The sequence below is a fragment of the Pholcus phalangioides genome, unplaced genomic scaffold (assembly GCF_987345545.1).
Source record: "Pholcus phalangioides strain wild (caught in Gottingen) unplaced genomic scaffold, Ppha-v1.0 ptg000024l_1, whole genome shotgun sequence".
Lineage (NCBI taxonomy): Eukaryota > Metazoa > Arthropoda > Arachnida > Araneae > Pholcidae > Pholcus > Pholcus phalangioides.
This window is the reverse complement of record NW_028301616.1, coordinates 32313203-32423748: the sequence shown is the minus strand read 5'-3', so window position 1 is coordinate 32423748 and position 110546 is coordinate 32313203. Positions and strand designations below refer to the sequence as shown.

General features: G+C 36.3%; 5 protein-coding genes across 8 annotated transcripts; 4 read left to right on the top strand and 1 right to left on the bottom strand.

The window, feature by feature from the left end:
• The first annotated feature begins 12842 nt into the window (after positions 1-12842).
• On the top strand, positions 12843-46149 carry LOC149069257 (uncharacterized). 2 transcript variants are annotated; one of them, XM_089251000.1, is made up of 20 exons: positions 12843-12991; positions 22219-22302; positions 23924-23971; positions 24059-24105; positions 25268-25340; positions 25535-25616; positions 25730-25865; positions 26715-26757; positions 27169-27298; positions 29745-29803; positions 30521-30624; positions 33080-33132; positions 35272-35334; positions 35432-35475; positions 36541-36653; positions 36748-36871; positions 38992-39085; positions 39191-39264; positions 42308-42713; positions 43696-46149. In XM_089251000.1, the coding sequence occupies exons 1-20, from the start codon at positions 12890-12892 to the stop codon at positions 44007-44009; spliced, it is 2193 nt and encodes a 730-aa protein (XP_089107126.1). In that variant the 5' UTR covers positions 12843-12889; the 3' UTR covers positions 44010-46149. The 2 variants fall into 2 exon arrangements, with proteins under 2 accessions (XP_089107126.1, XP_089107127.1); XM_089251001.1 differs by lacking the exon at positions 12843-12991 and adding an exon at positions 18551-18640.
• Positions 46150-49330: 3181 nt separating this feature from the next.
• Positions 49331-59502, top strand: LOC149069256 (uncharacterized). Its single transcript, XM_089250777.1, has 6 exons — positions 49331-49623; positions 52039-52094; positions 53447-53560; positions 53768-53854; positions 55417-55474; positions 58396-59502. Exons 1-6 carry the CDS (start codon positions 49521-49523, stop codon positions 59475-59477), a joined length of 1500 nt encoding a protein of 499 aa, XP_089106903.1. The 5' UTR covers positions 49331-49520; the 3' UTR covers positions 59478-59502.
• A 1684-nt stretch (positions 59503-61186) lies between these two features.
• On the top strand, positions 61187-62045 carry Prosbeta3 (proteasome subunit beta type-3). The gene has a single exon (XM_089251015.1). It carries the CDS (start codon positions 61322-61324, stop codon positions 61937-61939), a length of 618 nt encoding a protein of 205 aa, XP_089107141.1. The 5' UTR covers positions 61187-61321; the 3' UTR covers positions 61940-62045.
• A 7569-nt stretch (positions 62046-69614) lies between these two features.
• Positions 69615-86507, bottom strand: GTPBP1 (GTP-binding protein 1). Of its 2 annotated transcripts, none has more exons than XM_089250391.1 (11): positions 86416-86507; positions 79931-80129; positions 79651-79759; positions 77514-77694; positions 75412-75664; positions 75077-75172; positions 73648-73886; positions 73324-73468; positions 72893-73075; positions 72295-72430; positions 69615-71274 (listed from the first exon to the last, which is right to left on the bottom strand). In XM_089250391.1, exons 2-11 carry the CDS (start codon positions 80051-80053, stop codon positions 70934-70936), a joined length of 1806 nt encoding a protein of 601 aa, XP_089106517.1. In that variant the 5' UTR covers positions 80054-80129; positions 86416-86507; the 3' UTR covers positions 69615-70933. The 2 variants fall into 2 exon arrangements, with proteins under 2 accessions (XP_089106517.1, XP_089106518.1); XM_089250392.1 differs by lacking the exon at positions 86416-86507 and adding an exon at positions 85956-86217.
• A 237-nt stretch (positions 86508-86744) lies between these two features.
• On the top strand, positions 86745-108071 carry Rint1 (RAD50 interactor 1). 2 transcript variants are annotated; one of them, XM_089250793.1, is made up of 14 exons: positions 86745-86906; positions 89049-89287; positions 91457-91630; positions 93414-93545; positions 94511-94640; positions 96135-96245; positions 97254-97476; positions 98903-99040; positions 100106-100305; positions 100672-100723; positions 103296-103473; positions 105650-105830; positions 107313-107431; positions 107791-108071. In XM_089250793.1, the coding sequence occupies exons 1-14, from the start codon at positions 86769-86771 to the stop codon at positions 107975-107977; spliced, it is 2202 nt and encodes a 733-aa protein (XP_089106919.1). In that variant the 5' UTR covers positions 86745-86768; the 3' UTR covers positions 107978-108071. The 2 variants fall into 2 exon arrangements, with proteins under 2 accessions (XP_089106919.1, XP_089106921.1); XM_089250795.1 differs by having other exon boundaries at positions 86747-86901.
• The last annotated feature ends 2475 nt before the right edge of the window (positions 108072-110546 follow it).

Here is a 110546-nt window from a genome sequence, read left to right as displayed (position 1 = left end):
TTGGTTAGGTCCATTGCATAAAATTTAAAAAGAAAAAGTATTGTTATGCACCAACAGCCTACATATACGCGTATTTTCTTCGGATTGGGTGAGAAATTGCATTGATTTAGGCAGTGGTTCACAACCTGTGTTCCGTGGAGCCATTGAGGCTTCGTGGTCACTCCAGTACATTATACTGTAAAAGTTTTGTAAACGTTCTTTTATAAAATTTGATAAATGTAACCAATAAGAGTATTGATTACATTCGTGCCAATGTAACCAATAGTGTTGTTGGTAGTTTCTTTTTCAAGTTTTGTAAGAGATCCTTTATTACACTTTTGTAGTGTAATACAGACCTGGAGTCAATTCGCAACTTTCATGTTGTTATCAAGATCTTAATTTAGGCCTGTTGATTTCAAAGTGCGCTGACCAATGGCTGCTGAGTGGAAAATGTGTGTGTGCGTTTGGACTTATGAAAAATTTATAAATTTCACACATTTGCCACATCCATTCGTATTGTTTTTTTTTTTTTGTGCGTGCTCATGTAATTATTTTCATTATAAAATCAGGAAAGAAGTTTCGACCCCACCTGTATATATATACGAGTATATATATGCAGGGGTGGGGGGGGGTAGATTTATTTCCCGAAAGAAGATGGCGATCTCTCTCATTTACTTCATTCCACTGAAATTTTTCATTATTATATTTTTTATGGAAAATCATTTGCTGAAGTACGCACTGTTAAAAGCCACATAGATATCTTTTTGTGTGCTTCCTTCAGCTATATTCAACGAAGAGGGAAATTTTGAAAATTTACAAAAAATAACCTGAAGTTTGGGAAGTCTAAACGTTTTTAGACTTCTTTTCTTTGTTCAAAAACGCATGAAAACAGAACAGTTTGTGCCATAGGAAAACATTTGATCTGCTTAAACAAAATCCGCCGTTGTTTTGTTTATTGTAAATTTGTTTTATCTATTTGTACATTTTCCGAGGCGCTTTTATCGAATTTTGCGCGAAATTAACACAACGGCTCTTTGTTCCGTCTTAATAACACCACACTCAGCATGAAAATTTTTTAATTTTCCAATGAACGTCCATATCGTTTAAGTTAATTTAACAAAGGCGCAGAACTTTTGATAGTGCGCCAGCAGACTGTCGAGGTTTATCACACATTCGTCATTACGGTGATGACACTACAGTTGACTGATATCTAGCGCTAGTATTAAAAATTCTTTGATAACACAGAATGCGTATTATTCTTCCTGTGGTCTTAACTTTCGGAAACAGTTATATATGATTTCAGAATTACCATGATATAATGACTGAAGATACTAACGTACAACGTGGGTTTAGTTCTTACACAAATTATTATTAACTTATTTCATTGATAAACGATTGCACAAATTGTAACGCCTTGGCAAGGTAAATTGTTCATCATTTTACTACGGGGAATTATAATTATTTTTAAATCAGACCAGTTAGTCGTGAGCCGGATAGGACAGCTCAGACATAGCTCAGACACATTAGATTAGTCAATCTAATGTGTCTGAGCTGCAGGTTTCTGGGGTTGTGCAGGACATAGAACAATTTACCTTGCCAAGGCGTTACTATTTGTGCAATCGTTTATCAATGAAATAAGTTAATAATAATTTGTGTAAGAACTAAACCCACGTTGTACGTTAGTATTTTGTTTATTTCATCCCTTTACACGGTATGATAAAAGTCACTAAATCCCCTGTAAAATGCTCTTTTAAATGAGAAGTAGGATTTCTCCCGATTTTCTAAGGGGTATAGGGAAAAGTATTTTTTTGGGAAAAATCACCTGTACAAAATAACTGGGCTTGTGAATGCTAAAATAAAAGGCTTTTAGGGAGCGAGATATCTCGTCAATGCCACGGAGAAGGTTAAAGTACATGTTTTCGTACTGTACAGTGATGATTTCATAATAGCCATCATATAATGCATCTTAAAGTGTAGAATATTCTTAGACTTCCTTTTTTGGTAAAAGGTTTTTAAAATGTACGGTAAGTAACAAACATCACCTGTACTTAGAGATCAGAAAATATGATTAAGGCTGGTATTACACTATAAAAGTTTGATAAAATCCCTTTTATAAAACTTGAAAAATTTAACCAATAAGGTTATTGGTTACATTTTAGAAAATGCAACCGTTGACCTTATTGGCTGCATTTTTCAAGTTTTATAATAGGACTTTTATCAAACTTTTATAGTGTAATACCGGCCTAAGAGTGGGAGCTTTGGTATATACTTATAATATTACTCGTAAATGACTGGATTTTTATTTGTGAATTCAATTTTGGACTTCTTTGGAAAAAAAATATATGAAATTTTTCGCGGCACGCCTACGGTCCTCTAAAGGCACACCGGTTGAAAAACCCCTGCTTTAAAAGATCACGATGCAGAACGACGAAAAGTATAACTCATGAATCCCCTTCACAATGGTTGACTGATAGGGCTCTTTTTTAAAATAAAAGAAAATTCTGAAGATTGTTTTATAAAGTAGACAGGAAAAAACCCACCAAAAGTCTCGAAGTAGGGAATACCAAAAACCCTGGACTATAGCAAACTTAAAAGTGGAAACGTATTTTTTGGAAAAAGAACGAAAAAAGTATGAAGAAAGATAGATTTCCGGCCAAGCTTCTGTTTCAACTGCGCCAACATTGCTCAGCAAATAAATGGTTTCTCCCCTTTGTGAGAGAAAAAAAAAAGTTGCAAAAATATATGTACGTAGATGACGGCCAGTGATTCAACTTCTTTGCAATCCAGAAGAAAAAAAAATGGAAAGAAAAACTAACCGTTCCTCCCTCGTCACTCTGCCAGTCTTTTTTTTTCTTTTCCGCCGGCCTTCTACCTTTCTTTTAACAGCAAATAAATTCTATCACCACCAGAAAGTGCGCCAGTCACTTATGCTCGTAACAGCCTGGAAGCTGATGACTTGCCAACTGTTGATCCCCGCTCCGCCTTCGGAACAGGTTAACATTGTTACGCATTCGCATCGTAACCGTTACACGCAATGCAGGAAAGCCATCCGCGTCTCAAAGGGGGAGGAGAACTCTTTTTGACGTAAATCGGCCGCAAATAATGATATTTCGTTCGGGTTTTCGCTAGATATAATTGTTCATTAACTCTCGTTTCAACATCTGCGTTAGCATATCGCCAAATAAATAATATAGCTTTAATTTCTGAACATTTTTTCTATTCTCCTCTGGGTGAAAATCCGAAAATATATCATCTAGGACTATTTCGGTCGAAAAATTCAAGTTTTGGGGTGGTGTTTCGTTTTTATATTTGCTTTTAACGTTTAAGTAATTAAATGTAATTGGTAAAAGGTAGGAAATATCTATGGTTTGAACATTAATACTTTTTCTGATTCTTTTCTATGGTTTTTTTTCTCTCCACGTAAAACGCGTTGAAATTTCTACACGGAACCACTGCATAATTTTTCCCGCTTTTTCACTTTTGGCTCACCCCTTTGCTGCTGATTCCCAACATAGCTAGCTAGCCCACACCATTTGTTACCGGTTTTTTTTTCTTCGAATATTTTTCTTTTTTACCTCCTTTTCTATCGTTTCCAAGCTAATGCTGAAGTACAAGGGTGTCAGCATATATCATAGCGAATACATGTATAAATACATCTGACTTCGACATTTTTCTTTCAACATCTAATTTCTACCCCTCGCACTCTGAACACATATCTCGGAACATTTTTTTTTTTTTCTTTTCTTTTCTTTTTTTTTCTTTCATTGGAACAGAAAAGTTTCCCGGAGTTATTTCGACCAATGGTCATCTTTGAGGGCAGGGTCTTATTTGACGTCATCGGGTGCACTCAGTAGATTTTCGAATATTTATTTTTTTTCCTATCCATTCAGTTCCCAGCAACTCGCGCGAAAGGGTGTCCTCGCTTCTTTTACTTCTACCCTGCTCAAAGCGCGGGAATTTTCACCCAGTCGCATCAACTTGAATTCATATCTTTTCAACTTTAATATTCAACCTGGCGTTATGTGTTCCAACATTCAAGAATACATAAGCCACATCGGCAAGAAGAGAATTCAAATACCAAGAAACTCGAACGCTCTTTTCAGGATATCATCGGATGCGGTAAGTTTCCATTCTTGTAGCGATTGTTGAGGTACCATTGTTGCGCCGGTAGACCATCTTTGCATTGTTGGTTTCAGTTAGATTTATTATTTACCTAATGAACTCAAGGGGGGTCGGCCAAACAGCACGCATATCACACCTATGAGAAACTCCCAAATACCCATGCTCAAGCAACCATAGCGGTTTCAATAAATGAAACCTACTCGCAACAATTACTTTGTAATTCTTTGGGTCAAGGTTCTAATCATAATTAACAATGTTTCTTGATGAATGGACAAAATTTGAATATTATGCAGCACTTCAAGTATTATATTAAGGAACTGAAAATATACCGTTGTGTAATAGTACTTGTATGGTATTTGTTTTGCATGTATTTTGAAGTATCGATGAGGGTGTTCGATTTGCATTTACATTGTCATTTATTTACTGAGTTTGTGTTGTTGATAACAAATGCTCAATAGAACAATGCGTGCATTAATCTAGAAATATTTTGTGGGTACCGCGACGGATACCGATCCATTTTATTTTGCTATGCTACCATTTTTCAAATACCAAGAAACGCAAATGCTCTTTCCAGGAAGTTCCTCTAGGATATGGTAAGTTTCCATTCTTGTAGCGATTGTTGCGGTAACATTGTTGCACGGGATCCCTTGCATTGCTGGTTGCAATAATGTGCATTGAATTACTCGCAACAATTACTTTTCAACTCTAAGGTCAAGATTGTTAGCTTACTTAACAATGTTCCTTGATGAATTGTGAATTTTAGGCATCATTTCAAATTGAAGCGAATTATTCATTATTGTTGAAGCGAAAATATACCGGTGTGTGATGGTACTTCTGAGCTATATTTTTTGCACGTGTTTTAAAGTATCAATAAGGAGGGTAAAGTCGAATAGTATTGATATTATGTAATTATTTACTTGGTTTGTGTTGTTGAATGATGACAAATAATTCAATAGAACAATGTATATATCAACTCAGAAATATGCGATGGGTACCGATGGATACCGATGTATTTGATTTCGCTGTAGAGTATCGGTTTTACTCACGCGTGATTCCTCCGCTCTCTTCGTTTACGGAAGATCATCGCTATACAGCAGGGGTTCTTAACCTATGGGTCACGGGGACTTCCGAGATGGGTCGTATAAACCCACTTACAGCAGAGTATTCTTGAGCTATGGGTCAAGGCGGAAACTTTATTTGCAATGTCTTTCCAAAATGAGTCATACAATTCTACTTTCAGCCAAAGATTCTTGAGCCATGGTCCAAGCCTTTTCCAATGGCTTCCGAAATGGGTCGTACAAACCCTCTTATAGCCAGGGATTCTTGAGTTATAATTCAGGACCCGAAATCTATTCCCAGTGGCATCCTAGATGGGTCGCAAGAACCCTCTTGCAGCCGAGTATTCTTGATCTATGGGTCACGACGAAAAAGTCTTATTCCAAAATGGATCGCATAAATACACTTACATATCAGGGATTTCAACTGGAGCGTTGATCAAGTGCTCGCAAGTACGAAATCGGACGTAAGCATTGAGCCATCTTGGTGCTCGCGAGCAACAGGTTGAAGATGGCTGCTTTAGGCAGTGACAAAAAAAAAAGCTCTTTGGATCAATTTTAAAAGTGCAAGAAAAGCTTTTCCGGAATTTGAATTAGTACAGCAATCAGATTCAACAATGTGACAATGGCGGTTACATATTCTTCAACAAAGCAATTTCTAGTCATTGTCAAGTTGTCTATTGGTTGAGCATGGTCGTTTTAACCGAATCAATGCACTGGGGTTGTCTGACACTTTCTTTAAATTGCTATACAATATCATCAAAAACCCCTCATGCATGGAGTGGGGAGCGTCCAGGGGCTACGACGGGTAGGGTGGCACATGCGTTTCAAGAAGGCTCTGTTAAGAAATTTTCATGACATTAATACCAACTACAGACATCTTGAACCTGTGGTGCTCACTATGTGCACGATTGCACCGGTCCATGTGTGAAAAAATTGTATTTTTGGTGCCAATGATGACCTGTGCGCGCGATCTCATTCTCATATTTCAATAAATTTTCGGAGGGACCCTGAGTTCCCACTGAAATTTCTATGCTAATTTTGTTTTAATTTCCATCCCCATTGAAATCATCATCTCCTGGAAACAGTTTGCGGGCTGTGAAGGGATTTTATTTGTAAAAAATCACATTATAGAGCTCACAGCACTCCTATGCCCTAGAGAGCAGGGAGGGAAATTTAATAGAAAATTCATTTATCTAGGAGTCCCGTTGAAAGCCGCTGTCCCCTGACTTAGGGACCCGCTATAGGATTAGGGCAATGACAGAAAAAAAATCTCAAAAGTGGTGACATAAAAGAAAATTCTCTGAAATAAATTTTGCACCATGCGAAAAAGCATTTTCGAAATTAAAATCCGTTCATTAAATGTGGCAATGACAGACATTAATTTTCTAACAAAGCAATTTCGAGTCATTGTTCAGTTGGTTATTGTGAAGAAGGGGGAACATTTCACCGACCTTAACAATGCACTGTGCGACCATCTATATGCCTGACAAAAATTTCTCTGGAATAAATAATCTTGCATGTGCAAAAAAACATTTTCGAAATTCAAATCCACACAACAATCAGATTCAACAATGCGGCAATGGCAAGCATGAATTTACTAACAAAGCAACTTCGAGTCATTGTTGAGTTGGTTATTGTTAAGAAGGGGACATTTCAACAGAATAATGCTTCTTCACTGCCGCCCTCTATATACCTAACAAAACTTTCTCTGAAATAAATAATTTTACACGTGCAAAAAAAACACGAAATTCTCATCCATGCAACAATTAGAGTCAACAATGCGACAATGGCAAGCGTTAATTTTCTAACAAAGCAACTTCGAGTCATTGTTGAGCTGGTTATTGTTAAGAAGGGGGCATATTTCAACAGAATAATGCTTCTTCACTGCCGCCCTCTATATGCCTAACAAAAATTTCTCTGAAATAAATAATTTTACACGTGCAAAAAAACACGAAATTCACATCCATGCAACAATCAGAGTCAACAATGCACAACAATGGCAAGCATTAATTTTCTAACAAAGCAACTTCGAGTCATTGTTGAGCTGGTTATTGTTAAGAAGGGGGCATATTTCAACAGAATAATGCTTCTTCACTGCCGTCCTCTATATGCCTAACAAAAATTTCTCTGAAATAAATAATTTTACACGTGCAAAAAAACACGAAATTCACATCCATGCAACAATCAGAGTCAACAATGCACAACAATGGCAAGCATTAATTTTCTAACAAAGCAACTTCGAGTCATTGTTGAGCTGGTTATTGTTAAAAAGTGGGACATTTTCCAACAGAATCATGCTCCTCCCTGGAGTCGAACAATTTGCTGGGGTTTATTTTAATTGCTGTACAAGATTATCAGAAGCATCTCACGTGTGTGCATAGCGCCCCCCTCCCCACACGGAACCACGACAGGAACAGGCTGGTCACTTGCTCTCTGGGCAAAGGCGGATTTGTTATGGGCTGTATACCAGTGTATTATACCACCTTTCTCCCATTCTACTAATTTCTTCGGCCGTTCATTCCTCAGATTTGCCGCCCATGTTTCGTCCATGCCACCCTGGGCTATAGTCCATTAAGTTCGTCAATAAATACGCCTGTGTTCGTTGCCCCTTCCACGGCGCACCCCCCCCCCCGGTTATTAAATCATGTAAATGCTTTTTATCGCAGATCCGCACCCGGAAATTATTAAAATCAGTATTAAAAAAATAGTTAAGCTGCACTGCCAAAAAAATTTTTTTAATAATTAAATAGTTATTTCTCATTATCATCAAATTTTTTCTTTACGTGTTCGCCAGTTTCTAATTATTAGATTGGCAATTGTTGCCGTCCGAACAAAGAAACCTTATTGTGTGTACTTCTCATATCCGTACTGCTGATGCTACGAATTGTCGGGACCAATTAAATCATTTCTGTACACTGACGTCACTGTCTGTCCGCAGTACTGCACAATGTCAGGTGTGGGAATAAAAATCCGATTAGTCCCCGGGCATTCTTCGTCCTCGTCAACACATATTGTGTTACAATTGTTGTTGGACGACGACCTCCAACAATGGCTTCGTCGCGCGAGAAAGTAACTGTTAGAAGCTCTTACCAGCCGAATGGGATTTTCAAATCTGCCAGTGAAGCTGTGAGTATAAATAAATTATGATTCATATTTCATTTTTTTTTAAAAAAGAAAGGTTTATTTTTCGCACTCATTAAAAAAAATGGCCTCTTTTCTTTTAATCATACGATTTTTTTTTCCTATTGTTCGCAAAAATAATATTGTTTCCCCTTGTTATAATTTCTATTGAATGGTACGCAAGCGTGTAATTTCGATTCGGTACGCATTAGGAAGCTCATGTGAGATCAGTGCCGTCTTAACGCATGGGTCCACCCGGGGGCCTCACAAAAATGCGATGTGGTTGAAATTTTCGAGAATTTGCGTGGTAAGGCCTCAGAAAAATCACTTGGCCCGTGATGCTCTTAAGACGGCCCTGTGTGAGATTAGACAGCATTTTCAAGAAGCTCGTAGTAGACGAGTTCACATTTAATAAAGAAGCTCGTGGAAGGTTGAGTTCGCATTTAAGGAAGCTCGGGGCACCCTAGCTCAGAGGCGCTGACGCGGAGAAAACATTGTTATACCAGAAGTTGGGACTGGAACCTGTACCCAGGAAAGGATTGCGTTGCATTGTATTTGCATTAATTGGTGGGATGGGGAGGGATGGAGACACAGGTTCTCTGGCACATACGTCATAGTTTGCATTTAGAAAAGCTCAGGATGGAAGAATTCGGATTTAAAGAAGCTCAGGGTACCCTCGTGTACATTGAAAAGGTTAATATATGAGATTATATTCTGCATTCAAGAAGTTATTGTAAGGAAGCTCAGGGTACCATCGTCAACATTAAGAAAGCTTTTGATGTCTTTTATAAGATTTTATTTTTTGCCCTAAATCATAAAAATAACATTATTTCCCCATTGTAGTAATTTCTTTCGAATGGTACGCAAGTGTACATTCCAATTCGGTATTCATCGCGGATAAGCAAACATGGAAAATGCCAGTTATGTAAATCCCCGAGAAATAATTCCATAATAATTTCCATTATGCAGGGTGTCCTAGGTAAAGGCTAATGCTGCCTTTATCTCCTCAACCCTCCGTCGTAGAGGTGTGATTCCAGTTTAAAAAACGTTCAAAAGGCGTTCAAAAATTATCCTTCACCAGTTTTCAGAGTGAAAATACAGTGTGTCACAAAATTTAAAAAAAAATCTAAATTTTTATGCGGTCCCCCGTGTCCTCTAACATCCAATTGGAAAGTTGTTGCCCTGTATCTCCTAAGGCAAAAAAAAAAAATTCCAAGTTTCCAAGTGCAATATTCACTGAGATATTCAAATTCAAAAATCGAAGAAAAATTGGGAAAGCACAGCATAAATGAGGGGGAAGGAGCGTTGTCCGTTAGTTTTCGCTGTTATTTCACAACTTGTCTCCGATTTTATAATTCAAATATCTTAGCGAATATTAAACTCAGAAACATGGAATTTTTCTGTTGGCCTCAGGAGATACATGGCAACAACTTTCCAATTAAAATACAGAGGGACCGTTCAAAAATTTAGATTTTTTTATTTTGTTTTTACGCACTGTATTTTCACTCCCAAAACTTGAGCAGGGTGATTTCTGAACACTTTTGGGGATTCTTTTAAGTTAAAACCGTACCTCTACGATGAACAATTGATGAGAAAGAGGCCGCATTGACACTTACATATTGACCTTATTCATTTTACTCTACTGCACCTCCGGTTCTCTACCTCCTTTATTCCATTATTGAATTGCTTTTCTTTCCCCAATTGCAACACCACCAACGTTGTTTGCCTCAAAATTTTGATAATTGGTTAATATTTTTCATTCATACACTTGTTCACTCTGATATTAAATATTCAATTGTTACTTTTCATTGACATCCAGTAAGAGACATCAGTGTTGGCTCCTTAGATAATGTATTATGTGTGTGGGTCGGTGGTTTTTTTTTCCGATTATAAATGAATAACAAAAATCATATTTATCTATTTATAACGCAAGAAAAAAATTTTATTGCGTAGAAACAAATATTTTCCGGATTTTATGCTGAGGTGAACTCGGAAGGAAAGTCATCTGTTCTGCACCGGGACTCGAACCCAGGCCCATCTTGCATACCGGGTAAGTATGCAAAGCCTGGCAAACTACCATCTACACCACTACTACTAAACCAGACATATGCACCTCGTCCATATTCCTCATCTACACCACTGGAGACACGACCCTGATTTCCTTATTTCACGCACTGGAGTGTGGCACTGAAGTACAGGCGTTAGTAGCCTCTCTTTACTTCAGAGAACTGTCCCCAAGTGGGACGGTAGAGATAGACGACTTTTTCTCAGCACAATGTATCACAGAAACAGATATTCTCTGGATTTTATACTGAGGCCCGGCGGGGTCCAGATGACTTTAATTTCGAGTCCTCTCAGTATAAAATCCAAAAAATATTTGGTTTTTTAACATATTGAGCAGAGAAAATGCCGCCTATCTCTACCGTCTCACCTGGGGGCCACTTCGCTGAAGTAAAGAGATGCTTGCTACTATAATGTCTCTACTTCAGTGACTCACGACAAAGTGAGTGAAATAAGGAAACCAGGGTCATGTCTCCAGTGTTGTAGATGGTAGCATGCTTGCCTGGTATACAAGAGGGCTTACGTTCGGTTCCCGGGGGAGAGCATATGACTTTCCTTCCGAGTTCACGTCAGCATAAAATCTTAAAATATTTGATATATTGATCTGAAAAAAAAAGCCGTCTATATTTATCATTGCATATTTCTGAAATCTCTCCCTAATTCTTCATTATTTTGTTCAATATGCAAAAGTATTAGCAGCAAACAATTTCAAATTATTAGCTGTGATAAAAGCTGATTCAAAACTGAATCACAAAAATATGTGTACTTTTTTCTCTATACATATAATGAAAAATACACTATAATTCTTAATTAAAATAATTTTTTTTCATCAAGTTATAAAGTCGTAAAAATATTATTCACACCTTAGATGTGTGTATGGGGGGTGGGGGGGGGGAGAGGGTAGATTGATATCCCCCCCCCAATTTTAATCTTTCTAAATCTGATTAGCTCACTCGCCTGCCCCCTCCTTCCCTCCCCCCAATGTTGGTTGCTGCCTGCCCCACCAACTCGAAACATTGATAATTGGAGTTGATAGCTTTTGGTGTTTCATGATTTATTTAATTATAAGCTTATAATGTACGTGAGCTTCAATTACCTCGTCATTGATTTTTCGAGAAGTTAAACAAAAGTTTTATTTTATTTTTCAATTACGCAAAATGGCATATTTGTGTGTGTGGCCGGTCTCTGTATTTTATCATCACCGAATCGTTGTTTGAGGATTTTACCCGCCTTATTTTTTCATTTTCGTCTCTTGTTTTCGATTTCACCTTCTCCCCCCCCCCTCGTCTTTGTTAATTCCCGTATGGTTGCATTTAACTCCGCAACAACAGTTGAACCGTTTTAGTTTGTTACTGATGGATTTGGAGTTTTTTTTGGCGAGTTTTCTCTTTTCCAAAATGTAAGGAAAAACGCGCTTTTTTAGTTAACAAAATTTTTTCCTTCATATTTTTATGCAATCTGTTTTTTTAATCAGTTGTATGCATTATAGATGTGGGTGTTTGGTTTTTTAAACAATGGTTGGAGAAAAAATTAACATCTCAACAATGCTTCTGTTTACATTGTTCAAGCAGAAGTTCTGTTAAAACATCTGTTAACATTGTAAAAAATATTTTTGAACAGTTTAGCATCATTAAACATTGGAAAAAAATTAGCATTGTTATGCACTGTTTGAAAAAATTAGCATTGTTAAGCATTGTTTGAAAAAATTAGCATTGTTAAGCATTGTTTGAAAAAAATTAGCATTGTTAAGTATTGTTTGAAAAAATTAGCATGCTGGGGTTTCTCCTCTCATTAATTTTAAGTTTCCATCATCAATTCTGGGATTTTTTCTTTCATTTATTCTAAATTTTCATCAATATTCCGGGATTTTCTCTCATTAATTCTAGATTTTCATCAGTTCTAGAATTATTTCTATCGTCGATTCTGAGATTTTTTCTTTCATTATTTCTGAAATTTCACCAATTCTCTGATTTTTTCCTCTCATTAATTCTAAATTTTCATCATTAATTCTAAATTTTCATCATTAATTCTGGGGGTATTCTCTTTAATTTGGAATTTTGATAAATTCTGGGATTTTTTTCTCATTAATTCTGAATTTTCAACATCTCTGGATTTTTTTCTTTAGAAAATTCAGAACTAATAAGTTCTGAATTTTCATTGGTGAGTAGATATTTTTCAGCATTCCTGTATATTCTGTAATAGTGCATGAATCTTTCGATGCCCGATTTCCCCTTCCCTCTTGAAATATATAAAATAGGGCCTAAGGAGCCCCGAAATTATTTCCACGCCGGGGGCCCCGCGTGTTATAACAGCGGCCCTGCCGCAAACATCATATTTGGAAGGGAAAATAAAATAGAGTACAGAGTACGCCATCCCACTTTCCCCCTTTCCTCTGAAAGGCATTCATTTCCTCTCGGCCAATAAGAAGCTGCAACGGGTCCTACCTGTGCCGGACATGCAAATTAGCCGAGATTCGTCGTCGGCCGTGATCGGATTGACGCCGTCGTTTGTTGTTTTTGTTATTACTTCACAGGAATTAGAAATTTTGTATGGATTTTGGATTGATGGACGCGTTTTTGGACTATTTGGGACTGTACAGGAGCGATGTTGCGAAGGATGCGACCTGCCTGTACAGGTCCGTCGCAGAACAGGTAATTAATTATTAATTAATTATTAGTTTTACTATCTTAATTGTGATTGATATGTGTTATTTAGGCCGAGAAAATCCTTCTTCCATACCGAGTGATTGAGGGGAATGCAATGTCCTACTTGCAGCAATAATAACTCAAAGACTGCGGGCCACTTCACTGGTTCGAGAACGTGTCTCGGGCCACTTGGTTAAGTGAGCTGTAAAAGTGTCGTGGGCCATTTGAGTGATCTAAAAATATACTGCGGCCGCTTTAGTGCTCATGAACAGGGCCGTAACTGGGCTGGGGCAACTGGGCCAAATAGGGGCCCCAAAAAAATTACGCTTATTTTGGATAATAATAACCCTTTCAAGAAGGGCCTCAAGGAAAAGTTTGCCCCGAAAAGGCTTATTACGGTCCTGCTCATGCAGTGTGCCGCGAATCACTGAAGTGATCCGTAAATATGTCGGACACATGAGTAACTGTGGCACAGCTCCAGATCACTTAAGTGATATTTAAATGTTTCGCAGACCACTTAAGTGATGTGGAACTGCAGCGGGACACTTGAGTGACATGTTCATGTTCCGCTTAGTTCATTTTTACAAAACTAGGTTTGACGTCGCATGGCCCCGCTGGCAAAGGATTGAGCATATATGATCTATAGTCAGACATACGCACTGAGAGGCATACAGGGCCCCGTAGTTCATCCCCCGAGAACGATCAAAAAATTTAAAATATCTAATTAAAATACCTTTTATACACCATTTGATCAATTTCTGTTGATTTAAAATGTTTTTTGAAGGTTAGTAACAATTTCTCTGGAAGTGTTGTGCCTTGTTAACTTTTTCCGCCGCCCCCCCCCCCCCCCCCCGTGTACCCAGGGCCGCAACTGGATACTTGGTCAGGAACTGGTCTTGGTAAGCACGTATTTTGATGCCCTGTGATGCTGGAAAGGTTAATAGGCGAAATTTGCTCCCCTATATTCTTGCGTTCAGGCACCAGACCCGCTTGCTCTTACCTGGTTTTGGCCCTGTGTGTATAGCCCCCCCCCCCCAATGATCGATAATTCGTACGCCTTTCTACGGTATTAATTGATAAAATGTACTGTATTTTTATAAATGATTATTTTTTATGTAAATGGGTCCAGTGTATGACCGTAATCCCGTAGGGTCACCTGGGTTAATGTTTCCCAGCTTATGATCAGTGCCGTCTTAACACATGGGTCCACCCAGGCACCAAGTTTAGAGGAAGGGACCTCATGGTAATAAAATCTGGTCTTTCAAACCGAGCACCACTCCGGTTTATCGCCATTGGTAATTTACTATCGATTGAGTTGTGCCGGAAGTGTGGGTGTGTATCTAAACAGTCTGAGTGCATATGCCATGTTGCCTGATTTTTCAGTGCTGCCGCCTATATTTCGGAAGTGAAGTGTAATGATTGAATAAGTATACCATTGTAGGCCTATTGCTCTTAGTGGAGAGACTTTTTAACGGGGAGATCGGTTCGTATTCGCGCCTCAAAGTTGGAACCTCCGACCACTACTGTGGTGACGGTAGAGTTTAAAATCTGGTCAAGATATTCGAGATTAAGAATGTAAATATGTGTGGGCAGGCATTTCCAGTCAAATAGGGCTTTAGAAGAATCGATTTGATCGGGAGAGGGGGGGGGGGGAATGATGCTCTTAAGACGCCTTGTCTGTGATCTACAGCAGTGGTTCTCAACCTTGGGCCATATGGCCCCCTTGCGGTCCTGGGATATTCTAGGGGGCCACGGAAGAAAATCAGAAGTAAGGTGATCCGCGACAGGTGGTGAAAGGAGTCATAGAGAGCTGTGAAGAAAAAAAAGCTTTAAAAGTGAAACATGGTTGAAAAATATTACTATTTTCAGAATTCATCAGATCCGTCCATAGAACCAGGGGCATCTTAACCTTGCGTATATGTGGGCATGACCCGGGTCTTCATGTCTATAATGGAGGGATAGGGACTGCACTATATGGGAATCTAGTACTATGATTTTCATATGTAAGAACAGCTTACATGTGAAAATCATAGTACCAAATCTAGTACCAGCTTGATGAAGTAGTAGTAATGACCAGCAGTATGAAGCGCCGCCAGAGCAACGGTTGATGTGTTGGGAGGGTCGATTTATTGTGCATGTTCGTTGGATCGTCCCGTATTTTATACAGACCCGTTTTTACCATATAATTTGACTCCTGGGAGAGAAGATAATCCATCATTTGGATCCGTTCCTAGCCAGGATTCTAGAGATTGACCTGATTTATTAAAATTTCATTCGTAATTAAAAAAAATAGAATATCTCGCTCTTGGATGAGGGTATGGGGGCCCCTGGATAGGACGGGGGGGGGGCCCACGAGAAAAAAATGTGATCCGTCGGGGCGCCATGAGCTGAAAAAGGTTAAGAAACACTGATCTACAGGCAAACCTGAATGTACTTTAAGTTGGATTTTTCAAGTGCGAGTGATTTTTGTAATATAGGGGTCATTCAAGCATTACGTCAGCATCGATGGGGGAGGGGTTCCATTTGCTGACTTTTGATGGGAGGGGAGGTTGAATGATGCTTGTTATCAACCACTCTTCACAAAAATATGAATTTTAATATTTGTAACAAATTTTTTATTGACTAGGGGCCATAGGGGCTCATGTACACACCCCCTGTGTGCGTCTCTATCCCAATGTGTTAGGAGGTGGGGCCAGAGCTAACGAAATTTTGCTGTGAGGGTCAAAAATGGCCAAAAATCTGCTGACGTACCTTCAAAAAATTAGACTCGCCGGCATTGTAAGTTAGTGGCCCGTTGACTGGCATTTTATGGGTTCTTGCATAGGCACTAGAACCTGAAGGTTCGGGGTACTCCAGTAGTTCTCTTCGCCCCCCCCCCCCCGACAATTATTTTTGGGTTAGATGAGCGGGACATGTCTAAATACGGTTGTGTCAGTGTTGTCTTAACGCATGGGCTCACGGCACCTCCAGCAGAGAGGGCCTCATGAAACAGTTCCAATTAAAATTAAGCATGTGAAATGGTGGGGGGGGGGGACATTTCTAGCCAGGTAAGGCATCAAAAAAATTACTTTGTGCAAGGGGGGACATGATGCTCTTACGGCCATGTATGTACCGAATGTTTGACTACCCCCAAAATAAGGGGGGGAGGCTGGGCAAATGAACCATTTTTCCATGCGGAAATCGGGCGCAAAAGTGCTGATTCTCCCCCCCCCTTTTTTTGTACTGTATCTTGTCAGATTCGATTATGCTTAGGCTGTGATCGTCCACTAGAAGATGCAACCAGCGAAAAACCGCTATAGCAGTTTTGCGCATACTTGCCATTTGTTCTTGCTTCCAGTGGACGACCGGTAAGGTCTCAAAAAAAATCCCTGGGCCCATGGTGCTCTTAAGATAGCCCAGCTCCAGGATGTGGGGGGCATAATGCCCTCCCATCCTGAGGATACTAGAATGGCTTTAGCCTGGGACATAGCTGCAACTAGATGCTTGGTCAGCTGAGGTCAAGCACGCATTTTTGCGCTCCCTTGTAATGTTGGAGAGCGAAATATGTGCCCTAACTGGTTTGGCACCCAGGACACCAGATACACCTGCTCCTCCCCCCCCCCCCAATAGCGGCTCTGGCCCGTATTCAACCTCTAGTTTTTTATTCTATGAATATTTGCATGCAACGACATCGTGAATTGCCCGGCTTCAGTACGGCCATTCGATTGGGGGGAGGGAGGCGCACAATTGGAATCACGTTGAAAGTCTTACCCCGATTCTCGCGGGTATGGAAAGATGAACCATCTTATATGGGGACAGAGCGGGGGGTCAAGGTTGGGTATGAAAACATGGACTGGAAAAGGTCATTTTGGGTGTGCCTGATCCTATATGTCCACGATTTGAATAACCACCCCCTATGTCTTGGAGAAGGGGTCTTCAGCGGTGCCTGGTTCGTGATTTTTTTTTCTTTCCCCTTTCCCTATTCGACTTTGCCGCTAAGTGGAATTATTGAGTGCGCATTGATAAGGTTTTAGAAATGCCTTTTGCGTACCATGCCACAATTAATTAGTCGGTCGACCGAAGACGCGCAGATCCATGAAAATTTCTGGATCCGCGCCTCAAGGACCATTCAAATGTTATATCAGATTTTTTTGCCTTTTCGATCCTTCCCCCCCCCCCTTCCGTCAGCAAAACTATATCCCCCCGGTCAGCAAAATTGCGTCGGCTCTGCTCCTTGCCGAATAACGCATATCGTATTGAGACGTACGCGCGGGGGGGGGGGGGGGGGGGAAGGAATGAGCACACTATGCCCCCCCCCCCCAGATGGTCAAATATTTATTCTTGATGCAAAAAATATTACAAAAAATCGGAAGAAAATACCTTCACGTATATACCACCACCGCACTCTCGTTCAAAAAGCTTTTATCCACTTATGTACGGTGTCCGGAAAATCATTCGAGGAAAACGCACTAAGCGGACACAAAATCGTTTAGCTGACCACCCCCCAAATCCCTACAAGTGAGACAGGACATGGTAGGGGGCGTCTGAGAGGTCTACTAGAGGTCTTTTTGAGGACTTCTGAATAGGGGAAAATGTCGGATTCCCCGGATCGGCGCTTGGACGGAGGAACCGGGCATTATGACGCATCAGAGTGGCATGGGGGTTTCTTTCTCTGCAAAGAAAGGTAGAGAGTCTTGTGCACCGGGCCAAAAATGGCGTCGAGTTTACTACTTTTCCCGTTAAAAATTAATGCATATAAGGTACCTAAATGGGTACCCCCTCCAGAGGCGGATTCGTGGGCGGAGATACGGGCTGGCGTGGGGCCCCAGCGTCAAAAGTGGAGTCGACTGATCTAATGTACATATGAATTGACATCATCGTGCCTCCCCCAGCAATAATGACCGCGCACTCCCAGACTTCCAAGTCTATCTCCGCCTATGGACGCGGATTTAAGGGGCATTGACGGAGGTACGAGGGGCATCCCTCGTCAAAGGTTGAGTCGACTGATACAATGTATGTGTATATATAAATTTACATCATCATGCCCCCCCTCCAGCAATAATGACCGTGCCCCCCCCCGACTTCCAAGTCTATCGCCGCCTATGAACAGTGGGCTTACCGGCACTAGCATTTTTACCTCCCCCCACAACTTCAAAGTTCGATAATTTTATAACAGTGTTCTTTGTTCCTACCTGAAATTTCCGTACTCCCATAAATTTTTCCGCGAGGGGCAGTTGCAGTACCCCCTATATATAAGAGGGGATGTTGTCTTATCGGGGGTGTTGGCAGTTGCCGCCCAGTTCTGGCCTTGGCTCTGGGTGACCCATTTCTATTGGTGGCACTGAACATGACAAATATGGTATGCACAGGAATGTCCCATAAGATGCAGGTCATATGGTCAGTCAGATTTGCACAGGGATTTATGCTTAATGGAAAAATGCGTGCTTAGTCTGCGGAAAAGTTCAAATATTAGTACATTTCTTATAGCCATTTTTTTTTTTTTTTTCAAAAAAAATCTTGACTTAATCATATCCCAAATTAGATTTTTGAAAAATAACTACTACTACTACTCTAAAGATGAACAACTTTGGCGCCACCTTTGTTTTTGTTAGTTCCTCCCTTGTGTTTATGGGATGCCTATTTCATGTCAGAAGTCAGTCAGGTCTTGATTAATGGGTAAGTCTAATATAATGAGATTTTGTTTCATTAAATGTGTAATCATTTCCCATTTATTTTCCAAACCTGTATTGTTTGCGATTTGTTTCATAATTTTAATGAAAGAACTGTGGGTTGTCATAGATGACCTGTGGGGACCCCAACAAAGAAAAGACCCACTGTGGGGCCCAGAGGGTCTTGTCTTTGCTGTGGTTAAGGCAGCTGCATTGTCTGCACTCGGTACAGCATATTATTAACGTTTGTTGTAAAGAAAGGAAGGTTGTATCTCTTTTGTGTGTTGCTGGGCGTCCAACAGCTGGCTCTCGGGCCGCATGTGGCCCGCAAGGCAATTTCGTGTGGCTCCGGCACGGTAAAAATACTTGTGTATGAAATTAAATTTGTGATCATTATTCGAACTATTTTGGTTTCAACTGCAGACTTTATTACCTCATTATTTCTAGTGACGGAAATAATTTACTATGTTTCTTACCATACTGCCTTTTCCACATACAAATCACTCATGAAGTTTGTTATAGGTATTTTTTATTTTCTCTCTCTCGTGTTAGGCGAGTTGCTTGTTGCATCTGAATGCATATTTGCGAAGTGGATGCCAACTTGCATGCCAACTCCCCCCCCCCCCTCAAAATTTTAACAGATTATGTTGCGTAGACTGGGCGAAACTATGCTATAGCATACAGTATTTGATAGTGGTGATATTGTGCAGTTGACCTAGGAAATTTTACACAGAGCCACTGTGATTTCCCGAAAAACATTAATCTCTGAATTTCAATATGGTAGGTTAGTTACATTCCTCATTGCAACACTTCTTCGAACCAAAGATGTTCTGATTTTTAGAAATTAGCTCACGTACAGTGACATCTGAGCCAATGGTGCTGTAGATAATTTGTTGCACTGGTCCTAGCAACCCTCCGAATACGAGAGTCTTGCTGCAGTGTTGAGGGGGTTGAACATAGTCAGAGTGCACATGCATGATATGAGAGGAGACTATTTCTTCCAGTAAAGTGTGTCTCCAGCTGTTACAAGAACAGCTGGAATATCATTCTATCTATAGTATATACAGGGTGAGCAAAAAGTCTAGAAACTTTAAAAAGTCATAAAAACCGGAAAAATAACCAAAATAGAAAATGGTTTGCTGAGTTAGCATCGCTAGGTCACTGTAATTTTTTTAAGACAGGAAAAAAATAACAAAATAGCCAATAGGTGGCGCTGATGTACACACATCAAAGAAAATATATGCAAATAATGAACAGAATGCTTCCAAATCGTTTATTACAGCAGTATGTGTTCCACATGACCCACCACAGGGGATAACACATTGCAGGCGAGTCACAAATCCAGGAATGGCAGCAGGCCCAAAATACACGGTTTGCAATGGCGAACTGTTTGTGGATTAGGGGAGCATGTTCTTTTGCATTCATCCATCCACTCATTTACATATTTCCACCAAAGTCACTTTTACCAACATCACCTATCGGCTGTTTTTGAGTTATTTTTTCCTGTCTTAAAAAAATTCCAGTAACCTAGCAATGCTAACCCTGCAAACCGTTTTTATTTGGTTATTCTTCTGGTTTTTATGAACTTTTAAAGTTTCTACTGACTTTTTTGCCCACCCTGTATAATTTCTATATATAATATAAGGAACTATATTATTGTCAACTTGATGCAACTAAATCCCATTTGGAATAAATCAGAAAAAAGTGAAAGCATTTTTTCGAGAATCAATAAATGGCAATTTATTATACAGGGGCATCCCTCATCTCTCCACGTTTGCTGTTTAGAAACAACCTCCTAGCCCCTTACATCTGGCAATTGGTAGTAATATAATGAATCTCATTTAACCTGTGTAACGTTTAAAAAAATGTAATTTTAGTAAAATTACAAATAAATTTAAGATCACACATTAAAGTAATTAGGAAAAGAAAATCTCGGCTGAGTTTGAGGGAATCAAACCCACAACCTTTGCTATGTGTGTCCCACTCTCCAACCACAGTATCAATTGTGAATGTCAGTTTCTTGTAGATTGTATTCAGTCCCCTTTAAGTGGATGTATTTAAAGCCCTGGGTAAAACTTTTTACAGCGAAACTGCCCTGGTTTCACCATACTACATACGAGGTATATAAATCGGTGAGATTTTTCTGGACGCACGCACACACACAGCTTATATGTCAAGGTAGGCTGCCTGCGGCTATGGGTTATGAATGAAAACCAGGACTCTTAAATAACACAACAGTGTCACGCAGGGCAAAAAGTTTTCTGGGTTTCGGTCAAAAACTGTCAGAGTTCAATAAAAACATGACTTGCAAGATTAAAATTCCTGTTGTAATGGCTAGTATAAACGAGCTATTCTGACAAGAAAATTGAAGGTAACATACCGGAAAAATTATAGGATGTGATACGAGACCACAAAAAATAAGCTTCAATAGATTCTCAGTTGGTTAAAACGCTGCGCTCTTTAACACAAAAGCCTAGTGTGACAAGGGGCAACGAAAAATTAAAATACTGACCAACTGTAAGAAAAAGAAAATGGCACACCTAGGAGCCAAAGGAAATAACTGACGGGGGGGGGGGGAAGCCAGTGGAAGAAAATGGCTGACCAAGGTGAAAAGTGCCAACAGGCTAGAAATGAAATTGCCAAAGGAAAAGGTATTCCACAGCTGTTCTCTTGTCCAGTATGCAAGAAGAACTGGATTTGATTCCCAGCGAAGACAGCTAACTTTTCTTCCTAAGCTTTGCATCGGCATGACAACCACAATAATCTTCCCAATTTTCTCGTGTGGTTCTTACACTTAAGCAGCTGTTTTTTCAGAGAAGTTTTTTTTCTTGCAGCATAAGGGTTGAGATTGGTTATAAAATCTTAAATTTAAGTTTTTTTTTGGCGAATCCCCAAAAACACTACTTTATTGACTTAATGGGGAAAAGTTAATACTCTGTAAAAAATCTGGTATGAATACTAGTATTGGAGCCAGAGGCGCGGTGGGTGCTCGAGCACCCACAGTGCCTTTTATCACTGAACTGAGCAGTCCAGAATTCATAAATCAAAATCTCTTGTACAAAGATCGAGTCAAACACCCACAGGTTTAAAACTGATACCCCCAACATGGGTACAGATTATTGTGATGACAATCTTGGAAATTGTGTACTGTTGGGTGTAAATCTGCCATGCACTACTTACAATAGCGGGAAAACTTTTTGAAAATAGCCTACTTTATTGCTTATAACAAGTTTTCCCCGTTATTGCAAGTAGTGCATAGCAAATTTACTCCAAGAGCACACAATTTACAATTCACTCGTAAGATTCTCATCACAATCTGTGCCCATGGGAGGGGGGACTATCGGAAGTGTTCTAAACCTGAGGGTGCTCAACTTGATCTTTATACAAGAGATTTTGATTTATGAATTAATGCTGGACTGCTCAGTCCAGGGCTAAAAGACACCTCTGGCTTCGCCACTAGTATTCATACCAGATTTTTGACATTATGGACCAGGGTCATTATGGACTTTTACTGCATTTCCTTTGAGAAGTTCGATGAATTTTTGAATTTTTTTACTGTATTCAAGATTTGCATTTATTTTTCAGCTGTTTTATACTCAAAGCCATCATGTTCATTTGAAGAAGCGGTGTATTGAATACATGCAAAGACATAGATATTTATTTGAACATGTAAGTTTTTCAATAATTTTTGCTGTTTTGAAAAATATAGCAGTCTACATGTACAGCCAACGCTCTTTGAAAAGATTCACCCAATCGTTCCATCAAAAACAGATGTTGTAATGGGTAGTCGTTATGCGAAAACATTTAGGGCTTACCATATTGGTCATTATAATATTGAATGGTTGTTATAACAAACATGACTATAATATCGTCCCACTCATGTTAAAAGTATGGATGTGCAATGTCCTTGAGTGGGGGAAGGCAGAGGAAATGTTTACTCTGCCCATGTTACACTATAAAAGTTATTTTCCCAAAATGTTTTGTAACGTGTTTTTAATAAGAATACACATTCGTGCTTCAGGCAAAACTTAGGGACATAGCAAAATAAAGGACCCCCAACCGGCTGATAAAAAACGAAGTGAAAATTTACACACACATGTTCCTAGCATTGGGGGTTACAATATATCTCTTTGTTACACCAAAAAATTATTAGAGAAAAACGTTTTTGCAATGTAGAGTAAATTAATGAAAATGGTGAACATTTGTTGTGTAAAGGCACTACTGAGGGCTCATTAAAAGCTGAGCATATATTTTTTAAAGAAAAATAGTCCCAGATCATTTTTTTAAAGCATTTCCGAGAATTAATAACCTTTTTATATTAATATTTTACTACAATAGGAAGGTACTTCTCGGCCCCCAGTATACAGTGTTGTGTCACCTAAGCCTTTGGAATATTTGTCTATCTGTATACTTGTATTTTGTTTAGTACTTGTTAGTATATGAAAGTGTTTGCCATCACAGAAAAATTTATGTTTGTATACTCTGGACGGATCAAGCGATCCCTTGAGTAGAATACTGTGCCGAAATGCTAAATGCTAGGTGGTGACGGTAGCGCAATTGCATCTGACTCCATATGAATGAGACGTACTTGTAGATACATTATCTTTAATTATGATGCTATGTAGAAGATATTATTTACAGGTTACATATATTAAGAGAGAGAAAGACGACATTGGTGCATCTCGTGTGAGAGCTGGAGCTGAACTGATGTTCTCACACACATGGCCCTTCGGACCCTCCGAAGGGGCATCCGGTCACGTGATCATCTCGTGTTTCAGTACAGAATGTACTGAGATTCTTTCACGTGACCAGAGCGTGCTTGTTAAGAGAGAGCCAATGTACAAAGTAAAGTAATAATAATACATATAAGAATATATATTGTGGCTCTACAACTGTATTTATATATTTATAAATATTGTGGGTTTTTCTTTCTCCTTTCTTAATAAAACTATTATTATTATTTTCCATATTGGTAGACTTATGGCCGTATTCACCAAGCGCTTAAACTACAATCACTGGTTAAAGGATTAGAGATTCACACAGATTGTTTAAAATCGTGAATTTATCCAATCCGCTTTGATCTTCAATCTTTTCATATGTGATTGTAGTTTAAACACTGTCAGTGAATACTGCCTATAAATTTGGAGAAATATTTGTTCTTAGACACAAACTTTAGTAATATTGCATATAGAGAAAATTTTAGGTGCTAATGACAGATTTCTTACACAACCTGATGCTTGTCAAGCCATGAAGTTTGAACCATTATTTATGTCGATTATTTATATTTCAGTGTGTAGATGACTTTGATTGTTACTTGGAGCGCCTTTCTAATGATGAAGTGAGTTTATTTTATAATTTGTTTTCTTTCAGTTGATTTTTACTGGTTCTTTTTCTTTCTAAATAATGATATAAATTTAATTTTTAGGAATGGGCTGGGCCCATGGAAATGACAGCCTTGTCGTTGATGTACAGGTCTGTAGAATTTTTAGCTGTTTATTCAGTGAAATTAGTCAGTGAATTCACGATAAGTTGAACTCGTATATCTGTCCAAGTGGAAGTTTTCACGCGGCACTAGAACTGTTTCCTTATTTTAATGTTTAAATTTTCCCTTAACTCGAAGTATTCTTTTTCTAAGTTAGTTTTGGAAATGAGAATTTTTAAAAATATAGCATTTATAGCAGCAAAATTTAGCAGATTAATTTGCCTGCTTGCAAAAAGGCTGAATGACTTTTGAAAATAGTCTTGTATATGTTACTGCGGAAGTCTGCCAGTACCTGAACTGGATGGTCCAGCTGACCCGGCCATTATCCACAATCTGGGCTTTCATCAGGCTTTGGCTGTCCCTATGTATTGATTTGATACCTATATATTGGTCCCTATGATTCGAGGTCATCGTCACACTTTATAATTTGTTTCATTTATACGAGCATCATGAATGCGTTCGTTTCCATAATACAGAATGTGCGCGTCAGGACTTGACAAATAGTAATAAAATTCAGGTGCCAGCCTAATTTCTTAGGAGCCTATAATTTTTTTCCGAAAACAATGGTCAAAATATTTTTAAACTTTTCCGAGACCTGGTGACCCCCGCCCCTTCCTTTTTAAATCAAGAGACTACTGATATAAATTCTAAAAACCTTGTGTTGTCCTCAGACTTCTATTCAGCAATCACACATGGAAAGTTTGAGTGCTAATCCCAATTTTTTTAGTCGCCATGCTGACCTGCTGCCTGGGATTTATCAAGCCCCAATGTACGTCTAGTTTATTTCTAAATATTCTCATTCAATATAACTAAGTATGATTAAATTAAATATCTTTTCTTTTTAGAATTCTTCATTTCCAACAGTTTGACGCGTTTTACTAATACGATATTCATAAATAACAATGTTTTTTTAATAAATCGTATTTTTCCCCATTCTGAAATCCGAATTTCTGATAAGTCAAACTAACGATAGCTCTGAGTTTTTTGTCGGCCACTGCACATTCAACTTATCAAGATTTGACTGTATTTTCTATTTAGAAGTATTCTAAATATTTTTTCTGGTATTTTTAATTTTGAAGTCATTTTTTGCAAAATATAATTTTTTTTTTTTCACAATTTTTTAGACCACTATATTTGTCTTTATTTTTGCAGGGTAGACTTTATATTGTACAGGCATGTTGGCGAACCTCCTGTTAAAGCAACAAGCATTGACTCGAGTAAACAAGTGAGCATGTCAGCTTTAGTACGATAAATTATTTGCTGTGAATTTGTCGCCATTAGGTTGTATTAACATTTCCCTGATTCTTGTCAGAGAAATTGTTTAAAACTAATCGCTTTCGGTTGTTTATCAATTGATAAGTTATATAATTTTTTATTCAGAATATTTTTTCTTTACCTAATGGTACTTGCCATTTTCAGGTGGTTTTAGCAGAATTCTCTGGAAATCGGTACGATTGTGTTTACACAAAAAGTTATCTCACTGCTTCTGCAATTTGTCAATGTGAGCTTTTTTTTTTACTGAAATTGCGCACAAAAGGGTTTTTATTTGAGTACATGAGTCGAGTTTTGAATCCTCATTTTTCTCTAAATGAACAATTTTTTCTTTTTTTTTAGCAATCACTTATGAAGTTTTGTACAAAGAGGTGTTTGGATATGGTGAAGACATACATGTAGCTGTTGAAAAGATGCTGCATGATAAGCAGTACTCAAAACAACGCAAGAACAATTTGAGCAACCAGTCGAAACTTGGGTAAGTAACAATGTCTAATATAAAAAAAATCTATATTCAGTGAGGTTTTATTTCCCTTAATATTTTTGGTCGAGGGTTAACTTCCTAAAAAGATTTATTGTATATGGAATAAATTTAGATTTGCTGTATGAATGGAGCTCTGCATTTTTCATGTGTTGAAAGAAAAATGGTTGTTAGGAAAAAAATTTTTAGAGAGAAATTACAGAAGAGAATTATATAATCCATCGTATAGTCATATAGTTAATGTTGATTAAATTGTATGGATTATCATAGCTGCCAAGTCTCCTAAATTTTTACTCCTAGAGTCCTGAAAAGTTCTTGTATTCTCAAATTTTGACTGCAGTTGGAAAAAAATCCCTAATTTTGGAGAAGAAATTATTCCTAAAGCATTTATTTTCAAGAAATCCTTTCCCCCAAATGACATGGCATGCATAGACTGTCCCACCTATTGCATTAAATCACAAAAGTGAGAGGAATGTTTTCAAGGAAAAGACAAAATTCACCAAAAAAAGTGATTTTCTGCAAATGAGCTTCTGATGAATCATTTCAGCAAAATGACAGATTTTCTTTGTTGCAGTGATTTTTAATTTCAGTGTGGTAATATGTAATTCTTATTTTAACCTACTTTTTGTCAATTTCTAGCATGTCACATTTTTTTCAAGGAGGGAAAAATCCCTACAAGTTTATTTCCATTTATGAAAAATCCCTTCAATATTTGTGTGAAACATGGAATTCGGATCCGCATGAAAGTCTTTCTAATTTTTATTCTTTAAAATTGATGGCTATAGATTATTTTGTAGAAAATATTTAGAATGTTCTGAAATTGTGACACATATCTATTTTTTCTAGTGCATCTCAAGGTGAATCCAAAGAATCAGGAGAACTTGAATTGGTGACTTTTCCTTCATATAATTTCATAAGCAGGGTTTATTTTGATTTCAAATTTTTTAAACATTAAACTTTCTTAGTTTTATTTTTTGCACGTGTTGATCAACACTTCCAATTTCAAATTTTTGTATCATGATACATAAAATTCCGTTGAAAAAAATTGTAACAATTTTTCTCCGTAATCCTTGCAGGCTCGTATCTTAAGTAACCTATGAACAAGTATAAAAAAAGCTTTTTCATTATAACTTTTTTTCTGTTCATTTTGTATCCTATTGAGGACATTTCCTATTTCTCTTTAGCAACCTAAAATAACGTTTCTCGTGATCATAGATAGAAAGTTGGTGAAATTTAAAATTTATATATATATACTTGAACATTGGTTTTTTTTTTTTTTTTTCCTGAATTTTCTTTATAGCCGCCTTGCTCAGACATTAAAAAAGCTCTTGCACAAGGAATTCCTCCTTTCCCGTACAAGGTTGCCAAAACTCTAGATCCTAACATATATAGAAATGTTGAGTTTGATATCTGGAATGAAGAAAAGAAAGGTATATGTTTGAAAAAAACTCAACATGCATGATTAGTTGAGCTTTTCATTTGTTTCAAATTCATGTTTTAACTGTTTCTTGTGATGTTCTGCATTTTTAAACCTGTTACTTTTTTTTAATGAAGTTTTTTTAAAACCATTTAAGAATTTAGCCAGTAAAAAAATCTTCATTTGATAATTTGATATTAGTACTTAGATTTGTTAGTATTAGACTTATTTAAAAGGATGTATTCTAGTGCTGTTTTCATGTATGAGAATTTTGAAAATGCCCAGTCGCAAAAGGCTACGTTATTTCGCAAATCACAAAAAGCTGTGCATTTAGTTTAAATAGAAAGTGTTTAAAAAACTATTTAACAGTGTTTTTATTCACTATTATGAATAAAGAGTTCTTTCATTGAGAAAAATGGATGTACAGTGAATCTGGCTTATAACAATTTTTCGTCAAAAAACTCATGGAAAAACATTCTTAGCAGGAAAACACTTGAAACGGGAAATTTTGATGCAATAGTAAGAATTAAGTACATGAAAATAAGTCATACATACGAAATGGGAAAATGTTCTAACCGGAAATGTTATAAGTGAGATCCACTGTGATATGGAAAATTGTGTGTAAAAGATTTTTTTTCAGTGTTTATTTGTATTTAATTACCCAAGATTTTAATTTTTATCCCTTCATTTTTTTTTAGATATTTGTTTCCTATTTGTCCAGAAATAAGTTATTACTAATATGATACGCATATCTTGTTTAATGTAGGCTAAGAACATTTTATTTTTAAACTGGATGATAAAGTTGGTGCAGTGTGTATTTTTGTTTCCAACTACTTCATTATAAGTAATGTCTTATCACATATTCAGATCTGTTAAAATATTGATATCTGCTTTTAGTCGCTAAACTTTTCCAGATAACAAACATAGAGTACTCTCATAAACAAATGCATAAAATTCGCGAAATTAAACATTTTACTGTGAGGGTTGATTTAAAAATCTAGGGCGAGTTTTGCTATATATGTATGTTGTGTGGAAGTATTCATGGGTCATTGTGATCAAAGTCAAGGTAGGTCCTTTTGGATCCATCTTATTTCAAATGGTTAATAGTCTATAGCAGCAGTTCTCAACTGGTGTTCCACAGAGCCCTTTGCTCTCCTTCTGCACTCTCCAGGAAGGGTGGCTGATCGAGAGAAATATTTAAAAAAAAAAAGGAAAATTAAAAAAATAATAATTGCAAATCCTTTTTAGTAAAAATAAATCAATAACTTTGATGAATAATTAAGAAATAGGTCTACGGGACTCTGCCATACAATTTTTTTACTAAAAAGGGCTCCACGAGTCAAAAAGGTTGAGAACCGCTGGTCTATAGAAATGGTGAGTAGGTTAAATAAAATGAGCAATGTAGACATTAAGATGACCATATAAGATTTTTAGCAACAAACTAAATTAAGGGACAAGTCTGAATAGTAAGAATTTGATATATGAAGTTTGCACTAGTTCTGCGATAGAAACTATTACTTAACCATACATGTACCTCACAAGCATTCTTTTGGGAAATTTCTGAGTTTTTGCAGGAAAATGTTCGTCTGTATTTTTTATGTGTAGCCCTAAGGTGATTGTATTGTTTGTTATGCTTGTTTTGTGTTATACTGGTGCTATCACGTGTCTTCCATATTTCAAGTAAAATTTCTCCGGATTTTGGCAGAAAATTAGATCTTGTGCGAGCTTTCATGTTGCCGTGTCGTCAATAATTGCCGTCATTGTTAGGAAAAACACCCATAGAGGACAGCCGTGGTCATTTCCATAGAGAGCCGCCGGAAAAAAATCTTGGTGACCGCATTCAAGCAACTGGCAAAGACATGACTTTGTTTACGTAGCGTTTGTCTTATTATACTTTTGTAAAAATGCGTACAGGAGGTACGAACGAGTAGACATCCAACCAGCAATTATTACATTAGCATTTTGATACAGCTTTTCTCCCATTTTTGCTTTTTGCTAAAGTAATTTTTTATCTTGCTTAAACCCTGGTGGATTTGCAGAATGATTGAAACTTTCTACTTTTTTATGCCCTCATTGAGTCGTTTTTATAGCAAACGTTTTGTCCATTACTACACTAAATTTGTCTGCTGCAGTAGTTAATGAAATTTTTTTTCATTGCAAAAATGACTACCATGACATAACCCAGAAAGATTCAATAGTTCTTTAAATTATCTGTGAAAACCTATATTCTCTCTTCAGGTAGATGTATTTAGTATAGAACAGCAATTTAAATAGAATTTAGATTATATATTAGAGAGATATTAAGTTCATTTTATAAATAAACTTTTGTGATGTTCTATGAAGTTAAGAGAGAAAAATTCATTGTGTTAATTTAAAAAACGGTGTTTGAAACTTAATGGTTAGCATCAACATAATGTTACGCAATTCATTTAGATGTAATGTTTCGAATACATTTTCAGAAACTCTTAGAAGTGAGCAGTATATTGTTCCTGACTTAGCCGAAGGTGTCAAATGTAAGGTATGTTTTCCATTTATGGAATTTTTTTAAAGCATACACTACTATGGCAATTACTTCTGTAAACTGTCACATAAATTTCAGAGCTTCTACGTAGTATTCTATCTATGCATTACATTACTAGAAGAGCAAATCTAAGGTTAATTTCATGTTCGAAAACAGTGTTTCTATTTGATTTTTGGATGTCTTTGGTTTTTGTTTTGAATCATATGGTGTTATTAATTTCTAAGTTGACCCATCTTAGGCACTGCATTTATTATTTCGGACTACAAGTTTCAATTGCTGGTAATATGTGAATATTTATCATATACACACAATATAGGCTACCAATTAGTTTTTGTTATAAAGTAATACTTCACATTTACACTGTTTTGTCCTATAAAAATTGTTTTTAATTAGATGCATTTTTAGTAAGGCTTTTGGCATTGCATTCACTAAACAAATATTTAAAAAATAATATGGCCAAATGTGACCCGTAGTGTCCTATTGTCTGTTTTTGTTTTTTTACAAATGTCTTTTTTTTTTTCAATTAAGATATATTCTTGAATATATTGGAGTTTAATAATGAGTTTCAAAATAAAGGAAAAATGTAGAGCTTTAATTTCAGATCATTTCGGAATATCTTTGCATTGTAAACTTTGTTATTGTAAGCATAAAATATATTCTTCTGAAGATAATATATTCTGTTTGATAAGCTATTCCATTGAAACTATTTCTCAGGTTAATGTTTCAGACAATGGCAAGACAAGGCTATGTACTGGGCATGTGCAAGAACTGCACGATAATGAACAGATCACTGTGTATGTTGAGGAACTCTGTAAAAAGTATGATTTTTCTCTTCAGCTTCATTGTGTATGCATGCTTAAGTAAAAATCGTAGGTAACAATCAAGGGACCAGAAAAACGTATTGTTATAAAGAATTTATCGTTAAAGATAAAATGCATTAACATTATCAAAAGTGTATTGAAAACGGAGATAAATATCGTTGTGTAGGGTTTTCACTATATATATATATTTTGTTAGATAGAAAAAAACCACTTACTACACAGTGAAACTTTGATTCACAAACATAATTTGTATTGTGCTTGTAATCCAAAACATTCGTATATCAAAGTCGCCTTCCCTATTAGAAAAAGAAAAAAGCGATAAGTTCCATAACTGTCTCCTTTGCATCAACCACGATTCTTTTCAAATATGAATGACAGGTGTGTGTATATATATAATTGCTTTCATATAATTGGCTTGAGTGGTTTTTGGAATGAGCAAGGTTTTTTTTCAAAGCCCGCTTGAATTAACACACAGCAAGAGAGCAAGACAACCTTTCCTAGACTTGTGCTAAGAATGTAGTCAGTTGTGTCTTACCGAATGGATTAACATTGTCTGACAATTATTACAAGTCAAAGGTTAACCAAAGTTAATCAAAGTTAAATTATTGGAGGTATTTATTAATATAATATACAGGGTGTATAGCAAATACAAGGGGTGTATGGCATTTTATTGGTGAACCTTTGGCCTGCCAAATCTTCTCTGAAATCCTGATTCCTGCATACTTTTGCCGGGGTATTCAACCCCCCCTCTCCCCCCCCCCTTTCTGATGAAGCTTCATAGTTCCGTAATTTTTTTTTCTAATGTGAGAGCCTTTCTTTATTGCTTTGCCTCATATTTTAAAACGCTGAGTCTTTAACCCCTACCCATCAATTTCTGTCTACTATTTATTTTACTTAATCAGAAGTCCCAAGAGAAACTTTGGTGGGTCCGTGAGTTTTTGGAAGAGAAAATGACATGGGGATTCATTGCTTCGGCATAAGCTTTGATGGCTGGCATGCAAGGATTTATCTTGAGAATAAGGATTTATATACATGAGGCTGTTAGTGGTCTGTTATTTCTTTTAAACATTTCCCCTGCAGCTGAAGCGGGCATCTTCAGAGGAGTCTGGTACTACCAGGTGACGTCAATAACAATCTATAATAAGTGAAACCAGAAAAGTTAAGAAGAGCAACTCATGGCCATTCTGTAGTATCAGATTCATTTCTGATGTTCATTGGAACCCACCACAGCTGTAGAAAAAGCATCCGAAAAAATAGGCCACGACCTAATAGCCTTATAAGGCTAATAACCACGACCTAATAAGTCCTTATTCTGTATTATCTCATTGTCTGTGCATTGCTATATACAGAATATTTTGTAAAGGAGGAGTTCGTGGCCTTCATTTTTTTGGCACAGGGGGTCCGTGGAAAATGCCTTACTGGCAAAAATGTTCCATGGAACATAAAACATTAAGAACACTTAGTCAAACCTCATCCACTAAAAAATAAAATGAAAGTCAAGAAGAAATTGTTTAAAAATTTGAAATGTAGAAAATGGAGTTCAGAAAAAGCTTCCAATCCTTCATAGAAAAACTCAGCTTGTTCCCCCTTGTGGGGCGGGCGTGGGCCCCACAGTGGGAATTACCGCTTTAGGATCAATGGTGTGCCAGTAAAATTCCATATCCTCGTTTGCTATGTACCTTGCATATTTATTTGTATTTGGTCATTCATTAAAATAATGAAAGAAATCCTCCCCAAAGAATGCTTCTGCCCTACCCGGAAACTCATTAACCACTTCACGATCAACGATGTAATATTGTGTCCAAACACCAGTAGAATAAATTCAAACAAGTTCTTTTTTCTCTCATCACAAAGCTTTGTTGTAACCCTATAAATTTTTTTCGCCTCTTCGTTTTTTTGTATATCCTGATAGCAATTTCCCTCACATATGATGTACTTTTCTTATAAGAATAAAAGAGAACAAGTAGGGTGAAGGTGAAAAGAGAAAATTACCTTAGACCTCCATTCTTATCAACTTATCTATTATACTATTTTACTCTTTAATTTGTTTGTTTTATTCTCTTCTACATTTTTTTTCTTTTTTTCATTTTTCTAATTTGTGGTTAGGTTAGGGCAAGGTTACTATATTTATCACTGATTCATCAAATTGAGAGCATTCGAATTTCTTGCCAATCGCTTCACGATCAAAGGGGGTTAAGACAGTTCTGATCACATGACACTCAACAGGAAATTCTAATATGCAATGCCTCTTTTAGGCTAGTCCTCGTGTATAAGGCTTTGATATTAGCATCACTTGTATTGAATTCTGATAAATAAATATTCATATTAAGTGAGAAATCTCCTGGTTTATTGAGTCAAAATCTCTTAAAATTTGTCTTAGAATTGTTACACAACTTGCAAAACACTTGTAAACAGTTATTCATCTGAAATTCTACTGTATCTCTAATTTCAGGTGTGTGGTCAAGGAAGACAAGATTGAAGTGATGCCGGTGCCAGCGTATAAAGGTTGGAGGGTTTATAAATTTTTTAATGTTTTTTTCAGCATTGTGTGTGAAATTTAATGATTCAATTTAAATTTTTCTTTTTTTAACTGTGTTTGAAACAGACATTCATTTCAATAACTATACAAATACAACGCCACAACAGGCAAATTGCCCAACGAGGTGGCTGACTTAAGAACATCATGGATCCCCGAGCCATTTTTTGGAGGCCCTACCTACTACTGCTACACCAGACATGCCCCCCCCCCCCCCGCGGAACCCCCCAACGAATCGGTACATGCGGGAATGTACGTGTAGTGAAACCTGACGTGAAGATTTTTGTATCTCTGTAATGCTTGTTATGTGTAGTGCTGCCATCGGCCACCAGTTTTTCTAACTATGAGTGAAGTGTTATGATTGAATAATTTATCATTGTAGGACTGTTGTTCTCTGTGGCGAGACTTTTTAACGGGGAGATCGGCTCGCATTTGCGCCTTGAAGTTGGGAGAAAACCAACTTCAGCCGACCACCACTGTGGGGTTCGAACCCGGATCTTCGCATCGCGAATCCGTCCTATAAAAAAAAGTTTTTTAGTATTTTAAAGATATTAACTAGAGATGAAATGGATATTTGGCCTTTTTCCGAGTATTTGGTTCAGTTGAATATCTGTGAATCTAAGCACAACAAACTGATTTTAAAAATCTTATTAATTTGCATTTTTCGCACAAGTTAATTTAATAATTATATTTTGTGTAGTGCCTTTCTGTGCTAGAGGTTATGTCAGGTTGTATTTTTAGGATAAGTAAAACATGAAACGAAGAATGAATTATACAAGTTCACTAACTGAAGGATGTTACCTAGACAAGAAAATGCATTGAGCGACACTGAAAGGGGCAAGAACATCTAGAGTAAAAAAATAAGTCGTAAATGTTATGATGCACATTAATACTTGAGAGTAAATAATGGTTGACATTCTTTTAATTAGATGTAAAATTGTAACAAGTGTTAAAAAAATTGATTCTGTAAGTACAGGGAAACTTCGGCTAACAAATGCCTTGTAGCTTATGCATTTTCCTCCTAAGATTTTTTTTCATGATTTTTCTGCTTTGGTTAACGAATACAAATGCATCTAGCAAACATTTTCAATGAATGTGAATGCACACTAAAATAAAACAGCCACATCGTGAGCTGAATTTTTGCACCAATCTTCAGGATTACTGTTGCTAGGACCAGATTAGTTCATGCCCACTTCAGAATCTTTTTTTTTTTTCAGATGTACTTTTCTTTCTGAAATTCTTTGAACCATTTCATATGAAATAAAAGATTCAGCCGAAATAGGCTATCTTTTTTTTCAATACATTTTCTATGTTTTCAGAGCATGCGTTCTTTCAGTGCAGGACTCTTAGCATCAAGCTGAACAGTCTGGGGATTATCTTTTCCATCTGCATGTGTCAAAGAAATGATCTGACCAGTTCAAAAATGAATGGAGTCACTTATGAACTTGATTGGGTTGTGTCAACACGAGCTTTATATTCACAACCAACAACAGTTTTGGCTACTATAATGTGAAATAAATAAGATCTTCATCTCATCTTCCTGTAGATTCTCATTTATACACCTTTGAAGCTGTTCACTTCAGCCTTAGTTAAAGTTTAATTAGTTTATCTTTTTATGGCATTCCTTGGTGTTTTAAAAACTTATCTTTAAATTTTGGACAGAACCTGAAACGAATCAAATGATTTTCCATAGAAACCTATAGAAAATCACATTTCAGCTAACAAACACGATTCTAGAATGAATCATTTTTGTTAGCTGAAGGTATCACTGTAACATTAAAATACAATATATCGTTAAATTTCATTGTCAGTATCATGGCAATAAAAAAATTTTCAGCTATCAGTTTTTTTAATATTTAAATAATAAATAGCATAATTGAAATTCAATGTCAATCAAATTCACCAATAGTTTTATTTGTAATTGTGAAAAATTTCAAGAAAATTAATATTCAGCATTTGGCTAAATCACTATTCGTCCCATTCCTAATATTATTAACTCCACTTATTTAAATGTTTAAAATTAGAATTGTCAAACTGTATAACAGTTTTTTTTTTTTCTTAGAACATTATACATTTGTTTTAGCTTACTAAAGAATATTTTTTTCCAGCGTTGACATGGCATGGTGGAAAAACATATCGTGTGAATTCTGATGATCGCAAAACTGAACCAGGTAATTTTTAGCTTTCTCAAATATTTCTCTTAAATATTTTTTTAATTATGTGTGACTATTATAATCTACATAATCACTGTTTTAAAATTCTCTTTAGATCAAAAGAGCAAGAATAAGCCTGGAAAGCGTTCTCCTGTCTCGGTAAGTTATCTTGAAAGCGACATCTAGTATATATTCTTTTCTTTGCAAAACGGTAAGAAACCTAAATTTCTTAAGGCATATCCACAGTAATCTTAGTTGTGGCTTTTTTTTTTTTTTTTTAATGTCTTCCATGGCAGCAGATCGAGCGCAGTAGGCCTTTTTAAGGTCCTGGGGGGGAGGGGGGGAATTACACACAGTCAATTCAGAAAGGGTCTTGTTAGGGAAACCTTGGCATGATTTTTTAAAAGAGAAAGAATGACAAGATGGGTCTTTCACTCTTGTGATGCATTATGTGGTCCAGAACTCCACCTACAAATTTCTAGGGGTGATCATACATGTCAAGACAAATTTTGTAATGGAATCTTGAGTAGAAACATGATTATTTAATCGGAAATTATGTTGGCAATGGGAGGACTGCCGTTGAAGCAGCAATATATCTAGGCTGCTGGATGAGCCGTAGTGGGTCTGTGAGATGCTCTGCATGCTCCCCGGACCTGAATCCCACTAGGCTACTCCGGGGGCCATTTGAAATCATTAGTCTATGGCACATCAATGGAAGAACATTTTGCCTAGATTTTTGTTGCTGCTGACAAGACTTACTCAACACCAGGCCTGTACACCATTCCTTTTCATTTGCGCAACAGTACCATCTGATGCCACTTTGAGCTTCTACTGTGAGTGCTCGCATAGCCTGTTACATAGGTATGTTTCATTTTCCCTAATATTTGTGACCTACTGCTGTTTCTTTACTGTTTTCTGATTGAATAAATGTACTTTTCGACCAAGGTTTTCATTGCAAAAGTTATTTGTCTTGACATGTATGATCACGTTTAAAAGTTTGTCTGCTGAGTTTGACCACCCTGTATAACACAAATGTTTGCTTATGTTAATTTCTAAAAACAGCTAAGCAAGCAAAGTATTTATTTTCCCCTTGAACTTAGGGATTAGTCTGTTCATATGTTTACTTGAAACAAGTTATTGAAATAATTTGTTTTTTATGAATAATAGTTATAGCATAAAGCTTTGTTTTTTATATATATTTGCTTTTCAAATAATTTTCTTCAGGTTTCTTGGAACGATTGTCAGGATTCTCAGTGGATACCTCCACCTGTAGATGCTGCGACTGCATTGGCTAATAATGGCTCTAAAGATAAAGCTAAAGAACAAACAAAACCAAGGTTTTTGTTTTTAATATTTGCTGATGTATTTAACTTATAAACGGTATCTTTTCTATACCCCCTTACATGGTATTTATATTCTTTCAATTTGCAGCTCTGGTTCCTTTTATTCATCTTTGCCGAAAGGTCAGTTTAGACAGTACAGCAGCTCATTTTCAACGCCAAAATCGACATTTAAGAAACAAGGATATCATAAACCAAGATCATCATTATCAATGGTAATTAGATGTAATTTCTTCATAGAAAATGTGGGGGTTTCTTGTGTGTGACCAGCAGTTGATTATATGTAGTTATTCTGTATTCCAGTGATTCCCAACATGGGCGTTAATGGCCCCTTGGGGGCAATGGAATGTTCCAGGGGGCGGTAGAAGCTACGGTATAACATAGGATCCTATGGGTTAGATTATGTTGGGGGGCGATGGGATAAAAAAGGTTGGGCAACTATGCTTTATTCACATGATAAACTTTATTTGTTGAACAAATTACTTTAATAAGAGGATTTCTTTCTCTTCCCCCCCCCCCTCACCATTCAAAACCAAGTACAGGTTGTTGAGAAATTGTGATTATTATACTTTTAAACTGTGAGAATAGAGATGTATCTTTTACTTTTTGTAAAAGAGTTGTCTTTTTTTTTTTTTTCTTTAAAAAAAACTTATTGCAGGCAAATAATAAATATAAAGACACATGTTTTGGCACTCATGGGTGTCTAGACCTGCCAACTCTCCAGATTTAGGAGAAATGATTTTTCATTCTTCCTGCTCTTTGGATTTTTACAGAAAACTAGATTTTACGCGAGTTTTCACGTTGTCGTGATGTCAACAATTGCTGTCATTGTTAGGAGAAACACCCATAGAGAGCAGGACAGCCGTGGTCATTTCCATCGAGCAACCGGAAAAAAAAAAATCTTGTTGACCGCATTTAAGCAACTGGCAAAGACATGACTTTGTTTGCGTAGCGTTAATCAGCAATCATTTATCCTGGCTAAGCTCTTGGTAACCGAAATTCCTGTATAATCTTTATTGTATTCCATTAACAGCCATGCGGTAAACACAAGTTTTTTCATCAGCAGCTTTGTATTTTGAAGTTTTTTAATTGTTTCCTCTGATTAGTTACCTCCCTCGAGAGAATCTACGGATTTCTGGATTTCAAAAGTTGGTAGGTCTGGGTGTCATTTTCAAGGTGAAAACAAAGATTCTGTACTGTATAGGGGAAAAGCATGGCCATAATGAGTGTGTGTTGGGTCTAGAGTTGCTTTGCTGTAATTCACTTCTCATTTTTAACATCAGTTTTCACCTGTTGATAATGATGTTGTAATTTACTTGGCCCCATCGAATTTCATTCAGGTGCGTTTATGAAATGAAATCATGGTCGGGCGATGGTATAAAGAGCATTGATATTTCTTTCTTCTAAATCATTTACCAATAAGTAGTTTAGCAGTTTCCTAAGCTCGTTATTTGTGAGCAATTTGAGTAGTTTAATGGTTAATAAACTAATTATTATATTTTTACCCTTTAAGGGGCATTGGCAAAATATCTTGTTTTCATAACACTCTTATTTTATCACTGGAAACCTCAGATATTTTATAAAGTTGATTTCTCAATAGAAAACTTTTCCCTATACCCCTTAGTTTGCCAACTTGCTGAAAATCTGCCTACTTCATTGAGAAAAAGATATGGCAGTTTGAAGGGAGATTTGTAAAGTCCCCCATTTCATACATGACACATAATTTATTTGTTTTAATTGAGTAATTTGTTTATAATATCCATGTATAAGGATCCCCATGGTTTAAGCTATGATCACATTTTTTCACAGAATGCAAAAGAAGTATCTACTTTCACAAAAAAAAAATACAGGAGGTACGAAACAAGTAGACATCCATCCATTAATGCTAAAGGAATTTTTTATCTACCTTAAACCCTGTTTTTCCCTTCCCCACTTAATTTTTGGCAAAAAGAGGTTCCTTACACACATTAAAATACGTTAACTAATGTTTTTCTCCTACAATTTTTAGTTCCCTAAGGCCATGTGTACTTATAAATAATCTGAAGACCTGTAAGGCAAACACACAAAAACCAATTTCGAGACGATTACTCATTAAATTTGAAATTCTTTAGCACTATACTATATAGCGATGAATTGAGTGAAATTTCACAGACAGGCGATTGAACATTGAAGAATGTTCCGATTAAACTTTTATTTTCTTTTTTGTAATTTTTTTAATTTTTTTTTTTTTTACAATCTGAAAATACCATCTAGTTTACAGTTAAAGAGGATTCTATGAATCTTGATTTTAAATATATGGTAATTCATTTTGTATTTTTTTTTTCAAACATTTCAGACATCTTACAAAGAGTTTTGTGCAAGTCTTCATTCTACAACTAACTCTGATCTCAATGAAGGCATTCAGTCTACGCCAATGGCTACTGTGCCAGGTGAATATTCTGTCAACAACAAATTGTTTCATGTAATCATTAAATTATGGTTTGTAATATACATTTTTAAATTCGGTAATTAAATTTGAAATATTTATTTTGCAGTTCATTATGTTACTCAGAATTTGATAGATTCTTCTTCATCATGCTCTTCTGGATACCACTCTTCTAGCTCTCAGGTTAGTATTGCATGGTTTTTCCCCCAGTACAGTCAAACTTATGGTAGATAATTCAAAACTCAAGGGTTTAAAATTGTCAGTCCCAAGGGTGTCGGATATTGAGATTCTATTGTATAAAACCGATCTGCATTTTATTGTTGAAAAGAATCGTGGCGGTTGTGTGGAAGATGTTTGTAAATCATTTGAGTTTCCATTATTTCCAGAGTTGTTTGGTTAAAACCAAGGTTTAAACCAAAGTGGTCTTTTTAAAATAAAACCAGTTCGGTTTTTTTCAAAAAGTCAAATAAAAGTAACCTAAATATAATTTTTTCCTTGAAAAATACCATATTGGTTTATTATTAGCCAAAATTTTTCATTTTTATCGCATTTTATATTCTTGGGGTATATCTTTAAACGGCATAAGATGGTGTAAGTGGTTTTTGTTTTTTTCAAAAGTCTCATAAAAGTGTCCTGGATATATATTTTTTTCCATATGAAGTATCTTGGGGGCCGTTCAAGTATTATGTCATCGATGGGGGGGGGGGGGGTTCAGATTTGCTGAATGAATGAAAACGGACCTCATAATTGGGCCTTGCATTATTTTTTTTTATTTTTTTTTGCAATCATGAAAGAGGAAAGCGTATCGTATGTCTGTGTGCAGAAGTTTATATTATTTAAAAAGGCTTTTCTAATTGACTTCCAGTAGTCCAGCGATTTTGATAATCGGGCACACCCTGGTCTGATAAGTGCAAGATTATTGAGAATACCAAAAAGGCCCTTGACTCGAATGATAAGCTACTTTAAACAGAGCTGAGTAAATACCTGAAACAGTCAAAAGCTATTAGCCAATAATGGTTCGTAAGCCCCAACAATGACTTTTGTAATGTTTACTTTGGTTACCATAGTTCATGTTACCCATGTATTATAAATATTCTATTTTACGTTATTTTAGCTGTTTATGATGGTTTGCCACTTCGATATTTCCAATATGTGAGGAAAACTGGGCAGCGCCATTCATTTTTGTTAGCATATATTTATATAGTGCTCCTCATCTAAAAGTTTCTTCAACCCTTGGATCAACCATGACATTATCCATCTGAAAAGAATTCCATGTGATGTCTCTAAACTCAAATTTAACTACACTACACTCAGAAACAAAATCTCGATCTCCACTCGTAACCTCAAAGACGTTATTTCTCTCCACAATTCCAACTATCTATCCCACTCATTGCCTACATATCTTAAAACAAATCCCTCTGAATTTTGGAATTTTCTCCGCCCCAAATCAGCAGGTACCTCGTTGTTCAAAATTTCCAGCTCGGACCTAACCTCTCCCCTTGATCTTGCCTCCGAGTTTAACCGAGCCTTCTCTTCTGTTTTTTCCTCTGATCCCCCCCCCCCCAATACGTCTTTTATGATTCATTTCATAACTCCGGTCCCATCTCCCTTTCTAAAGCCGGTCTAAAAAAACTAAAACCCCACTCTACTGGCCCCAATGGGATCCCCAATCATATCCTAAAATTCTGCGCCAGTGAAATTTTCAACTATCTCCTCATTATTTTCAACGTCTCACTGAATACGTCTATCTACCCTCTGACTGGGAAATTAATAAGATAATTCCCATCCATAAAATTGGTTCACTGTCCCACCTTCTAAATTTTAGATCTATCGCAATCACCTCCTCTTGCTGCTAGCTCTTTGAACACATAATTGCTGTGAATATCTGTACCCACCTCAATTCGATTAACTTTCCCTAGCCAACATGGATTTAGATCATCGTTATCTGTATCTACCCAATTAACAATTTTTATACATGACTTAACAGACTCCATTGACAAAAACCTTCAATCCGATATCATTTTCCTAGATTTTTCCAAAGCATTTGACAGGGTGCCCCATAATAAACTTCTACTAAAATTTTCAAACCTTGATCTAAATGTTCAACTATTGAAATGGGTGGAGGCCTTCCTTATTAACCATAGCCAGTTTGTCTCGCACGAGGGCCAGAACTTTCCTTTCCTTCATGGCAAGTCTGGCACATCCCAGGGCTCGGTCCTCTCGCCATTATTATTTCTAATTTACATAAATGATCTTCCTGACTCCATAAACTGCGGTATCAGACTCTTTGTTGATGACTGTCTCATCTATAAAACAGTGTCCAATCTTTTCGACCAAGAATCTCTCCAACACAACCTTAACATTATTTCCGAATGGTGATCAACCTGGGAATTACCCCTCAATTTCTCAAAAACTGTTAAAACTTATGAAAGTTACCCGTAAAAGAATCCCCACGACTTCCCTTATTCTATAAACGACTCTTTGATCTCTGAGGTTTCACATTATAAATACCTGGGTATTATAATCTCTTCCGATCTCCGCTGGAACCTTCACGTTGATTATATCTTTAATAAATGTCTCCAAAAACGTTTTCCTTCGCCGTAACCTGAAACACTCCACCCGTCATGTTCGTCACTTGTTCTACCAGACATATATTCTCCCTGCCCTTTCCTATACCTGTGAAGCCTGGGATCCCCATACTCAAACCAACATAGACAAATTAGAATCTGTCCAAAATAAGTCCTTGTTTCATTTTTAACTGTTGGTCTTCATGTGTCTCCATAACGGAACTCAAGCATAAACCGCTCTCCTCCCTTCGACTTATTTCTCGTTTAACTTTTCTTTATAAAATCCTCCATGGGTTTTTTGATATTGACACTTCAAATATTCTAATCAAACCTTCACATTTCTCTGTTAGACTCAATCATTCCCAAAAATTACCCCATCTTTGCTTCTTCAGATTGTCACAAATTTAGCTTTTTCTCATGAACTATTATCGAACAACCTACATAAACCTACCTGTTCTTAACCTGGAACAACCTACCATCAAATATTGTAGATTGCACTTCGATTTCCTAATTCTCTTATACCGTCAATCATCACTTTCACCATATATAAATTCTGCATCCTCTTGTATAGGCCTCGGCCAATCAATATTGAATAAATAAATATTATATGTAACTCAATTTCTGAGCACATCTTAAAGCAATATTTTTTCCTATCGTAGAACACTAGTGGTGAAAATTCTGACATGCAGTATCAAACTGTCTTTAACAATCATTCACCTGTGGTGGAGATCCCTCAAGACCAGCAGTGTTATTTACAGTTTCATCCTGGTTATGACCCTAATGCTTCGTATGCAAGTGCTCGAGATACCATCCCGGTGAACAGCGTTGGTTCTGCTGCTGCAACTAGCTTGCCCTTGCAGATACCGAGACCTGCCTCTGTGAAGAATGGACAAGAGGAAGGAAATTATCAGGCGGCGCAGTTTCCTATTTTGTCGTCACAGGTCACATTATTGCCCTGTTCGCTGTATCATTCTGGATATATTTTTTGTGGTTCAGATGGGCAGCAGTTGCCAATAAACATTTGGCCATTGCCACCTCAAAGCGCCATGCCTGAGCTACAACCTGGTGAGCATACACATTATGTTTATTTTATACTTTTCTTATGTTGCATATTTAAAATACAGGGTAATGGGATTAAAAATATTCAAAAGTTACAGTAAAGTTCTCATAATGCGAGAACCACGCATGGGACGTTCCAGAGTTCTGTTACGCAGCACACTTCACAATTGGAGAGGTTATGAATTTATTGCTGTTGTGTCATTGTGAACTTTTGCTACTCAAACCAGACTCCTCATAGCAATGACAAAGTTTTAAGGGAGAAAGATCACGATCGGAATCTGCAGTAACATTAGTCTGCAATAGAACACTGCTTTTGTGACTTATTTGTGTTATGTATCTTTACTTTCCAAACAACTCTTGTACTGTATTAAGATTTTTTGAAGTTACAGCTTAGAGCAGGGGTCTTCAACCTTTCAACCATGACAGGCTAAATTGAAACTTCCCATGGGCCACCAACAGGACCCCAAGTTGAAGAGGGGACAAAAATAATTGAAGACTTTTATTTACTCTGAAATTATTTTTATCAATGTATCTTGAAATCATTTCTTTCCATAATTATTCAATTAGTCTTTTATTATGGAATAATTTGTCAGAAATGATGAAATTATATATCTCATTGACCTATAAGTTTTTTTTTTCACTAATTCCAAAGTTATTTGTTTCAAAAATTGTTTCTTTCATTAATTCTGAATTTCATCAATTTGATCCAGAATTATCTTTTATTAATTCTAGAATTAATTGCTTTTTAATCTTTTCAACCATTTTCTGAAGATGATCGGTGGGCCACGACAAAAAAGTGCTGAGGGCCAAATGTGGGCCTTGCATTGAAGACCCTTGACCTAAAGGGAACATTGGCACTAATGGAGTAAAAGTGTGCAGTGGAATTCTCATGAAAAAGATTGATATATGGATTTGATGTCATGGCATATCTGACTTCATTTGCTTTGCGACACCTTTTATCTAATGAAAGCTTTTTTTTTCCTCCCAGGTATGTCTAGTATGCTCTTGAACACTCCGCCTGCAAGCATGTCTCCTCCAGTGACTCAGGTTCTGACCAATTACATGCAGGCCCACATGCCTCCTCAGTACAGTACTTCATGGGCGCCTGCCATGCATCAGAATTTTCTGTCAGCTGCTGCCTCGCCAGCTGTTCTGAGCGAGATGCCTTACTCGGCACCGATGGTGACTCCCCCGTGGAGTCCTCCTTCCAATTTTGTCATTCCAGCCCAGCAATGTCCTGTTCCAAGTGTGGCTCCACCGATATTCGCTCATGATCAGCAGTGGTCCGTCCAGAGCATTTAAGAAGGAATATTTTTTTTAGAAAAAATGACTAAGAAATTTGTATAGATGTTCCTTTTTATATATATATATTATAAAACTATTTTTGAAATATTTCTTAGTCGCTATATATACATTATATGTATTATCGTTTCATGTGGATTTTTCTACTTTTATGAATCTCGAACATTTATCTTTATATTATATATATATATGTGTATTTTTTTCATCACTCGTGACATTACAGATAAGAGGGGTCATTATGTGCCTTAAACACAAATTACGGTTATTTTGTAACTGTCCGTTTGAAATATTTTAGAGAACAGTTTGATGAAACATTCCTTTTCCACTGTTATAAGTTTTTGCCCGAAACAATTTTATATAGACTAGACAAAAATGTTTGTGTGCTTTTTTTTTTTTCGTTCCTTTTTTTTTTTTTATTTGTCTGAAGGTCTTTCAGTCAGTTACGTTTTTGTTTTTTGGTTTTTTTTTTTGTGTGTGAAGTTTAAGATGTTCCGGTTTTTTTTTTTCCGTTAATATAAAAATGTTCTTGTTTCTGAAAGTATTTACTAGGTGTTTTCTTCACATTTGATGTTACTCTTATTACCCGTTGAGGAGAAATATACGTTTTCAGACCTATAAATGCTACTACATTCGAAAAGTTCCGAGACTTAAATTATTACAGGTGAACGAATACAGGTAGAGCCTATTTGGTGTTTCCTTGGAAGTAACTACCTTGTGCAATTATGTATTTTTGCTATTGTTCATACAAAGATATAAATGGATTACTAGCCTTTTTTGTCATATCCTCCAGTACCTTCTTCGCTGCTCTTCAGAACCTGAAAATTGTTGCCATTTTCAAGCAAACTGTATCATAGGAAAAGGGGGAAAAATCACATGCTGCAAGATCAGGGGAATAATTCTGATATTTTCAGGTTGTGAAAATATTAGAATGTGATGTTTCGATGAGTAATCTGACTCCAAGAGGGATTTGTGAGTCTAAACGTCTGTGTGTATGATTTGGCGAAGTGTAAGCCACCAGATCTTTCAAAGACCAAGTCGTGGGTGATCCATCACGACAATGCACTGGCTTGCAAGTCCCTCCTGGTGTCAGATTACATCTGCCAAAACATCCCATTCTGGTACTTCTACAAATAATTTATTACCCTGATCTTGCTTTATGTGACTCTTTCCTGTTTTCTCGAATAAATAATTTGCTTCGATTTTCAAGTTCTGAAGAAGTGCAGCGATGAAGATACTGGAAGATGTGACAAAAAAGGTTGCAATCTGCATTTACATCTTTGTATCAACAATGGCAAAAAAGCATAATTGCACAGGGTAGTTACTTTGCAGATAGAGCCTGTCTGGTATTTCCATTCATTCTTCCATAATAAAATGTCTCGGAGTGTGTTTTAAATGTAGTAGTGTACATCTAAACAAGTGTGTTCTCATTTTGTTGAAATTTATATATTCATGTTTGTGTTTGAGCTTACTCTGAGGTTTGCAAGTTAAAAATAATAGTTAAATGTAGTTAGCTATTGAACATAATACAATTGAATGAGCATTTATGTGTGAATCTAAGCCACACACATGCTCATAAACAAATTCTAAGCTGATCTTAAATGCTATCGAAGTCTATTTTGGAGCCTTGAAATGATATTAGAGAATGGCATTTTATAAAAAATTCTTAATTTGCATTGTCATTGAATTTCAATTGGTTATAGGGAAATAATTTTTTTTTTTTTTTTGGTGAAATTTATACATTTGTGTGTATCGTTTCACTTTAGATTCAGATGTTTTACGAGACATGTTTATCTTTAATGTAGTGTTTAAAGGAAGACTACAGGCATTCCGCTTTTTAATGATCCTTTTAACGCTTGTTTATGGCATTCAATTATATTGGTTTCCATGCGTGGTTTGGTTGGGGAAAACTGGCAGGATTACGTATATAAATTGAATGCCATCTTTAATAGGTGCCATTTTTAACGGGGGAAATGAAATAAGTGCCTTGCTTTTTGTATTTTAAAAAGTGCTTTTTTTAAAGAAAAGGGAAAAACATTTCTTCTGCTATGTTAACAGTATGTTCAAATGCATCACAAAAAGCTTTGGAGTTTGGATTTTTTGAAAATAAATGTTTAGTTCTTGTTCACTTATTTTTTCTCCATTTTTCATTTCAGTGTTTTGTTCATTCAGTTTTATTTGAGTTTTGTTTATTGTCTGGATTGTTTATGATCTTGATTGGCGATTCTCTAACTTTGCTAAGTCCAGTGGCAAAGTTCTGGCACTTATGCATGCACTAGACTAGAATATGTTGTGTGTATTAAGTAGTTATGCTATGGGTTAGATCTTTCCCAACTTTGAAGCGTGAATGTGAGCTAATCTCCCATTAAAGTCTCCCCACACAGAGCAACTCTCTTCTACAACGATACAATTCTTCAATCATTACACTTCACTAATAGTTAGAAAAACTGATGGCAATTTGGCGGCACTACACATAAACATTGCACAAACCACGTCAGGTTCACAACACGTGCACGCATGGCTGGAACTGGGGGGGGGGGGGACAACTGCCCGGATTGAAAAATTTAGGGGTGGAGGTGACAGTTTTAGATGGGAACACTTTTACACGCAAAATAATCAAATTTTAAAGTTGTGGAGACCGCAAAAATCCTAGTTACGGTCCTGCGTGCGCGCACATTCCAATATTTATCGATTCGTTAGAAATTCCTGCTGAGGAATGTGGACGAGGAGCATGTATGGTTTAATAGTGGTACTACTATTGGTTAGTGCTGCTTGAATTATTGGCAGACTAATCCACCATTCTTAGGCAAAGTATTGTAGTCAGTATTTTAGCTATAGCCAATCGATGTTACCTATGCTGTTTTGTTTTTTTTTTCAACGGTTTAAGACCACTTAGCGCGGCAAATCTGTTCTTTGCTCAAATATGTTCGATGAGTCCTATGTCGGCTAGAAAGGAGGGCGGGCTGTCCTGTCCTCCAGCTTAAAACTTTTTTACCGCTACAAGTGAATTCTAATCGTTAAAAGAAGGGAACAAAGGTTGAGCAAAACCAGGTAAATAATGAATATCGCTTTCTGAAGAAAAGCCCAGGGTAAAAAAGTTTAACGATTAAATTGCCTGTAGTTTTCACCATATTACTTTTGGCGAAGATAAATCTGACTTTCCCGGGTCATTTTACTGGTGGTGCTTATATGCCGTAGTTTTGCCCCTGGTACAGTCCTCAACGTTGCGGCTGACCACCACCATGTTGGCCCGCGAGAAGATTGACATTTTCACGGAAATAACTGCGTCACAGTGTCCGATACTTCCTTTTTCATCACTACACTTATTGGAAAACTTAAAACAAGTATGTACTATATTTTCTGATCATAACCTTGCCTACACGCGTGACTGAACATCCGACGTGTTTCGCAACGAGAAAATCCGTGGAAGTGCCCACAGGCGATAAGTCGTAATGATTTTCGATTCGAATAAGTAGCGTTTTATTTTTATTTTTTTTTTTGTGTTATGGAAAATACAGCATGGATTTTTATTAGATACTACACATCGTCAAATTTCGATTAAGCACGATCCAACGAAAACTACAAGTTTCCGGAATTTTATACTATTTTCTACAAAATCGTCCAAGTCTTGATTAAAAGTTCTTTTAAAAAATGTCAAGGTAGTTCATTGAAAACGTACAGGGTGTCATAAATTCGGAAATGGTTCAAATATTGAAGAAATTTGTGATTTTTAATCCGGTTTTTGGCAAAAAGGTTATTCCCAGAAATGGTTTTTCGGCACAAAAAAATATTTAGTTAAATTTTTTGTTGACAGAACGCTATCCAAGAGTCCGATAGAGATATTGGATAAGTGATCTTCTGTATCCGAAACGTTCACGTAAAGCTTTAGTCGGCAATTCGTTGGCTTGAGGTGTGAAACAACTTCAATAATATAAGTACTTGTACTTTATCCACCAATTTTAACACCACAATCGAAACCTTACGAAAAGTGCCAGCAACGGGAAAATTCAGAAAAGAGCTGTTAATCGTACACCCTGCATTTTCAGGACTGATTTGCATATTTTCAATGATTTTCTCCCTTGAAGAACCCTCTACCGACAAAAATTTGAACAGAATTTTTTTCCCATATTTAAAAAGCCCCTTCGTGAGAAAAACTTTTTCGCAGACCATTAGAATGGCCAATTTACAAAACTGCATTCAAATCTTCAATTTTTATGAATTCTTAAACTACGAATTTATGGGACACTCTACATGAAAAGCTAAATAATATGCAAAATTGGTTTTTTTTTTGGGAGGGAGGGCCCACTCTTGAGCCCTATTTTTTTTAAATATTTCGAGGTAGGAGGGAATTCATTCTGGGCGTGCATGATTGCGGAATTAATGGGAACGCTAAGAAATATCTATACAAAAATTTGAACACACACATAATTAGATGTAATTATGTGTTAACAACAAGAGTATAAATTAACTCAAAAATTGATGAAAATTTTTAATTAATGTATGAAAGTTTACAACTGATGGAAATTTGAAACTGATAAAAAAAATTATGAAAAATTAATGAGAGAAATGATTCCAAAACTAATGAAAATTCTGAATTGATAAAAGAAGTAATTCCAAAACTAATGAAAAAATCGTTCTCCAGAATTTTACGAAAATTATTCCAGAGCAATAAATTATAAAATATAAATACATTATTATAAAATTATTCCACAATAATCAATGAAAAAATTTAGTCCAGAATTATGAAAGACATTATTTCAGAATTAGTGGAGACCGTCAGTAATTTGAAGAGGTTCCTGTGCAATAGTGCCGATATCCAGCCGGTTAAGACGCCACAGCCACGAAAGGTTCCATCTTTACGCACTACGCCCAGCGTCTGGGCAAAGCCAAATATATTAAGAAATCTATCTTATAAAATACCAATAAGTTTTCATGATTTTTTTTTTAATGAATCTCTATGAAATTTAATCATTTGAAAATGAAATTCTCTTTAGAGAGGGCTTTTTTTATGTGATAGACTTTTTTCCCAAATAAATTCCCCAACCACATACCAATAAATCTCTGCCCCATCAGCAAGGATTTCTAAAAATTTCTAGAACTTTAAAAACAAAACTACCTACAATGAATCAATTTGATTGCTTCACTGTATATATAAAGTCATTTTCTCTTCTGAAATAATACTGATAAATATAATGAGAAAAGGGCAATTAATATATGTTAAAAAAACGATTTTTGATCCGATTCTCTATCAAGATCAAATCAGTTTGTATAGATGTCGCAACGAACATCGGATTAAAACATATTTCAGGATTAACCTTAAAAACATTGTCGTAGCTTGTAATCCCCCCACCTTTTGATTCTTTTGCGACAGTGGGGGAAAAAAGCGAAAAATTAACCAATTGGGTCAGAATGTGAAAGGGATTTTCTTGGAGATATAAATATCGGAATCTTACTTTACGGAAAGTGTTTGAAGCTTTTCTTCTCGGAGGTTTGGGAAAGTTCTGCAACACTATAATGAGATTCCAATTGCGAAGTGTCATCTTAAGCCTTTTAGCTTCTCTATCACTCGTCCATTCTCAACAATATAATTTCGAAGCTGAATTTACTCGACAGTGCCGTAAGTTATAAAATATACTCTCTCTTAATTTACATTTCATTTCACTTTTCTCTTTCTGGGTGTGGAAGTGTAAAAGAGTTTCATTAAGAATTTCTTTCACGGTTGTCATATGTATATTATTGGTGCACAAACTGTTTGGCTCTTGTGTGACTTTTGTGGGCCGTATGAATGTTGAGTTACTTCGCGTTCCGAATATCGATGAAAAAACGGTTCCCGCATAATCGGAGATAGACTTGGAAGTCTGGGGGGGGGGGGCAATCTGATGATGATGATGATGTCAATTCGTATATACATATATACATTAGATCAGTCGACTCCACGACCCCCCCCCCGTATCTCCGCCCATTGGTTCCTGATTTTGGCGTGAAGGAGCCCTGGGGAAAGGAGAAATTAACGTTGTACCCCTGCCGAGGTGGATTTAGGGATTTACTGTCAGTGGGCTAAACATATTTTGCCGCCCTTCTATTTCAGTCTGATTTTCTAGATCCACGAATTCATTGTCCTGTGCTGTAACCCTCTTGCCGCCGCCCCCACTCCTGTAGTCACTCTTTTGGTCAATCCCATGCTCACTTACTCTCTGGCGTCGCTCCTATTCTTGCATATTATTTTGATCCCTCACCGACCTGATCCTTTGCTCTCTAGGTCACTCCCATGCTTACACTCTCATTAGGTCATTAGATATGCTTGCATCCACACTAGGTCACACTTTTGGTCACATAACTGTCTTTCCTGTGAAGAAAAACAGAGTTATTCACACAGTATTACTAATATCCTTTTGCCGTTCGACCAAATGGGATGTATGGTCACCGTACTTGCAAACAGGATTTTCCCGATGAGATCGCATTAAGCGGCGTGGACTGTATTTAAGTAGTGGTGGAATGCCTGCTACCAGGGCCGCAACTGGGTACTCTGTCATCCGGGGCAAGCCGCCATTTTGGCGCCCCTTGTAATGTAGAAGAAGCAGTTAAAGAGGGGAATTTGGCGCCCCCTTCTGGTTCGGCACCCGGGACACCAGACCCGCCTGCTCCCCTGGTTGCGGCCCTGCCTGCCACCAATCACAATTTTGTCAGTGATTGCGGGTTCGAACCCAGATTCTCTGTTTGTATCACACCTTTTTTTCGATTATACAGTGAAACCTGTACGAAACAGAACGTCAAGAGACTGAAACAATATTCCATTTTAGACAGGTTTCCATTTTATAAAGGTAGGTACACACGCATAAAAGCATTAATCAATGAAGGGACTATTTTTTTAATTTCGACGAAGACAACTTTCCGTCTCATACAGTGTCTGTGTTTTAGATAGGTTCCACTGCACAGCGATACTTCGGCTAACGAACACCTCGGTTTACGAATTTCTTGGGCTAACAAACGTGAATTATCTTCGTTAGCCGAGATATCCTTGTATTAGCAACGTATGAGTGCCATCTATCTTTCACAAAAGACAACTGAAAAGAAGGATATTTTTGTAAGCAGCCCTTTTGAGAGCATCTTCTCTCCGACCGTTCCCACAGCATGGGGGTTAAATGCATGTCCTAAAGCGGACTTTGTAATGATGATATATTTTTTCGGTGTTGCCCTCACAAGCCGGACGTCCACTGGAAGCGACAACATACAGTAAGCGGTAACAGCCGACATTAAGTCAAACGACAAAGGGTGCCTGACTCGTCCAGTGAAAGCGACCTTCACACGCTACTCAGTTCACGACTGCGCTCCATGCAGACGAGTGTGTTCGTTAAATAATCTTGAAGAAATATTGAAAGACAAATTTTTTGAGAAAATTCATTAAATCCATACTTAATGAGGCATCTGACAGCTATATTTAATCGATCACTACTTACCATTATAACCCGTGAACGGCAATTATCAAATTTCAGCTTCCATGTTCACGCGGGAAAGGAAAAAAGGGAGTGAACAAGAAGAAGGGGAAAAAACAGAGCAAATTGCACAAAAAAAAAGTGAACAACAATACTGCACCTGCGCTGATACGGTAAGATGCGTGAGGTTCCCTTCGATTCGGAAATTTCAGTGTCTGCTTTTGTAGTCTGAAATCACTAGCTGAAGATCGTGGCTAATGGACGAGGTTCTTGTACTTCCTGTGCAATGGGATCAGTCTCGGGAATGCAGACAAATGCGTGCGACTTGTTTCGCTTCAAGTCGCTTCCAATGGACGACCGACCTAAAATTCTCGGAAAGTCCAAATCGGCCTAGGGCAGGAGTTTGTGTAGCCATTAAAAGAATAGTTCCTAGTAACTTCTGTAATTCAGAATTCACCAAAAGAATGTCAGAAAAACATTGTATCTCGCTTTTTGTATAAGCTCATGAAAAATATTATTCTTTTAAGATAATTTAATTTCTTTAATAATTTATTGGTAATTTAATAATTCTTAATTATTGTTTTTTTTCGCCCCACTAGTCGTACCGGATCCTGTTGGTTTGTTAGAATGCGTAGTACCGAAAGTTACGTTACCGGTAAGTGTATGATGTAACTAATGGAATTTCGTTGATTCAGATCTCGGTATAGCGTCACCCTCACTACTGCTACTATTACTACTACACCGCACAATGCACCTCATAAATATCCCCTCTAAAACAGGCATCTTCAATCCATTGCTCGCGAGCACCATGGTGCTCCTTGAACCACCCAGAGTGCTCTATGCTCGTGTATGATTTTGTGCTCGCGAGCACTTGATCAGCAATTCTAATTAAGCAACTTGTACACATTGCAATCAAGAATTGAAATCATCCTAATTTCATGCATTCGTGTGTCAAACTTGCTGTGTAGGTCACGACCACGGAAAGGTAACCTCTGACCTTTATCCCAAAAATAGAGAATATTCATTCTTCAGTAGGGAGAAATGGGGAGAAAAGGACTCTCCAAGTAGTAACCCCTAAGAATGTTCATTTTCTTTCCTTATTCATTTCTCCCTACCCTCTCTTTTCGTCATGAAATTCGAAATTCATACAAGGGCAGAGGCCATCTTTTCTTGGTCATACTAAATCTTTCTGCTGTATATACACATATTGTGTCCATAAGAGAGAGAGGGGGAGTATATAGGTGAAGGTGAGGACGAGAGAAAAATACACACTGTATATATTCTTATCTACTTAGGGGCAGTTCGAGTATTACGTAAGCAAATGTTTAGCCATTTTTGACCCCCCACCCCACCCTTGTCAGCAAAATTTCGTCATCAGCTCTGCCCCTTTGAGTCCTAACTCATGTTATCATAAAGGGTGGAAGGTGGTTGATGACGTAAGCATTATCCAAACCCCGCCCCCCTTATCATCAAAAGTCAACAAATCGGAACCCCCCCCCCCATCGATGATGATGTAATACTTGAATGACCCCTTATCTACTCTATACTGTGTGTTGTCGTATTTCTTTTTTTTTTCTCTATGTTTCTTTCTTTCCCCACTCCTTCTTTTTGCTAACATGCGAACGAGGAAACCTTTTTTAGAATTATTGCCGACGCTGCAAATAGAGATCGTACAAATTTGGTGCAAAAAGACATGTTTGTGAATAGCAAGGGTAAAGATATTGTAGGATATTTTAGAGACTTTTTAATTGGAAGATCGGCAGCGTCACAACCCTGGGTATCGAATAAAAATGACTTCATAAGTGTAATGACTCAACAAACAATTAAGCCCAGTTTTCTAATTATGCTGACAGCACCTATATATACCTTTGGGTAGTGTATAGAAAGTACGGCAAATTAATAATGTTATTCTTATATTGACAAAAATGGACAGAGTGCCCTTGACTTCTGGCATACAAAATTATGCAGAAAAGTGTACATTTTCTATCCGATTTATATTTTGCACAGTACATACCAAGCTGGACAAGTTGCGTGGACACCCTCGGTGTGAAAGTTAGGACATTATCCGAGATTGTGAACCACCGGTGCAAGTCGATATGGGAAGGGAAAGGAATCATGCCAGTAAGCGAATTTAATTTATTTTCCTTAATTTAAAGAGGTTTTCTGTTTGTTTGTTTTTAAAGTGCATTAAGTAATTACCATTTCTGTTGGCTGCGTTTATTATTTTTGAATTCCATAAGTGCAGATCAACTTGTGTTCAATTTCAGTATCGATCAAAAAAAAAGGAACCATAATGCAATTCTGATTATTTAACCGGTTTTTTTATAGGAAATATTTTACATCAGAGATTGCGTTATAGAAAGGATTGGTCTACCAGCTAAAAACGTTTCTACTGAAATATTAGGAGCTTATAACGTAAGTTTAAATATTTTTTTTTATTCGGATATTGCGTACGACATCTGTATGTTTTATAGATTTTTTTAAGTATTTGTCGAAAAGAAATCGATTCATCATTTCAATTTTATACGCATTAAAATACGCATGAAAAGGCTTTAAGAGCATGTGAAAAAAACAATATTGCATAAAAAAAAATAATACGCCAGTGTTTCTCAAAGTGTGTGTCGTGGTTCATTGGGGCGTCGCCAACCTTTGTTAGCGGTGTCGTGGATGAGCTGTCAATTTCGATGTATGCCTATTCAGCACCACAAAGTGGTTCTTTTCGAGGGTGTCCTAGGGAGCCACGGCTAAAACAATTCTAAGGCAATGAAGCCACGAATGACAAAAGTTTAATAACCACTTTTGTACGCAAGTGCCAATCCTTTTTATATCAGATTTATAAAATGTGTTTGAAAAAGGCCTATTTTATAAGCCGGCAAATAGGCGAGCAATTGTATGGAGAGTATCCGACGTTGTAAATTACTTTAGTAGCCGTTCAAGCCCTGGTCTGGCACGACGGCCACAGAGGCAATTTACTGTTTTACCTCCGACGAGAAGTCTGTCAGAATTTGTTATTGTGGAACTCAACTATGCATTTAAGATAAGTTTCGTACATAGATGAGTTCAGATGCTGCCACCTGACTTCTAAATGCGAAACTGGCGGAGAATTCTTGTAATAGCAATTTAAAAGTTGTGTGAAATCCGTTACTTGCCGTGCCAAATTTTTTTCTCATGGGAGACCAACATTGCACTACAGTTAGAATATTCGTATGTCCTACACGATAATTCATGCAAAGGGTGTCCCATAAGTTCATAAATAGTTTAAAAATTTATAAAAATTGAAGGAGATAGAATTTGTTTATTTGAATGCGGTTTGCGTAAAAATTATTCTCACGACGGGGGATTTTTTTTGTGCAAGGAAAAAAATTAGTTCAAATTGTTGTCGATAGAGGGTGCTAGAATTCCGGTCCAAGAGGAGTGATTGGACCAGAATTTTTTTTCAATTTCTTCTGTTCCCGAAACGTTCGTAAATCTTCAGCCGGTAATTCGTGGCTGAGATAAAACAGCTCCATCAATAGTGTTTTATCCACCCATGTCAACGTCACGATGAAAACCTTACTTAAGCGCCAGTAAAGGAGAATTCAGAAATGAGCTGTTACACTTTGCGTTTTATAGGACTCTGATTTGCTTTCGTCCAGCGCCCTCAATCGACAAATCTTTCTCCGTACGAAAGAAAATCCTCCTTCTAGAGAATAATTTTTTCCGCAAACCGCATTCAAATATACAAATTCCTTCACTTTTTATGGTAAATTTGGAACTATTCACGAGTTTATGGGACACTCAGTACTTGTTGAATGCACTCGGGATTGAGTAAAATCGTTATTAGTGCAAAAAACACGCGGTAATGGAAGTGGGATATAGTTATAAACCTAAAAGCCATTTTTAAATTATCACCAATATTTTCTTACTCATCTATTTTGCCATAAAGAAAAACACGTGTGTATATCTGTATTTTTTTCTTCCTCCATGTGTACCAATAGGAATGTGAGAAACCATCATCGGAGGGTCACAGCTCTGGAAACGTGAAAAGCAAACCCGGTATTATTATTAACTCATAATTCACTGTATATGCACACCACAATATCTTACTTCTATTGCCTTAAAAATGTATAGTATGTAAAAGTATTAGCACATTTATTTTTGATTTCAATGATAAGGATTTTCTCAGCATATAGGTTCTGCCTATGTATCATATTCATAGATACATACGGAGCATGCAAGTATAAGAAATGTTTTAGTAAATATTAGGGGGGGGGGAATTGTCATTATATACACGTATTCGGCATTCACTTTACATGATATAGATCTAAGGGCTCTAAGCATTAAACTAATCGTAGAAAATGTTTTAGCATTATTTTTTAGTATCATGACTTTTGTGTCGCATACTTGTACCTTGTTTAAAAATAATTTCTAACTATTGTGTGACCACGGAAGGATGGCCCCTGACCTTGCATGACCTTCATCACGAAAGAGAGGATTCATTATTCAGTAGGGACAAATAGGGGAAAAAACTCCAGCAGCAACCTTTGAGGATGTTTATTTTATTTTTCTCCTAATTTATCCCTACGAAAGAATGAATCCTCTCTTTTCGTCATGAAGGTCATGCAAGGTCAGATGCCATCTTTCTTTGGTTGCACTGTACTTTCCCTTGAATTTTGCAATGTGTCTCTCTAATAGTTTTATCCACCATTGCGGAACAATTTCATGAATGTTCAGAAACGAGACAAAATTCAATTTTAAAGGCCTAAAAAGTTTTTAAAATATTTTTTTTCCCATGATTAAATTAACTAATTTTACTAATAAAAAGGAACTTATTTTTACTCACTTTACATGATGACATAGAACTGAACGGGGATGTTCTGTGATATTCATACTTTCCGGTTTCATCCTCAGCCGATGTCAGCCAACTCTATGTTCGTTAGGATGTGTTGGCATCCTAACCATGGACAACGGAGAAGCGTTCAATGTTTTTTCCGAGTCAAGAGCACCGATGCATACCAAAGCCTCCTACATTAGTGATATCTTGGTGGCAAGCCGCTACGGTGGTCGAGTGGTCATAGTGACGGACTCGCATCGCGAGGACCTGAATTCAAACCCCACCATCGCCACAGTGGTGTCGGTTGAAGTTGATTTTCTGCGGTTCCCAACATTGAGGCGCGAATGCGAGCCGATCTCTCCGTTAAAAAGTCTCGCCACAGAGAGCAACAGGCCTCCACAATGGCAAAATCTTCACTCATTCAACTTCGCTCATAGTTATAAAAGTTGATGGCAGATGGTAGCACTACACAGAAACAAACTTCACGCTAGGTTCACAACACCCACATGCACATTCCGGCATGTACCAGTTCATTAGAAATTCCGTCGAGGAATGTCTACGAGGTGCGTGTGCGGTCAAGTAGTAGTAGTAGTGGCTAAGGAACTCTGTGCATACCCATTATCAGAAGATGAGCATGATGCACACATATTTAAATTTTCACAAGCATTGGTGAGATCTTGAACATTCAATTCAGGTATCGATCAAGACCTCGAGAGTATGAAACCAATCACATATCGATACTCTGAAGAGCTAGCGAGTTGTCATCAGCGCACTATTTTCTAATAAAAACTACTTTGCTACAGAAATACGTATATAAATATGAAGCTCAATTTATTCTATATACAGGATCTTTATAAGTAAAGTTCCACTTTGAAATGGCTATAAAAGGAAAACTACTGGACAAAATGTTATCAAACTTGGTAATAGTTTATAGGTGGTCATGGGATTCAATTTTTCGCAAAAAAATATAGATCAAAAACTCACCACCAGCGGGGAATGGCGCTGTATGCAATATTGTTAAACGATATGAGACATAAAACCTGTGGCTTCAAACTTTGCCATCATTTTCCTCAAACCCTGCGGTGTCATTGGCCCTCGGCTTATTCGTCTTACGGTAAGATACTTTTGCAAGCACGCCGCTCATTGCGATAGCATTCATAATAACACTTAACGAGAAAAGCACGGTCTTGTATGGATACAGGCATCGTCGACTCGTACCTATGAGAGCTCTGACGAGGAGGCTAAATTTTATAGCTAAAAAGTCAAATGACGTGTAAAGCTCATTTGCATAATTCTAATTTGCATTCATCCTGCCGTAAACCGTCTAGTCATTGCGATTTCGCATAACCCCACAAGCAGTTTCGTTTTAGAGACAATTAAAAACATTTTAAACCGATGTCTTCATGCCTTATTTCGATCGTCTTACACCGATGCCTTCATGCCGATGTCTTCATATGCAATATTTAACAATATCGCATACAGCATCATTCCCCACTGGTGGTAAATTTCTTAACTTTTTTTTTGCGGAAAATTGAATCCCTTGATCGCCTGTAAACTGTTACCAAGTTTGATAAAATTTTGTCCAGTAGTTTTCCTTTTATGAAAATTTCAAAGTGGAACTTCAATTGTAAAGACCCCGTATATTATGAAGTTCTGTGTGATTTCTGATCTTTATTATCTTGATGGGATAGAACAGAAAGAAAATGAGGTATATGAAAGAAGAGGATTAAAACGCGGGACTCTTTTTGAGTTTAGGATTGAGAAACGGCGATTCTGCTTAGAGGATGAATCGGAAAAAGTTTAAACGGCATTAGGATGAATCGGGAAATTGTACTGGTCAAACTTAAATACGCCTGTTACAAACACCGCGTTCACTTAAAAAACTGTCAGTTTCATATTAGTATTATGCAAGTAATACGGCGCATGTTTAATGAATTCAGTTCAATGTATCCGCAATATGGCGATATGTTCTAATTATGTAGATTGCAGTGCCTACCTAGTACGTCCAATTTATACTGGTGAATTGAAAATTTTCATTTCGAGTTCTTTATTTTTCATTCGTTAGTTCATTTATTATGTTATTTGTTAGTTTTTTATTATTGTTGTTTCAATTATAATCCATTTATGATCATTTTCTTTGAAGCTGAAGAAAATCGAATCACCCAAAAAGTATTGAAAGACGTCGGACAGATCGACATTCAGGCTCATAAAGTTCAGAAAGTTGGCCTAACGCCATCGACGAGGCAGCATTTCACCCTTTACCAGATGCCCGCATTCAACTCTCAACAGTCGAATCTGAAGCCTCCTGTACAGCATTATGTTGCTCAACAACAAAATGTTCCAATAGAAAATATCCAACAACAGCAGCAGAACTTCCAGTTTCAAGATGAGGTTTTGCCACAGCAGCGAATTAAAGGACAGCATGTACAGCAACAGCAGCAATATCAGCCTCAACAGCAGCAATATCAGCCTCAACAGCAGCAATATCAGCCTCAACAGCAGCAATATCAGCCTCAACAGCAGCAATATCAGCCTCAACAGCAGCAATATCAGCCTCAACAGCAGCAATATCAGCCCCAACAGCAGCAACAGCAATATCTGCAACAACAGCAATATCTGCCCCAACAGCAATACATTTCTCAACAGCAGCAACTCAACTCTGAATTTCCTAAAGTTTCTCAAGTCCAATACGTGCAAAAAAAGCAAAGCAACGCTCAACAGAGTATACCGCAGCAAAGCAACGCATCTCTTCAACAACAACAATATTCTCAGCAGAAAATATCGAATGAGCAACACCGTGGCCCTCCAGTACTTCAAACTCCTATTCAACAACAACAACAACTGAACGTCAAAACAGTCATACAGCAGCAGCAGAATCCTTCACACCACCCCCACCTGGGCGGTAACGCCCATCAAACAACGGATAATCTCCAACTGACCCAAAATGAAGATTTCAAGAGGCAGAAGTTTTCCCAGGTCTACGAACAACAGGTCTCGAAATCTCAAGCAAGTCATGAGGGGAGCAGGAGAGTGAAATCGGTCTCCCAACCGTTCGTGCAGCAGAGCTCCAGTTACAGCATAGTTCCCCAATACAAGTTCGAGAGGGCAAGTTACGAATCTTCGGTCAACTACGAGATGCCGCCACTGGGAGTGTACTCGTACTCGTTCGAAACTTCTCATCCCACCAACCACGCCACGAATCATCCCATTAATCCAAGTTCTTGAATAAAACATATTTTTTTGTATTTGACTAGATTTGCATGTGATTTATGATATTGGTTCTTGACTTCGCGACGAAGGCCTCTGCGACTCACCCAAACGTGAGTCGCAGAGGCCTTCGAGAAGGGTCGTATGAATCTACTTACAGCTAAGAGACTCTTGAGCTATAGGTCACGATTCAAACTTGATTCGCAGAAGCTTCCAAGAAGTATCGTAAAAATCTACTCCCAGCCAAGGAATTCCTGAGCTTTAGGTCACGACCCTGACTTCGGAGGGGACCAGGGGCGGCACCAGGCATGAGGCGACGAGGCATTCATATTAGAGGAGCCCCCCCCCCCCTCCAACAAATATATCAGCCTAGGGTCCCCTACTGTGAGATGTGGGGACCATGGATCGCCGTGGTTGGGACTCACGACGTTGGAACGCTGTCAGCTTATTGGAGAAGCATATTCACGAATCGAGAACTTTGATTTTAGCCATCACCAGAAGAAAAGTTCCTGCACAAGAAATGTCTGATTTGACTGAAATAATCATGATACTAATCCATGAATCATGGTGTGTTCAACTGTGTTATCTGTCTCCTGAGTATGAAATCAAGCATCCATCTTCAATAGTTTACGTGAGCACTGTGACCCCCCACAAGGATAGGGCTGGCAGGACTCGGAGCAAACCTACACTACAAATTCGCTATAGAGGAGGCCCCACCAAAGACCTTAGTCTTGGGGGGGGGAGGCAACTACAAGATGGGGAGGGGCATGATCTGCACCGAAATGCTCGTGCTTAAAAGAAAAAATTTTATTCTTGCATGAATTGTGCCCTTTAACTTTTTTCATCCAATAAGTATATTTTAATTTATATGCCATTGTCACTTATTTCACCTGCACAGACCTATTTCTCTGCTCACAGATTTTCGATATCTGTGTGGAATGACAAAATAATGTGCAACCTTATACAATATGGCGATTCGTTTATGACCCCTAGACTATACCCTCTTCGCTCATTTTTAACGGTTTTAAATGATTTTAATGAATATTTTTCTCAAGTTACAACGAGAGGTACACGTGTGTACCTAACTCAAATAGTCCGAGTGAAAATATCGACCAAAATTAATTAAAAAAATATATTTTTAAAAGGCATTTTGACATGCAATAAACGCAAATCAATCAATTAAAAAAAAGTTTTTAATAATCAGTTTTGGCTCAGGTGTGAAGAGGATAGGCGATTACTACAAACACGATTTGAAAAAATATCATTGTGAAGGGATTTGTTGTTTTTTTGAAAAAAGGAAGTGTTTCAATCCGTCACCAGATGGCAGATGTGCCAAACCATTCATCGTGGTTTACTCAGTTTTGAACAAAGCTGCATTAAGATTAGAGTTAACTTTCAAGCGGCTTTGGTTTTGAATTTTCATCAACAGATGTCAACACCACTGAGCTATAAGTAAATTATAGCTCAGTGGTCAACACATGAATTATGCGTGACAGATGCCTTGAGGAAATCAATGCACGACGAAAAACTAAATATTCAATCGAAATTGTTAGTTTGATGAGTAACAAAATTCGAATTGTGACACTTTTCTGCCAAAACGATGAGATAACCAAAAATATGTGTAACATGACGATCTCTCTCTCTCTCTCTCTCTCTCTAAATACAGGACTTATGGTCAAATAACTGTTACTGAAATTTTCATTACGGAAAAGACGGAGAGTCCAAACTATCGAATTCGTCCTTACAGTGACAAGTCGGTTTTCTAGCTGCCTAGTTTTACCAATTAGCGTTTGTTTCGTTTGATTTTTCACCGTAACATTCTCGACTTGACGATCATTGTCGATCTTGAGAAATAATAAGTGATGAGTATCCTCAAGTATAACGGAGGCGTCGTGATCGCCATGAAGGGCAAGAACTGTGTGGCCATCGCTTCGGATAAACGACTCGGCGTGCAGTTCCAGACTTTAACCACCGATTGCGGGAAGATATACGAGATGAGCGACGGCCTATTCATAGGTCTGCCGGGCCTGGCCACGGATACGGCCACCGTGGCCAAGAAGCTCAAGTTCCGGCTCAACATGTACGAGTTGCGCGAGGGTCGACAGATGAAACCGAAGACCTTCGCCGCGATGGTGTCGAACATGCTGTACGAGAGGAGGTTCGGGCCGTACTTCGTCGAGCCCGTGATCGCCGGCATCGACTTGCGCACCGGCGAGCCCTACATCTCCACCATGGACCTGATCGGTTGCTTGAACGAGCCGTCGGATTTCGCGGTCGCCGGCTGTTCCGACGAGCAGGCCTTCGGGATGTGCGAGTTGCTGTGGAAGCCCGACCTCGAGCCCGATGACCTGTTCGAGAACATCTCCCAGGCCCTGATGAATGCTTTCGACAGGGATGCCATAACCGGTTGGGGCGGCATCGTTTACATCATCGAGAAGGACAAGGTTACTGTCAAAAGCTTGAAAACACGTATGGACTAATCGTGTACTTTTCGTTTATTCACCTGTGCTCTTAACTTTGTTCGGCTTTGATAACGTTCATTGATTTTTTTTTTCCTTCTTAAATTAAATGTATTTGTTAAAAATGTTTCATCGTTATTTTTGTGGAAACTTTGTCTATGCTTTCATTATTGGAACGACTATAGTATAGTCCTTTTTGGTGATATTTTCTTTGGCGAAACTATGATAAGTGAAAGCCACGAGCGAAATTAATTCATGCTTTCAGACGTCTTTCTGGCCAAAGAAAAAAAAAATCTTGGAAAGGGCGGCTATTGAAAAGGAAATTATATCGTAAAAAATGATAACTGGTACTGGAAGATGTAACATAAAGAAAGCTTGCAACCTGCATTTATATCTTTTAATGAAAAATAGCGAAAATGCATGATTGCACAAGGTAGTTACTTCGAAGGAAACACTAAATGAACGGGTTGTCTGTATTCATTCTTTCAGAATAAAATAAAGTCTCTGAACTTTTTAAACAGTATATCCCAGATATATCTGATATTAACGATAAATCCCTCTGCAAACATACTTATCTCCAAGTCGTGTTTGAATATACAGTCTAATATTAAACTGCTGCTTCTCGATATGACAGTAATACCTCTATGACAATATTTTTTGGTCTGCAGAGTGTTGCTACATTGAGATTTCATTGTGCCGCTCTTAATCAACAAAAGAAGGATTGTGCAGTTCGTGATCCCACAACTATCGCAATTTGGTGTCTGTTGGCCTATGGCGAGTTTAAAAAATTGTGTCTAAATATAGAAACCTAGGGTTCCATGCGTAAGCTGCCCCTTGTCTTGATAAAATTTTCTGCAAGCTTGATGTTTCAAATCAACCTTACCATTAACCCTAGCAAATATTTGCCAGGTAATTCGACATACCTGTTTTCTCAGATACAAATACGGGCCGATCTCCACATTAATAAGTGTCGCAACAGGACTACAAACAACACTTCATTCATGGTTAGAAAAATTGATGGCAGCACTACACACAAAAAAAAACATTACACAAACAAACTTCACGTCAGGTTCACTCCAAAATGTACCAATTTGTTAGAAATTTCACAAGAGGAATATAGACGAGGTGCGTGTGTGGTTTAGTAGTGGTAACCGCTGTTTGTGGGTGACTATTTTTTCATTGCTAGATTCAGTTTGGCCTTATTTGGTAGGGTTGCTGGTGGGAGAAGAGGAACAACCAATAACGTACAAAAATACGTCAGGGAGGATGCTATTGGCAACATTGTTACTTGGCAAGAAAAGGGAAACCCATTTATCACCATTGACTCGTTCTCCTCAGAATCTTTTTTCTTCTGCCATGTATCCCAACTCTTTCTCTGAAAGTTTTTGAACCATTTCATGTAAAATGAAATATTCAGCTAATAAAAATGCATCAAAATAAAAAAAAGGAGCCTGTGTGTTTTCAGAGCGCACTTTCTTTTAGTGCAAGACTCTAGCATATCAAACTGAGCAGTTTGCATACTCTAGGAGCTCATCTTTCCATCTGCATGTATCGGACACGGAAACGAGCTGGCCAAATCACAAATGGATGGGGACAACTGCGAACTCAACTGGGTTGTGTTAACACCAGCTTTAACAGACTGAAGCTAGTGTTTAGTTGTGTATATGTTACAGTAAAAGACTGAAGACTGATAAAACCTAGGTTTTACCAAGTTGGATTGGTAAAAGCCCGAAATATGGTTGTAAATGTTTTAATTTCAGACTTTTATGACATCAAAGACTGTTTTTAATTAATCAATATATCATGAGCTTATTATTATTAGTTCCTCCTGCTTAATAAGCATCATTCATTAGTTTTTGCCAAATAATTGTAATTATTAACTATAATTATTAAATTAATTATAGTATTCTTTATGAGCATTGTATAATATTTCATTTGTTATGAGCTTTTTTTTTCTCAGCCACCTCATTGGGTGTTTTGCCTGTTGTGGTGTTGTATTTGTATATGTAACTAGCTTACCCGTTGCGCGATTATTTATATTGCGATCTCAGAAGAAAGGAAATGATGTGTGAAGAAAGGGGAAAAAAATTCAAAAAAGAAAAAAAAACTATGCCAGAAACCTTCGCGCTGGAGTGTACTCAACAACTTCCCAAAGTTTCATGGCGATCGGATGAATGGTGTAGTAATGCATAAAGGACAGACAGACATACATACACATTCGTTTTTATATATGTAAATAATTATTTTATAGGTCACAGTAGCCCAGGTTGTTGAGTACCAAAGAACGTTTACAGGTGTCACAAGTTTGATATCTGGTTTATCATAAGAAAATCAGTAGAGTTGTTCGTTGAGGGAGGTGGGCCAAAATTTGTACAGCCCAACAGACAGTAACAAAATAAATCCACCTCTACCCTATGGGGGGCAAGGAACTAATCTGCAAGTGATAAGACGAGTGACCAAAACAGTGGGAAAGCATGTGTGACCTTGAAAGTATGTGAATGGTGAAAAGAGTAACCTAGAGAATGAGGACGAATTAGCAAGCAAAAGAGTGACCTGAAGAGTCTGCAAGCATGTGAGTGACCTAGAGAGCAAAGGACAGGATCAGTTAAAAGCCAAAAGAATGACCAGTGCCGTTTTAACACATGGGCCCACCCGGCACTTCAAGAGAATAGGGGCCTCACAAAAATGAGATGTTAAAACTTTTGGTAAGAATATAAATTTGCCTGGTAAGGTCTCAGAAAAATCACAACCTGGGGCCTATGACGCTCTTAAGACGTCCTAGAGAGTGACCTAGAAAATGTGAATGACCAAGAGAATGGCGAAGGGCTAAGCAGGCAATGCTTAGCCCTTTGCTGCCCGGCAGCAAATTTGAAGAATGAGTGGTGAAAAAAATTGGACAGCAAAAAATGACAGGTTAGCAGCAAATTTTGTCACCCACAGGTGGCTAAACCATAGATCTGTCTCTGTATAGCCCTATTGCATTTAAAAAGTTAATATTTCAGATGTTGCTGCTAATACAGAGCCCTGCCAATTCAATTACTTTCTCTTTTTTGTATAAACATAATTTCCCTTTTTTAAATAAAGACTTCATATATGCTACACATTTTTCACATTCTATATAGAGTTGATGTTAGTTTTCACAACCCCGTATGAACGTAAAAATTATTCGGAAACAGAAGAGGCATTTAAATACATATTATTATATAGTGTTTTGGACCAGATTAATTCGTAAATTGGAGGTTCATAAAATTGAGCGTCGACTGTATGTATAAGCCGACATGTATTTCATTTGTAACCATTTACCACATACTATGTGTTTCATTTCCCCCCTCAAAAATAGAGGTAGTTGATTGATATTAATTCTGATTCATTCATAAGTTGTAAAGTGCCCTGCCTGTTGCGGGAACATCATCAGTATCCTTGAAAGATGTTCTGGTTTTATTTTTTTGTAACGATGGTTTCTAACTCAGGGTCTTCGATGCATGGCCCTTGGCCCTCTGTGCTTTTTGTTGTGGCCTACTGATCATTTTCAGAAAATGGTCATCTGAGTGTTTTAGACAAAATATTCTGCAAAACTTAGATGTTTCAGACATCGAGAGAACTTGAAAATAATTTATTTACTTTTATAAATCTTCAACTCTAGCTCTCCCTTAGTATTAATTATTATCAGAAATCCCCCACCCCTTCCAGTTGCATTTAAACAAGAATATGTGTAAGTGCCTGGGAGATAGAAAACCTGGTGTTGCCATACAACTTTTCTTTGACAGGATGGTGTTTGACATGAATGTTTTTGTTTCGGATGAACACAGCCCTGTTTAAGAAAAATTAGAAGTTCATTTCCCCATGTGCTTTACATAATGTGTCTTGCTCATGCATTGTATATGTATAGCTGACAAACAGAAGCATATTTACGGGGGTGGGGAGGTTGGTGGCTATAGCCCAGGGGGGCAAATTTAATGAATGAGTGGTCAAGAAATTTAGTCGAATTGAGAAGGATGGTAAAACGATAAAAAATCTGACAGGATAACCATAAAACCCATGAACTAAGACAGGAGTAACTTAGAGAGTTTGTAAGCACATAAGTGACGTAGAGAGCAAGTGACCTAAAGAGTGTGCAAGCATGTGAGTGACCTAGAGAGTATATGAGCATCCAAAGTATATGTCCCAGTATATGTCCAAAAAAATGGGCCAGGTCAGCGAGTAACCAAAAGACTGATCAAGAAAAAGTGTGCAAGCATGTGATACTTAGAAGTGTATTTCCAGGAGCGAGAGGGGGAGCTGAGCAGCTTTCAAAGGGGTTTATGAGCTCTGCCAGGGCGATAAATTTGAGGACTGATCACAAAAATTAACCTATAATGGGAGGAAGGCGAAAAAATTTATGTAGCCAGGCAGCAAAACCATAAATCTGCCTTTGCTGACCAATGACTGTCTGAAGAGGTCACCAGTTGACCTCATAGCTTAAACAGGGTAGGGTAGGAGAAGACAAGGCTCTGGCGTCCATTATTTTGATTTTTTTTTCACACCATAAATGCACTGCAAGCCATAGCAACTTATTTTACATATGTTTGTTGTTCGATTAAATTGACCAGAGCCACTCTCAGGGATGTGCGGCCGGGTCACACAGGGTCCCATGCTCGAAGGAGTCCTACAAATATATTAGTAATATATAAATTTTGAAAGAAAAAAAAATTTAAATTTTTTTTAAATAAGGTAGCTGCAACTATAAAAATGATGTGGAATATTCAAAATGATACAACAAATGAGCAAGAATTATTCCTAGCTCAAAGGAGCCCCACAAATAATTTTCTGTATAAGCTCCGTGTCTGGCAATGGTGGCCCCACAATTGAACTAATCCTGAGGAGAGCCACGCATACTTCTCTCATGGCATGAAATCAATTTAACAATTTTAAAAATTTGATCATAACAAACTGTAATTAAAACGTAGGTACAAGAAGGACAACCATAGGCGGTGATAGACTTGGAAGTCTGGGGGGGGGGGCACGATGATGATGATGTCAATTAATTCATATATACATTAGATCAGGCGACTTCATCTTTGACGCTTGGGCCCAATGCCACCGTATCTCCGCCCATGAGGACAACCAAACTTTGGCTGGTTTTCGGACCTTTAATACCTTAGCTTTTAGTTTTTTTTTCTTCCATTCGTTGTAATGCCTTTTCAGTGCCAACTTGGCATTTTGAGTGCCTTTTGTCTGCCTGTTTTGGCCATTTTTAGTGCCTAAACTCAGAGGCTTTACTTAGCACCATATACACTGAAGAGCCAAAAAACTGGTACACCTGCTTAATATCATGTCGGGCCGTGTGAGCCCACAGCACGACGTGGCATGGACTCGATTAATGTCTGAAGTAGTGCTGGAGGTAATTGACACCATGAATCCTGCAGGGCTGTCCATAAATCCGTAGGAGTAAGAGGGGGTGGAGATCTCTTCTGAACAGCACGTTGCAAGGCATCCCAGATATGTTCAACAATGTTCATGTCTGGGGATTTTGGTGGCCAGCGGAAGTGTCTAAAGTCAGAAGAGTGTTCCTGGAGCCACTTTGTAGCAATTCTGGACGTGTGGGGTGTCGCATTGTCCTGCTGAAATTGTCCGACTCCGTCGGAATGCACAATGGACATGAATGGGTGCAGGTGATCAGACAGGATGCTTACGTACCTGTCACCTGTCAGAGTCGTATCTAGACGTATCAGGGGTCCCATATCACGCCAACTGCACACGTCCCATACCATCATAGAGCCTCCACCATCTTGAACAGTCCCCTGTTGACATGTAGGGTCCATGGATTCATGAGGTTGTTTCCATACCCGTACACGTCCATCAGCTCGAAGCAATTGGAACCAAGACTCATCAGACCAGGCAACGTGTTTCCAGTCCTCAACAGTCAAATGTCGGTGTTGTCGGGCCCAGGCGAGGCGTAAAGCTTTGTGCCGTGCAGTCATCAAGGGTACACGAGCGGGCCTTCGGCTCCGAAAGCCCCATATCGATGATGTTTCGTTGAATGGTTCACACGCTGACACTAGTTGACGGCCCAGCATTGAAATCTGCAGCAATTTGCGGTAGGGTTGCACGTCTGTCACGTTTAATGATTCTCGCCAGTCGTCGTTGGTCCCGTGCTTGCATGATCTTTTTCCGGCCGCAGCGATGTCGTAGATTTAATTTTTTACCGGATTCCCGATATTCACAGTACACTCCTGAAATGGTCGTACGTGAAAATCCAAATTTCATCGCTACCTCGGAGATGCTATGTCCCATCTCTCGTGCGCCGACTATAACACCACGTTCAAACTCACTTAAATCTCGATAATCTGCCATTGTAGCAGCAGTAACCGATCTAACAACTATGCCAGACACTTGTGTTATATAGGCGTTGCCGACCGCAGCACCGTACTCTGATTGGTTCCATATCCCTTTATTTGCATACTCATGCCTGTACCAGTTTTTTTGGCTCTTCAGTTTACATTTGGCATCATTTGATAAGTTTTGCTGATTATTTTTTTCAACCCATTACATCCTGACGGTACTTTAAAGTACCAGGTTAGATAATTTGTTTTGAACTAATTGTTTCAAAAAATTTGTTTTTTTTTGTCTTTAATTAGAACTCTAAAATGACCTACAAAATAATTTACATAATAACTATTTATTATTTTACATTTATACTTTCAATTTATTATAATTTCCTTTTTATTCTACTTTTCACAATGTCAGATTTTATATCGACATTGTGAAGGGTTAAAAAAAACTATTGCACTTATATTCTTGACATGGCTCCATTATAACAGATTTCAAGATTCAAAACACTGTTTCGCGGTAAGGTCAACAACTGATACTAGTTGGTATTATCAATGAAAAGTAGCGACTACGAATATACTACATGTTTCCATTCGCAAAAAAAAAAAAAAGCACAACCTTGAAAGTTTTTATTGAATCAGTCCTAAAAATTTTTAGCCAGACTGTGTGAGTGCCACTGAGCACTTCATATCAGGGGTGCACAACCTCTGACCTGCTAACACCAACAAAGTTATATCAAGGCAAGTAAAGTCAACATTCACAGCCAAAAAAATTGTCAAAGGCAAAAAAAAAAAGTTGTCCAAAGTTGCCAGTTACAGCCGAAAATTTTTTTCAAATACAAGGAAAGTTGCAAACTATTGCTAAAATTGCTGAAAAATTGTGATTCCCTGAAAATGATGGGTACTGTAAGGGTAATTCACCATTGAACATTGAAGGACCCGGACACACCCCGCTTCCCATCTTAAAAAAATTATAAAAATCTATTATAAAAAAAATTATATGATGGACAAATTAATGAGATGAATATGTTTCACTAATTATGATACAATCATAATTACAATCATGAATACAATTATAAGTCACGAATACAATCCTAATTCTTGATTTCAAAAATTCAACTAAGCTTTGTTAAAAATAAGTAAAAAAACTGCATTTTAATAAAAAAAGATGTTGAGATGACCAAAATTACAGGAATGTTCCATGCAGGTCTGGGATTAATCTTTAAATCAAAATATGGATCATGTGATAAATCTTTACATACAAGTTTCTGGCCTCAAGCAGCAGAAATACTGCATATTTGGCACACAAATTGAAAAGGTTGTACATCCCTGCCTCATATCAAACTTTCAATCTAAAAAATTACCAAAAACTAATCAAGACATAAGAATTATTTTGAAAGACTTTTAATTTCCAATTGTAGAACAATCAAATTCGCAGACATACAATTACAATGGTTGAGTCATTATTGTGGTAAGGGAAAGAGAAAAAAAAAAACAATCACAGAAATTCCCATTGGTTTCCTCTCGCAAATACTCAATGGTTTCATGAAAAAGGTAAAGTTTAAGCCAAGTATATTTTCTAGTTTACAATGAAATACAATACACTATCTTTCACTTTCGAAAAGAGAAAATAAGATTTTTTTTTTTTTTTTAAATAAGTTTCTTTGCACAACAAAAGATTTCATAAGAACCGAAATTTTTCTACATTTCTTTGAAAATTTATTACCAACGAAACAATACTGATACTCCTACAAATGAATATATCACCAAGATTATTATTTTTATGCTATTAAATTCAGATTATGAAAGGGGGAAAAAGTTAGGGAAAATGTGCCTATAAACTAAATGACATGATTATTCAAACCGCTTCGATCTGATGTGAGGTGAAGTAAACATGTGTCGTTTCTATGAAAATTTAGCTCAATTCTCATACCAGAATTTTAAGGAACGAAATTCTGGAAGGTGATAAAAAATGAAAGATGGTGGAACCAATGACTAGAAATGTTGTTTTTACTAAAATATAATGATGATCAGCATTCAACATTAAAATGTGTGCAATTACTATAATACATTAAGCTGAATGCCATTAAAAGCCAGGTAAATGTGCGTTACTCAAGAGAAAAAAAAAGATTACTTCACGGTTAAAGTCAGTTTTAGGTCACCGATATTTACATATGTCAAGGATTGAAGAATATACATTGTTGCATACATTTCCTGACAAATGTGTAATTTACATTATGAACAAATGCTATTGCTTCCACTTTGAGCTGCATATTCTCAAGAAAAAAAATCAGTTCAAATAATTATGAAACATCCCACGTTTTACGGGTAGCTGAAAAAATTTAAGAAAATTATGACAATTATTATTTTTTAAGCTTTTTTATAATCAATACAAATTCATTAAATGATTCAAGTCATCTCGAATGATCGTGGTCATCTCAGAAGTCACATCACTAACTTTTTTTTAAATGTTACAAAAGTAACTATATTGAAATGTTATTTCAGTATGATTCACGGGACTGATCCAAACTTTTTTTTTTGCGTGAATAGACTGTATATGACATTGATGTAGTATCAAATACGTCTTCACATGCAAGCTGTGCTTGTTAATCGAAATTGGTTTCATACTTAAATAGAGAAGGATTTGCAAACAAATGAAACATTAAAATCAAAAAATAATAACCCTAACATTTGAATGTCTGTTACATTATATGACTCTGTGACTCCTGTGATAACCATGACTACGTTTGCTTGGCTTTCTCGGTTCATTTTCCTGTCGTGAGATATCATTGGGGTTAGAATTCATCGGTTTCATCTTATTTGGCTTTGTGCGCATGTAAACACTCGCCGGTGCAGCATTCGGTATCAACTGAATCACGTTGCCAACAGCCTTGGTTCTGCCTTCACGAAACACCATCCGCATTCCAACCCTAAGGTATTCTGGATTTTTTATGAACCTGAAATGAACGATAGCTTTATCACCTGTCCTGAGACACTCCATGGACATACTGAGAATCGATGCTGTTTGTCGGATGCTCCCACAGTGCACTGTGAAACAAAATATAAAAAAATGCACAAGTGCATATTAATAAAATGAAAGGGAAAAAACACCAATCAAATTTGAGTTGTTAATGCAAAAGCTGAATGCATTGGATACAGTGGATTCAAGATGGTATCACTAGAACCATACAATAAAACTATTGAGCAGGAAAACTTGAACACGAAATGTTTTGATATGAAACCAACATTAAAAATAAAAGGAAATATGAATTCTTGACAGGTTTGCAATGTCTCGATCAGAATCCATTATACACACAGCCAGAACTTAACTATGATTTATCTTAATAAAAATCAACTGTATATCGCACTGTGCCAACGAAACTAAAGACCCAACTAGTTTGCTTTGAAAAATAAAATTCTGTGATTCATTGTAAATAAACTTATGGATGCCTCGAATTTCAAGGGGGCTGACCATTTAACTTGTTATATAAAATCTAATAAGAAAACATGAGTAGTCTTCCAAAAAAAAGTTAGCATAGCCCACCTACCAAAAAAAATCTGTGATGCAATAATTAAAATATTAAATAGAAAATGGAGAAATAATAATATTCTAAGAGTTTGTTACAAATTATAATTATCTCTATTTCATTCGTTCTCAGTTCCGACCAATGAGTATGTACTCTCGCTATAACAGAATTTAATAACTACTTAACTGTACATGCACTTTGAACATTCCTCTCGGGAATTTCTAATGGATTGGTACATGATAAAACGTGTTCTGAGTGTATGTATGTGAGGCCCTAATGTATTCATGATGTCAGAGTAATGCATGTTTCATGTTCAAGAAATACTGCCATCTGTCTTCTACATTGGAAGGGAAAGATATAAATATCACATGTTGGAGGTCTACCTACTCTCTGCAGAAAGACTTTTTTCAAATGGGAGACTGTGCACACTAAGTTGGAAAAAACCAGATTTGACAGCATAATATTTTCTTAGAAATTCATTGAATTTTATTTGGTTGTTAACAGAACAGCAAATAAGTTAATACAAACTGAATAAACTCACCCATAGCTTGATATCTAGGACTAATAGTTGTTGGATGGTGAAGAACTAAGATTTCGCCTTTGAATTCCCAACATGCTTGAGGATTAAGAGCAGGAGAAACCATCACCATTCCTTTTCGGATATCAGATCTTCTGATCTGCAAAGCAATTGAGAAATTTTTACAATAAACATCAGAACTAAGTGTTATCTCCCCAGATAGCATAACAAAAAACTGTATTATAGGTCTAAAAGCATGTTTGTACTCCACCACACTCTCACAGGGAAATCAACCACCGCAGCCTAGATTTTTGATTGTTCTAATTACGCCATTCTGATTGCAACACAATTAGGGGCAAACAATTATAAAGCATTAAAGGATATTTGTGATTATATATTTGTGACAACAGACTCAGATAAGAAAATTTGGATGTTACATATCATCTAATTGTGTCTAATCTGCGTTGTATTTGTATAAATTTGGTAACTAATGTGTAAAAGAAATGGAAGAATGAATGCAACACTGTGAAAAAATATATAGTCACAAAATAAAGTCTTCCCAAATGACTAAATGTCATAACATTAGACAGCAAAAACTAATTACTAAAAATAATTTACATACTTTCTTCAAAGCAAATGAGGCTGTCTGACCGCCACGGACCTCTTTGACAGGCATGCGCTTACGATGTATGGATTTGACAGCAACAGCAGAAAAGTGACCTAATGGATCTGGACCCAACATCAGAATATCGTTAAGACGAATCCTACCTTTCAATGTTGTTCCAGACACAACAGTTCCAACACCCTGTAGAGATATAGAAGAAAGAGAAACATAACAACCTGTAAACATAAAAGAAACATTGACTTTTTTGACTCAAAATAAAGTGTTCTGGACTCTGCCACGAAGCTGAGCAGGAAGAGGTCTCAGCAATGAAATAAGTCCAGTGACAAAGTTCTGACATTCGTTCATTCATTGCCATGATTTCATGGCTCATTTGTTCACTTTGTCATATGTAAGACAAGAAACTTTCAACTAAAAAATTTGAAACTCACTGGTACAGAATAAGTATCATCAATTTGAAACTCAGCTGGTTCAGAGTCAGAATTTGGAATTCTAGTGGATAGTAAATTCAAAAACATTTTCAGGAAAATGAGATTCTCCCCTGTGACATTTGAAACTTGAAATATTGGACATAACCTAAGCAAGGAAAAGAAATCATTAATATTTCCTCTAGAGGAGAAGAAACATGATTCAAGCCAGAAATTTCAAAATGCACAGAATTTTTCATAAAATTAATGCAATAAACATGAATAAAAAAAAAATTAGCATGTTTATACATATATGCAACATACAAATGCATGAGAAAAAAAACTTGCCTCTCAGAAACAAAATTGGTAGCAGACACAATAACATCATCCTCGCAATGTACAATGACAGGGATCTTTCTACAACCGGGTGATTTCAAGATTTTCACAAGAAGCTTCATTGTGTCATGAAGAACATTGGGTGGGCACATGTCAATTTTAGTAACAACAACAAAAACAGGAACGTTGAGCGCTAGAGCAAGGCCCAAATGCTCTTTTGTCATACCAACTATGCCTGCGTTAGCACCGACCTGAAATAAGATAACAGACCACTGGAGTTAACTTATGTTTTTTTTACGAAATATACGGAGATATAGCCAATGCTCAATTTTACGCCCCTCCAATTCACAAACACTCCCTTTTTTTACAAACTGGTCCTCATTTCTATCAACTCCCTATTTTACTAACTTTTTTTCCTTCCCCTTTTTATTCAAGACACTTCCCAAGTTCGTTGTAATCAAAAGTAAACTCCAATTCAAACGTTCTAGGTATCTGAAGAATCAATCGCTAGCATACAGGTGTTTTGCAAACACCTGCCAGAAAGGAGGGTTTGATTGTTGGTGGGTGTGACCATGAACTGAAGATGCGTTGACAGCATAATTCATTCTTTTATGCATTACGATTGGATGAACTGGTGATTTCAGAAATAGTAGGATACATTAGATCAGCAGTTCTCAACCTTTTTCGACTCGCAGAGCCCTTTTTGGCATATAATTTCTATAGCGGAGCCCCGTAGACCTATTTTTTACTTATTCAGCAAAATTACTGATTTATTTTTATTCTAAAGTAATTATAATTATTTTTTTTTAAATTACTGTTTTCATTTTTCTCGAATGGCCGTAGAGCCCCTGGGGAGCGCACAAGGAGCCCCAAGAGCTCCGCAGAGCACTGGTTGAGAACCGCTGCATTAGATTATCAGTAGGCCATTTCCAAGTTGATCAAACTCTATTTGAGCCAACTGCTGTTCATCTACTTTCCTCATCACAATGTTAACAAAACGAAAAAAATTCTGCATGAAAGGAGGATTTTGCGACAGTGGATGAAAAAAAAATATTTTGAAAAAAATTAATGTGTGTGAACTTTTAAAAAAACAAAAATTGGCAAAAAGTATGGGATTCAAAAAATTACATTGAGTCCTCTAATCAAAGATTAGCAAAAGATCGTTTCTATGGCGTTCCACCATACGGAAAATATTTCAGAGAAGCAAGATTTGCATGTTATTCTACATCAATTTTATGGAATCTTATACTTACCAAAACATACCCTGACTAAATCATTTTTTATTTCCTGCATTTTTTTCATTTCTTCCATTTTACAAACTAATTATCAAGTCTTTATGGGTTTGTAAAAATAATCATTGACTGTATATAATTTGTATGAGAGTACATGCGTAAAAAAATGTAACAAAAAAATTCAAGATATCAAAGTATTAATTTTTCACCATCAACATTGTGAAGTCAGGAAGGTGACCCGTCATTCCAAATATGGTGGTCTTTAAGTACCTCTCATGGCCAGCCAAATCAATAAACGTAATCACCTGTGAATCAAAGAAAATTGTGATCAATAATAATTATAACTCTGAAAGAAAGAGGGATCAAAGAAACACTTTTCACTGTAGAAAAATTTAGTTTTCCAGCTAAATAAAATTTCTCTGTAGGATATGTGAGATGAGTCTTTGAAAAATGTAAAACTCTTTAAATGCTGCTTATTTTTTCCTATCATGTCTTCAAGTAACAGCATTATGACAATAGAGAAAAAGAACAGCACATTACTCACTTTGGAAGATGCTTCACAAATTTTCACCCAATCCAATTGTCCTCCATGAGTGTCCGGTTTATTGACCACATTGCCACAGCTGTCAAAACCCAAAATGTCATTTCCAACACTGGATGTTCGTCCTGATTCCATTTCATGCTTATGCCTGAAAAGTTTCTGGCGGGCAAATCCTCTGCCATTATCCAATTCACCATGAGTCAGAACCCCTAACAATGTACTCTTGCCTGCATCAACATTTCCCACAACTGCCACTCTAGAACAGAAACAAGTTAGAGACAATTTATTACAATTCGCCTCCAAAAATAAGTGTCTCACATTCTATTTTTTGCTATAAAAGAAATATTAAAGCATATTTCCAGGGGATGTTTATCTTTTCTTTTTATGTACAAAAATCTATATTTATCCATAAGTGTAGTAAACATTTCGTTATGAGAGAAACTCAAGTATATATTAACTTGGAATTTGACATGCGATAGGATGCCACTCTGAACTTAGGGTAATAAATTTTAACTTTTTATATGCTGTATAAATTTTATAGGGAAGAGAATAGAGTGTTAAAGACCACACATGCACCTTATAAACATTACTATGAGGAATTTCTGATGATTCGATGCATGCCAGAAAGCTTTGCACGGGTGTGTGGGTGTATATACTCTTAACACTAGAAGGATCCTATTTTGACCGTTTTTCATTTTCTTGCTTCAAATTTTTTTTAGAATGCTGAAAATTTTAAAATTTCACAACTTTTTCTAAAATTACTGTAACATTATGCTGCTCAACTATCAGTTTAAAAAAAATGAAATTATTTTATATATATATATATATATACATATAAAGAGAGAGAGAGCTAATTTCTTTTCAGTTTTATGTAAAAAGACCAGGACCAATCAATTTGACTGGTGCTGTTATAGACAATTCTGTTGTATATATGAAAATGACATATCAAATATTTCGTCGAATCATGGCATTATATTTCCTTCAATATAGATGTGCTTGCTTCGGCTAATTGAAAGTGTTCTTACAGACAGACTAATGAAATAAAAATTCTAGCTCTGCCAAAAATGTATTAATGCAAATCACTGAATTTTATTTGAAAGATTGTAGAAATGTGACCACTTAAGGATTTTTTACTTCACCAATACTTACTGAAAAACTGCACACAATGGAATATACTACCTCAATAGGTATAATAATAAAAAATCGAAACAAAATTTCGCATGAAATTCAACAAGGACCTCTTTATGTGAAACACATTTGATGCAACGCAAAGGCACTGGAAAACATTGAATCTTTTTCTTATACTGAATGTTTCCCAGTTTAAGGGAAAAAGAAAAATACTCTTCCAAAATACTCATACATTCAAAATGTAGAAATATATATTCTAAAAATGAGCAAAAAAATTTCCTGAAACTGTTGAGGTTCACAATAAAACAAAGCATGGTGTTGATAATGTTGATAAGATGACTCAAAAGCGCTCCATGTGAGTATGATTAGGCAGATTGCAGATACACGTTTTCTATAAAATCTGACTTGGCTTGGTTGATTTGTCAAAAAAATGAAATGAAATTTAAAATTTTATATCCTTCTTGTTGAAATTAGCTAAAGAGCTTAAAGAACCTTATCTGTTCAAAATTAAGAATTTTGTTGACAAGTGTTACAGTATCAAGAAAAATTCAGCACTTTTAGATCTTGGTATGCAATAATAAAACAAGCAATTCATTTTCAATTGGTAGGAAATCTGTGAGTAAAAAATGCATTTTTAATGTAATACAGATAATGAAAAATGTAAAAAGCGTGATGTGCAAATTCAACGGAAGTTATGTTAAAGTTCATAATTTTTGCAATGATGAGTTTTTGGTAGGTACTAAAAATAAAAAGAGATGAAATTTTACTTGAAAAATCCAATTTTTCATATCAGTACTTCTCCCCTATACTGATATGTTCATTTAAAAAAAGTAATAGTAACAAAAATCAAGAGTATGTAGTGAAAATCAACCTCCGGTCATGTAGGTGAATGAAACGTGGGTCCTTCTGTTAATATATTTATATCTTTTTGAGGTGTGCATGAAAGAGGGCATCAAAGACAGTAAAACTATTCTCACCTAACTTCAACAAAATCATTATCTTTTGCTCGTTTCCTCACAAGATATTCTGATATGAATCCATTTTCTACTTTGTGTTTTCTCAGTAATACACAATCAGCTTCCAGTGTGCTTGCCATGCTGTGAAGAGTAGCAACTGATGCTTCCATTTCTTCTTCGGTTAATCCTGCCACCCCATCATCTGAAAAATTGAAATATTGAAAACAAACAACTATTTAAAACTGCTTTAAAAAGACACAAGTGTCCTAACATAAACTTTTATTTAACTCATCAGAAATAAGAAATGTGTAAATACAAATAAATAAATCCATTTTAACATATACCTTCTTACACAGTGATAATATTCAATAGAATCAATGAAAAAACACACTTTTTGTTTTCAATCAGTGAAAAGATTCCCATTCAGCCTAATTTAAAAGTAGTAATCACAAATATGCTAATTAGCACAGCCAGAAGTAAGAAAGCAAAACCCACACAGTCACATAAACTAATATTAAACAAAATCAATACCCCCAAGTGACTATATGTGATCTGAGTTCCCAAATTTTCCACATTTGCAGTGTGTGTGTGATTGGGAGTTTTAAATATCTCTGGACAACTTAAGACAAATTTTGAGGCATTTCAGAGGTACCATAAGTTGCAGCAATACACTGGGTGGAAAAAATCACAGATCTACTACTACTTCATTTAATAGGCCTATGGTTTTTATTCTTGAAATATCTCTAGGAACCCCTGATCGATCTAACACATATTTCATAGTGTTTCCTCATACATTCGTACTTAGTTTAAGCTTACACTAGAGTGATTTGTTCAGCTCTTAAGTGATGCAAAGGTGATGGCAATTCACTACTACTACTTAACCCCCTGCATGTACCTCATACACATTCTTCTACAGAATCAATGACAAGCCACAAGGCAATCAATAGGCACTATCTTAACAAACAGCTTGTGAGGATCCACCTGTTGTCTGTACATCAAACGCATTCATGTCAAGCCTCCTGAATCTCATAGATCCTGCAGTGTCATTTAGTCATTTACTACCCTTATCTGCAGGCTTTTTAAAATAATTAATGCTTCACCATTCCTCCTATTGAATACTGAAGGACCGGGCACACCCCACTTCCTATCTCAAGGAATGAGTGCTCCCATGCCAAAGCCTGGCGGGAAACTGAAGTATAGTGGACATCAAACAAACACAAGCAAAAGACTAGTCCAGAGCACAAGTAGCTTTGATCCAAATTTCAGTGACATTACCTTATAATAAAGTAGCACAGTGCCATTGCTTTGCATAGTAGACTCTGTATATATAATGATTATAGTCTTGCCATGTGTTAGTTTGCCCATCCAGCGTCTGAGTGGTGAGATGCTCATCCACCACCATGAAGGTTTATGTCAGGTCCGTGAGTTCGATCCTCAGGAAAAAACATAGATAACACGTTCTTTTCCAACAAACATGAGGCAACCACCAATGTATAGCACCTCTATTTCTGACCCAACTCTATCTGTAGTAAATTACTGTACGGCAATATGACTGGAGTTGGTGTGTGGTAAAGTAGTAGCAGTTTGGCCGTCCAGAAATTCATCATTTTCAGGCTGGTTCCCTTCATGTTTGGGAGAGGTGGGGGAAACAGCATGTTGCTGTATGTCCAGATCCTGACTTTGATATGGGGGGCTGTTAGCAAAGCAGAAATTATGGGACTAAGGTCAAAGAGATGTTTCGTTGGTCAATAAATATATATTTTTTAAATCTTTGGACCTCAAAATCAAAAGGGGGGGGGGATGCCGTGGACAAATTCACTACTTGCCCATTCAAAATTAGGCCCTGTGCATTGCTATGCACACAAGTTCATTATTTAAATAGTTTTTTTTTTTCAACTGGCTTCTAGTAATCCAGTGATTTCATTAATTCGGCATAACCCAGATTTGACAGGTGTTGGATTAGTGAGTCTACTGCACTACCTGTTCTGTTTCTTTGATAATACAAGACTGACATTATCATCATCTCAATATCTTAAAATTTAAGATATTGAGTCTAAGACTAATCATTTTAGACTCAAACAATGAATTAAATTTTCAAGTTTGAAATTGCATGAAATGCATTTACATACGAAAGAGAAAAAAATAATCATTCACATACCACCACTCCCAACTTCATAAATAGCTTCTCCATGACCAGCCTCTAGACGCTCTTGTAATCTTGCAGTCAAAGCATCAAATTGTTCGGCAGAAGGGCTAACAAGAGCAATCTGGCGAAATAAAAATTTGATTGAATTCCAGAAATGTATAAATTTTTCAGAAACAGCAGTAAATTAACATAAATAAAAAGTTTTTAGATATAACAACACCAATTTTACAATTCATTTTTTATTATTCTATGATTGTAACAGTACACTCATAATTTAAGTAACATAGCTCACCTTTCCATTGAGTCCATCCACTACTTCTGCTCCATTATTCACCTTCACCGGCACTTCTGGTTCAACGAAAATGTCGACCAGCCTTCTGGCTGCCGTTGGTGTCTGATCCACTACAGCTGCCATATCTAAATAGAATTTTTCAGGGCCAACAATTCATTACAGACGAACCGCAACTTGAAAATCATTCGATGCAGTCCACCTGTGAAAATATTAAAAAGTATTATTGGTTATAATTTTCACTCTGCACAGGTGATTCAGACTTATTGTTTAATGCGTACATTACTTAATGAGATCTCATCGGCATAGGCCTACATCTGAAAAAAAAAATCCTGGTTGTAAATACAATGATGGTCCGTTCGGTCAAATAGGATGTGTGAAAATAAGACAAAACCCTGTCTTTCTTTCCCACATTTCTGGTTTCAAAATATTAAAACCCATTTTTTACTCTTTTTTTTCATGATTTTTGTAAAGCGAGTATTTTTATCCCTTTAAAAAGCTAAAATCCTTTATTTTTTCAAAAAAATTATTACGAGTTACACAAGGGAAATGTCTAATGTGTGCCATGAATTACAATACTTTTTAAAATGTAAAATACATTCCAAAGATTACTATGTGAAATTTTTCCAGCCAAGGCACTGTGAATGTGGTCAGTTGAAAGAAATTGACCACGAACTGAAGAAAGGGATTTTTCTTTTTTCACCTTACACATTCCTTCACTACAGGAAAGAAATTACAAAAGAAATTCTACATACATACATAGGGGGCACATTCATCATAGTGGTTACTATGGCCTGATTAGGACATTGTGAACCTAAGTATGGAAGTGTTTGTCAATAAGGGAGCCATCAGAACTCCGACATAGTCTTGCAAATTGATAACAATAACATATGAAGAAAAAATTAGTCTAGTTCCACCTTAGCTACAGAATATGCAAAAAGGAAAACCTTTCGACAAAAAAAAAAAAAGACACTATATGAACAAACCGCAGTGCTGATAATTAAAAACAAATTTTTTCCCGACGTTATTGTATTGATTGGTTACGTACTTAGCGAAAGTGGTAACAATACCTGAACGATAACATAATCTGGGATTCTAATAAGTGACATCAACTGAATGTTTAAAATACAGCATCGATTTCTAATTTACCAGAGGATTTAACAAAGTGTGCAAACTGTCATTAATAAGCCAGTTGATAATTCACCTGAAACAGTATTTAAAAAAAGTCATGATTCAATATTTAAATTATGCTGAGAATGGGACAAAATAAGAACAAGAAAGTGACTACACTTTTTTGAAGAACTACAATAATGTACATAGAATTTTCTTCTTTTCCTCTTCTGTTACATACTTGCTTAAAGAGCTCTCTTTAGACTAAAGTGCTACTCCTCAAGCATAAATAAAGATTAATATAACTTTTCATTTCTAAATAATTCACCCGTAAATTGAAATCACATTTCACTTTAGATATCTTTTAATAAAAAAGTCACAAAATCCACAGGACATACAGGGTGAACGAGAAGTCCAAGACAGATTTTAAAAATTGAGAACAAGTCAACCGATTGACATAAAAAGGTGAGGTTTGCACTAACATACATATCATGGCTGAGTTTTTTTTTTTAAATTAAAAAATAAGTTCGAATTTCACTCACAAGTGGTAATTTCTGCTTTGCTAACAGCCCCCCATATCAAAGTCAGGATCTGGAAATACAGCAACATGCTGTTTCCCTCACCTCTCTCAAACATGAGGGGAACCAGCCTGAAAATGACGAATTTCTGGACGGCCAAACTGCTACTACTTTACCACACACCAACTCCAGTCATATTGCCATACAGTAATTTACTACAGATAGAGTTGGGTCAGAAATAGAGGTGCTATACATTGGTGGTTGCCTCATGTTTGTTGGAAAAGAACGTGTTATCTATGTTTTTTCCTGAGGATCGAACTCACGGACCTGACATAAACCTTCATGGTGGTAGATGAGCATCTCACCACTCAGACGCTGGATGGGCAAACTAACACATGGCAAGACTATAATCATTATATATACAGAGTCTACTATGCAAAGCAATGGCACTGTGCTACTTTATTATAAGGTAATGTCACTGAAATTTGGATCGAAGCTACTTGTGCTCTGGACTAAAAGATAAAAAACTTGACATGACTGGTGCATTAATTGTGCATTGTTTGTGTTGCATTTTATATGTTGGGTTTTTCGTTTTACAGCACCACCTGTGAGTGAAATTTAAATCTTATTTAATTCATCACAAAAAGACTGGACCATAAGTGTCTCAGTGCAAACCACACATTTTTATGCCAATTGATTGACTTGCTATCAATTTTTGAAATTTTTTGACTTTTCGTCTACCCTGTAGGGCTTACTTACTTCTAAGACATTAAATTAACATTTCCAAGAGAAAGGTAACTTTTTTTTCCCTAAAGCCGGGTTTTTCCTAGGAGATGGATTTTTTGCATCACGTGAACTGAATAGGATCTTTTTCACATCAGCAGAAACATGTAACTTTATCACGCTATGCATTTTTGTTTTCCAGAGGGGTGCATCAGCTGTTCTGTTTCCTGCAAGCTCTGGTCTGAAGGAAAGGGAACAAAAACACCACACAAAAATGAAGGAAAGATCAGCGAAACGTGAGCTGCACATCGCATTTGACTCCCGGAAGCAGTCCGCCAATCACGCCTGAAGTAAAACACTGGTATGAAGTATATTGCGCTCTACGCTCTAGAGGAAAACAGACACTGCTTTTCCTATCAGCTTGTGTCGTACTGGGCGATTCGCATAACACGCAACAAACCTACTACTAGGGGGAAACCCTGTAATACTTTAGGTTCATATTTGCAAAACAACCAGAAAAGTCTGTTTCCCAATACAACCTATTATAATAAATATACTACAATACCTTAAATTGTGGGCGGGCAGAGTGTGGAAGGGAAAGAGACGGCGACGAGAGAGAAACAAAACACACGTCTAGTCAGACGAATGACATTTAATACAAGCAAAGAGAATAACTATCATACAGCAGCGGTAAAGTGGAGAGAAAAAAGAAAGTCTCCAAAAGAGGGAAACATTGCATATATGGGGAAAGAACATGAACACACACAGTAAAAGGGGGAAAATGATATTATTCCAACACCCCCACTTCATTTGAGCCCGTAAATAAACATAGCATTTCTTAATATTTCAACATATCAAGTTCTTTTGTGAATCCGTCGGATGGGTTCACTTTAGAGTCTATATGTTTCGGGATCTTCACCATGGTACAATCTGGCTTGATGCACAATGAAGCCGTCATTGAAGTGCAGGAATAGCATTCTGTCAGGAATACGATTGCAGGTTGGACGTTCCTCATCATCGCTGTCTTCATCCGTCAATTTCTCGGAGAAATTCCCCATGCGGTGGTCATCACCTGCTCTCATCACTTTGAATCTCTTGAGAGGGATGCCTTTAGTTGACCTTTGTGAAACGTGAATTCGGGATCCGTCACCTCTGGGATCCTCCGCAGTAGGGTCTCCGGATTTTTCCTCCTGAGTTTTTATTTCCACGGAGCCAGAAAGTTCGGTTTCACGAACATCATCTTCACTCGCGTCGAAGCTGTCGTTTGATCGATGTTCTACACAGAACTCGACATCTCGACTGATTACGACCTTTTCCAATGATTGGTTGTAGTAGCGATAGGCTTTCGACTCCTCGTCGTACCCAAGGAAAATCATTTGTACTGTGTTATCGAGCTTTTGATGCCTCTCTGTTGGTACATGAACGAAATACTTCGATCCAAAAACTTGTAGGTTCTTGATGGTAGGCTTCTTGTTCGTCCACAGTTCGTAAGGAGTTTTGTCCTTTACTCGAGTTAGAACACGATTCATAATGTAGTTGGCCGTCATCACAGCTTCACCCCAAAAGTTCTTCGGTAAGACTGCATCGATCAGCATACAACGTGCCATCTCGACCAAAGTCCTGTTCTTCTTTTCTGCTACCCCATTCTGCTGTGGAGAATAAGCCACAGTTAGCTGTGTTTGCACACCTTTATCAGCTAAGAACTTCGGATACGTCCGATTTTTGTGCCAACAAATGTACTTGAGTGTACCTCGTATAATCGTTGATGAACTTGACAACATATCGCTTTCCACTTGGTGTGATCATTTGCATCGGGCCGCACACATTGATATGAATTAGATCTAGCGGTGCGCTCGACTCACTTGTGGATTTCTTGGGAAATGGTAGTCTCGAAAGTTTCCCTTTCATGCACATATCGCAGGACATGTTGATACCACAGTTAATGAGTTTCAAATCATGAACAAGTCCTTCAGCATGCATCTTCTTGATAGTTTCTATATCTCTATGACCCATTTTTCGATGCCATGTGTGTACGCAAGTCACTGTATTTACATTATGTGACTCACAAAACCGTAATCTGTACAGATTTCCAACAGAGTCAGCAATACCGATCTGCTTTCCATCTTTATGAATTTCACAATAATCACCATGAAAGTTCACGGAAGCATCATGCAAAGTTAGCTGACGATCGGATATTAGATTACTGACGACATCAGGAGCATACAATACATTTGAAAGTAACACTTTTGTCACAGTACCGTCTAAATTTTTCAATAGCATATTCCCGGAACCTATGCCTAGCACATGAACTGTTTCACCGTTTGCGACTTCATTATTATCTTTATACGAGTTATCTAGCGACGTGAAAAAATTTATCATTACTCACGTGTCGCGTGGCACCAGAATCCACAATCCACTTTTTCGACCGTATGCCTAGTGAAAGCAGGGTATCCTTTTGTTGAGAGGCACTCACTTTATTTTCACTTGAGCTCCTGGACGGTTTCTCCGGATTCCTTTTCCACTCTACGTATTTTCTGCATCTGTTCTTGACGTGGCCGGGATTCTTGCAAAAATAACACTTTATGGAGTTTTTCTTGTCGATGTGACTTGATCGAGTTTTATCATTCTTTTGGTGATGATGCTGGCTGGATCTGCTTGTTGCTGCCTTCTTTTGTATTCGGCGATGACCTTTTGCTGGACAACAGCAAACGTCAACTCGGTTTCGGCACGTGTTTCCAATACAGTGATCATCGGGTCGAAGCTCCTTGGCAGGCTGTTAAATAGCATGGCCATACTCCATTTATCCGATAAGGATTCCTCGCCTAGGTCCCTCAGCTTCAGAAAAAGTTCTTGCATGCAGACCACGTGCTCGGGAACATTTCCGCCTCCTTTTAGCTTCAGGGAACAGATTGTCCTCATCAGGTGAACCTTGTTGGTGAGGGTGCTCTTCTCGTGATACTCCTTCAGGGCGATCCACATGTCCTTCGCGGATTTCCTATCACGGATGTGGATGAGCTGATCATCGTCGACAGTTAATCCAATATACGCTTGTGCTTGGCTGTCGGCTTCCTCCCATAGATCGAGGGTCCATCGATTCGCTTCACCTGGATCCGGCTTGTCGTTTTCGATGACTTTCTTGAAAATTTTCTTTCATTAGCAGAAGTTTATATTTCCAGTGCGAATAGTTTTGATTATTCAGCTTGACAATATTGTCCTTGATGCTGGCCATTATCATTGCGAAGGTTCCTGATGCACACGATAAAACAAATGGAAACTAAACTTCAAACGAGATACCACTACTGCGTATCAGCACGCAAAAAAAAAAAAAAAAAATCGAAAACGCAACCGTCTCAAAAGATATGTCTCTGTGCCCATAACCTGTGGGCGGGCAGAGTGTGGAAGGGAAAGAGACGGCGACGAGAGAGAAACGAAACACACGTCTAGTCAGACGAACAACATTTAATACAAGCAAAGAGAATAACTATCACACAGCAGCCGTAAAGTGGCGAGAAAAAAGAAAGTCTCCAAAAGAGGGAAACATTGCATATATGGGGAAAGAACATGAACATACACAGTAAAAGGGAGAAAATGATATTATTCCAACATAAATAACAAAAATTTTGCAAATAATTACTCATTAAAATAATTAAATAACTAGAAAAATTACAAACTTCAACCTCAATGAACATCAATCACATGTTTGTAAGTTTCAAATGAGAACAGCAATAACATAAAAAAAGGGGGGGGGGGACTTTTGCTTATATCCGGACCACAATGATGTAACATAAACAACAAATTTAATCATCCCTACTTAAAACAATACAAAAAAAATTATCTAGTAAGCCTTTGATAACATCCCGATTATCAGTCGAAACGAAAACTGAAATATTTTATCAACAATATCGTTGACTGTGCAGATTTTTTTTTTTTTTGTAACATGTGGCTTCAAGAGGGAAGAAAAGAAACAAATCAAATTACCCTACATTGGATCATTCAACATTAAAAAAGTACATATACAACACGAAATAAAAATATATGTGCAATTGATTATCACGTTGAATGCTAATATAATTCATTCAAAATAAATGAAATAATAACATTATAATAAGATGAGAAACTTTTAAAACGAAAACTTACTGTTTACATACAGCCAGTTATATGTATACAATAGCCTTCACAAATCTTGAACAAGTTGACACGTTCAATTACGTCAATGATATTACTTGTCGTCATTGCCACTTTCTATTTCGTATTATTGCGTAATAATTCCAGCTGTATTCATCATTTGTGGAAAAAAATATTTAGAGCTGAAAATAATTTTGTTTACACATATGATATCTATAAAATATGTATTCAGTGATTTTTGAACATTTTGAAAGATAAAATTATCGAAATGATGAAATCTTTAAACAACCACAACAACGCGGATTGTAGTCTCCGTAACGAAACTAAAATGTCAAGTCAAGTCAATAAACTGAAGAAATGTAAACATGGCTGATGCAAATGATTTTTCGAGGGAGATTGCGGAGTTTTTAAATTCGGAGTTCGGTAGCGACCTCTCGAAATTTCAAGATGCCGAGAAAATTATGCGAGACATCGAGAAATCTCAGCAAGAACTCAGCTGTAAGGTAGCTACATTTTATATAGTTTATGGCTCAATATTTTACTAATTTTTTTGACTGAATCATTTCCTTCTTTTTACTCAATACAGAAATTAATACAATTTTGAATTATATAAAAACACTAATTATTTGTTTGGAAGTTCCTTCATCTTTCCAATGATACAATTGCTCTTTTATTTCTCACTGTTGTTGGACTTCAATGATCACATTGACTTATAAAATGTCTATGTGATCATTGAAGTCCAACTATTTCTAACAGCCTATTTAGGACAATTTTCAAATTATCATTTCATGAACTCCTCTTCAAATTCTCAAATTATTTTTTACATCTTTCCTTTGTACCATTCTAACTTCAAATCTATATTCATGAAATCTAGTGATTAAGATGAATATGAAGACATATGTGATGATATGACGTGGATTAAATTGAGCAATGTGCAGTGAAATATAGATACAGAGTGGTCATAAAATAACTTTGCGGATATACAGACCCATGGCAGCTGGAAAAATCAGCGGATACAGACGAAATTTGAGGTATAGGTGCTTCAAAGTATGTTCTCAAGAATGAAGAGGAAAAAATTGTGGTATGCTGTGTCTAGCATACTACAAGTTTTGCCGTGAATACGTTTTTTGTGCCTTCAATCGTGTCATAGGTACTGGCATAAAGAAATCATGTCATTATCAGCAGCTTTGCCTTTGGAATAGCTAACAAACTATACCAGTTGTTTGTTTTCGTTGTGAACTGCTCGAGATACAGTGAAAAACAATTTGTTTTGAATCAAGGCAGTGGGGCGATATCAAAACTGGAGTAATATCATTGAATGTACCTTCAATATGATGATGGCACTGCTTTTGACTTACATTGCATACTTCCTGAAATATGAACGTTAAAAGAATTTTGTCACACAACTTTTTGTGAATGCTCCCAGTATGGTCAGATGATTTAAAAGACATATTCATGTAAAAAACCAAAATTGTAGCTCATGCGGTCACTGTCACAGTAACAAAATTTTGAAAAATTCCAATGGTACTTTACTCACTTTTACACAAGTGGTGAAATGATCGGCACAGTGAAAAACCATGAATGGTGTTAAAATGGAACCTGTAGCACCATAAACACCAGCACAGGAGTAGACAAAGAAAGAAAATCTCTTCAGGGGGGTTTTGGTTTCACCCCTCAGTGAGGAACTTCCTTCAGCGGAAATGTGGTTTGCATTTGTTGTTTTCACATGTTTCCCTGTCTGCATCTAGTGCCAGTGTTTATCATGCTGTAGGTACCATTCTAACTCTATTTATGGTTTTTCATAGTGCTGATCACTTTGCAATCTATAAAAGTGAATGTTGCTATTCAAATTTTCCAAAATTTTTCCAAATGCAGAAACTGGAAAAACCAGTCTGAAGCGGAATTGGAATTTCAAGAAAAAAAATTACTTTTCATCGAAAATTATGAAATATAAAAAATATACTTTAAAATTTCGAAAATATGCTCTATCACGTAAAAGTAGTGAAATATGCAAAAAAATAAATAAAATATGCAAAGACATGAAAATCTTAGCCCTACTGATTATAAACAAGCAGCATACAAGAGGTATGAGGGAGGCGCACACCATCTATATGTTACAGGACACACTACACAAGAAAATTTCACCATTTCAAAGCATGTTGGTTCGCCTTGTCATTATGGCTTTATGTGACTTGCCAATCTGAAATCTTAGTCACTGACAGTCTGTCTCCCCCTCAAGAAATTGGGTGTCTGTGCAAATTTCTTTGGTCACTTCTTTGGCTACCACACAATCAGGTACATGTTTTCATCCTGTCTTGAAAAATCTATTTAACTATTAAAAATCTATTAAGTTTCATTCAATTGACTTCTAAGCCTATATACTATAAAAGTCTAAGCTACCTCTTTTGATCATACTTTCACGGAAGGCATTAAAATGTTTTAAGTATTTTCTATGATAAAGTGATTGAGTTGAAGTTACTTCATTTAAAATTCAGTCTGGCTGTTGTATCATTATGCCTCTGGTTTGATGGGTCTGTATGGGTGTCCCAATTCAATATTAAAATAAAAAATTTGTTATATTTTTCTAAATGCATTAGTATTGATGTTTGTAAGATTAATGGAAATGCGATTCTGGTTGATTTCAGCTTCCTGAATTCACTGGAGATGCAACTCAGCATGCTGCATTCCACCGGACAGCCACAAATACGTTAGAACAAATCAAGGATTTGCAGCATCGTAATTCTAATCTCCAGAAGATAGCTATGAAGGAGATCGAGGCACTGAAACCTGTAAAAGAAGCTTTCTCAGATCACTTGAATATCGTGAAACAACTAGAGAAAGCACATAGTTACTTGCGATGGATTTCCTTCATCGAAAAAAAAAAGTAAGTATGATAAAATGAAGTTTGAACACTTTACATTGTAAAAAATATTTTTCTAACATTAAAACAAATCACAGTATGAGTAACTGCAGGAGATAATTCCGGTTGACTCACATTTTTGTCCTCACTAAATCAGTTCTGAAAAAAATAAAGCTGTTGCAAAGTGAACAATGAATCTGTCCAACCACATTGCAATAATTTCCCATTTCTTCTTAATTCTTCAAAAGGCGACAAAAGTGTCATTTGATAGATTTCTTTTTGAGGTCATGTGCCATCCATTTGATAGATTTCTTTTTGAGGTCATGTGCGAAAAAAAAGAAGATTGCAGTGTGTCAGCAGATAACAACTAGTTGATTAAATGTCATTTTCATCAATTATTTTTACGTGCACAAATAATTTTGGAAAAATCCTTAGCTTCCATTACAGTGATCCCTCACTTATGCCTCAGTGGAAGGGAACAAGGAAAAGGACGCATAAGATAGAGTGTGGCGTATACATGAATAGTATTATTATCCTATATCTTTCACCGAAAGTGCAGAAAATTGTCTTATAACTGAGAGAAACATATAAGTGGAAGGGGGTGTATATGTGAAAGATCACTGTGTATTTCCTATGAAAAAATTTGTTTCGATATACGAGTGATTCACACAGATTATGAGTACATTGACAGAAAAAATTATGCTCGTCTAAATTAAAGTTCCATTCAGGCCTATCATTTAATGGGGGTGGGGAAATCGTCTCTCTGACATTTCCATTGTATTTTTATCTTCCCCCATCCATTTCTATTTCATTATTTTAAATCCGGGCAGCAGTTATTTCCCCCCCCCCCAGCTTTAGAAAATACAATTGAAATGGAAAAAAGGTGAAAAAATATGTATAAACACATATATTAAATATATGTTCTTTCCCCCCCCCCCCATCTTTAAAAGTTGAAATGACGGGTCGCCATCAAATTTATCCTGTTGTTGGCATCTCTTGTGAATCGTTGTTATTAGGACCACCATGAAAGACATTTATAAGTATTTATTTATCCCAAAACGTTTTATTTAATTAAATGATAAATAAAATTCAGTTAGTTACTACACAAGTTCCAGAGAGAAATATGAAGGAGGTGCATGTATGGTTTAGTAGTTAATTATTACATGCTGTAAAGTGGTTTTCAGCACAGCACTTTTGTGTGCTACACGGGAAAGAACTTCACGACAACTTCACCCAACACTTTCGGACAGTAGATAATGCAAAATACGCTGATGTTATTAAACACCCTTGAAAGAAAAAACTAGTGAGGAATTTAAAAATAGATTGAAAAGAGAATTTTGAGCAAAATATAAAAAAAAAACCATCATTGCAGCAGTTAATAAATCTAAAAAAATATTGTAGAGGGATTGATCATTGTAGCGAAGTACCACTGTATATTTCTTATAAATACAAAAATCCTGAAAAAACAACAAGAGAAATGTACTACTAGAAACAAACATACTTTTTGAAAGCAATACAATTAAAAGATATACACATGTGCAAAAAAGAAACATATTCTTAAGATGAATTAATCCCAGATAATTAAACTTAAATCAGTGTTACTCAGTAGTCTATTAGACAAATATTTAGTTATCTAGGGTTAAGATGTTTTGTAGACATGCATGTTAGATGCGAACTTCAAGGTGCTGTGAATTCTAGCAAATGTTTTTCATTGGTTTTTGTAGCACAGCCAGTATTGCATGGCCCCCATAAAGGTGAGGCTGGTGGGTCTAGCCCTGGGGCCCAGGACAATTCTTATTATTTTTTGAATTTTCATGATATCAAATAACTGCAGAAGGGCCTGTGCAAAGTCTGACCAGGAGGCCCGTAAAATATTCCAGTCTAGGGCCCTGCTCCAGGATGTGAGAGCCATGAGTATGGGCTGAAATGGAATGCAGGAAATGTATGAGTCATTAAGTAGTAATTTCTTCACTTTTATTATATCTTTAGTGGTTTGACAAATTTATCTTAGCATTCTAAGATACATAAATGTGTCCAACCACTTTTTTTCTCCTAGGAAAGATATGTATTTGCCCAAGTTAGTATAAATGGTGGGGGGAGGGGGGGGGATCTTAATATTCAAGTCTTAAAGCACGAATACATCAATTTTCTTTTACATCTAAAAAGAATTTCTTTTTTTCCTGATTATTTTAGTGACCTTTTAGAAGAAGCTGCAAAGGAAGAAATTTCATCAGATATGACAGTCCATTTCTTGACCCTAAAGGAAATGTGGGCGAAGCTAAAGTTGTCAAAGTGCAAGAACCTTGTTTTATATGCAGAGAAAACCATGTTATATTGGTTTAACATACTAAAAGAAAAATTTGAAAAGTAGGTCTTGGTTAATTGTTCATTTATTTATTATTTACTTCATTATTTTTTTAATTTTTTACGAATGGGGGAGGGGAGAAGATATACGGTCAAACCTTAACAAATTTCAAGAAATTGAACATTTGGTTTGCTATATTTGGACGTTCATTTATGTAATCTAATTAAAAAATAGATATATGTAGATCATAGTACACAAATCACAAAAAAATATTTATGTTGTCCTATCTATCACAAAAGAAGTCAAAATAATCAGGAGCATATTCAGGATTGACTTTGAAGGAGGCACCTGAATTTCGGCTGGGGTACAAGGAATCTCTTTAGAAAAAATTGTGGGTTACTAACTTTGAAAATCATTTTAAACCAACAAAAATCAGTTAAGATAGCATATAAAGGTGATTTTCTTTACATGAATATGCTTTTGAAGTAATTGGGATAAAGAAGACATACATCAATATGATTAAGAAAACATATCACAAAGCAACTGCATTTGTTTTGATGAAGGAAAAGCAAAGATTAAACTTGCGAAAGGTGTCCGACAGGGTGGTACTATCTCACCAAAACTCTTTACCACTGTTTTAGAAGAAGTATTCAGGAAACTGGATTGGGATGAGAAAGGAATTAAAATAAATGGGGAATTTTTCTCAACCAGTTGCATTTTGCTGACAACATTGTTATCATCAGCAATAATTATAGATGAAATGATACAAGAACTGGTGAAGGCAAGTATTCAGGTGGATTTGAAAATGAATTTGCAAAAGACTAACGTTTTGTTGAACTCCTTTGTGTTGAAGAAGATGATCTTGCTCAACAACATAGCGATAGGAGAAGTAGAAAGCTATGTATACCTGTAACAAGGAATTACCATGGAAAATGAAATAATTAATGAAATAAACAGAAGGATCAGGATTGGATGGAGCACTTTTAACAAAAACTGTGTAATTCTGAAGAGCCACATGTCATTATGCCTGAAAAGAAAAATCTGTAACCAGTGTGTACTACCAACGCTGACTTATGGAGCTACTTATGACTTATGGACACTCACAAGCAAGACGATACAAAGGCTACAGACAACACAAAGGAGCATGGAAAGATGTTAGACATCACAAGAAAAGACAGAAAATGAATCACTTGGATAAGAAGCCACACAAAGATATATGATATCCTAGAAAGAATTAAACATTTGAAATTGAAATGGTCTGGACATATTGCAAGAAGACAGGACAACAGATGGACCACAAGTATCCTGGATTTTTATTCCCGTGGTGTTGAATGTCTCACAAGGCATCCCTAAACAAGATGGATCGACGAGATCCGAAAAGTGGCTGGAGTCAACTGGATGGCTAAAGCATCAGGCAGAATAAAATGGAAAAATTCAGAGGAAACCCTCATCCAGCAGTGGATTGAAAATGGTTGATGACGGTGACTTATTATGAGTTGATTGCAATTACTATTGTGTGCATTAAGTTTTTTCCCAGTTTGAACCAATGATTAAACATTCCTAAACTCCAGCAAAGCCAGATTTTGAAGAGATTTTATGAACCCCCCACACTAAAAAAATTAGAACATCCGATGCTATAGATAGAGCCGTAAGAGTAAATTTGCTGTTAATTTAATGTTAATGGTATCAAATTTTAGAAACACTATTTTATTTTTTCAACTATTCCAAAAAATTTGTGCTTAAATTCTTGAAAAAAGAAGACAAATAAAGCATAAATTCTACTATTAAATTTTTTGCGTTTGTGATTTAGCATAACATATCTAATCTAATTTCTTAATATTTCAGAGAATTCCAAAATGTGCTCAGTGTTCTCAATTGGCCATTCCTTAGATCTGCTCCTTCATTGAAACCAACTCCTCCAGATGCCATGTCAAAATTTAACTGTCTGTTCGACACTCTACTGGATATTCAATTACCGTATCCTGTTTTCCTCTTTACAAATTTTTCTAAATGTGTGTTTTTATATGTATAACCTTGTATAAAATTGAAATGTGATATCATTACCTCGACTAGTTCTAAGCTCATGAACTGTTTCTCACTGCTACTGCAAAAGCAAAACAATCCTCTGTTTCCACACATTTTTTGGTACACAAAAGTGCCTTAATACACCAAAAAACTGAATTGATATGGATTATGAGATATACAAGGTGCATAGGTAACAGGGCGTATAGCATTTTACTGGTAAACTGTGTTGGTCCTAGAGGCATACTTCCAATTAGAGAAACTTTTTATGCGGATTCCCTGTCCTCCCGATTGGAAAGGTGTTGCCCTGTCTCTCCTGATGCCAACAAAAAAATATTCTACATTCCTGAACAGCAGTATTCGCTGAGCTATTCAAGTTTGAAAATTGGAGAAAAGTTAGGAAAAAAACAGCATTAAATGCGGGTAAAACAGTTTTTTCGCATTTAGAACTATTTTTTCCCAACTTTCCTCCATTTTTTGAATTTGAATATCTCAGTGAATCTTTCTCTTACAAACATTCAGTCCCTGTCTCCATGGTCCAGGCATGGAATGGTAATCTTGTGATTTTTTACTACTACTACTACTGAACCACTCATGCACCTCTTCTATATTCACCTACAGAACTTCTAACGAATTGGTACATGTTGGAATGTGTATGATAGAGATGTAGTGAACCTGACACCTGAAGTTGTTTCTGTGTAATGCTTGTTGTGTGCAGTGCTTCCGTCTGCCATCAATTTTTCTAACTATGAGTGAAGTGTTATGATTGAATAATTGTATTGTTGTAGGCTTGTTGCTCTCTGTGGCCAAACTTTTTAATGGGGAGATTGGCTGGCATTCACTCCTCGAAGTTGGAAACTTGTGATTTTTTACTGTATGTCTTGCTCATTTATGATGTATTTCTTAACAATTGTTCTCAGAGATGATTTTTCAAGTACTTCTGGTGAAATTCAAACTTTTCTCTTACCATTGCAATTGATGTTTGAGCCTCTTCGTAAGAGGTTCTTATTCCACTTCATGGGAAAGATGCAAACAAACAAAATTGACAAAGTAAATTTGCATAGTTTTAAAAACTATATATTCTGTATATTTTAAAGAAAATTTCTTATTCATATTTTTAGAGTTTTATCAATGTTTTTTCTTATTTATATTTTTTAAAACTTTAATCTCAACTCATTTTCACAGAGGAACATTACAATTGATAACTAAATTTCAGAAATAGGAATGAATAAATTCAAAAATAATTTAACATGAGATATTTTTGTTTTATTGTATTTATTTGTTGTATAATGAAAATAAAAAAAAAGAATAGAACAAATAATAATGTGTCTGTAGTGCCATCTGTTGGAAAGATTCAATTTTAAAACATGAAAATGCTTCTTAAAGTGATTTTGTGACTCATTCAACAAATCTGATGCAAAAAGAAAATGAAAAATGAAGAGTTTTCTTGATATCACTTTCTAAGAATTATCGGTCCACTACTAAACCACACATGCACCTCATCCATATTTCTCAGCAGAACTTCTAACGGATCGGTACATGTTGGAATGTGCGTGTCCATGTTGTGAACCTAATGTGAAGCTTGTTTCTGTGTAATGCTTATTATAGTGCTGCCATCTGCCTCTTATTCTTCAAACTATGAGTGAAATAGAAGGATTGAAGATTTTACTGTCGTATGCCTGTTGCTCTCTGTGGCGAGACTTTTTAACGGGGAGATTGGCTTGCATTCGCACCTCAAAGTTGGGAACAACAGGAAACAAACTTCAGCCGACCACCACTGTGGTGACGATATGGGTTTGAACCTGACCATTGGTCCACAGTAGAACACCATGTACAGCCCCTTCCTCCTCACTTTCTATCTATTGCCTTTTTTGGCTTAAAGGCATTCAGAACCAAAATATTTGGTGCCCTTACCAATATTTGGAGAAATGTTTTTGAAGTGCTTGTATAAAAAGAAAAAGTGATTTTCTTTCAAAAGAAAAAGTTTTCTTTTCACACTATTTAGCTGTTATTAGTTTCAACCAAAGTTAGAAAAAAAAGATCAAGCTGAAATATGTAAATAAAATTAGTCAAATTATAGATTCCGTGGTTACCAACAAAGTCAGCTAGACAACAATTCATATTTCTGGCCCCTCTCTTGTCAAACTGCATCTTTCTAGATTTATGAATGACACTTGTTGAGAGCATCATGCATCAATCTAATATTCATAAAGGACCAATCAAAACAGAACAAAGTAGTGCAGCATCTATAGTACACACTGTGATCATTGATGCAGCGGTTATTATCTTGAACTTATAGCTGAGAATGAATCATCAAATGCAAATATCCAATAATGCAACTTAGTTATCTTTTGATGATACCAACCACTAGTGTCTGGGAAATATTGACAAAATAAACTCATACGTATGATATAGCCTTTTGTCCCAAGAGCCTCTTTTTTAATCAAATTATGTTTTTGTTTTATTTAATTATTAGAATTCTCAAGTTTATAATGTTTTTATTTAAAATATGCTTGAGCTTCATAAAAACTTTTGATTTTCTAGCCTGAGTGGTATCTGGCTCAAATACTCACATGGATATTAGACCATGCATTGTTTCTAAACGAGGCAGTTCAACCATTAATAAATCAAAGAAAGAAGAATGTGTTTGCTTTAGTAAGTTAATAATTCTTGTGTCCTCATCATTAGAAAAAAAATGTAGTCTGCCCTTGGTATTTGCAGTCGTCTTTCCATTCATGGAAAAACACTATTCCCGTGTTTTTTCTGGTATCAGAACAAAATATGAATTGTATTTGGTAACAATGGCTTTTTAAGCTTTTCTAGTACTTCCGGAAGTTTTTCTGAAAGAAAAAGAAAACTGCAAGAAGAATTTGACAAAACTAAGTCAATTGCGCATCATTAAGGTGTTAATGAATCTATCACCCAGACCAGAAATAATTATAATTGTAACAACATATTGTACAGTTTCTTGATCAGGATATGATGTGAGCATTTAAGACTCGCTGTACATGGTACTTAATCAAGATGAAGAAATGGGAGACACAAGTTCACTATGAGCAATATAACGGATGGGCTTCGCAAATTTGAATCCTCAGTGGATTATTACATTGACAAAGAAATAACACATGGTAATACCGATTCTCCCACATGAAGAAAAGTTGGTAGATGAAGCATTGGCAATACACTCCAGCATATTTAAAAAAATGAAAAAGAAATGACAATAAATATACATTACTACTAAAATCATTGCAGAGAATCACTCCTTCTCCCCCCCCCCCTCCCCACCCCGGTGCTTCTTTGTACCTCAGGCGCACCCTGATTATATGAATAAAAAACATAGTTTTATGGTTTTTATTATTTGCTGGGACTCTCGAACGTAACCCCCACAAATACTGAGGGCCGACTGTATAAATGAGTTAAGGACAAGTTAAAATTAAATGACATTTTTGGATTGAAATTTTTATTTCTCTTTTGGAATAAATGAAATGTCATTCATAATAAAATATTCCATTGTTAAGTATATATTTTGTACAGAGTGTAAAAACCTCATTATTATTATTATTATTATTTTGGATAGCCCACAGGTCACAAACAGAAAAATTACTGTAGAAAGTTTTTCAGTTATTTTTGATCAATTTAGAAAGAATAAAAAACTTTTTTTAGGATGAATTCAAAAGATTTCTGGTTGAACTTGCAATGAACCGACTACAGAGAGATTTACCAATTTTGCTCAATGAAGATCGCTTATTTAAACATACCATTGATGAAGTGTTCCTGTTTGAACATGAACTTCAAAATCAAGACTATCCGGTTTTCTTCCCAAGAACTCTCAATGTTTTATTGACTGAACCTTGTTTCAGTCATTGGAAAGCTATTGAACATAAAAGTAGGTGTCTTTTTCTTCATGTTCAGTGACAGTGGGTTCACTAAACTCACAGTTGCACTTCTATTAGGTACGTTTATTTTTAAAAATTTTGAATTTTTTAAATGATACCAATCCAAAATCAATGTCTTTCTTACTTTATCAATTTTTCTTGTAGTGAATGAATAACTACAACAGCCATATAATGATTGAATCATTTTTTTTATCGTTTGAAATTTTTTTCTCAAAACTTATGTTTCCCTTAAACTTAAACTCAAATTTCTCTTAAACGTGTTTATTGGTTTCAATTTCTCATGATTTTCAGTTCTTTTATAGTGAAATATTTTATTTGTTAATGTATGTGTATTTATCTGTTTATCTTATATATACTTATACATCATGTATTATTCTGAATGCATGTGCATATAAAGAGTATCCACCAGAGCTAGACAAATCTCTAAAAATTTACATGCCCCACTTGAAATAATGCTTGCCTGAATCAATATTTATATACTAGAGTCAGGCATGTCTTTGAAAAAAATACATGTCCACTGAAAATTTGTACATACCTCAGGCAATAGATTTGTCCAGCCCTGGTATCCACTCTTATCACTGTTAAAAATTACCAATTCCTTTACCATTATTCTTAAATAACACTTGAACACTTCCAATTAGGGAAAAAAATGTTTGAAATGTTCTTCCATCATCTCCTAGAAAGTATTTGAGTCAAAAGCGATTTCTAAGAATATTTGTTTTAACACTTAATTAAGAAACATAGAGAACATATTGCTGTCTGACCCCCTCCTTTTATTCCCTTACACCAGAGACATGAATGTTCAAATGTCCACTTTTTTGGGTATATCTGTGAATTTACCCATTCGGATCACTAATTTTGCTAATTTTCGCCAGAAATTTGAATGTGTATCCCCCTATTGAACACATGTTGCAAAACATTTTGGGGAAATGAAACAGATGAATAATGTGGGTGAAGTAAAAAAAATCAAACCTCATTTTCCAAGTTTTCGAAATGCAGACATTCATGTTTCTGGCGTAAGGGAGATGATATATCCTCCAGAAATTCAAAAGCTTCAAGATTAGAAAAGTAATAAAACTTAAATTACTTGAGATTAACTTTTTAGGTATACTTACATGTTGCAGTAGCTTCGCAGTTTTAGTATGTTCCGTTAAAGCCTTTCATCGTTCTGGTGTTAAATAGCTTTTAAAAAATGATTTCCATTAACATTTTAAATATTTTTGTACCAGTAAACTTCCATAAGTATAATGGTTAAGGAATCATTTATTGGACAATGATATGAGTGTGTTATACCCTTGCATATATGTGTAATGAATATTTATTTATTTTTCCTCATATCTGCATCATTATAAATTTAATTGAAATGTATTTAAGCATTTTTGTTTTTTCAAATTATTTTTATGATTGATTTATCAGGTGCTCTTGATAAAATGGATCGAATACTGAATTCAGAAACAGCATGGAAGCCATGCTATCAGGATGAAGATGGGCTGGATGATTTGAGAATTCCTGAATGTGCTGAAGCTTTTATAACTTTGCTTTTAACCATGACTGGTAAACTTGGTTTTTTTTTTTGTCAAATTTTATCATAATATTTTCCAAATACCTGATGCAAAACATTTTCTCCATCATCAGGTAGATATATACTGCATGTGTGATAAAGAGTGTTGGGAGGGGGAGGACAATTATTTATCATTTTCAGCTGCAAGTTTATTTGGTTTCAAATTACTATGTAAAAAAATGCTATAGCGTCTTAAGTCTTAAAAATTGAATTTCAAAAGATTAAAGTTCTTTATATGATTTGAGGCTTAGAAATTTTTCAAATTCACTTCTCAATACCTTGTTTTCTACTGTCAAGAACATGGCTTGTTTAATTTTCTCCTCAAATGTAAGTAATTTCAGTTTGGAAGGAACTTTGGGTTGCCCACAGGTCGAAATGATACTCACTTAATGTATCAAACACTGCTCAGCGGTGTTGCAAGTTCAATACCCTATTTGTCCTTGTCAGAAACTTTTCTGACACACAGATAGAACAGAAACAGCAATAAGTCCCTCACCAAGTAAAAACAAAAGCAAAGAAAAAAGATGCCATTTAATTTTTTTTAATTAGGTAGCTGTTACGTAATTGAAAAATTTTAAGAAGTATTAATTTTATAAAAAACTGTGAATTTATAATCAAAGTGTCAAATCTGTTATTGCATATGCTCTTTTGGTCAGGGAAATGATTAAGTATATTTGTTGCAAACTCTAAAAGAAAAAATTTTAAATATGATTAAAAAACCATCCTAATATCCTTATCATACTTTTATTATTAGTCCATACGCATATAAAAACTTGATAATTGAAATTCAATTTCTGATTTGTCTTCCCAACCAGGAGCATTATAATAATATGTCTGAGGTATACCTCAGTATTAGTATCAGTCTACTCTTACAATACACTTTCATGTATCTACAAATCATACATGATTCATATTCCGATACTATTTATTCTTTTTCATTGTGTTTGCCACTTTATAACACATACCATTCATTATGCTGTATATTTTTTTTATCTGAAAGTTCTTGTATGTGTTTCTTCCCCTGTCCTCCTTTTAACAAGTTATATCCAATTTGACAGAGAAGTTCAGACATTTGCCAGATGTGGATCATCAGCTTGTTTTCTTGGACTTGCAACTTGAACTTCTTGATGACTTCAGATTACGACTGCATCAGCTTTCCCAATATCAAGTTGAAGAAGCCTTGAATCAAAAATACTGTGCGATTCTCAATGCTATCAACTATATTACAATCGTTCTAAATGAATGGAGTAATTTTCCTGTTAGTGTTTCTTTATAATTTATTTTAAAACTTATTGTATGTATGGTATATGTTTAGAAATGAACACTCTCAAATAAGCAATCAATTTTAGTGGTGCAGTAAATCAAACAGTTTTTATTTTTCCTATTCTCTGAAATTAAGTTATTTTTTGCTTGAAAAATAACTTTTAATTTAGCTGAAAAGCATCTTTCATGGAATCAAATCATTTATAACTATGATGTTTTACTCCCCTAATGATCTATGAAATTACAAGTGTTAACCATTGAAAGATGATTATTTTTTTAAAAGGAATTTCCAAAATATCTTTTCAAGTCATGCTTTTTTTCACCTATATGGTCATTTAGAATGAATAAATTTATTTTTCAGTTTTTTCTGAAGTTATATGATAGCATTCAAAAGAAGAAATCTACTATACATGGTAAGTGGAGTATACAATTTTCATTTGAAAGTTCTGACCAGTGATCTTCATTCAGTATTATCCATGTTTTACAGAGAAGCCATAATAAAATCTTCAGCTCAAGTAGACAAACTACTTGATTTGTTGCGACTATTTGTGTATCAACTAGTTTATTAGTTTAAAAGAATTGATCAACTTTGCCCAAGAATGTTAAGAAGACACCAATGAATAAGGCAAATACACGAAAATAAAAAAAAAATCTTCTTCCGCTGAGCAACCAAGTATTAAGATTTGGTATTCAACCCAAGTGGGAAACTCGGTCAGCGTGGCTAGTGGTTAAATTTTCCTCTGAAGACGGCACCCATTCGTGTTGAAATGCATTAGGACTTTTTATTTTCGTGTATTTGCCTTATTTGTTGGTGTCTTCTTAATAGTTTATTAGTAACAATAAAACGAAAAGATTAAATGCGTTGAATAAAAAATTTTGAAAAAGTTTCTGCATCTGAAACAAAAATAATGATTTCTTATGTAATTCAGTGTGCTAAACACGAATTTGACACAAAAAAAGGCTGAATTGAATTGGTTTTCTCTGAAATTGTATATTTAATAGATATATAATGCAGTGTAACCACCCAACAACAGTTTTTAACTGGACCGAGCAAATGTGACCCTTGCCATTATTGTGAGGTCATCGTAGTTAGGAAGCTCAGTTTTTCTCTGAAACTATATTAAATTTTTTGATTGCTTGTAGAATTAGAACTCGTGCTATAACTTATTATAAGAAGCCTTTTTGTAGCACATGATATTTATTTTGCATTAAAGATATGTGAATCTTCTCATGAAGAACTTTATTTGTGATTTTTTATCGTTAGTTTCATTTAAAAATTTCATGAGGAAAAATGCACACAGCTGCACCATAATTCTTGTATCCTGGGACATGCGTTCTTCAGATCAGATTCATTCTCTTATATAATCAGCTATTTTTTGTTTTTTTCCTAGGACAGTATTTTCAATTAATGCTTACCCTTACCTCTTGGTCAAAACATCATGCAAAACAAGGACTCTCTGTTCTATGACATCCCCACTTGGAAAATTTTAACCGCAAAGAGGGGTCCAGAGACCACATTTTTGAAAACTACTAATGTAGGAAAGTGCCCACAGTTATTTTTATGTTCGAAGAATTCAAGAAAAGGAAAATCCCCTTCAAAGCAAATCTCTTGGGTTATTTTTTTTATGTGATAATGCATCATTTTTCTTTCATTTTAATTTCCAAAAGTGACCATTATTCAGAAATTGTTGTTCAGAGGTCAACTTTAATGGAAACATTTATTTTTCTGGATATTGTGCTGAGGTGAACTTGGAAGGAAAAGTCATCTTGTCTCTGCCGGGACTCGAACCCAGGTTCAACTTTAATGTTAATCTAATGGGATGCATTCTGTTCCAAGAAAATGTGGCCTTTTGTTCATGGGTAACTGTTATGGACGGTTTTACTGTGGCACGATGCAATCATTGAAATACAACATAAGTATATAGAAAGCAAAATAAAGAAATGTACAGAAACAAAAACACAAATATATGTGTAAACTTCACCAATATATTAAAGGCATAACATATTAATATACATAAAAACACAACACAAATACAGTAGACTCTCAATAATCCAGCTTCTTCAGTAATCTAGCGTTTTCTTGCCGATTCTTTTATTATGTTGCTGCACCACTCTCTTATAGGAAAGCATATGTGTATAAAATGTTTCACAAATATGCAGTCAAGATAAAAACATGAGAAAACACTTGTAAAGGCACTTTTTAACTGTTAGCATGACAATATCTCAAAAACTAGAGTTAATAAAACTTTTTCTTGTCTATATTTGTGTTCAGCAGGTCAAAATCATTCAGAATTACATATTTGTATGTCAGTCACAGTTTTATTGTTATCTAGTGATACAGCTCTTAAAGTACTTTTTTTTTAAACATTTAACATGGTAATATCTCCAAAATGAAAGGCAATAAAGCATTTTCATGATGATATTTGTGTTCAGCAGGCCACAAAACCATTCTGCATTGAATATTTCCATGTCGGACGCTATTTCATTGTTGCCCAGTAATATTGATTTTTATGAGTCTTATCTAGATACTGTAATAGATATGATATGAATTAAAGAAATCCTCTGTTATTCTACATGGGAAAATTTAAAGTACAAGTGTTTGGTGGTATGAGTGAAGCAATAGAGCAAAAAATTCTTTCACTTAAAATGATATATTTTAGTATGAGTAACGACTAGAAATTTATAGTATGCTGTGCACACAAGTTTCCAGCTGGATGCTTCATTCTACAACCTGGCTGCAAAAATAAGTTCTGGAGATCTTCACTGATGAAATCATTCACTGATCATATGTTATAGAGTGAACTCAAATAATGAAAAAAAATGGTTTAAATTGATAATTTTGAGACACCTTTTAATGAATTTTAATTTTAAATTTAAAGAAATATATGCTTCTTAAACCTGATCTTAAAAAAACTATTATAAATGAAAAATGTATTAAAATTTTTCTTTCTTTTTCTTTAAATATTGTTTTTATGGTTTCTTAAGAATTAAAGTCCAGAAAGTTTTCTAAGGATGTCGAATTCAAGGAAGAGCAGCTGGATGGCGCTGTATTTGATGACATTTTATCATTGTTTGAACATATGCAGAATGATTTATTAAGTGCTCTTTGTGAAAAAGTCATGCTTGATATAAAGGCAAAAAGTAGACCTTACAGAAAAGAAAAGTAAGTTATTTGTTTTAAAGAAAAATTACTTTCTTGAACTCTAGCAATATGAAAAATCTTAACAATTTTATTTTTCTGAATAACATTTTTTTTTCCTTCTCCTTAATAATTTTTCTCCCATTTTATCATTTTTTGGTGCACATTCTTCATAGTTTTGTGTTAGTAATATCTATACAGTAATATGGCTGCACATACTAACCTAACACAGCCACGTTGTGAGCCGAATTTTTGCACCAATCACCATTCGAATTACTGTCACTTGAGTCTGATTAACCCTTCAATCAGCGCAGCCAAAGACACTAAATCCCAATTAAAATGCCATATTTTTAAATTAAGTAGACTTTCTTTCAATTTTCAGCAGGTGCAAAGTAGGGGGTACAGGGAAATGTGTTCCATTGAGAAATGAACTTTACAAAATATCTAGGTTTGTCAATGTTGAAATAAGAGAGTTTTAACCAATCATCTAGCCAATTATTTTCTCATTTTCCTCTTTTTTTTTTCTTTGAAGTTTGAAGCTAATAAAATATATTTTTGAGCAAGATTTTTTGTATGAATTCAATGAAATTGAGTTCATCATGTTCTTTGGTGTTTTTCAATATCATCAGCTAAGGCTAATTTAATGATTGAACTAATAATTAGTTTTCTTAATTACACTGAAAATCTGCATGATGTGCTATTTTGTCGTAGCTAGGTGACTGGTTAAGGAGATGAGATATCTCATTCAATGTGCCGTTTAAAGGGTTAACTCATGTCCACCTGTGAATCTTTTTCCAGATGTACCTCCACTCCTCTTTCTGAAAGTTTTTGAACCATTTCATGTAAAATAAAAGATCAGCTTTAATAGACTAAAGCTTATGTTAGTTATGTACATAGTGTAAAATAAAAAAGATTAGTATTTCTTCTTCCTGTAAATTCTAATTTATTCAATTTTGAAGCTGTTTATTTTAGCCTTTGGTCAGTTTTTGTCTTTTTTTATAGTGCTCCTTGGTGTTTTAAAAAAACCTTTAAATTTTGGGAGTATCTCTGGAACAAATTAAACAACTTTACATGGAAACCTTGAGAAATGGCGTTTCAGCTAACAAACAAGATTCTGGAAAGAACTATCTTTGTTAGCTGAAGTATCACAGTACTATTTTTTTTTATTTAAGTATAGTAAAATTTTGGATTTTACTTCACTTGATAAATGAGTGAGATCTTTTGTAGTATGTGCAGGCAGAGCCCAAGTTTTTTTTTTTTTTTGGCACTTATTCCTATTTTAATAAAAGACTAAATCAGAAGAAATGTTTTATTAGTGAAAACATTTAGTTTTTTAGGGAGTCCTTGTTTGGCTCTGGGTTCTGTTGGCCAACCTATTAAGATGCCACTGACAGCAAGAAGTAGCATCCACAGCACAAGCTCATGAAAGACTGTCTTGCTCATCATTGGGTGTTAATGCAAAGGGGAATTTCGAAGGAAACCCCCCCTGTTCTTGTATCATTCCAAAAATCTAATAACCCTCAAAAAATACAAGGAGAAGAGCCAGTTAAATATTGAAAGACCGGACATACCCCCCTTCGCATCTCAGAGAGATGTTCCGAATGATGGGTTATATCCTTTTATATCTCTGTCTGAGATGTGGGGTGGGGTGTGTTGCCAGTCCTTCAATATTTAATTGGCTCTTCTGCTCCTTGTATTTCTTAATTAGCCAGTTAGACAGCAATTATTGGGCCACCTATATTATAGTCGTATCAATGTAAAATATAAGCTAAAGAACAATACAAAGTGATATAAAATAAATAATCCTGCACTTTATCTTTGTAAAGAATCATGGCTGGAAAATGGTGTGAAAAGAATTCATCTATTTACATTTTTCCTTCATGTGGAAATATACTTTGGCATATGATTGGGCTTTAAAGTGTGAACAAATTATGCTCACAAACTAGGGCGACAGGGGCCACCAGCCCTGGCTCCTAGGGCGGGATGGGGTGTGCACTGCACCCAAAACCCCATCTTTGGCTCTCTCCGAGCCCCGCCCATGAGAGGGAGAGTGTTGTCTTGAGTGTCCTCCCTAAGGGAGGGCACCCACACCCCTCTCGACTCTCGTCAAGCCCTAAATTAGATTTGACTTTTTTTTGTATTTCTGAGGATTCAGGTTTTTTCCCTTCTTTTATTCAAAATGTATCACTTCTTCTCTTAGATGGTTCTGCATGTCTGTTATCCATGACAAGAAATATTTTGAAGTGTCTCCTATAGCTTATCCTCTGTTGGATGTTATCAGTTGCAGTCTCGAAGGTCTTAACGAAAGGTTAGCAAAGCCTCTGTTCACTACAATATGGCAGCAAATTGCAAAAGAATTGAATGAATATCTGTATGAAGAGGTAAGGAAAAAAACTAATTCTATTCTTTTTAAAGTATTTTGTTATGATTTAAAGAAATATTTGATTTTGTGAATTTGAAAGACCCCTTCCTTTCGAGTCCCACTTATAATACAGTGGGATTCCTGTTATAACGTTTTTAAAAAAACCATCATGAAAAAATTTATGCAGGAAATTCTGATGAGTATTAGGCCAGGATTACACTATAGAAGTTAGATAAAAGATATTTTACAAAATGAAAAAACAACTAATAAGCCTATTGGGTTAGATTCGCTTGAATGTGACTGATATGCTTATTGGATGCATTTTTCATTCTAGAAGAAGTATTTTATGAAACTGGAAAAATGCAACCAATAAGCATATCAGTCACATTCAAGTGAATCTAACCAATAGGCTTATTGTTTGTTTGTTTTTCAAATTTTTAAAAAAATATTTTATCAAACTTTTATAGTGTAATCCCGGCCGTAGTAAGAGTTTGAACCACAAAAATAAGTCATGCTAAGTAGGAAAATGTTTTAAATGGGAATGTTATGAGTGGGATCTACTGTATTACCATGTTATCGTGTACAGTAAATGCTACTGGTTTGCTAATTACAAAATCATCCATTTTGATGATGATTTTGCAATTAGCAGACTCAGATGATATGCAGTCATAGAAAAATGCTGCTGTGCGTTTGTGTGGGCATCGTGCTGAATTCTCATGCTGAGGATCCAGATTTGAATCCTGTTGACAGCACAGTGGTGGTCGGCTGAAGTTGGTGTTCTGAGGTTTTCCAGCTTTGAGGTGCGAATGCAAGCCAACCTCTCATTTGAAAAAATCTCTCCGCAGAGAGCAGGCAGATGAACAACACTATACTGGCATAACATGAAAATTCAAACATTTACATTTTACTTCAGAAAAGATAAGACAGACAGCAGCACAAACACAAACGAAGCGTAACTCGACAACATAAATACGTTAGGGCCACACATACACTCAGAACACTCATTCTGGCATGTGACGATTCATTAGAAATTCCGTAGAGGAATGTGTACGAGATGCACGTATGGTTAAGTAGTTTATAGTAGTAGTCATAGAAAAATATGAAACATGAATAATTTTAAAACTTAGGACTTATTTGTCCAATAAAATGTTCTGTTATTAGATGGGATATAGAAATTAATATTTTTGGTCCCTCTATGTGTTATAACTGGATGTGACTGTATCAGTGTTTGATGTAAATGGGCTTCATTGAATTTTTAAATTCTTTCAGATCTCTATCTTTAACATTTTCTGTTCCAAGTTTTACTTTGACCAAGAGGCTGTGCCCTTTGTGTCATTGTTGAAATTCATCAAAATTTCTCTGGACTTTAGCTCTTTAATTTCTGAAAATTAAGTAGTAAACATTTGATAATATAGATGCTCTGATAATTGATTTTCTCCCTGTGTTGCGTGTTCAATTTTTTATCCTTTTACATTATGTTAAATTTGTTCTCTGATTTCAGGTCATTCTTCAAAACAGTTTCAATGAGAGAGGTGCTGAGCAACTAAATTTTGATATGACAAGAAATTTGTTCCCCATCTTTGGTATGCACACATTGAAACCTGAAAACTATTTCAAATTGTAAGTATGTTGAAATTCCATAAGACTATGAGACCATTAAGTTAATTTGCCTATATTATACACACACTGGTGTATTTGCTGAGATATTTCGAGATATATATTCAAGAATTTCTCTAAAATCACAGCAAGTATCACCCACATTGTGGATTATAGTAATTTTGTTATTTAGAAAGTTCCCGAAGTCTTTTGAATGATTTTGTTATTATAACAAATGCTGGACGGAAAAACTTGTATGACATTAAAGTTTGTGAACTAGTAATCAAAAAGAAATTTTTTGGATTGAGTGTCAGGTGAAAAGTATTCAAGTTTTATGTGCTTACAGATTGTGTTTTGTTTCTCTAATATATTTTTTACTCTAGGGTGAAGGAATCTTGTATATTATTAACATTGTTACCAGCACCTGCAATGCTATTAAAAGAGACATTAAAACAGAATGACAATGCGGGAGAGCAACATATTAGTGCTCTCGCAGAATTGGGTGTACATTCTTTGAAACCAGCTCAAGCTCTTGTCATACTGTCTCAAAGAAATGACATTTGTACATAATAACATGTAAATAAAGGTTTTGATTTGTTGGTAGATGAATGTATATATTTTTTTTATAATTGTGCAATAAAATATAAATATTTTAAGAACAGAATTCAAAGAGACATTTTTGATATAATGTGCATATTGTTGTTATTATTTTCCTTTATTGATTTGCATATTTTGTAGGAAATGACAATGTAGCAGCCTTGTGGTAATGAGATTTGATACTATGATTTTCGAGAATAAACATAGAAGTGAGAATAAGTAGGCAGGTACTTCGAGCTGTGTTGTGGGCTCCAGGAGATCACTTTGCCTGTGCGTCAATGGTGCTGTTAAGAGACGTTTGAGTAAAGTTGAACAAACATTCAGAGTCTGGGCGAAGGGTGATCTTCCTTCTTTAGCATCTGGTATTTATGAGTCTTAATTTTTTTTGATTTGTTCTCTGAAACTATCCTACTCTCCCTTCCTCCTAGTCATAATGTCTGCTGTAGATTCTGACAAAACATAGAATGATGCAAGTAGAATGCTGGTTTGGTGATCAGATGCAAAAGCAATAGACCAGTGATTAACTAATGATGTGTACCTCAGTGAGATATTTCAAGGAAAAAAATTATAATTATATTTAACTTCAATAGCAGAGCAGTGATTCGCAATCAGAATATAGCAGCACTTAAAAGCAGGGCCGTCTTATGAGCATCATGGGGCCCCTGGGCCAAGTGATTTTTCTCAGTCCCTACCTGGTTGAAATTTTTGAGAATTTCAACCAGGTCTCATTTTTGTGAGGCTCCCAGGCCATGCCTTAAGACGGCACTACTTAAGAGTGCCACTGAAGTGCCACAAAGTTGAAAATAAGACAATCGAAACCAGTGATTCTTAACCAGGGGTCCTTGAAAAGTTTCAGGAGGTCTCTGTGAGCTTGGATAAGATTAAAAATTAACTTGTTTTTATATTATGTGTTGGATAATATTCTGTGAAGGGAGAGGCTACAGCTTACTGGTACCTGGCTTTTGCCTTATCAATATACAAAGGGTCCAGCCGAAGAAGATCAAGAATCCCTTGGTCTGAATGAATGGATACCATCGGTGCTTATGGGTCTCAATGCTAATGAGATCTAGGACTGATTTTTGAGAGAGAAAAAATATAAATTGGTAAGACAATGGGTTCTCTCTCAGTAGAGAGAAACATAGACGTACACAGAATTTTCTCAAGGGGGTTTCAAAAAAGTTGTAGAATTTGAAAACAATCTGCAAAATTTTATTGCCTGCAAGTAGTTAAACAATTAACCCACCTCAGCCAGAGAACAAGGGGCTTGGTCAGTGAGTAACCAAAAGAGTGACGAACAGTTTGCAAGTCTGAGTGACTAAAACAGCATGCAAGAATGTGCGGGACCAAAAGTGTGTAAGGGACCAGTCAGTGAGTGATCAGAAGAGTGTCATAGAGTTTGTAAGCATGTGCGAATGAACAAAAGAGCAACACAGAGAATTTGCACGCATGTGACCAGACCAAACACAGCGTGCAATGAAGTGAGCAACCAAAACAATGTGCAAAAGCATGTGAGTAACCGAAATAGTGACGCAAGGGACAAGGTTTGGGAACGACCAAATTATTAACCTGCGCAAGCATGCAAGTGATCAAAACAGTGTACAAGCATGTGAGTGATTGACCTAGAGAGTGCATGAGCATGAGAGGGACCAAAAACGTGTCCTATATAGAGAGTTTAAGCATGAGAGTGAATAACCAGGTTAGTGAACTAGAGCGCGAAGGACTAGGTCAGTGAGCTGCCAAAAGAGTGACCAAGAAAGTGTGCAATCATGTCAGTGACTTAGGGAGTGTGTAAAAAAAAGTTATCCAGGTGGATTATTGTGTGCCAGTATGGAAATGACCAAAAAATGTGTAATAGAGAGTGTATAAGCCTGGGAGTGAACTAAAGAGCGAAGGTCCTTGTTAGTGAGCCGAACAATCAAAACAGCGACCAAAAGACTGGGCAAACATTTTAGCAAAAGAGAGTGACTTACAGACATAGGCACAGGGCCGCAACTGGGGGCAGCAGGCGGGTCTCGTGCCCCGAACCAGAGGGGGCGCAAATTTCATTCTCAAACCTTACCTTCAACATTACAAGGGGGCACCAAAATACGCACTTGCCTCGGGTGACCAAGCATCTAGTTGCGGCCCTGGATAGGCATATTGACGGGGGAAAGCAGGCTATAGCCCATGGCAACAAATTTTTGAGGAAAAGCTGGTCAGTAAAATTAGACTAGAATGGAAAGGGCATCAAAATTTGTGTAGCCAATGCAGGCGGTAAAAAAAACCCATAAATAAATAATCCAGGCCTGTAGCTTGCCTTCTCGGGGTCCCCGGGGCAGGCTTGAAAGGGTTATTATTATGCAAAATAAGCCTATTTTTATGAGGGGGGGCCTTTTTCAGCTCAGGACCCTGGGGCAGCACCCTAGTTGTCCCAGCCTAGTTAAGGACCTGAAATAATCCGCCTCTGCTGGAAATCATCTGCAGTTTAAAACTCTGTGTCTGCCAGCGTAAAGGTACGTCCATAGTGCACCGCTTCCCGCTTTATTGCTTAAACCGCGGCAGT

Excerpts from the sequence above, each read along its gene's own strand:
- LOC149069257 (XM_089251000.1), top strand. The coding sequence starts at position 12,890 with ATGGATTTTGGATTGATGGACGCGTTTTTGGACTATTTGGGACTGTAC. Across the intron at positions 27,299-29,744 it reads CTGGAATGAAGAAAAGAAAG|AAACTCTTAGAAGTGAGCAG; the intron begins GTATATGTTTGA and ends ATACATTTTCAG. Across the intron at positions 39,265-42,307 it reads ACCACTCTTCTAGCTCTCAG|AACACTAGTGGTGAAAATTC; the intron begins GTTAGTATTGCA and ends TTCCTATCGTAG.
- LOC149069256 (XM_089250777.1), top strand. The coding sequence starts at position 49,521 with ATGAGATTCCAATTGCGAAGTGTCATCTTAAGCCTTTTAGCTTCTCTA. Across the intron at positions 49,624-52,038 it reads TGAATTTACTCGACAGTGCC|TCGTACCGGATCCTGTTGGT; the intron begins GTAAGTTATAAA and ends TCGCCCCACTAG. Across the intron at positions 53,561-53,767 it reads AAGGGAAAGGAATCATGCCA|GAAATATTTTACATCAGAGA; the intron begins GTAAGCGAATTT and ends GTTTTTTTATAG.
- Prosbeta3 (XM_089251015.1), top strand. The coding sequence starts at position 61,322 with ATGAGTATCCTCAAGTATAACGGAGGCGTCGTGATCGCCATGAAGGGC.
- GTPBP1 (XM_089250391.1), bottom strand. The coding sequence starts at position 80,053 with ATGGCAGCTGTAGTGGATCAGACACCAACGGCAGCCAGAAGGCTGGTC. Across the intron at positions 75,173-75,411 it reads TTTGTGAAGCATCTTCCAAA|GTGATTACGTTTATTGATTT; the intron begins GTGAGTAATGTG and ends TTTGATTCACAG. Across the intron at positions 73,076-73,323 it reads ATGATACTTATTCTGTACCA|GGTGTTGGAACTGTTGTGTC; the intron begins GTGAGTTTCAAA and ends ATATCTCTACAG.
- Rint1 (XM_089250793.1), top strand. The coding sequence starts at position 86,769 with ATGGCTGATGCAAATGATTTTTCGAGGGAGATTGCGGAGTTTTTAAAT. Across the intron at positions 91,631-93,413 it reads CTAAAAGAAAAATTTGAAAA|AGAATTCCAAAATGTGCTCA; the intron begins GTAGGTCTTGGT and ends TTAATATTTCAG. Across the intron at positions 103,474-105,649 it reads AGACCTTACAGAAAAGAAAA|ATGGTTCTGCATGTCTGTTA; the intron begins GTAAGTTATTTG and ends TTCTTCTCTTAG.